The sequence below is a fragment of the Nelumbo lutea genome, chromosome 2 (assembly GCF_056320005.1).
Source record: "Nelumbo lutea isolate HS-2025 chromosome 2, American lotus-T2T, whole genome shotgun sequence".
NCBI lineage: Eukaryota > Viridiplantae > Streptophyta > Magnoliopsida > Proteales > Nelumbonaceae > Nelumbo > Nelumbo lutea.
Genome location: NC_142685.1, coordinates 41543303 through 41668341, shown reverse-complemented (window position 1 = coordinate 41668341; position 125039 = coordinate 41543303). Strand labels below are relative to the sequence as shown.

Here is a 125039-nt window from a genome sequence, read left to right as displayed (position 1 = left end):
GAAGGAACAATGAGGGAGAAAATCAAAATAGGTAGCTTTTCTTAGTCAAGGAGAAGACCTTTTTTTAACTATAGATTAGGAGATTTTTACAATTCTAGCTTTTTCTTCGTGTATGTAATGGATGTAATATATACTTAAGGCTGCATTCAAAACGAGCTCTAATTGAATAGTTCAGGCTCAAATTCAATTGGGCTCAGTTCGAGTTTGATTCTAATCAAGCTCAAATCGAGTTCAATCCTTGTTGTAAGCTTGATTAATTATTAAAGTTTGAGCTCGACTAATAAAAAGCTTGGCTTGAAAGATTGCGAGCTTGGCTCAATTAGCATGTACATACATATACACACACATACATACATACATATTGTTAGTGTCAAGTATGTAGGGGTATTTCTGTCTTTATGCTTATACTGAGGTTGTTGATGTGTAAGATTATGTTAGAATTATTGTTCCTCACTTAAGTAGGGGCACATGTGTCTTTTCCACTATGTTAGTAATATAAAACACATCTAGCCGAATGGAAGAGGTAATCTTTCTTTCATTTGAACCAGAACTTTCTCTCCCTTTCTTCTCTTCTTTTCTCCTTTATCTCTCTCTCTCTCTCCCTTTCTTTCTTCTTTTTTCTCCTTTCTTCTTGACTGTTATCAGCCTAACAGGACTCAAGGGCAGGCCAAATCATAATATGGTATCAAAGCTAGGTTGAGCAAATCGGATTTGCCCATAATTTTGTGTTCTGCGCACCCAGTCTAGGGTTTTCTCGTGGGTTCTTCACCATCAATTGTAGATAAGGGAAAGGGCTGAAAAGGAGTGGTCGTCCTCTTCCCTTGGAGGTTTCTATACCTCCAGGTTGTGCTATTCATGGTTGGTTACTGTGGTTTCTAAGAAGCCCTCCCCTAGTCAATTAAGAGAAGAGGGCTGATTTGTGTGGTGTAGTGGGCGTCTTGTGTGGTCTGATTTTTGGGTGATTAGGTAAGAGATTTCTATGCAATATTTTTTGTTGTGAATCAAATGATAAATATGTTTTAGATCGTACGGTGGGATTTCAAACTTTAGTGTGCTAGGGTTTATGATATTTTCAGTGTGATTCGAAGGGGGATTGGTCCTCATACAGGGTGGTGAGATTTCAAGTAGTCGTGGGGTAGGGTTTGTGGTGTAAAGAGTGCAATCTTCAACAATAACATGTGCTAAAACCAGTGTGATTAGTGTGTGGTGTGGTATAGTGTGCAGTGTGTTGAATTCAACAATGGGAGACAGCAGTGATAGCAAGTCTAATGTGATGGTCCCTACTGACTACTTGAATGTTCAAATGACCTCCATTAAACTGAATGGAGAAAATTATGTACATTGGGTTAAATCTGTAGAAGTTTTTCTTAAGGCAAAGAAGAAGGTGAAAAACATAAGAGAAAAAAAAAACCTTCCACTGATTCTCATGAGTATGATGATTGGGAAAAGAGGATGCACAAATTATCACATGGTTATAGAACAGTATGGAACCCAAGATTAGTGTAAACTTTATGTTTCTTAACACTGCCAAAGATGTGTGGGACAATGCTAAGAAGTTGTATTCGGATCAAGACAATACAACCAGAGTATATCAGTTGCACCAGGAATGCTTTAATTTGCAATAGGGTAATCAGAGTCTTGAGGAGTACTATGCTAATATGAGAAACATTCGTAATGAGTTGAATGCTTATCACCCCCTCACTTCTAATGTCAAAATTCAGCAATAGCAGAGAGAACAACTTGATGTGACTCAATTTTTTGTGGGGCTAAAATTTGAGTATGAACTAGTGCGGGTTCAAATACTAAGAGGGTCAACTCTCATTTCCTTAGAAGAGGTGTTTGCTCGACATAGGAGGATTTCCATTGAATCTACCAAGAACTCTAATGTTTCCGATAAATCAACCTTTATAGTATTGATGGTCATGGTGTTAGAGGTAGAGCTCAGGGAGCTCAGTTTAGCTGTAGTGGACTAGTATATGGTTGGAGTGGTGGTGGTGGACCTACATATAACTGTGGTGGTGGTCGTACTAGAGGTAGAAATTCAGGGGGAGCCCATGACAGATGACGTATTTTGGGTTCGAGGAGGTGTACTCACTTTGGTATGGATGGACATATCATTAATTATTGCTATGACTTACATGGTCCACCCTCAACTTGGACCAATCATGCCATGACTAGTGACAACAGCTTCAAACAGGAGAGTCGTCCAACTGATCAAATGCTTCCTACATCCACAGATGTTCCCGGGAAGGAGATGATGAGTGTTCCCTGTGATGAGTATGAGAGGTTTGTCCAGGCCGCATCTCAACAGAACACGGCCACTCTCGCACACTTGGGTATGGCTTGTCTAGCATCCACACTCAATCCCTGGATTATTGACTCTAGAGCCTCCGATCACATAACTGGAACTCCAAGTGTGTTTTCTTCCCTTTCTCATTGCTCAACATCACAATCTGTTACCCTTGCTATTGACTCGAAATCGTCCATTTGTGGTGTTGTCAATGTTAACATGACCCCCTTACCTTTATCCTCAATTTTGTATGTCCCTAAATTTTCATTTAACCTTATGTCAGTTAGTAAGTTGACCAATTCACTTAATTGCTCTATTACTTTTTATCCTTCTTCATGTGTTTTTTAGGGTCTTAATATAGGGATAAAGATTGGTAGAGGGCATGAAGCTGGTGGATTGCATTATCTTGACGGTGGTGGAAAAACATCAACAACTCTCCAATCATCTCTCTCTCCTCTCTAGTGGCACTGTTGATTTGGTCATCATTAACTGAAAGTTTTGAAGTCTTTGGTTTATTTGTTGAGTCATCTTTCTATTTTGGATTGTGAGTCGTGTCAGTTGGGAAAACATCACCATGTTCCCTTTATTCCTAAGGTTGATAACCGTATGTTGAGTCATTTTTATTTGGTTCATTCAGATGTTTGGGATCCTTATAAAGTGATGTCATACAATGGATATGAATATTTTGTCATTTTTATTGATGATTATTCAATGATGACGTGACTCTATTTAACGAAAGAAATGAGTGAATTGTTTACCATTTTCCAAAAATTTTGTGCTGAGATTCGCAACCAATTTGGTATTCACATTAAAATTTTTTGTTCCAATAATGGCCGTGAATATTTCTCTTCATCATTTCAATAATACTTAGACCAACATGGCATTATACATTAGACTTCATGTACCTACACCCCACAACAAAATGGGGTGGCTGAGAGGAAGAACCATAATTTTTTGGAAACAACTTGATATCTCATGCATCACATGAATGTTCCTAAACCCTTTTGGAGTGATGTGGTGCTTACTTCTTGCTTATTGATTAATCGGATGCCCACATCTATCATTGATGGTCATTCTCCATTCACTACTTTGTTTCCTATCTTGTCTTTGTTTCCTCTTTCTCCTCGGGTTTTTGGGTGTGTCTGCTTCGTCCATAATCCAGGCCCCTTGAGGGACAAGTTAAATGCACGATCCATTAATCTTCCTTGGCTATTCCTGGACTCAGAAAGGGCATAAGTGTTATCATCTTAGCTCTCGATGTTCCTTTGTGTGTGCTGATGTTACCTTCTTTGAGTCTACTATGTTTTTCTTGGGGTCCGGTGATGTTTTTTCATCATCATCACCTCCTCCTCTTCCTCTTCCAGTTGCGGATTCTGTTCCTCTTGTTCCAACTGTGACCAAGTCCTTGCCTCCGGTGCCACCACTTGTTGAGCGACCATCTATCCGTCAAGTGTACACACATTGCCCACATGTACCAACTCCTTCTCCAGCTCCATCAACGTCGACAGATTCAACAATTGTCCCCACACCAGCCCCACCCCCAATATCTGATCTTGATCTTCCCATTGCCTCACATAAAGGTAAACGCACTTGTACCCTTCATCATATTTTTAATTATGTTTTTTTCACTCACCTTTCTGCTTCCCATCGCCAGTTTATCTCCTTGTTATCTTCTGTTGTTGTCCCTAATGATGCATATGAGGCCCTTGCCTCTCCAGAATGGTGTCGTGCAATGGAAGAACTCTCGGCTCTAACTCATAATCATACTTGGACCTCATCACTCTTCCTCCTGGTAAGTAGGTTGTCGGTTGTAAGTGGGTTTATACTGTTAAGTACTTACCTGATGGTAGTGTAGAACGGCTGAAAGCTAGACTAGTTGCAATAGGGTACTCCCAAACCTTTGGTATTGACTACACAAAGGCCTTCTCTCTGATTGCTAAGATTGGTTCATTTTGTGTTGTGATCTCTCTTGCTGCTATGTATGATTGGCCCCTCTATCAACTTGATATCAAGAATGTTTTCTTGCATGGTGATTTGCTCGATGAGGTCTATATGGAGCAACCACCTGGGTTTGTTGCTCAAGGGGAGGATGGTGAGGTATGTAGACTAAACAAGGCCATTTATGGGCTTAAACAGTCTGATCGAACATGGTTTGGTAGGTTCAGTGAGGTGGTAAAGAAGTTTGGTGTGAAATAGTGCCAAGTTAACCATTCAGTCTTCAGTCATGACTCTCAGGTAAGAAATATCGTATGTATATAGATGATATTGTTATTACCGGGAATGATAAAATGGGCATTGATAGGCTGAAGACTTTTCTGCAAAAACATTTTTAGACAAAGGACCTTGGTAAATTGAAATATTTATTGCGGATAGAAGTAGCAAGGTCTAAGCATGGTATTAACTTGTGTAAGAGGAAATATGTTCTTGATTTGATGGAAGAAACAAGTTTGTTAGGTGCTAAACCAACTGAAACACATATGGAAACAAACACTAAGTTGAGTAGTGATATGGGTGAAGTGTTTGAAGACCCTAGCAGATATTGACGACTTGTAGGTAAACTGAACTACCTAACCATTATTCGGCCAAACATTTCATTTGCGGTTAGTGTGGTAAGTCAGTTCATGCAAAAACCTCTAGTTCCACATTGGGATGCAGTTATAAGAATTGTGAGGTATTTAAAGGGGTCTCCTTGTCGTGGTTTGATATACAAAAGTGGTGGAAAACATGAAATAGAAGGATATACTGATGCTGATTGGGTCGGTTCTATGTTTGATAAGAGATCTACCACAGGCTATTACACTTTTTTTTTTGGTAATCTAGTGACATGGAAAAGTAAGAATCAAACAATTGTGGCGAGAAGCAGTGTAGAGGTAGAATATAGAGCTATGACACAAACTACTTGTGAATTAGTGTGGCTAAGGAACCTTCTACAGGAGATGTGATACACTGTTAACACTCCAATGAAGATCTACTGTGACAATTAGGCTGCAATTCATATTTCTTCTAATCCGGTGTTTCATGAGAGGACCAAGCACATGGAGGTTGACTGTCACTTTGTGAGAAAGAATGTGCTGGGTGGAGTAATAGACACTACATATGTTAACACAGGGAAACAGTGGGCAGACTTATTTACTAGAGGGTTGGGTCGGGGGAGAGTGGACTACATATGAAACAAGCTGGGATTATACAATATATATTCACCAGCTTGAGGGGGAGTGTTACTGTCGAGTATGTAGGAGTATTTCTGTCTTTATGCTTATGTTGAGGTTGTTGATGTGTAAGATTATGTTAAAACTAGTGTCCCTTACTTAAGTAGGGACACATGTGTCTTTTCCACTATGTTAGTAATATAAAACACATATGGCTGAATGGGAGAGGTAATATTTCTCTCCCTTTCTTCTCTTCTTTTCTCCTTTCTCTATCTCCCTTTCTTTCTTCTTTCTTGTCCTTTATTCTTTATCAGTCTAACAGGAATCAAGGGCAAGCTGAATCATAATACATACATACACTGTAGAAGAAATGAGAGCCACTCTTAAGGCTCATAAATCAATTGGGTTGTTGGAAGAAAGCAAGATAATAGTGGAATGTGATCACAAGATTGCAATAAAAGCTCTCAGCATATTTATAATAATTAAGAAATAAACCAAGTAGCAGACTGGTTGGCAAATGACACAACAGAGAGTTTTAAGCCATGCCTTTAGATGACTAGGAGTTTAATTATGCGGGTGTTTGGCAATTGGAATTGTAGTGTTTCATTTCACAATTATTTCGTATAGATGAAAGTTGGTTGGGCAAAGTGATTTGGCTTATTATTATAATATACTTATAATGACAACCACATGACATCTTAAAAAGGAAGTCATTTTTTTTTTCAATGTGCCACATCACATTTGTGATTCAAGATTACCAAGGCAATTCAAGAAACATCAATTTAATGATTCAAGAAATGCTGCTTTCTTAAATCCTGGAGTTGATCATTGTAACAATGTTTTTTTCTGTGTGTGTTTTTTTTTTTTATAAAAGAGTTGCCAAATGCGATTTTCTTATCGATTCATGCCACATCAGCTATAATGGAATTTTTTGGTGCCAAATGCCTATTATATTATAGCAGCGGGCACTCTAGGGTGTTCTTTTTCACAATTGGTGTAATTTCTCTCTTGTAAAAAAATGTAAGTTGCATATTAATACCTTGTACATTGGTACCTGAATTTTAAAATGTGCCAATCTAGTATTTGAACTTCCAAAACCTCTCAGTTTAGTCCAAAATTGTTAACGGTTGTTAAGTGGCATGTGAAATGATGCAAATACTGTTGGGTGTCATCTAATTTTCTTTATCAACCATCCAAATGCCCAAACTTGGTGGTATCGACCAATTTGTTCAGCTCAGCTTTAACTATCTTTTGATTATTGAGGAACAAGATGATGAGCAATATATTATTTCAAAGGGTAATTTTTTAAATGGCACATATCATGACATCATACAATTAACTAACGAACTATGAAATTTTTGTGAGTTTAACCCCACCCCCCCTTCCCCCCAAATAAAACGTTGATACCCTACCGGGCCTACTGTACAAGGTCAGCCCGGTTCATCCATCCGGCTTTGCATGTGTGTCAAGCTTGTTTTTAGTAGAGGCGTCTCCTCTATGTTTTATTTTTAATGTCCGGCCACTATAAACTATCGCTGCCTCGCTGGTATTTGCTTCCCCTATCCTCCCTCCCCCCATGGCGTCTCAAATCCTCAGACGCGTTCTACGTAGCCGTTCAGTTGAACAGATTTCAACTGCGTTGATCGAAAGCCCTAATTCCATTGGGTTTATCTCGTCTCCTGTTCGGACTATTTCAACCTCCGCTTCATCCACTCAGCCGATCCGAGCGACTCTGTTTCCTGGCGACGGTATCGGGCCTGAAATTGCCGATTCCGTAAAGCAGGTTGGTTCCCCTCGGCGCCTCCACTGGTCTTTTTGTTAATTTTCCCGCCTTTTGTTCTGACTTGCATCTGTTCATTTTGATTCTTCATAATTCTATCATTCTATACTTGCATCCTATTTGTGTCCGGTTGTGTTTAAGTTTTACAAAATTCAGCCATATCCTATCATGAATGCTATTTGCTTATTTACTACGATCATAATCAGGTGTTATTTCTTCGATTTCACCGTGTTCTTAAAACAGTTATTGTGTTCAACTGTTATCGGTAGTCGGGACACAGAAAAGTTGATTATTCATGATACTGGCGATAGGTTTAGGGTATTGATCTGGAAAAATCCAATAGGATTAAAGTTATAGGTCTAAAGGCATCTGATTCATTAAGACTTGAGAACAATTCATTGATGGAGCATCATTTATATGGTCAAACGCGTTAAGTAGGCCCCATGAAGTTACAGAATTTCTGATAGTGGTAAAAAGGGTTTCACGATGGCCTGGGACTAAATTGGTAGGTAAGTTGTTGCCAGGGCCATGACGATGGGCAAGGAGCTGCACTTCTAGATCCACTAGAAATTGACTGTGGTTGTATCACTTCTGCACCACAGCTTGCATGTACTTCTTATTGATGGTTATCAACAAATAAGTAACAACACTCTTAGTTTGCATTCCTGAAATAAATCATTTATTGAAGCACTTGCGTATTTTTATCAGTGATTACAGCTAATAGCTATATTGATGAATCTCTGGTCCTCAAGTTGAGCCTTGCAACATTTTATGAATCTTAGGTTGAACTGCATTGCTCCAGTAATAATTAAGAATTTTATGCAAACGATGAAAAAATTAGATTTCTATGCAGATGCTCGAGTTGATCAAGTTTGAAGATCTGAAATTCACCTTAATGTACGGATGAGATCTACTTTTTGTTGAATCAACTTTAGATATCTCTTCTTCAAGTATATATTGATCAGGCTTATCCACTAGTCAGAATGCTTTCCTGAAAGAGGACAAAGACTATTTAAGAACTTGCATGCAGCTTAGTAGCACAAACAGAATGACCTTGGTGGAAATAAAAATCCAAACAGCTTATAGTCCATATATCCCCAGGTTCTCAAACCCTATCAGACACGTAGAATCTAACCTAGAGTCCACCCTTTTATGTTCAGACATGTTTGAATATGGTCCATCTACTGGTTCATCCAAAATGAATCCACTGACAACCTCGTGGGTTCTTTTGAATTGCTTGACTTTAAATAAAACCAATCTCATATTGATTGCTCTCCTCTTAGATGCTTATGGTTTAAGATTCAATCTGATTGAGTGAATGCAGGTATTCAATGCAGCTGAAGTGCCTATAGAATGGGAAGAACACTTTGTGGGGGACAAAGTGGACCCCAGAACAGAGAGTTTTCTGACATGGGAGAGTCTGGAATCAGTTCGTAAAAATAGAGTTGGACTGAAAGGGCCAATGGCTACACCAATTGGGAAAGGACACAGGTCTTTGAACCTTACTCTAAGGAAAGAACTTGGTCTTTATGCCAATGTCAGACCTTGCTACAGTCTCCCTGGCTATAGAACTCGATATGATGATGTCAATCTTGTCACAATTCGGGAAAATACTGAAGGAGAATATAGTGGCCTGGAGCATCAAGTAAGTATATATCAGTTTGTTCCCTTTTTATATTCCTTTTTTGTTTCTAAATTGATTCCATGAACTTTAACTAAGCAATATGAATTTTTCTATGGTGATAGGTGGTAAGGGGTGTAGTTGAGAGTCTCAAGATCATTACCCGCCAAGCAAGTCTGCGGGTGGCTGAATATGCTTTTCACTATGCCAAGACGCATGGAAGACAGAAGGTGTCTGCTATACACAAAGCAAACATCATGAGGAAGACTGATGGTCTTTTTCTCAAGGTCTATTGATTCTCAATCTCAAAATTCAAATCATGAACCTTTCCTATTTGTTTTATTTCCTTTGTACTTATGTATTTGGTCATTCTTTATTTCCAGTGTTGCCGTGAGGTTGCAGAAAAGTACCCTGAGATAACCTACGAGGAGGTCATCATAGACAATTGTTGTATGATGGTATTGCCTGCACTTTGCTAATGCCACATATTTTACATGTATTGGGGGTCAGGCATGTTATATGTGTGGTATGGAGCCATATGCTGCACTACAGGCCATGCATTTGTCCCAATTTAGCACATATGAATTACACTAATGCTATCATATAATTCATATGACGAAATCAATGGTTTGCTTTCACGATATCATTATTCATTTATTAAGAAATCAATGGTTTGCTTTATTACTGTTGCTACTTATGTTGTGGCTCACTTCTTAACAGCTTGTTAAAAATCCGACACTCTTTGATGTACTAGTGATGCCTAATCTCTATGGAGATATCATCAGTGACCTCTGTGCTGGTTTGATTGGGGGGTTGGGTTTGACTCCAAGGTATCAATCTTTCCTCAATTATTTCTACAGGATGTATAATTCCACATAACTTCTCATCCACCACACCTTGTACAGCTGTAATATTGGTGAAGGGGGCATTGCTCTGGCAGAGGCTGTGCATGGTTCAGCACCTGATATAGCTGGGAAGGTCAGCCATGAACTCTCTCTCTCTCTCTCTCTCTCTCGCTCGCTCTCTTATATTGATACTTTCATAATTCATACATACACATTATATCTATAAATATATGATTCTCCATTAGATATATAGTTGCACAGAATTAGACACATTTGCATGGCTTCATATTGCGTGGTGCTGTGGGTCATACTTCTTGACTTGCTTATTTCTCAACTATGCCATGGGAAGGGCTCACTTCTACATACTAAATATCTCTCTTATTCAAGACTCAAACCATAAGGACTCAAAATGATCCTTGGTCAAGTTTAGCGATTTAGGAGAGTAAGGATATTTTGGATCTCTCTCTCTCTCTCTCTCTCTCTCTACACACACACACACACACACAAACACAAACACAAACACATAGATGGGCAAAGAAAACATGAACAGGCTGTGAGTTTATTAGAAAATAGTATGGCGGAGAAACTAAACATAGGCTGATTGGATAAGCTTCAACCTGGAAAGGCTTGCTATGCATCTAAAATAAGCTCTTCTTTAGGGACATTTTTTTAAATTAGAGAAGATTGGAAGTTTAGATTGTTATTATCACTTAGGCAAAGCTCCTATACAAGGAGACAGCTTTGTGGACCTGTTTTAGGCTTTTAGGACTTAGAAATAGCAATTACTAATGTTATGATGTAGGCTGCACAAGAAATAAATAAACTGGGGTTACCATTAGGAGACAATCCCAGGGAGGGAAGCTTTTGGAATCCCGTGGTGGAAAGGTGTGCTAAGAAACTGGTGGCCTGGAAAAGAAATTATGTGACCTTGTGGGGTCGAATTACTTTAATTCAATCCACCTTAGCGAATCTCCCAATTTACTTCCTTTCCGTATTTAGGATGCTGCAAAGGGAGGTGATAAAAGTAAAGAAACTAATGAGGGACTTTTTGTGGGAGCCTGGAGAGGGAAGGAAGGATCATTTGGTAAGATGGGAATTAGTATGCAAGAAAAAGGAGCAAGGGGGTTTGGAATTGGGTAACCAAGGGAAGAAAAACTCAGCCCTTTTGGGTAAATGGCTTCAGAGGAGGAAAGACTTTGGCACAAAGTTGTAGAGAATATTCATGGAGCAAAAAGCAATGGTTGGGATGCTGGAAATTTTCGGAAGGCTACATTAAACTCCCCTTGGAGGGCAATCTATGGCGTTCTTCCACAATTTTTAAACTTAATCAGGTTTGATGTATGCACTGGGGATAGGGTTCTCTTTTGGGAGGACTTATGGATTGGAAATTCAACCCTCAAGGACCTTTCTTTGCCTTTGTATTCCCTCTCACTTTAAAAACGAACCAGTTCAAAGATTTGTCTCATTCTCTTTGTTATCTGGCTTCAGTTGGAATTTGGGTTTCAGGAGAGATTTAAGAGATTCTAAGCTTGACCAGACAACACAGTTACTTCGCTTGCTTGATCCTATCTGTCTGGACCCTTCTAAATCGGGTGCTCGTATTTGGTCCCCTTATCCTTCGGGCACATTCTCTTGCGCCTCCTTTTTCTCTTCCTTATGCTCTGTCCTTAGCTCCAGCCTTTCCCTTGTAAAGAGGTATGGTCTAAACCTGTTCCCCCTAAAGTGGGAGCCCCTTGTTGGGAGGCCTCACTTGAAAAACAAAACACCTTGGACAACCTACAAAGAAGAAGACCTTGTCTCAGTATTTCTCCCAATTGGTGTGTCCTCTGCAAAGCAAGTGGAGAAAGTTGTTATCATTTACTAATATCCTGTCCCTTTGTTGTAGGTCTCAGGGAAAAGCTTTTTAGTCTCTTTGGATGCAAGTGGACAATGCCAACGTAGGTTAGCAATCTATTTGAGCCTACAACCTTCAAGTGGCCTAAGAAAAGAGGTAGGGTCTTGTGGAGGTGTGCTAGATGCACTGGTTTGGACTGTTTGGGAAGAAAGAAATGCTAGGATCTTTGATGAGAAGGAGAGGAACGGGATCATTGTATGGGATTGCTTAATTTATAGAGCAATTTATTGGGTAAAGACCTTGGAACTATTTTCTCCATTCTCCTTTGGTGATTTATGGAGAAATTGGGAGGTGGTTGCCAAAAGTTCTAGTACGAGACCTAAACCGTCAGCAGAATGGAAACCTCCTCAAGAGGGTGTCATTAAGCTCAACTTTGACGGCAGCAGTTTAGGCAATCCGGGCCCTTCTGGTGTTGGGGGAGTGTTTAGAAATAAAGAGGGGCTAATTATTGCTTTATATTCTGGCCCTATAGGAGTAGGGGACTCGGTCAATGCAGAAATTCAAGCAGTGTTACAAGGAGCTGAATTTGCCAAGGAACTGAATTGTGAACAGTTGTTAATTGAAGGTAATTCCAAGTTGGCGATCCAGTGGTTAAAAGAACCAGAAAAGCAGCCTGGTCCTATAAAGGGACTTTACGAAGATTCAAATGGCTAACTACAAACATGTCAGTCCAATTCCAATGGGAAAGAAGATCAGCAAATGGGTTAGCAGATTCACTAGCTAAAGAAGGGATGCATAGGAATCAGATGTTTTGGGCTAAACTATAATTTTTTGCTTTAATCTGAGGCTGAATCTCGTGCCTCAACTTGGGAACTTTCTCTGTGTATCTTTTATGCTCTTAATCTATTAATAAATTCACTCATTATTCATCAAAAAAAAAAAAAAAAAAGAAAGAAATAAACATATTCAAAAAACAAGAAGGCTTCATTTGAATCCTTGAGTACTATGTTTCTTCCCAACGTGAGTCCTTGGTTTTGGTTATAGAAGAGTTCTCAGGAGTATGAAAAATGATCTCAGAAGATAGTTACCTAGAGATTCTTTAGTCTTCCTTCCCAAGGTGGTTCTCCCAAGTCCCAATAGGACTTCTCCCCTTGCAATCAGTGGGAAGGTCAAATTTGACTTGATGGTACTATCAAAAAATTACAATTTGATGGTAACTCTCTTAGGAACCTCAAGACATCTGGAATAGGAGAGCTGTTCCTCAAGGGGAATAATAATGTGTTTTGGCCCAATGGGAGACATGGATTGAAACAATGGCTCCGTTAGGTAAGAGTGCAAATACAAGGTTACAAGGTTTTGCATTGTACATATTTGTATTTGCACTCTTCTCAAGCTGAGCCAAAGGATTGACTTGCTTTCTTATGTTAAGGCAACCTATATTTCCAAGCAGCAGATTTGCATGTCCTTAGCCATTGAAGGTAACCAGGCAAATGCAACAAGGTGGAGCCAAAGTGCTGAGAGGGGCCCTTGAAGACTGGTCACTTTCTCAATAAAATTTGAATGATTCCAGGGCACCTATTCTGTTTCAGATCCCAAGAGTTTGAATTGTGGCTGAGGGTTTAACTAGATTGGGAATGACCTTCTTATATGGTGAGATACTTACCTAGTTTTTTTTTTTTTTTTTTTTTTTTTTAATGCAGAGGCTTTGTACTATTTCCTATATTTTTGGAAACACTTTCTTTTTCAGTAGTTAATAAAATAATTTTCTTTTTAGTAGGTAACAAAAAAACTATATGTGGCTAGAGATGGGTTAGCGTCAGGGCTGTCCGGACGTCATTTTGTTTAGAAAAGGTTTAGGGATGACAATTAGGGCAAATGGTGGGTGCAGGGTTTGGATGAAATTTCAACAAATTACAAGTCTCAAATCTCAATGAATTGCGTTAAATTTTGACATCCTCCCAAGTATTTGGGCTAGCACATGTTCAGCTTTTTTTTTTTTTTTTTTGAGAAATGGTGAATATTATTAAAACAAAGAAAGATAAGGTTACTGAGGGAGAGATTTCCTCAGCAGCCAAATACAGAAAAGCCAGCAGGCTACAGATTACAACGCAAAATCCTCATCCCATAAGATAGGTTTCCAATGATCAACAAAGTGCTTAAAGTGGAAACTCCTGAAAAGATTGTTACCATTTCACCAAAGTTTTTCCGACAGCTGCACACACTTTCTCAGGGGGACCAGCCTTGTCTTCAAATGAGTGGTTATTCCACTCCCCATAGGCACCAACAAACCACCAAAGGTGAGGCCAATGTTTTAAAACGCGGAGGCATGAAGCGAGGCATTCCACTACCTAGAGGCGTGAGGCGTAGTTCAGAACGCAAGAGGCGTAAACCTCTCGAACACAAGGAGGCATAAGAGGAGGGGGGCTTAGGAGGAGGATGAAGAGGAAGGGGGGATCTCATTTTTTCTTTATTTTTAATAAAAATCTTTTATATCAAGAAGAATAAAGATGCATAACATTAGTTGAAGGGGGGGGATGAGGAGGAAGGAGGAGGGAGAAGGGGATGAAGGATCTCATTTTTCTTTATTTTGAATAAAATATTTTATATTAAGAAGAATAAAGATGCATATCACTAGGAAAAGGGGAGGGGGGTGGGTGAAGCCCCCTAGCCAAAGGTGTTCGAGGGCTTAGTCCCCAACCCACTTTCTTTCCCCTTATCTTTTATTTCCTTCCTTTTCCTTTTCTTTTCTTTCCCTTTCTTACCTTTCCTTTTTTTCTTTTTTCTTTGTTTTTTCTATCTTTTTACATAGGGTGTGCAAGAGGCACATGAGGTGTACGCCTCTAGCACGCCTCATGAAAAAATCATATGAGGCGTATGTCTCAGAGGTGTCAACGTCTTTGGCATATGCCTCAGGGCATTTTGGGGGAGCTTCGCTTGGAGGCGCCCCTCCAGGCATACGCCTCCCATGCCTTTTAAAATATTGGATGAGACTTTCCATAGCACCTTACCCCTCTTATAGAAAGCCTGACCATGCCACTGAGCCAGAAGGGAGGCAGGTCCGGAGGGGTGATCCAGTCCATACCAAACAAATTTAAAACATGAACACAAGCCCTGTGAGAGTAGCTGCAGAGGAGGAGGAGATGATTGACAGTTTCCTCATCCTCACATAAGCAACATTAATTCACAAGGATCATACCCTTTTTCCTCAACACATCAATAGTGGGAATCTTACTCTTGATAGCTACGCAAACAAAGAAAACCTTCAAAGGAATGGCTGTCTTCCAAAACCAAATCTAAGGGGGGATAGGGTCATTAGTAGAAAGTAAGGACTTCAACATCAAATTCACTGTAAAAATACCAAAAACTTCTTTGATCCACCAGATTTTGTCCACACCTAGGGGTTGAAGTTGAACTTTGCCCAAAGCTTGCAACAAACCAACGAGGGACTCCACTTCCCAATCATTTGCTCTTCTTCTAAGTCTCGGCACCCAAATAGGCTAGTTGGAAGAAAAACCGAAAGTCACAGACTTGTGCCTCCTTGTTGAAAGCCAAAGCCATAGTTGTCAAGGCGACAAAGCGCCCTTGGAGGCTCGCCTCGCCTAGTTGCCAAGTAGTTTTATGCACTATGTTATAAAATACTTTTATTTTTTTTAATATTTTGACATTATAATTATAAAATAGGCATTATTAAACTAGAATACTCATTTTATGTGTTTATGTAATAATTTCTTTTTATTATTTTCTTATTTGTTAGGGTTTAATCAACACAAACATTGCTAACTGCTGTATTGAACCCATGGTTCAAAGTATCAATACACATCAGTACTTATAACGATACTCTCCCTATTTTTTTTTTATTTCTTTGGTTTTCAATTTCATTTATTTATATATATATATATATATATATATATATATTATTTTAAAAAATGGGTTCCCGAAAACAAGTGTAAACATGTGTATTGGGGCGCCAAAGATACAATACAATACAATACAATACACCCGATACGGGGCATATTGTATCAAAGTTTTGATCCTTGATTGAATCCTCAAAGATTTCGGAACCTGAACCAATAATCAAGGGAAGAACTTAAAATTTTTGTCTAATCAACACATTTTCTTTTTACAGATCTTCTTCCACCTTTTCTTTTCTTCTTTTCCTATAACAAAAGTAGAGTCCCTATATTATTTTTTTGAATTTTCTTTCCTTTGTTCCTTTTCTTCTCATAAAATGTTGATTTTCTAAACTTAAAACATGAAATTTATACTTCTCTTGTGAAAATTATGGATAATTATTAAGGTAAGATGGTTATGGAACCTAGGGAACTAGCCTAGGATATATGGTTTTACTTAAAAAAAATCCATCGCCTAGGCGACAAGGCGCCCCCTGTTGCCTAGCCTAGCCTTAGCGCCTTAAAAACTATGGCCAAAGCAAAGAATGATGGAAAGCCCACACTGAGAGAATCTTACCATCGTTATTTGTTCTTACCTTGTGTGCAGTTCACAAAACTCAGGACTATTATTTAAGAGTGTTTACATCTTGCAGAAATAACTACATATAAAATAACCATTTAACTATGGCCAAAGCAAAGAATGATGGAAAGCCCACACTGAGAGAATCTTACCATCGTTATTTGTTCTTACCTTGTGTGCAGTTCACAAAACTCAAGACTATTATTTAAGAGTGTTTACATCCTATCTGTTAATAGTTTCAGTATTTGAAATGTATATAGTTAAATGGTTATTTTATATGTAGTTATTTCTGCATGCTTCCTGCACTTCTGTTTGCTGTCATCTATTCGTACTTATCGTACAACCCATTAACTTACCTTGAAATGCATGTTTACATTGAATGCCTTAATTGGCCCATCATGTCTGTGCATGCCGACTCCACATGCATTAAGAAATGCTTTATAATAGATGAACCTGTGCAATGAGTGAACGTGCTTTATTAAGTAGGAATACACAGTTTTCTGGTTAGAAATATATTCTAAACCTGCATTGCAATTATTTCAGAACCTTGCAAACCCGACGGCTCTTCTGTTGAGTTCCGTGGCAATGCTACGCCATTTGGAACTGCATGACAAAGCAGATCAAATCCATGACGCCATCCTCAAAACCATAGCTGATGGGAAATATCGAACAGTCGACCTTGGAGGCACTTCATCGACAACAGATTTTACCAAGGCGGTTTGCAATAATCTTTGATGTCTTTAATTTCAACTGAGGTGGTGCCGACTAAATTGTACATCAATGCAGAATAAGCGTGACCATAACTGCTCAAGTACTTTGACCATTTGCCTTTCTACTCTTCATTGATCTTATATAAGCTGGAAGCCTGGAATTGAACCCATGACTCCATTGGTTGGTCCAGAATGAATTCAATTATTGAACTACAGACTAGACCCCATCACTGCCATTTTATTCTATTTGTTTGGTTCTACCGACGTGGTTAGAAAGCTTTGAGATGTTTGCTTTGGCTTAATTCCTTCTTTTTTTGGCGCCAAATTCCTTTGTCCATATATGCTTTTGTGGAATATCTGTAGGGATATCTTCTCTGAGCTCAAATAACTCAATCTATAAACAGGATGGAATGTTTCCACTTGGCTTGTTTGCCTTCACCCAGAATAAAATTGGTACTTGTAGTAATAGTAGTTCTTTCCCTAACCGTAAGTATGAAGCGCATCATGATTTCGTGGTGGAAAGGAGAAGCATTGGAGAGGGAAAAAATGCGAAAAAGATCATAAACATATTTTGGTTCCAGGAGGAAAAAATCCATTAAAATATCTGTAATACTATTTTTCATCTGAATTTTGGATCGAAAAGCATGTGTGGATTTATTTAAATATATCAGATATCGTCATGCAGATTATATTTTGTTAAAGATAAAGGCTTTACACAGGTTTTTCAGACTGAAATGTTTCAACAATTATTTCTGCCACTTCAACAATTATAAGAAAAAAAAAGTAATCTCTACTCAGCATGCAAGTCCGCCATTATGCTACTGCTGCTTAACTTGTTTTTTTGGGGTAATGAGGAATGACGGAAGGAAACAAAGCCTAGGCAGTAAGGTGAACCGCCTGACCCCTCGAGTCCATCACGCAAAAGCGTGTTCAACCAATCAGCTTCAGGTCTCTATTCTATACTTGAGTCGTGATTGTGTGATTGCTAAGTGTTACTGGTATGCAAGACCTTACATGTACAAGTATAAAACAAGTTGGTATAGACCCGTATTCTTACTCCAAGTACGTGGAAAAACTTTGGCTGTTGGCGGCCAACAGCCTATGCTGTTGAGACTTGAGAGCTTCTTTGGGAATTCCAGGTTAAATTAGTAATTGCCCTTTATTTTATTTTGAGAAAAAAAGGCATGGGCATGAATAAGTGAACGTGCCCAGCCTAAAAGTCCTCTCAACAGTATAGGTTGTTGGCCGCCAACAGCCAAAGTCAGAGGCTTAGGAATCTTATTACTGTGAAGAACATGGATCTACAATTAAAATAAATAAAAAACAGATTATGTTAAAATATTTGAAGTTTAACATAAAGTATTCCATTCCATCAATAATTGAGCATTTTCTATAACCATGATAGATCCATTGCCCCTGATCTCAGACTTGGTCAACTGCAATTTGCTCAGGTAATACAGATGGGGCTGAATGCCATAGTTCTATTCTATCACGTTTCATGTCCAATATGATTGACCTATAGAGGGTTCACATTTAGTATTTAACCCACTCCAGGTCAACAGCGATATTTTAATTACCATCTTTGGTAATCAAACCGACTTACTATTCTTTACCCAAAAAATGGCATTATTATTTGGAAACCTAGTCTTAAAGTAATCTAATTACTAAAAAATAACTCTTCACAAAGGATTTGACATTTTTATGTGGTATTTTTTTTTCCTTTTATTTTATTTGTATCAAGGCTAGGGTATTCTTCTGGACTTGTATACACCACCAAGCCTAATAAATAAAATAGTCCCCCACCCGAAATAAATAATAAAAATAAAAAAAGAAAGCGACAAATATGTAACTAAACTCCAAAAGAATGTAATCCTTTATTAGGTGCGTGTTGTACCTGTACTATGCCATAGATTCAATGAACTGTAGTTACACCATGGATTGGTAATGACAACTCTAAGAAAACTCCAAGGATGAATGTGAGAAAGCTCCACAGTAATCTGTAGATGCTGATTTTTCAAGCACTGTCAAATTGGCACCTGTCCAATGAGGAAACCTGATCCTTTGAACCATCATGTCACTGGACATAAAGCATATAGTACAATTGCAGGCTATGTAGTCCCGTGCTGCAGAGCTATTCTCCCGAGCTAATTACTAGGTCTAGAATGGAATAAGGATCATGAGCAATGCAGGGAATGCTTCCACCAGAGGAAAGGGATCAACCATCCAAGCTTTCGAATTACTTCATTCTTCTTGACAGTGAACCATTGAAGCTTCCAAGCTATCCTGTTTAATTGGGATGTCTGAAAGAATCTGATGAAAAGAACCACTAACAGAATAAAACAAGTGACAATTGTGAGGAAAGAATTTCTTAACAAGGGACGAGATGTTTGTGATCCAAGCTCCTTATGTTATGCCTAATGGTTTAAAGTGCATTGATGACAACAGAAGTATTCTAGACTAACCTGCCAGAATAAATGAATCTTCCATTCTTCATCCCATTCCCACTGATTGCGTCTGTGGCTTTTCCAAGAGAGAGAGAGAGAGAGAGAGAGAGAGAGAGAGAGAGAGCGAGAGAGAGAGAGAGTTGCAATGATGTGAAGAAAAAGGTGGGTTCTCAACCATAAAAAAGGGAAAAATGCCTTTATTCCATAATAAGCCTTCCTTGACAACATGTACATCCAAAGCTTTTAAATTAAAGAGGATCAATAACTTACAGATTATGACATCAGAAATTAAGAAGCTCATATTAATTCTTGCAGGGAAAGATGAACATGAACAAATTCACTGACCATGAAAACAACTTTTGGGATAACCAAGTCCATCTAATAGCCCTGTTATGGAAGGAACCATTGGCAGTCTTTTATGTCAGTAAAGTCATCAGTCAATATTTGGCAAAGGTATTTTCCAATAATTCCATGAATTGAAATCTTCCTGCAAATATTTGAATATCTTGGACATCACGATCAGAATATTAATTAAATAAATTAATTATAAGCAGTAAAACTATAAGCTGATTGATTGTTCTCCTACTTCATGAAATAAGATATTACCTGCTCAACCAACGAAGTGGGTGGGAACATGTCATTGACCAACGTGTGTAATGAGGTGTAAGACTTCACGTCAATGCAGTGATTAATGGCCACTTCACCCTGCCATTTTCTAGAAACTTTAGTTGGAAAATGTTCCCTATCACACACACACACACACACACACACACACACACACACACACATATATATATATATATATATATAAAAGAGGAAAGAAAAGATAATGGACCTTAGGGTTAATGATAAATATTTTCCCTTTTGGGATCCCAATCTTCCTATAACTTAGTTCATCGGTATCTCTATTGCCAAAGCCCGCATAGAATGGATTGTAATCAGCTGGAAAGAGGGCTCTTATGTCCTGTCAAAAGAAAAAAGAGACTTGAAACTGTAGAAGAAAAGGTCAAAATAATTCTTTTTTTGCCAACCAAACTTGGAGAGGCGGGGGGGGGGGGGGGGGGGGGAGGGTGAATTGGATATTCAATCTGAGGTAAAAAATGTCCTGCTCAGCTCAATCAACCAGTAAGACAACAAGATTAATTTTATTCCATCTATAGACAAGTTTGTTGACCAGTTACGATAATTACCTCTAAACATGCAATCTTGAACTCATGAGGTGCTCTTCTTATCACTGTCATCAATAAGAAAAAGTAAATGCCAAATACAGAAGCAAATTAAACTGGTATAGAAATACATACAGCCGCACCAAAGGCACAAATTAATAGCTTCATCTGGAGGTAGGGATAGATTCCATTTAAATCTGATATCAGTTAAAGTCACTGAAACTGATGCTTTGGGATATGGCCCTTCTCAGATGAAGCATTAGTTTCAGATTCATTTCATCAAGTTTCTGAACATGATATAGTGTAACCTGTATATTCAACACACACTGTTCATTGGTTAAAGTAAAAATAAAGACATTTGCAATTTCACCACAAGAAAACCAAACTTAGAAGCGGTGAAAAAAGAAGGCAATGCTTGAAGTAGTATGCTTTATATCTATGTCATAATCTTTTTTCATAATTTAGAATTATTATGAATAGATAAGAAGATATCATCATCAAAACCCCAAATGAAGGGGCTAGACCAAAAGAGGTGGTGGATCTCAAAGAGGGCCAAAAAATACCAGGAAAAAAAAAGCACCCAGGGAGAACATAGCCCCCAAATAGGCCTCACTCTCAACCCTACTTTTGGCCATAAGGGTCCTCCAAAGAAATAAACAATCTTGGATGCCATCAGAATGAAAATGTTCATTCTGGAGGGCAAGGATCTAATTCACATTTTTTCTTTTCCCTCTCTTTAGAGCAGTTTCTCAAGATGCATGGAACAATTGTAATCAAAATATCTTTCACCAAGCAGGCTTAGTTACTTCAGCAACCTACAGGATCCTGTGTTCATATTCAATGTTCAATCAATCAGATTTGACCAATTTCATTGCCATATCATGTTTCTCAGGAGACATTAAAAATATAACCATAAAAAACTTCATGTGTTTATCCCCTAACTGGTGTGTACTTTACAGGGCTAGTGGTGAGGATTGCTCCCATCTACTTGTATCTTGTTCCTTTTCTAGAGCTATTTGGAGTTGGATTTTTTCTTTGTTTGGGTGTATGTGGAATCTGTCCACAGACTTAAGCCAACTGTTCGATCCTTCCTTTTTTGTGTGGCCTACAAAAAAAGGAAAAATGATGTGAAGATGTATTAAAGCAGCCGCATTGTGGACAATTTGGGAAGAAAGGAATGCAAGGATATTCAAGGAAAAAGAAAGAAGCATTCAGGCTGTTGAGGATTGTATCTTGACTAGGGCCATCCACTGGTTGAGAACTTTGGACTTCTTTCATACCTTTTCCTTTGATGATATTTGGAGAAACTGGATAGCGGTGGCTAACAGCCATACAAGGACAGACAGGGAATCTGTAGTGTGGACCCCTCCACCTGAAGAATGGGTAAAGCTGAACTTTGATGGCAGCAGCCAAGGAAATCCAGGCCCATCGGGGATAGGAGGGGTGCTGAGAGACACGGAGAGCAACATATTAGCCTTGTTTTCAGGCCCCGTGGGAATAGGAGACTCTAATAGAGCTGAGATTTTAGCGGCGGTACAAGATTTTCAGATTGCAGAACAATTAGGAGTTCAGCACTTGGTAGTTGGAGACTCTGAAATTTTTGTGGGATGGTTGACAGACCCAGCTTCAGCCATGTGGCGACACAGAGATTTATCAAGGAAAATCAACTGGCTTACAAGAAATATGACTGTTAACTCTCTTTGGGTGGGAAGATCAGCAAACACCTTAGCGGATGGGTTAGCTAAGCAGGGGGCTACAAGGGAGTAGTTATTTTGGGCTGCTTTGTAATTTTATTTATGGTTAGTTCTGTTTTATTTTAATGTAATACTTTTCTGAAGAGATAACAGCTCGTGCCTCTTCAGTGTTTCCTGTACTGTTTTTTTTTTTTTTTCCTTTGTGAATTAATAAATTTTCTTCATTCATATAAAAAAAAGTGTGTATTGCTAGGTTGGACACTAACCAAATGGAGTCCAACTTAAATCACAAAGAACAAATTATTCTCTTGGTCACTACACCTCACCTTCTCGATACAATGAAGGAAATAATCCATCAGGTGAAATGACAACAGGCCCATTTGGTAAAGCTTTTCCATCCTGGCAGCATGAAACACGTAATCAAATTGCAGAAGAAATAAATGCTACAACAGTTTAAGTACAATATGGGCCATTTCTTGGTTTAATGGTAAAATCTTGGACTGATAAGAAGCATGAGAACCCGGGTTTAAGTCTGAGAACAGCCACTTTGTGCATAAAAATTTCGAAGGTTGGGTCCCTATCCAATCCATATCTCCCAAGACCCTAGATAGCCAGGACCAACCATTGGGTAATGACCTTTTAACACTTTAACTATAGTATTCCTCCTTGTGTGTCTAGCAAGCTAGGATTTAACAAAAAAAAAAGGGTAAGGAAGCATGCAAACAGAGCATGGATACATTACTCAATGGGCTGGTAGACAGAGGACTCCATCCCTCATAAATAACAAATCCCAGCATCTGCCGCACAACAGTTTAAGTAGAATAGGGGCCATTTCTTGGTTTAATGGTAAAATCTCGGACTGATAAGCCTGAGAACCCAGGTTGAAGTCTGAGAACAGCCACTTTGTGCATAAAAATTTCAAAGGTTGGGTCATTATAGCCAGGGTATTCAGATTGCCAGGAGGGGGACGGGAAGAGTTTGATGACTACAAATAACCTCCAAGAACAAAAATGGAAATCATAAAAATACAAGTCAGGGCACCATATTACCTGTTTCAGATTGAGGAGAAAACTTCTAGTTAGATAGGCCTGAACAATTGCACGTGCACTAAGAAACAGTAACTGATAACCATTTTCCTGCACTTGAACACAGTCCAGAATCAGTCCCAATCTCAGACTGCAAAAGGTGCACAATGTACGAAAAGAAAATTAGCAAGAACATGGCATACAAGTTCACTTCTCATTATCCATACTGCCGCATGAAAAGAGCTCAAACTTAGAAGCAGCATAGTACTAATGCATTTATTCAGAGATAGAGATTCCCTTAAAATACAAGGAACTAGTAACCCCAAAGGAAGCATCTGTGGATGATAATGGAAGTGAGCTCCTCGTTGTTTCTAGATCTGTTGTTAAATACACAGTTGTTTCTCTCTTCCCAGATACTCCAAAGAGTAGCATGAGCAACAGATTGCCACAATGTCTTCCCTTTTTTACTGAAGCCCCTTCCTATCCATTGCCTTAAGAAGTCTGCCACATGTTCTGGGAAAACCCGACTATAATCAAATAAGGTGAAGAAGAAGTTCCAAAGTTTCCTGGTTTCCTCAGTGAAGTAGGATATGGTTGGCTGAATCCCCAGCTTTTGAACAGGAGCAACAGACATGTGGAGAGAAATAAGATCTTCCAAGGTCCTTTTTCTGAAGGAGGTCGTAAGTATTGATTCTCTTCAAGGTGCCTTTTTTTGATAAGTTTATCTCAAGCTGGCTTTCCCCCCACACACAAAAAATCTGGAAGGGATATGGGAATACCAAACTCTCTTGAAGGGGAATTGATCAGGTGTATGCTCTTCGGCAATTAAAGCCTTGAAGCAAGACTTGGTTGAGAACTTACCTGTCGGGTGAAGGGTCCAGACTCAAAGGTCAGAGGTGTTAGGGGAGAGGTAGACCTCTCTAAGGGTGTGCAGAAAACTAGTAACTTCACTAAGTTCTATGCCCCTTGCAGAAAACTGTGCAGAAAACATGGGAGATGTGAACATCTTGGTTTTGAGTAAGGCTGAAGAGATGAGGGAAGGAATCGGCCACAGTAGAGTTACCCCACCATAAGCCTGTCCAGAACTTAATCCTGTAGAGAAGATGGGCCGAATGGCCCATAGGCTGTTTATTCTTTCTTGCTATTTATGTTTTTCTGTAATGGGCCGTATTCTGGGCCCATCCTGTCTATATTAAGTTCTTTGTAATTTCTTGCCCAACTAAGGGCCTCCTTGTAATTATTCAAATCTATCTTAATAAAATAGTGTTAGGGTGCTGAGAGAGAGTAGGTTCGAAACTCTCATTCTCAAACCCTCATTGCCGAACTCTCAAGCTCTCCTCTCTTTAGTTTTCTTCATGGTATCAGAGCAGGACTGAACTTCAATATTCTAGGGCTGGAAGCTTAGGCTCGTGTTGCCTGATTCTTGGAGGTCATTGGAAGTGCCCAAGACTAGAATCTCTTGGAGAAGTGGTTCGTTGACCAGGAAGAATCAGAGAAAAAAAGGAAGGGGAACAGCTCGGTTCTGGTTTGAAGCTCGAAACTGTAAGTTGTGCTCAGATTTCTGGGTTATTTTCTTATGTGTTTGGACTGTTGAAGTGTCCGAAAATTTCTGGTTGTTCTGTACTACCTTCGGCTGCCATTGAATCTGGTTTAACCCAGAAATTTCTAGGCTGTTTTCACTCCTTCTTGGACTGTCAAAACTGCCGAAACATCCTTGTAACAAGGCTGTAGATTGTTACTTATATTTGGCTGTTTTTGGGGGGCTGTACGAACTATTCTTGAGGCCTTTTTTCTTTTTTGACAGTGGGGTTGTCTCTATTGCCCACACTGTGTTTGTAAAAAGGCCTTTTCAGCAATACCAATTGGTATTTACTCTTCTTGGCTATTTCTTTGGTGGTTACCTTGAAGTCCAGATTTGAAAAGGTACTTCGGCTGAGTGCACAGTGCCTAGAAGTTTCTGATTACTTCTTGAAGGCTGAACTCAGTGTATTGCCTTCTTGTGGTCGGCTGAACTCAGTTCTTGCTCGTCCTCATTCAGTATACTTGTAGAAGTCATCTGAAATCATATTTGAAGTGGTTACATGATGTACTCCTCAGAGTTTGAAAACAAAAGTGGTGCCGAATATGGACTGGTTCAGGGGACTCCAAGTGATTCCTTATTGACTATGACTACAGTCAAACTAGATGGAACTAATTATCTGGCATGGTCACAATCAGTAAAGATCTATGTATGTAGTAGAGGAAAGTGGGGGTTCATTTCCGGGAGTAAGAAGGCTCCCCCAGAAGATCATCCATCCTACGAGAAGTGGATGCAAGAAAATTACACTGTCATTGGGTGGCTTGTGAACTCAATGCAACCACAAATTAGCCAACACTACCTATGGATGAATTCAACAGAGGAAATTTGGGACAGTGTTGCAGAAACCTATTCCCAAAAACTCAATGTGGCCCAAGCATATAAATTGAGAAGTGATGTAAAGAATTTAAGGCAAGGGGAGAAGCCTCTAGCTGTGTATTTCTCAACCTTGAAGTCTCTATGGCAAGAGATTGACCTAATAAAAGTTGTAACTTGGGACACCACCAATGATGCAGAGACCTACAGAAAATTGGTTGAAAGGAACAGGGTTTTTAAGTTCTTAACTGGACTAAACCCAGAATATGATATCACAAAACAAAATATTCTTTCCAAGGAGCGTGTCTCATTGTCACAAGCTTATGCATTGGTGAGTAGTGAAGAAAGCAGAAGGGCTGTCCAGGTTCAAGGGGCTGATATTAGTGATCACTTTGCCAATATGGGGGTTAAACCTAAAGGGAATGCTGGAACTTCTGGTGGCACAGGAAAGAAAGAAGTTATATGTGAGTACTGAAAGAAACCGAAACACACCAAAGACAAGTGTTGGAAACTACATCCTAATCTTGTTCCCATTCGGTTTCAGAAAAAACATGATAGTAAAAGATCAGGAAGTGCAAATGTAGTTGCCGGGCCAAATAGTGAAGAGATGCCTGCTTCTGCACAGTTGGCAACCATGAGAGCAAAATATGAAAAGTTTGGGAAGATGATCAGTCAGCTGGGTGTGTGACTTCTCCTTCCAACCCTTCAGGAAATTCTGCTTCTGCTGCATTTTCTCATTCAGGTATAAGGGCTTCTGCCAATCATGCTACCATTTCAGGTAATCTCAAGATCCCTTTGATTATTGCCTCAGGTGCTTCTGACCATATGACCAATCTTTCTACCTTGTTTGTTTCATATGACTTGCTTCCTGGACGTGATAAAATCACTTTAGTTGATGGTTCACTTGCCCCTATATCTGGTAAGGGAACCATCAAGGCTACGGATTCCTTGCTCCTACCTTCTGCCCTTCATGTACCTAAACTAAATACAAATTTGTTGTTTGTAAGTAGTTTAACCAAGTCACTAAACTGTTGTGTAACATTTTTTCCTTCCTACTGTGTTTTTCAGGATCTTGAGTCTCAGAAGGTGATTGGGAGTGGCCATGAGGCGAACGGAATATACCTGCTTGATACTCCGGGACAATGCACTGATCATCTTGGGAATGCTGCTCTCGGATCTGTTTCTTCAGAGTCTGTTAGTCGGATTATGTTGTGTCATCGTCATTTTGGTCATCTGTCTTTTTCTGCCTTGAGTCATCTATTCCCTGAACTGTTTAAGGGAATTAGTTTGTCCAGTCTTCATTGTGAGTTTTGTGAATTGTCAAAGCATTGTAGAAACAATTATCCTTTGAGCAATAAAAGATATTTTCCTTTTAATATTGTGCACTCTGATGTGTGGGGACCTTACCACTTACCCTCCATGGGTGGCTACAAATATTTTATCCTTTTTATTGATGACTTTTCTCGGTTCACTTGGATATTCCTGATGAAATCCCGTGATGAAGTTCCAAGACTTGTAAGACAATTCCATGAATTTGTTCTAACCCAATTTGATACCAGGATTAAAATCTTCAGATCTGACAATGCAAAAGAATACTTTGAGAAGAACCTATCCTGCTATCTCTCTAACATGGGGGTTATTCATCAAAGCTCATGTGCTAGGACCCCAGAACACCAGAACAGAATGGGGTTGCTGAGAGGAAAAGTAGGCATATTGTTGAAATTGCAAGAAGTATCTTATTTGCCTCACATGTTCCTACAAGGTTTTGGGGTGATGTTGTTCTTACTGCTACCTACCTTATAAACCGTATGCCATCCAGGGTTTTGGGGTTTAAGTCTCCTTTCAATCTCCTTCATCCGGACAATGACCTTTTTCCTGTTCCTATTCGTGTCTTTGGCTGCACCTGTTATGTACATGTTCCAAGTGTCCAAAGGCATAAATTTGAATCCAAAGCTCAAATGTGTATCTTCCTTGGTTATTCCCCCACACAGAAGGGTTATTGTTGTTTTGATCCAAAGACTGGCACTCGGTATGTCTAAATGGATGTCACCTTTGATGAGTTTTCCCCCTTTTATGGTTCCTCTTCAGAAGGACATTGTCCACAGGGGGAGGATTTGTCACAAGTGTTTGCTCTTCCTCTTCCTGTCCCTGTTGAGTCTCTTGATGTGTCTACTTCTCCTTCAAATGTATCAAGGGTGGATCAGTCATTCCATTCTCCCTGTCCCAGTGTTCTTCCCTCTTTACCTTCTCGTCCTATCCTCAATCCCAAGGTGTATCAAAGGCAAAGATAAAAAAATGTGCAGGTTGCTTCTCCTACAATACATGAGCCTCATACACTTCCAGTCACAAAAGAGACATGTACTGTTTTAGCACCTTTGGAGTCATCCTTCCCTAACCTTGATATTCCCATTGCTGTTAGGAAAGGAAAATGGAAGTGCACTGCACACTGCATTTCCAAGCACCTTTTTACAGCTTGCTTTCACCTTCATACTTTGCCTCTCTCTCTTCTGTTGCTTCTAACCCTATTCCCAAGTCTGTGTCAGAAGCTCTTAAGATTCCAGAATGGAGGGATGCTATAAGATCTGAAATCGATGCCCTACACAAGAATGACACATGGGAAGTGGTGGATTTGCCTGAAGGGAAGGATTCAGTCGGTTGCAAGTGGGTCTTTACTATCAAATACCGAGCTAATGGCACCATTGAAAGGTACAAGGCCAGGCTGGTTGCAAAAGGCTATACACAGACATATGGGATTGATTATTTGGAGACCTTTGCACCTGTTGCCAAGATGACATCTGTGAGGGTTCTTCTATCTTTAGTTGCTCACTTTGACTGGCCCCTTTATCAATTGGACGTGAAGAATGCATTTCTGAATGGTGAATTACATGAGGAGGTTTATATGTCTCTTCCTCTAGGGATGTATGGAACTGATATGAAAGGGAAGGTATGCAGGCTGAAGAAATCTCTTTATGGACTAAAACAGTCCCCTAGAGCATGGTTTGAGAGATTTAGAACAACACTTGTTAACTTTGGCTATGTGCAGACACAGTCCGATCATACTCTTTTTGTGAAGAGGAGTGGACCTCTAGCAGTATACCTCATTGTGTATGTAGATGATATTGTAGTGACTGGTAATGATGTTTCAGGAATTCATGATCTAAAATCTTTTCTCCATACAGAGTTTGAGATTAAAGATTTAGGGGAATTGAGATACTTTCTTGGCATAGAAGTGGCTCGATCCAAGGATGGGATTCTTATCTCCCAAAGGAAATATGTTCTTGACTTGCTCTTTGAAACTGAAAAGATGAGTGCTAGACCGGTTGCTACTCCTATTGATACGAGTCATAAACTCTCAGCCTCAGAATGGACATTGTTAGAAGACAAAGGAATCTTTCAGAGACTTCTTGGGAAACTTTTGTACCTATGCATGACTCGGTAAGATATTGCATATGCAGTCAGTTGCATTAGCCAATTCATGCATGCTCCCCGAGACACTCATATGGCAGTAGCAGAGAGAATCCTATGTTATTTGAAGGGCTCCGCAGGAAAGGGTATTCTGTTTGCCAAGCATGGTCATATGAAACTTGAAGCCTACACCGATGCTGACTGGGCCGGAAACATTGATGATAGAAGATCTACTTCTGGGTATTGCAGCTTGGTGGCTGATAATGTTGTTTCTTGGAGAAGCAAGAAACAATCGGTTGTTGATCGGTCTTTTGTTGAAGCAGAATACAGGGCCATGGCACATGGAGTTTCTAAATTATTATGGCTAAAATCATTGATGGAAGAACTTGGGGTTGAATATGACAAGCCAATGATGTTGTACTGTGATAATCAGGCTGCCATCAACATTGCTCACAATCCAATGCAACATGATAGAACCAAGCATATTGAAGTTGATCGACACTTCATTAGGGAAAGGGTCTCTTCAGATGAAGTGTGTCCTCCTTTCATCACATCTAAAGGACAGTTGGCGGATTTTCTCACCAAAGGCATTCCCAAGGCAAAACTTCAGCATGATACCAGCAAGCTTGGCATGATTGACGTCTATGCTCAGCTTGAGGGGGAGTGTAGAGAAGATGGGCCGAATGGCCCATAGGCTGTTTATTCTTTCTTGTTATTTATGTTTTTCTGTAATGGGCCTTATTCTAGGCCCATCCTATCTATATTAAGTTCTCTGTAATTTCTTGCCCAACTAAGGGCCTCCTTGTAATTATTCAAATGTATCTTAATAAAATAGTGTTAGGGTGCTGAGAGAGAGTAGGTTCGAAACCCTCATTGCCGAACTCTCAAGCTTTCCTCTCTTTAGCTTTCTTCAAATCCTATCCCCATTACCCACTTTATATCTAATGAAAGAGATGAAACAATTGTAGGTTGAGATTATACCTTTCCAAGGGTTGGTGTCTTTAACCCGGTTCAACTGAATACTGCTATCCCAATTGTTGGGTGTTGGCATGCTTCCCTTACTTGCTAGTGATGATAGCAATACAAAGAGCATGTAGTTCCCGAGGGAATCTCCAAAGCCATTTACTAAGAAGAGCTATATTTCTTTCTTTCAGGTGACCTACTCCCTAGAGGTGTAAATCGGGTCGTGTTGGGCCGGCATGGCACAACCCGCATGCGGCCCATGCAAAGAGTTGGTCGTGCCATGTCAACCCACAAGCCAAGTCGGGTCGTGCTTCCCTCCCCTGGGATATTTTGGGGGTTCAGCCCAGCACGGCCCACGGCTTGAGCTCGCGTGGGCCCGTGCCGTGCCACCGGCCAAGCCATGTTTTTTACAAATTTTGAAAAAATAATGAAAATTTTAACATAAATTAAAATATATATACAAAAAATTAAAAAAGATCTTAAAATTTTATTTTATATGAATTTTGATGTATACAATTGTTTATATATGCAATAATAAAATGAAATATATAATAAAATTATATATATATTAATATCTTATATAATTACTATATGTAATATAATATATAGAAATATGCTGAATTCAAAAATATGAATAGAAAAGGTAATTCCTTTGAGAGAAGGAGAAGAAGAGATCTTGAAAAGAAAAGAGAGCAATAATCTGGCCACCCCCTTCACTTATTATTTATACTAAAAATATAAGAGCAGTACAAAGACAACTATGCCCTCATAGGGTGGTATAACATAAAACAGCATATAAGACTCGAAAACATTATAAAATTTGGACTCACATAATTATTGTGGTCCCCACCTCCTATCTAACAACTAACATAAAGCATCTACTCATAAAACAACACAAAACTGATTAATCTTCAATACCCCCCCTCAAGTTGGGAGTAAATGTCACATATTCCCAACTTGTGTAGATCATGTTCAAGCTTGTTCTTTGCTTCTAGCTTCAAATTTTTATGATTTGAGAAAAGAATGTCTCCGCCAGGGTGCTTTTTTATATAAGCAAGTATTCTCTCAATAGCTTCCCAGTGTTGAACCCGAGGTGCATGCATGTATTGACTCACAAAACTAACATAGGAAATATCTAGTCGTGTCTTACACAAATATGGCAGTTGGCCCACCATTCTTTGATACCTCCCCACATCTTTTACCAGCTCACCATTCGTAACATTAATTCTATGATTTGGATCAATAGGAATGTCTGTTGGTTTGGTCGCAGCTTTCCAGTCTCCCACAATAGGTCAAGTACATACTTTCTCTGAGAGATGAAGATCCCATGCTTGGATTTTGCAACTTCAATCCCCAGGAAGTATTTGAGCTCACCAAGATCTTTGATCTCAAATTCTTGCTGCAATGATTTTTTGAGATCATCAATCTCCTCCAAATGATTTCCTGTAACCACTATATTATCCACATATACAATCAAAATTGACACTAGAGCATCTCTCCTCTTTACAAAGAGGGTGTGATCAAACTGGGTTTGGGTGTATCCAAAACGGATAAGTGCCCCTCTGAACCAGTCAAACCAAACCCTAGGTGACTATTCCAGGCTATACAATGATTTTCCGAGTTTGCACACCTTTCCTTTAACAACATTTCATAAAAACCTGTTGGAATGCCCATATATACCTCCTCCTGTAAATCACCATTGAGGAAAGCATTTTTAACATCAATCTAAAACAAGGGCCATGAATAGGTGGCTGCTGGAGATAAAAGAATACGAACGGAACTCATCTTAGCTACCGGTGCAATGGTTTCCAGATAATCAACAACATAGATCTGAGTATACCCTTTTGCTACTAACCTTGCCTTGTACCTCTCTATCTTGCCATCGGCCCTATACTTTATAGTGAATATCCATCTACATCTGACTGTCTCCTTATCTGGAGGGAGATCAACTATTTCCCAAGTTTGGTTTTTAACCAAGGCTTCCATCTCTTCTTGCATGGCTGTTTTCCACTCAGGTTTGGAGAGAGCCTCAGTAACATTCCTGGGTATAGACATGAAATCCAGGGAAGAAAGGAAAGCTCGGTAGGAGAGTGGTAAGGCACTGTAGGAAAGATGGTGTGAAATGCAATGGGTTGTACACTTTCTCTCCCCTTTGTGAAGTGCAATGGGAAGATCAAGGTCAGTGGGATCAGTTGCAACAATGGTGTTAAATACAGGAACATTATCACTAGAAAACATAATAGGCTCAGGCTCAAGGGGAATACCTGGAACTATATCTATTGATCTAGAGCTTCAGAATGACTGATAGAGAGTGGTATGGGTTAAGGATGTGTGGAGTCAACCATCGTTTGTCGGCACTGATATTTCTATGAGGCTGCCTGTAGTGGCTCAAACAATGAAACTGATGGAGGCACAAAAGAAACAGGAAGAAGAACAGATTGTAAGTTCTCCTCCCCAAAACCCTCCCCTTGAGGAGAACCACTCAAGAAGAAGGTGGATCCAAAAAATGTAACATCCATAATGACAAATCTGCTCCTCAACACAGGGTCATAATAGCAATACCCCTTTTGGTTTTGAGCATACCCAAGGAAAACACATTTCTTGGCCTTAAGATCCAATTTCTTGCGATGAGGGCCAAGAATGTGAACAAAGGAATCACAACTAAAAACCCTCAGAGGTATGTGAAATATCTCTCCATCTGGAAAAAGAAAGCTAAACCTTAAACCCCAAAGTCTGTGAAGGAACACGGTTAATCAAATGCGTGGCTATAAGAACAGTATCTCCCCAGAAATGCACAGGAACTCAAGTACACACCATAAGACTTCTGGCCACCTCTACAATGTGTTTGTTTTTCCTCTTAACTACTCCATTCTGTTGCGGTGTATATGTACAATTACTCTGATGAATTATACCATGCTCCAAGAAATATGTGATCAGGTCCTTCTCAAAATACTCTCTGGCATTATCTAATCTAAAGGCCTTAGTTCTCACTCCAAATTGCGTGAGAACCATCTGGTGGAATTGTTGTACCAAGTTAGGAACCTCATCTTGTGATCTCATTAAATATATCCAAGAGTACCGTGTATAATCATCCACAAACAAGAGAAAATAATGGTATCCTCCCATAGAAGGAATATGATATGCCCCCTATACATCAACGTGAACAATATTAAAAGTAAAAGTATTTCTTTTATTACTTGGTTTAAAAGAATGTCTACAATGCTTTCCTAACTGACAACTCTCACACTCCAAGGTAGATAACTGAACAGACTCAAATAACTTTGGGAAAATAAATTTCAATGAACTAAAAGAAAGATGTCCCAAGCGATTGTGCCAAAGCATAATTTAACTCACTGATTCTGACCAACTACTACTGCTACTGCTAACATGATGGCTCTGATGTCTCAGAATCTCATCCAGAAGGTAGACCCCATTCACCTCACGATCACTCCCAATCATCTTCTTTGACTCCAGATCTTGCAAAACACATTACTAAGAAGAAATGTCACTAAACAATTCAATTTTTTTGTCAAAGAACTAACAAAAAGTAGATTGGTATGAAGTCTAGGAACATGTAAGACAGAAGATAAAATAATATCATTGGTCACTCTAACTGTTCCCTTCCCAACAATGGGAATATGTGAACCATCTGTTGTAGAGACTCAGTCTCTACCAGAGCACAATTGATAGGAACTGAAAAGGGTAGGGACATTAGTCATGTGCTCAGATGCACCTAAGTCTATAATCCAGGGAGGTCCCTCCTTACCTGAAGTGGATGCGAGATTTGCAGTTGCATATGAACTACCTGAATGTGCAAAAGAAGTGGTGTAGTTAGCTCCTGCACTCTGCTATCCATCTGAAAGGCAAGAGCTAATTGTATCTTTCTTACTCATAAGCTATCCAAACCTCTCCAATTCTGTTCTCATTGCTGCTACTGCAATGGATTCCCAATCAGTTTGGGAAAGATGGGCCGAAGAGTCTCCTGTAGTGGCCATATTTACATTTCCCTTCTTGTTCCTTATCCGGGCAGGCATAAGATTTGGATGAAGCTTCCAACAAGTATCCCTGGTATGCTTAGGCCTCTTACAATAATCACACACCAAGTCCTTCTTATCTTCCCTTCTAATCTTACTACTCTCCCTGTCTCCATTCGGCTTAGGTTTGGTTGTATTAACCATAGCTGATTGGACAATCCTAGACTGTCTCAGCATGACATTTCTCTTGCTCTCCTCTCCAGAAACAAAGGCATAAGCTTGAGAGACTGTCACACTCTCCCTAGAAAGAATATGTTGCCTAGCAATGTCAAATTCAGGGTTCAGCCCTGCCAAGAACTCAAAAACCCTATTTTTCTCTATCAGTTTTTGATAGGTTGTTGCATCATTTACACTTTCCCATACCATAGTTTCTAAGTGATCTATTTCCTGCCAAAGGGTTTTTAGCATGGAGAAATACACGACAAAGGGTTATTCTCCCTGTTTTATACTTATCATTTGATTCCTTAACTGATAGGCTCTGGCTATATTTTGTTTCTGAGATTAGGTTTCAGTCACTCTATCCCAAATTTCCTTAGCAATATTAGCCCATAGGAATTTTTTTCCAATATGAGGTAACACAGAATTACACAGCCAGGATATTACCATGTAATTCTCCTACACCCATCAGGAAGAATCTGTATCAGGTTTCTTCTCCTCCCTAGTGATGTATCCTAATTTTCCACCGGCACCAATAGCCACCTTGGCTGATTGTGCCCACTCTAAATAACTTGTAGCATCAAGTTTTACTATAGTAATGATTCCAGACCCAAAAACATCACTACTACCTTCAAAAGCAATTCAATATCACACACAAAAACCAACCCTTTTGGAAGAGGAAAACCCTATCTGGAGAGAAATCTCTCTCCTCCCCATGCCTCCCAATAGAAGAGAAGATTGAATCGATCACTCCAAGAGGCTCAGAAAATTCCAGAAACTTAACCGCCCTCTTCAGAATAACAAAAGAAAACTAACAATACCTAGGTGCCCAAGATCAGATAAAAGACAAAGAGTCCAATTTTTCTAGGACTCTTCCCCGTACTCCCGTTCTTCCTGATTTTGATGTCGAACAATAGATCACCTTCCTAATGACTAGATCCCACCAAAAAATCCAAGAACCGGACAATCTATAGAAGATCGATCAGCCATTTGTTACTTCATGTAGTCGGCCGATCTAGGGCTGCATGAGAATGCTTCAAGAACCCTAACCTGGCTCTAATACCAAGTAGAAATCTGCTGAATTCAAAAATATGAACAAAAAAAATAGTTTCTTGAAGAGAGAAGAAGAAGAGAAGAAGAGATCTTGAAAAGAAAAGAGAGCAATAATCTGGCCGCCCCTTTCACTTATTATTTATACTAAAAATATAAGAGAAGTACAAAGACAACTATGCCCTTATAGGACAGCATAACAAAAAACAGCAAATATAAGACTCAAAAACATAATAAAATTTGGATTCACATAACTATTGTGGTCCCTACCTCCCATCTAATAGCTAACATAAAACATCCACTCATAAAACAACACAAAACTGATTAATCTTCAACAAATATATACATATTATATATTATATATAAAATATATATAAATAGGGCAAATTTCTTAAACTACCCCTACTGTTTAGATAATTGACAAACTCTACCCTTACTGCTCATATATTGTCTTAAAGTACCCCTACTATTCCTAACAATTGTCATCATCATTAAATGCTAACAGAAAAAATGAAATATCATATTTGCCCTTTATTTTGGTTCAAATTTTTCAAAAAAAAAAAAGCCTAAAGCCAAATCATTGTATGAGTTGTCGTTGGCCGGACAAAACGGCCACCGATACCGTCAAACATGGTGTCGAACCCGATGGACCTGCACTGCATGGTGAACACTAATGTGGCCGGCTAGGAAATGCTTCCATTCCCCTGTAACCTGTTCTCCGATACTTGACCGTAGATTGTTTTCGGATCCACTGTATCTGATAAGGAATTGAAAAATTGAGAAAAAAAGGATTTAATTGCTGCTCAAGTTGTCGAGCAAGCCAAGCTGAGGCTCTGAAGGACGACCACGACGCTTTCACTGTTGTCACCGGTAGCCGTTGAAGCTTGAAGAATCTTAGACGCATTTTCCTCAGTCGCATCAAACCCCAATCTCTCAATCAACCTCTCTCCTACTACCCACTTCAGTTTCTTGTACCCAAACCTCTCAATCAACCACCCATCCTGACGCCAAGTCTTTGATTTCTTTGTTTTTGATGAAGTAGCGCCTTCCACAACAATGGCTGGTGGGTTGGAAGGATAACCCCCCCTCTCTCTCTCTCCTTCTTTCTTTCACTTCCCCCTATTTCATCACCGCCTTAAACTTAGCAATAGCTCCTTCTCCCCATTTTGTTTTTTTTCTTCTTCCTCTCCCTCTCTTTCCCTCGACCCAGGATAAGGTTGGGTTGTAATGTCGGAATTTGGTTGACAAACTCTAATGTGAAGCACACTCTGAGAAGTTCCAATGGTGTTCTAGTACTATTGCACGTCTAGGGGTAGGGGATCTGGCAGGAGTTGCAACTCAAGCTGGGTTTCCATGATTGACACCAGCTCTATCATTAGATCTCTGATCTACGGGTCCATGGTTGACGACAACGATGTTGAGGGCACGACACAAGGGAAATCATTGGGTGAAATTTAACCATTTTGGTTGGGAACTCAGTAGTTGCAGATCCAAATTTGCAGATTGAAGAGAGAGAGATGATCGAAGATGGGAGGAGATGGACACAACACGACGATCCCGTCCTTGTCAGCGGCCCTTCGATGACTTCCTCTCATCTTCTCTCAGATGATGGTAGAACCACGTCTGAGGACATGGTGGAGATGGATACAACACGACAAAAGTGAAAGGGATTGTGTGGTCGTGCGATGATCATGCAATTGTGCAATGACCGCGTCTAAGGACATGGCGGCCCTCTGGTGACTTTCCCGTCTTCTCTCAATCATTACAGTAGATCGTGCAATGACCAAGAACTTGGGGCTGAACTCGACCTAGATTAATGGATTGTGAGGAAGACTAGCATTCACTCCCAAACAAGTTCATGGAAGTAGCTCTTGACCCACTGAGCCTTGACTGCACCCGAGGACTGTACAAGAGAACAATTAATCAGGTCTCAACGTTGGCGACATTCCTAGTCGTCACAATCTCTCACCTCACCGTTGAATGGATCAATAAGCCACTTCGTTCGGACGAAAACCACCATTTGTCTCCCCAAATTGAAGATATTGAGAAGAGCAGCTCTGCAAGTTTAGACAGCAGGCACCGACACCCCCATGTTTCAGATGATAAACACGAGCGTCGGGGTGAAGAGAAGGGTATTACTATCATTTTTCAAATATATAACAGTCACATAGTGTGGCATGTGAGCAAATTATGACAGATTGTGACAAAACCCTCACAGTAGTGGGGTAATTAGTCAATTGTCAAAAAACAGTAAGGGTACTTTTAAGACAATATATGAACAATAAGGGACTAAGGGTAGAGTTTTTCCATTAGCTAAACAATAGGCGTAGAACGGCCCGCTCGGTCGTATGGGCCATGCTGGCATGTGTGCCATGTGTGAAAATTTGAGAGAAAAAATGAATTGATTGTATTGTCTTGGAAGGAGCATATACACAACTTTATATAGAATTACAGAGCTAATTTACAGGGTGATAAAATAGGAAACTAACTTTTCCAAAAAATCTAATTTCTATATCAGTGGGATTTTTCAAATAATATCCCATGATTCTAGGAAATTAAGTTTCCTAAACTGATGGACCTAAAATTATGGACAATCAATCAGAGAGTCAATCTTCTACTTTCCAACACTCCCCCTCAAGCTGGTGAATATGCATCTTTCATTCCTAGCTTGGAGATAAGTCCTTGGAATGCCACACTGCAAAGCCCTTTTGTCAACACATCTGCCAGTTGACCATTCGTTGAGACGTATGGAGTGCAAATTAATCTGCTATCCAGCTTTTCCTTTATGAAATGCCTATCTATCTCAATGTGCTTTGTCCTGTCATGTTGGACGGGATTGTGAGCAATGTTAATAAGCTGACTTGTTGTCACAGAATAATCTCATTGGACCTTCCCATCTGATCTTTAGGTCTTCCAAAATTATCTTGAGCCATAGTAATTCACATACTCCCTAAGCCATTGCCCTGAATTCTGCCTCCGCACTTGATCTAGCTACCACACTCTGTTTCTTACTACAGGCGGTCTATAAAAGAACTTGCCCTAGGCAATTGCTTGATCAAGTGCGGTCTGCACCGCTTGATCTACCTGAATTAACCCTAGAGGCATTGCCCTGAATCCTATAGACCGCCTGTAGTATCCGATGGCAAGCATAACTTTAGTAAATCTTCCAAACCGCGCCCTAGGCAATTGCTTGAGACCATATAGTGCTTTCTTCAACCTGCAAACTTTATTTCCTTTTAGATTTCCTTTGAAGCCCGGAGGAATATCCATGTATATCTCCTCCTTTAAATTACCGTGAAGAAAAGCATTCTTTACATCAAATTGCTCCAAGTACCAGTCGAAGTTAGCTGCTAGTGACAACAAAATTCTTACCGTATTCATCTTAGCCACTGGAGCGAATGTCTCCTGATAGTCAACACCATAGGTTTGTGTATATCCTTTTGCCACGAGTCTTGCCTTGTATCTTTCTAGAGAGCCGTCTGACTTGTACTTTACTGTGAAAACCCACTTGCAACCCACAAGTTTCTTTCCTGGTGGTAGGTCAACAATTTCCCATGTTTGATTCTTATCTAGAGCCTGCATCTCTTCTCTCATAGCATCTTTCCATTTCTCATCAGATAAAGTATTAGGAATATGAATGGTGTTTAGACTAACTAGGAAACTCCTATGTGATGGTGAGAATTTTTTAAAGGACACAAAATTTGCTAAGGGATATAAGGGATGTTTAGTGCATTCTCTTGTGCCTTTCCTAAGGGCAATAGGAAGATCTTGGTCAGATGCTAATTCAGAAGAAATTTCTGGAACTGTATTTACCTCATTCTCAGGATTAGGAGTTGAATCTTGAACCTGCACAAGATTAGGATCCTTGTTTCTTCTTCTTGAATATACATGCAATCTCATAGAGTTACAAAGTTCATCATTCTCTGTCATGGGTCTGGTATGAATGGGTGAAGAAGTTGGTTTGGTTTGAGGTGGTTCGATAGGTGCAGATACGGATAGAATTGGTATAGATGCTGAGTTTGGGTGTTGAGAAATTGTAGGTAGACCAAGCGGGAACAAATCTTTGTCCTTATTCAATGAATGACAAGGACTCCCCCTGAAGATAAGGTTGGGTGAAATATGGTGTTTTTTCTTCAAAAGTAACATCAATAGAGACAAAGAATTTTTTAGTAGGTGGGTGGTAACACTTATAACCCTTTTGGGTGGACGAATAACCCACAAAAATACACTTGACGACTCTTGGATCTAACTTCCCTCTATTATGGGTATGAACATGGACAAAAGCAGTGCATCCAAAGATTCTTGGGGTGAGATTATTTGTTGTACGTAGATCGAGATAAAATTGAGAAAGTGTTTCCATTGGTGTTTTAAATCCCAACACCCTCAAAGGTAATCGATTTATAATGTATGCGGCTGTAAGCACAACTTCCCCCCAATAGGTTTTTGGAACATGCTGGTGGAAAAGTAAGGCTCGGGTTGCAGCTAGTAGATGATCATTCTTCCTTTCTACTACTCCGTTTTGTTGTGGAGTATTAATGCACGAGGATTCATGGATAATCCCTTCTTTTTGAAAATATGGGGATAAAGTTTGGTTGAAATAATCATGTGCATTATCCGATCTAAATCTTTTGATTTTGACCCCAAACTGATTTTGGATCATGTTATGGAAATTTGGGAGTACACTACTTACATCTGATTTAGATTTAAGAAGAAAGATCCAAGAGACCCTAGTGCAATCATCAATAAAAGAGACGAACCATCGTGAGCCATACACATTTGGAACTGTGGAGGGTCCCCATATATCACTATGGATAAAAAAGAATGGGACTGAACTTCTCTTGTTACTGATTAGAAAGGGCACACGCTTGTGTTTTGCAAATTCACACACATCACAATGAAAATATTCAACACTCAATCCTTTAAACAATGAGGGAAACATAGTTTTCAGAATTCCAAAAGGCCAAATGGTGTCTTTGTTGGATGATGAAAAGAATGACAGAGATAACTTATCCTGGACAATATTTGATTCGCATGATTCTTCAAGATAGTAGAGTCCATTCTTTTCCTTAGCAAGTCCAATCCTCTTCCCCGAATCCTGGTCCTGAAATATACAGTAAGAAGGATAGAAAAGCACCTTATAGTTCATGTCATGGGTGAGTTTTTGGATGGATATCAGGTTAGTGGACAATTTTGGAACATGAAGGACACTTTTTAGTGTAAGTGATGGATTAGTCTGGATATCCCCAAGGCCAGCTACGGTAGTAAGGGAACCGCCTGCAATGGCTATTTTTCGATTGCTTGGGCAGGGGGTATAAGTGCTAAAATGTAGTGACGAGTGAGTCATGTGATCTGTGGCTCCTAAGTCAATAACCCATAAATCCCTAATAGGTTCATCTGAGACATTTAGTCCGTGAGGAATAGAAAACTTACCTGAGATTGCAAGAGAGCCTATACCACTAGGTTTCTCCAACGATCCCAGAAGCCCCCTTAACTTTTCGATCTCCTCCTTATTGAACTCAGTCTTGTCTAGAGGATTTTCTTGGCTCGGTTGATTTGTGGTGAAGTTAGCTTGACTTCGACTCTTCTGTTGTCCTCCTCGGTAGCCCCATTCCCTATTCGATGGTTTACCATTCAGCTTCCAACACTTCTCTTTGGTGTGCCTTGGTTTCTTGCAATAGGTACACCAAAGAGACTCCTTGTTGTCCCGTGCAGAGGACAAATCTGTCTTCATTCCTTCCAGTATTTTCGGTTGTTCCATCCTTGTAGTCATGGCTGAACCTTCTAGTACTTGGGGTTCAAGCATAACCCCCCTACGGCTTTCTTCAGCATGAATCAGAGAAATAGTCTCATTTAGAGATGGTACCTCTTCTTTGTCGAGAATCTGGACCCTAACTTGATCAAATTCTGTGTTGAGTCCTGCAAGAAAGTCATAAACGCGATCTTTTTTGATAAAACTCTTTAGGATTGCTGCATCCGCTGCACATTTAGTCTCAATGCACCGATAATGATCGAGTTCTTGCCACAGGTTCTGCAGTAAATTTGCATACTCGGTAACTTTCTTGTTGCCTTGTTTAGTTGCTCCAGTCTTGACTTTGATTTCGTACACTTGTGCTGCATCACGTGCTTTTGAATATGTTTGTCGGACGGCATCCCAGATCTCTTTAGCCGTGGATAAAAACATACACTTGTCGCTGATTTCAGGGTTCATTGAATTCCATAACCATGACATGATCATGGAGTCAGCTTCGTCCCATGCATCAAATCTTGGATCTCCTTCCTTCGGTCCCGTCCCTAAGAGATGGCTAAGCTTTCCTTTTCCCTTTAAATATGTTCGAACAAACTGAGACCACTTCAAATAATTTTTCTCGTTCAACCTATATGCTGCCTGAATGTTTTGCAGGTCGCCAGATGCTTGATGTGAGGAAACTTCTTCCAATTGTGCAGTGGTATTTGATATAGTGGCTTCTGACATATTGGGCGGGCTTCAGGAAAGAGAGAAAAACAGACAATGAAGGTCTGAAAAACTTAGTAAGGGTTGGCGATGAAGGCCTAAAGAATCTTTCAGCTAATGTAAAAAAAAGGTAACTGTAATGCTCCACCAAACTGAAGAGTGGATCGAAACCACTCAAAATCAAAACTGATCCAAACCAAACCAAAGGGATTCAGTAAATCTGCTCTGGGCAACACCAGATCTAAGATTTCAAACTAATCTGATGCCTCTACAAAGAGATCCAAGAAAAAAGGATGAATCCGATGGCACAACAGTCCAGAAGAAGCAAAAATGTAGAGTTCAGATCTGTAGCCGATCTCGAAGAAGAATCAAGGACACTCAAGAACCTCCCAAATACTGTTAGAGAGTTCTTGAACTAGCAACAGAGATGACCAAAGAGATACTATGTGTGGATTAAGTCGTGACTAGCTCTGATACCATGTGAAAATTTGAGAGAAAAAATGAATTGATTGTATTGTCTTGGAAGGAGCATATACATAACTTTGTATAGAATTACAGAGCTAATTTACAGGGTGATAAAATAGGAAACTAACTTTTCCAAAAATCTAATTTCTATATCAGTGGGATTCTCCAATTAATATCCCATGATTCTAGGAAATTATGTTTCCTAAAATTATGGAGAATCAATCAGAGAGTCAATCTTCTACTTTCCAACACCACGGGCAGCACGGCCCGCTCAATCGTGTCGTGCAGTGCCGACCCATGGGCATGAAATCCCAGGCCCGGCATGGCCCATATGATCGTGCCGTGCTTGGCACGGCCCGCAATCCATCATGTCGCCCGATTTACACCTCTACTACTCACAAGCCGCCACCCTCTTTAGACTTGCAAACTTGAGACCAACTCACAAGGTGATCCCTTTTCCCCACCTCCATCCCTAAGAATGTTTTTCTGAAGTTTTTCCAACTGGATAGAGATTTTGATAGGCATGCAAAAAGTATTAAGGTAATATATCTCCCCCCTTTGGAAAAGTAGTTCCTTAATTCCTTTTCCACGTGGCTAGTTTCTTCTCACATTTTTTCCAACACTGGATCTCAAAAACTTTGACTCTTTGGATTCCCTCCAAGGGGCATCCCTAGGTAAAAGATGGGGAGATTCTCCACTTTGCACCCCAAAATCACCGTAAAACTGTTCAGAGAGTGATTATTTGCTAAGTTCAGACCTACTATTCTGCTCTTAGAAAAATTAACTCGAAGTCCAGAGACCCCTTAAAAACAATTGATAACCCTTTTCACATATGAAATGTTGTTGTCCTCATTAGCCTCTAAAAAAAAACAATGTCATCAGCAAATTGAAGGTGCAAGATCGGAAAAGCTTCCCTACCAACTTTGAAGCCTCTCACCAAATCTAAGGAGCTAGCCTTCTTCACAAGTTGACTAAAAATTTCCGCCACAAGAGTAAAAAGAAAAGGGGATAGGGGGCACCCTTGCCTTAGCCCCCTGCTATCGTTCAAGTAACCTTTTGGCTGCCCGTTAATCAGAACTGAAAACCACATAGAGCTTATACACCCCTCAATCCACTAAATCCATTTTCTACCAAATCCCATTAGCCTCATAATCTCCAAGAGACACTCAAATCAACTTTATCATAAGCTTCTTCCAAATCAAGCTTGGCAATCACTTCCAGTTTGCCATTCAGTTTCCTCTCTTCTACACACTCATTTTCTATTAGGAGGTTGTCAACAATTTACTGCCCTTTGACAAAAGCAAATCGATTTGGGGAGATGATCTCACCTAAGACCTTCTTCAATCTCCCAGCCAAAACCTTCGCTATTATTTTATGCACACTCTCAATCAAGCTAATAGATCTGAAGTCTTTCACCTCTAGAGTTCCCTCTTTCTTGGGAATCAGAAAGATGAAATTAGAAATATATTCCCTTGTTTACAATGATTGAATGGTAAAAATCCTTGAAAACCTCCAAAAGTTCTGAATTGATGATACCAAGGAGATCTCATATACTTGCTAGTGATGACGATTTACTCAAATGTAGTGACTAATCCACCAATGCAGATACTTGTATCAATGTTTTAAAACACGGAGGCATTCCACTACCTAGAGGTGTGAGGCGTAGTTCAAAATGCAAGAGGCGTAAGCCTCCTTAAGAGGAGGAGGATGAAGAGGAAGGGGGATCTCATTTTTTCTTTATCTTTAATAAAAATCATTTATATTAAGAAGAATAAAGATGCATAACATTAGTTGAAAGGGGGGGGTCTTGATGAAGCGGAGAGGGTGGGGGGTCTGGGGGGCGAAGCCCCCCAGCTAAAGGGGCAGGGGGCAAACCACTTTCTTTCCCCTTATCTTTTCTTCCCTTCCCTTTCCTTTCCTTTCCTTTTCTCTTTCTTTTTCTTTCCCTTCCCTTTCTTTTCCTTTCCTTTCCTTTTTTTCTTTTTTTCTATCTTTTTATATAAGATGTGCATGAGACGCATGAGGCATACGCCTCTAGCACACCTCATGAAAAAAGTGCATGAGGCGTAGGGCTCAGAGTCAGAGGTGTCAGTGCCTCTAGCATACGCCTCGGGACGTTTTGGGAATGCCTCGCCTAGAGGCATGCGTACACCTCCCACGCCTTTTAAAGCACTAACTTGTATTGCTGTCCAACACCCGCAACCCCAAAAACAAATAAATAAATAAAATAAATCGAAGTGAAGAACCAAATCAGACCATATAAGAACCATGAAACTTCAGTATATGAGATCTCCTTGGTAGTGTCCGATGAATGTAAGTTAAAACTTCCAAGGTTGTGATGGGGATTCCAAACCACCACTTTCAAGATTCATAAGAGAGGCTCTAGCTCCGGTCAATGATAACTATTTACTAAGTTACATCTTGTGGATTTTCTTTAATGTTCTGATAGCAAGAGAACTTTTACTGTTTTCTATCTATTCTTTGTGGGATTCAGCAGACTTTCTTCTTTATTTTCTTGATTGTTGAGTTCGTGTCCCAGGTTTAGTTTGGTCATTTTTATTGTCTAGGGTAAGCCAATACACGCATGCCCCACGGGTTCAGCACTGGGAGGCTATTGACAGGATACTTGACTATCTGAAGGGACACCTAGGTAGAGGGCCAGAGGCATATTGTTTGCTAACCATGGACATTTGAAGTTAGAAGCTTACAAAGATGTTGATTGGGCAAAGTGCCTAGATGACAGGAGATCTACATCAGGAGTTTGCACCCTTATTAGAGGTCATCTGGTTTCATGGAAGAGTAAGAAACAATCAGTTGTAGCAAGGTCAAGTGCAAAAGCTAAATACAGAGCTATGGCACATGGTGTTTCAAAACTTCTTTGGGTCTGGTCAATGTTAGGAGAGATTGGAATAGAGGCAAAAGAACCTATGGTGCTATACTATGACAATCAAGCAGCAATTAACATTGCATGTAACCCAGTTCAGCATGATAGGACGAAGCATATTGAAGTGGATAGATGTTTTATGAGGGAAAGGATGACACCCGGAGAAGTGTGCCTACCATATGTTGCATTTGACTTACAACTAGTTGATGTTCTCACAAAAGGTGTTGCAAGGAACAAGCTTGAACATGATCTACACATGTTGGGAATGCGTGACATCTATTCCCAACTTGAGGGGGTGTGTTGAGATTGGGCTAACCTGATAACACTTTTTGTATTTGTTCATAATGTTTAGTTAGAGTTATTGAGCCCAAGGCCCATTAGTTCATGTTTTGTTAAGAGTGCTTTTATGTTCTTTTCGTAGTAGTCGACTTACTAAGGGTATACTTGTCATTGTATTAAGATTTTTTATGAATATATAAGATAATGAAGGGGGCAGCCAGATCTGATTTTGGCTGTTTCCCATTCTTTTCTATTTCTCTCTTCTTTTCTTCTCTGTAAAATCTTCTTTCTTCTTACTTTTCTATCATAGGTTTCAGATCAGATTGGAGTTTTGCAGTTTCTACTCTTCTCACCCCCTTAACTCTGATAATCATGTCCTTTGATAATCATTTAAATCGCTTGAATTCATTCCCCAAGTGCCATGTCACCCCCTCCCCCTTCTTCAACCATTTCACAACAGTTCTTGAGTCACCCTCAATGATTAGTCTATCAATGCCCAACTCTTTTGCCTTTTCGACCCCATATATTGCAGCTAATGGTTCTACTCTTGCCAAATCGCCTTGTTCAGCAGGTCCGGAGTATAAGGCTATGATTAGTCTATCAATGAAACCCCTATGCTTAAGGGGCTCGGATTGCCCAGACAACTCCCATCAAAATTCAATTTCTTCCAGCCACATAATGGGGGTGACCACTTCTCAACAGGTTTCTGTCTTCTAGATGATGAGGCAGCAATAGTAGCACAGGCTCTAAAGAAGTCTTCAACCTTAAAGTATGAAAAAAGTTTCAAACTTTTTGCCCATTGTGCCACTCTTAAGGTTATGATTTCTATCAAGGCTTCTTTGCCCCTTTCTCTTTCTTCAAAGATTCCTAAATTTCTTTCCTCACAAACTGTCCATAGTACCACTTCTCTCATACATCTCCCCAAGATCCTGCCCCTCCTTTTAGTTCAGCAAAAAACAGAGGGCTGAACAATCCTTCCAAGCTGCCAGGAGAACACTATCGACATCCAAAAAGGGAAGAAAACCAATTCCAAATAAAGCTAACAAGGAGGAAATAGATTAGGAGATGAAAGGCAATCTCACCACTTAACTTACACAGAATGCATCAGTTGGAGGACAAACACCAAGTTGGTCTTTTCTTTGAAGCAAGTCAAAGGTATCAATACATCCATGAAATACTTCCCAACAGAAAGCGCTGATTTTTGGGGGAATGGAACAGAACCAAACTTCATTTACTGGGAAAGGAGAGGAAGAGGTGACTACAAAAGAATTAAAGAAAGATTTACAGGAGAACAAACTATCAGGATTAAGGGCCCAAACCCTAGAATCCGAACCTTCTTCTCCCAAATATATTGAGTTCAGCAAGCTTAGCAGCTTCGACACACTAGGAATTTCAGCTTCTCTAAGGTTCCTGTTCAAGCCAATGTTCCTATTCAACCCAAAAGGATGAGGTTGTTGGGCCAAGAAGTCAGATATAGGTCTAGCCTTAAAACTAGAAAGATCAAGAAGTTGGTGTTTTTCCCAATGATTTATCTCCTAACCGTGGTAAACTTGATCCCAAAGCTATTATTTGTGTCTTTCTTTGGTTATCCCCTTTCTCAGAAGGGCTATCAATGTTTTAATCCAATATCCAAGAAATACTTCATCTCTATGGATGTGTCTTTCTTTGAGAATGAGCCCTTCTTTCCTATTTCTCCTCAGGGGGAGAGTAAGGTTGAGGAGAAACAGGTTCTTTTACCTCCTCTTCCTAATCCTCCTCCATTCCGTGTCTTTCTTAGACAATGTTATAGAAGCCAAGGCCAATAGAGTTCAAAGGTCATGGAGCAACCAAAAGCTATGCAACCAACGCCATCAGATTCTCAAGGGGTGGATCTGCCCCACCTAGGTACTATTATCCCTATTGATATCCCTAAACCTATTGACATTGACACTTCTTCCTATAATATGGACCTTCCTATTGCAAAGAGGAAGGGTGTCAGATCATGTACCACACACAATCCTATGGCCCACTTCCTGTCATATGAACCTCACCCTCATTTTTTTATGAGTAACATCTCACCTCATTTCATGCTTCCCTTTCAGCCATTAACAATTTTCTTCTCCTAAAGAGTGTTGTAGAGGCTTTATCAGTTCCTGAATGGAAAGATTCAATGAAAGAAGAGATCAATGCCTTCCATAAAAATGGTATGTGAGAGTTAATGGATCTTCCTTAAGGAAAGGAACCCGTGGGGTATAAATAGGTGTTCTCCATGAAGCATAAGGTAGATGGAACAAAAAAAGATATAATGCCCATCTGGTTGCAAAAGGGTTCGCAAAGGTGTATGGAGTGGACTATGCAAAGACTTTTTCCTTAGTGGCAAAGATGAATTCTATTAGGGTTCTCCTCTCTTTGGTAGCGAAAGTGAATTAGGAACTCAACCAATTAGACATCAAGAATGCATTCTTGAATGGTGATTTGGATGAGGTGTACATGATCCAACCTCCTAGCTTTTGTGTTAAGGGCAGTGAACAAAAAGTATGCAGATTGAAGAAGTCTTTGTATGGCCTAAAAATAGTCACCAAGGACTTGGTTTAGCATATTCCATTTGGCTATGCAACAGATGGGATTCAAACAATGCTAAACAGACTACACACTCTTTGTGAAGGAGTAAGGAAAACAGCTATCTTGATAGTCTATGTAGATGGCATAGTTATCACTAGTGATTAGGTATCAGAGATATAGAAGTTGAAAGAGTTCTTGGCTGCACAGTTTGAAGTGAAGGATATGGGTCCCTTACTTTACTTCCTTAGGATTGAAGTTGCTTGTTGAATGGGCCGGTTTGTTTTGTTGAGTGGCCCGGTTTGTCTTTAGTTTGTTTTTATTTAATTAGGAAGTTGTTGGGCCTTCGGCCCATTAGTTTTTTATTTGTTAAAGTTGTGACTATTCAGTTTTAGTATCCGCCCTACTGAGGGCATCCTTGTAATATCTCATCTTTAAGTTAAATATAAATATAATGAGGGGCTGGCGGCTAGGGTTAACTTTTCTCATAACTCTAGTTTACCTCCTACTCTTTTCTTCTTCTCCTTCCTTCTCTACTGCTGAAATCTTCACCTTCCCCCTCTTTCTCTCACAAGAAGCTTGACTGAATCAGCAAATAGTGATTTCTACTTTGCTCACTCTCAATAGTGTATCTTCATCTCCCAAAGCATACCCTAGATCTCCTGAAGGATACAGGAAAGTTGGGGAAAAAGCCAACAAACACTCCTATGGATATAAACCATAAGCTGGGAGATTGCTAGGACGAGCCTATAAAAGATGTAAAACAATACCAAAGACTTGTTGGAAGACTTTAGTACTTATCTAAGACTCAGCCCAACATTGCTTATGCTATGGACGTCCTCAATCAGTTCATGCACACACCCAAGGCAGCTCACTTAGAGGCAGCAAAGATGGATGTTAGATATCTAAAGAAGTTCCCTAGGACGGGTCTCCTCTTTAAGAGGCATGGGCATATGAAAGTTGAAGTTTATATTGATATTGATTGGGTCAGTTTAGTGGATGACAGAAAATCCAACAAAGGCTATTGTACTTTTGTGGCAGGAAATCTTGTTACTTGTAGAAGTAAGAAGCAAAGTGTTGGTGGTCAGGTCTAGTGCAGAGATAGAGTATAGAGCCATGTCCTATGGAATTGTAAAGCTTCTATGGATTAAGAACCTACTGGGTGAACCAGGGCTTACAATTGATGATCCTATGTCACTCCATCGTAACGATAAATCCGCCATAAATATAGAAGCTAACCCTATCATTCATGATAAAACAAAGCACATTGAGGTGGATAAACATTTTATTAGGGAGAAATTAGAGAAGGGATAAGTGTGCACTCCTTATGTCAGCTCTAAAGAGCAACTTGCAAATATTCTCACGAAAGGTCTTCATTACTTGTGGCATAATGAACTTTGTGACAAGTTGGGGATGATTGATATTTATGCTCCAACTTGAGGGGGGAGGGATGTAATTTTCAGTTATGTGCCACAAGGGCACTTCCATCATTTTTTATTATTTTTGTTGCTGTACTTGGCACCACTGCCTATTCTTTTTGTTTTCTCATTATTTTCTCTTCTTCCTCTCTTTTCTATTCTTTGTATCTCACAGAAAGTCTACATTTAAAAGGAATGTCCAAATTGATCACCCCATTGACCCTAGTAACCCTAAACATATCACTACACTCACAATCCTAAACACTAGAAACAATCAACTTATTTTTTAAGTTTTTCCTCAAAATCCACATCAGCCTTTTACTCTATTACCACCAAATGCTCATAGAATTGTGAGACCACCATACCCCACATCAGGATTTGGGTTTTTATAAAAAAAACAGAACAAATTGTGAGATAAAAACTCATTAAATTTGTAAACTGATACTGATCATGGACCTTCAAAGATTAGAGACCTACACCAAACATACCTTAATGGCAGAGAAAAGTCGAGCTACCCCTGACTGTGTCCAATCTTTACCCACTAAAGGCATGAACTGGCCTAGGACATCTGATCTGAAAAACATGCATTGAAGTAAACAATTTAACTTCTATCTATATTAGAAAAGGAAGGACTCTCAAATTGTAAAATGTTTCAGCAATAGTTTATTCCCACAAAAAGAATATTACTATTTGCCAAAAATACCAATGTTTTTTTCAGTATTAAAGAAGATAATAGATTAGTAACAGGATTCTTAATGATGACTCTTGAGGAGTCCTTTACAGTTCCAGTAATCTGTAGCATTTCTAACTACAATGAGAACTTGGGTACTAAATAATCACCAGAGGATGATTAGCCATGAGCATTATTCTTAAAATGTATACAAGTACATCCGTCCCAACCAACACCTATGTACTTTCACATATAAATATGGCTACAGTTACAGAAACTAGGAGAAAACTAGCATTCAAAATGTTTCTTGTTCAACTCATAGATATGGAAAACTAAGAAAAACTTAAGACATTAAATGATGTACAAATCACAATCAATATACGCTACGATGAATGACAACTAAAACCCATGCCATTTGTTCAGGGAATGGCAATGCTTTCAGGAATCCTATTTGCACAAAATTGTGGAAGCACTTCAAAGTTCAAACATGCATCAAATGTGTCCTAAGAATGCTCAAGTTCCCATACCATACCAGTGACACATCACATACCTCACCTCAAATGTATCCTAACAAAGCTCAAAGCCCCCAGAATATCTGGAAGTTAGGGGTGCAAGTTGGGTACCAGATTTAAAGAATTTACATAGCAATGGGCCTAGGCCCTTAGGCCAGGCCCATTCAAATTTTATAATATCCTCAATCTGAGCCCAGCCAAGTTGCACACCTACTGGAAATACAAAACCACATTCTAAGATTGTATGTGGTTTGAGTCGTTTGACCATAATGCGTGATATGAGCATCACATTATTACATGAACACCAAGTGACAATAGAGATCTTAAAATTTGAAATTTGACATAAGTGTAGGATTTCCCGATGTGGAGAAGCTACAAAGGCCAAGTATCTTCAACTCTTTTATATGCTGATGTTATATACCAATTAGAAAACCTGAGACTGATGTATCAGGAATGGAAGATTTGCATGCTGCTCTAATTAGAGTTTGAACTACATTGTGGACGTTATAAGCTTTTAACTTAAGGCTGATAGACAAAAATGGAGAACAAAAGGTTATTGCAGAAAATAATTAAGATAATTGCTGCATACAATTTCAAATTCTGAGTTAACTTCAAAAGTGCTCAAATAAAAGCAAAAAAATAGATGTGGTTAAAGAAGGAACATCAGAAAAAACAAGCATGGGCTTCAAGTCTATCAAACTCAATAGTAATCTATTAGATTCTCTATTGCCACAAAAAACCAGTGCTTCCAACCTGTCGTTGACCCGACCAGTTGAACCATTCAAACCATCACCCAGCCATGGTTCTAAGTCCGGTTCTACTATAACCCAGGAATTGGTCAAAACCATTGACCTGGTCAAAAAACGTCCAACCCGGGGCAGTTGGACTATTGACCCATTTGACTTGGTGACCAGGTCACAGCCTCATGGGTTGCACGCCCTGATGTCCAATTGGGGTTTTTTTTTTTTTGGCTAACTTTTTGAGATCTATGTGTCCCAAGGTGTTGTATGTGCCTTGCCCCACTATTTTGGCCTCAAATTGCAAAGTTTAGATTTTTTTACGAATAAAAACTGAATAAAAATATATAAATTAAATATAAAATATTCATATGTTACACGTAGACTATAATTATACATTATTTATTGATAAAATATGTGTTTATACCTACACAATGAACGCTACCAGTACTATGTAGAGTCCAAGAGAGAGAATTATAACATAAGTTGGTGACAATATTGTATACATGTGAAGTAACAATGTTATTGTCCGTCTAACTTACATGATCGCCACTTTGAGCTAGCTTAATATTCATTTCAAACATGAAGTTAAATATTAGTCTTTTGTTTTGTGTAATAGATTATCTGGTTAAATATCAGTCTTTTGTCCGCCTAACTTACATAGATTATCTGGTTGATCTGTTTTGTGTAATAGATTATCATGAAGCTCTAAATCTTAAGGTTTATGGGGCAACTTTAGAATGTATTCTTTTTCTATAACCTTAGTTTCTTAGCTTTGTTTAATGATTTGGAACAAGATAATAATTTAAAAAAAAAAGGTGTGCCTATGCTTTTTTGTCATTCATAAAATATCATACCATATTTTGCATATTTTACAATATTTCCACCATGCCTATAATTTTTATAATATTTCCATACGATATTTCCGACATGTTTTGTATATTTGGATGACCAATATTTCCACCGACATCAACATGTTAAACCTTACCTATGACCCAGAGGTAAAAATGGTTCAGCCTATAGGTCGATTTTTAAAATATTGCAAACAACACCCATAAGCCTAATCTGGGAAATCTGGGTTATGGATAACATAGAGTATAAATACTTCTAAAATACTCTTGATCTGTAGAGCTACTACAAACTGGTTTTTTATTATATTAACAAAATCAGTCAAATATCAAGAAAGAGATGCATGCCTCATGTTTTGGTAATATTAGTTTTGTCATCCATCAAAACACGCCAAAGATATAGTCCTGCTCTTAGATGTCTTATATACCTGTTAAATTTTCAATAAATTACATCATCAACAAAAATGCATAGATATAGATGTGAGTGTCTGTTACAAATAACTCACATTTACTCTATTGTGAAATGTTAGTTTGGAATATTTTTCATTTAGCCATGAATCCGTACATCTAAAGTCCAAATCCATAAGTTAACTAGGTTCCTTCAACTGATGTGTTAATTTCATTGGCATCATTGTAGGGTGTTAAGACCTGTAAAAACAGCACTGTCTTCAAGCAGAAACATGTATCAGCACCTCAAAGCCTATAAAGACTTACTTGGTAATGGTCCCATCAACATCAGAAATAACTATTCGTGCGTTCCACTTCCACAGATAAATATGTGCATCAACCTATGGATGAAGTTAAAGAGTTAACAGATACCAAGCATAGTATATACCAACCCAAATAATTCATCATATTCAAATTACAAGAACCACGAAGTAGAGGTGAATGTAAGACCTGCTGGATGCCTAGAACCCTGGTACAGAAACTGAAGGTTACCACATTTTGACCTTCTTTCAGATTCAAAGAGGCAATCTGTTCAGTAGTAGGAACATTTGTCCTTAGTAGCTGCTTGTGAGGAGAATCGCTGCCACCACTGAATGTTTGACTAGGTTGTGCATGTGGGTTTCGCAACCCTGACTCTGAATCAACAAATACTTCCTCATTTGATGAGCTACTGCTAGCATGCTGAAGAGTTTTAACCCTTCTAAATGGAATTGGCCAGAGCCTCCACCTACGGCCAGAAGGGGAAGATGTTGTTTCAGGCGTCTCTTCTTTGGGTTTTGGTGTTTCCTGATCCACAGGAATTGTATCTTTGGGCTCAACCGGTAAATCTAAACCAAATGCAGCCATTCCAACAATCAGAGGAGCAGCTTTATCCCAAAGCAAATACTTCTGTTTAAATTTGATGACTAGGTTTTCATTCTTAATGATTGATGCTGAAGAAGATTTGAACTCCTCCTCAGATATGCAATGTGCATCAAAAGCTTCACCAGCAGGACCCAACCCCATACCAGCATGGAGTAAGTTACCACAAAGTGAAATCTCAAATCCTGCAAGCAATAAGCATGGATGAAACAGCATAAATATTGTGTCAGATTCAAGCGACAAAAGAGAAGTCTACCGATGTAGTGAAAAGTCATTTTTGGAGATCCTTACCCATGCCTGAGCCAGACCTTATCTGTACACCAGGTTCAGAGCTGTGTGTCTCTTTCTGAGGTTCTGCTACCTCGCTTTTACTGCATACTTCTCCACATTCAGGTCTTCCTGGACCACTTTGTATATTTTGAGCTTCTGCTGCCAAACCAAGTTGTTCATCCTTCCATCCTGGATTCTTATTTAAAGAATGGACAGACATGCCACCTGAATTCTCAATTTCCATGGAGTTGTCCTTGAAGTTCTTGATCTCAATGCTTAAATCATGAGAATTAATGTTGCAATGAGAATCTGAGCTAGGTGAAAGGAACTCAGCACCATTCTCAACTTTAAGATCACCTGTGCCTTCACTCAGCCCTTCTGCAGGTAGACTAAAAGGAGAATTCTCTTCTGAATCTTCACAGCCCTTCCTTCTCATCAATTTCATGCCTATAGAACCAGCATCCCATGAATCTGCATCTTCAATGTGTAAGGTTAATTCTGAAAGCTCCAAGCAACTCCCAAAAATCTCTCTATTGATCCCACCAACTTCATCTCCTTCCACATTTTCAGTGTGGCAAGTCTCTTGAGTTCTGTTAACATATTCACCAGAAACTTCAAAAACTTCATTTAAATGCCCATGACCACTACTATTATCATAGACAGGGGGAAAGCCTGATGATGCAGTGATAGGTTCAGATGCATCTGTATCACTTAAATAGTCAGCAGCCCATGCATTTTCACTGGTACCAATTTCCTCATTATCACCATTAAACTCTGATCCTTCCCCTGGACCAAGATGAAATTGAGGTGTACTCAATTGCACATCATCTGTGGCCTCTTCCGATGAGAAAGGTGCTGTCAGTACATGACCATCAACACTAACCAAGACCACTTCTGAATCAGAACCCTGAGATTCCACTACATCTTCCACGTGATCTAAGCTCTCATAGTGGTAACCTCTGTACCCTGATGATCCCACAGAACCCTCTCCAGGCAATCGCTGGTCTTGGGGTTCACAAGGCTGCTTCTCATCATCAGCTTCACCATTCTCAATTTGATTGATACTTAATGAAACAGATTCAACAGAAAATTGGACTTCCTCAGCATTGGATACAGTGCTCTTATTTCGAAAAATACAAAGATTGATTTTGTTATCATCACTCACACTGCCACTGTCATTATTGTTGTTGTTGTTGTTATTGCTATTATTGCCATCATCTGGTGCAATTTCAGAAGCATCAGAATCCTTAAGAACCCCATCTATATTGCTATCTTTACCAGACACTACCTCTCTTATGAAATAAGCTTCACCTGAGTTGTCAAGGAACATATGGAAATCAGCCTCAACACCATTTACAGAGATGCGAACAACTTTCTCAGCACCTTTGAGGACACCCTGGAATTTGCCAAATCGTACATACCAGGGCGTGCTGCGATAGGTCCCATCCTGCTGCTCGACGACGATAACATCAACAGCACCACCGAAAGGATGGAATGGGGTAGCAACAGAGTAAACACCCTGTGATATGAGGCTCCCGACCTTACCGACCACATTCATCTTTCTCCGACTAACTACCAACCAAGAAAATAACTTGGGAACATATAATTATGAAAGCGTAAAAAAGAATCCATGAATCTTAATCTTTCGTGTAAAAGCAGGCAAGTCCAGAAAATTAACATTAATTAATTCCAGTCCTTGCAGGATGGTTAAATCCAAATACAAAAATTACGTATAGAGATTAACAGCGATAATTTGCGATTCAGAAAGGAACACTGATAAGTAAAAACCCTACATCATCGAGAACAAATTTATAGGAATTATAGAAAAGCGGAATCTAAAGTAAAACAATAAAGAACTGCAGAAAGGATGGAGATTAACATGGAGAAGCGAGCGGATTGAACTTATTGGAGATAAAAATAAAAATAAAAAAAAAGAAGAGAAAAAGAAACAAAGAGACGAAATTCGGTTTCGAACGAACCCTACAAGATGACACGCTAAATCACTAACCTGACAACTGAAGACTGGGACGACTTTCGCTTTCTCTTCTTTTATTTGTTCTTTTATCTATATCTGGCACTACTCAATTCTCAGTCGTCAACAATGGGGGAATTTTTAGAGTTCAGAGCTGCATTGGATGATGATCAGAGTCAAAACAGCTGATGAAGGAGCTATAAATAGGTAAGCATGAAGCGAATATATTGAATGCCCCTGGTGTTTCAACATTATTACTGAAATACCTTTTTAAACTGGAATTTTTTGTGGAGAAAGTTGTTTGATCCATTGCTGGTTAATGAAACCACTTCTTTTGACAAATGATAATCTATGAAGAGCAAAGAAGAGTAAAGAAGTCTGACAGTTGAAACAGGAGCAGAGAAGTCGTTTAGACGTTTATCAGATTTGTATAGGTATAACCCGCCAATAAGGGAGTGTTTGGTAAAGTAGTGTTACATTGCTGTTGCATTTTTTTTTTTTTTTTGGTAGAAAAGAAGAATCATTTAAAGCCATAAACACAGGAAAAACAGACTTCTAACTAGCAAAGCAAAAACAAAGAAAATAAACTACAAGCTACAGACTTCTAACTAGACCAAAAAAACTATAATAAGCAAGAGTGTTGCCATCTTATATACAAATGTCGCTTCAACTAGAAAAATGTATATTTTGTATTGTTCAACTTAAAATGTTTATAAAACATTTCAAAAAAACAAGATTTTTTTTCATAAGTTTGTATACTGATCAACCCAAAAGTCAAGGGGTAAAGAACCACTACAGCACTACTGTAACAAACACCTCCTAGGTAATTAAGTTATTTTTCCTCAAAACATTGATCCTTTTTATAAGTTATTATTACTGCATTATGTTTTTTTATGATTTAAACCATATAGAGATCGGAGGAATGAATAGAAAATTATTCTCTATTAAAGTGAACCATAAAAAACCTGCAGATGCTAATGCATCTCTCCTAAATCGGATTTTTGGAGATCTAGGGATTTAAGGCTTATTTCGTTTTGACCATGAATATGGGTAAGGAGACAGACTTTAGGCTCATCAGAAAATTAATTTTAATGAATTTTGTAATTTTAAGAATCACTTCTAAATTTGGATTTATGAAAATAGTTGGAATTTATAATTTTTTCAAGCTCAAAATTTATTCTGAGAAGGGTATAAATTACAGATAGCCATTATATTCCATAACTTTTGACTTTGACTTGTGAAAAGGAGTTGACAATGAAAGTAAAATTACTAAGGTGGTGTCGGGTAGTGTTGTGAATCCACAAATAGTGGGTTTCAAAACACACCACACCACTTTAATGCATTCTCATATGGTGTCGTGTGGTTTAAAACCTGTTGAATATACGACACCCCAATATATCGGTACACCATTATCTCATGGTCACAATCACACCATAGGCCCCTCTCCCTATAGTACTTTGTATGCATATTAATTCATACACCATTTTTTAATTACTTGTCTTATATGTAATTAATGATATTCATCTTCTCATTACAATTATTATTATCTGGTATTAAAAGTATAAATTTTACTTTTCTATTAGCGGGGACCCATGCGATGCATTAGAAAATATGAAAAGACTTAATAATTTTATTTACTATTAATTAATATTAAATTAATAATTAAAATTTATTGTCAATTAACTAAAAGTATTTAAAGTATCTTTTTTAACAAATTTAGTTTTATTAATAATTTATAGTAATTTTAATAATTGTTATTATTTTTAAATAAAATTTTGATTAACTTTAAATAAATAAAAATAATTACAAAAGTTAACATTTTTATTAATTTCACTAATAAATAACAATTATATAGGAATGACAATTGGGGTGGGTTTAGGGCAGGGCACCCCATCCCTGTCCCTGCCCCATAGTCTAGACACTCTACCCCATCCCCACCCCGTCCCCTATGTTAGGCGGGTTCAAGGCAAGGCAACAATACCTCAGTGTTAGGCGAGTTCAAGGGCAAGGCACCCCACTCCTCATTAAGGATGGAGAATCCTCAAATTTCTCTGCCATGTCCCCAATATTGGGCAGGTTCAAGTAGAGGATAAAATAAGGTCGTGCTGGGTTGAGCCTTGGGCTAGGTCAGGCCTCGAAACGAGCTAAGCTGTGAGAGGTCCATTTAAAAAACATTGAAAAAATGTTTAAATTTTTATTTCATATTATTTTTTATGTATACAATTGTTTATATATACAGTTAGACTTATTCATGGGCCAGGTAGCCTAACAGCTCAGCCCAACCCATTATTTTTCAAGCTTGGACAAAATTCTAGGCTCATGGGCTCGAGCTCGGGCTTTCTCAAATAAGCCTAGCCCGATACTATTATATATATAAAAATGTACTTATGTTATATATAATAAAATATATATAAATATATGCTTCTTAAATTATTAATAAATATCAATTTACTATTAGGAAATATAAATTAATTTATTAAATTATTATAATATTAGTTTATAGAAGTATACTGAAAATAAGACATTTTGTGTACAAATCAGCCTTCGGGCTCGAGCTCAAGCTTTGGGCTTTATATAAGGGCTGGGCTCGAGCTCAAGATCTAGGTCCGACGGTCGGGCCAGGATCAGGCTCGAGCATGCACATTTTCTGATGATAAAGAGGCTCGTGTTAATTATAAAACTATGATTTTTTACAACTTAAATGTTTTATTTAATTCTACTTTAGTATAGAAAAATAAATACCAATTATCTGTCTCTCTCTCTCTCTCTCTCTATATATATATATATATAAATTGTTATTTAAATATTATATAACAATATTTACCATATATGCATTTAACTTCAAAGTTGAGCTTATTAGGGGTTGTTTTGCTTGGGCCCTATCTGCTAAAGCCATCATTGGACTCCAAAAGTTTGATATCCAATTAGACTTCGGATCTGATTATCCCTGATAATGTGTGGGCATGGTGCATATCTCAACTAAATTTAACTCAAAAGAAAATAGTTGCTTAAGCCTGCAAATTTAAAGATCTAATCGGGTTAGGTTAAGTTATAAATGACTGGTTACTTTTTATTATTAATTATTAAAATATTGTAATTATTAAATTAATGTATTTATTTAAAATACAGTAACTTCTAAAAATTATTATTTTTTTCATAAATATTGCTAGTTTCTTGGCTAAAACTAATTAAGTGTGATTTTTCGGTAATTAAATGTAATTTTCTACTATTTATAGCTTAAATAATAAATATTGTTAATTACGGTTTAAAAATAATTATTGATAATTATACTTCTATTAATAATTAAAATACATAATTTTTCATTATTATTTAGTATTTTTTCAATAAAATACAATTAATTTAATTTTTAGTATTTTAATTAAGCTTTAGGTTTTTCAGAATTTTTGGATTTTTAATTAATTTTTGGTGTTTTTTCATTATTACTTAGTTTTTTTTTTTTTTTGCATATGAGTATTTTTCAATGATTTTCAGTATTTTCATCATTTATTTTTGTGTATTAGTCACTACAAAATTAATTTGCAATTGCTTTCAATAAAAAATAAATTAAATAACTAAATAAATACCATAGTTAATAAAAATGTAGCTATTTTTCAATAACATATGGCTTGGGTATTTTTAATAAAATTTTGTGTTTTTTAATAATAAAATACTATTAATTGTACTTTTATTTTCTGTAAATACCCTTATTAATATAAAATATTGTTAATTTTCAATATTTTTAATTATTTTTAGTACTTTAAATATTTTTAGGTTTTTCAGATTTATTCAGATTTTTAATTAATTGTTGGTATTTAGAACTATCAATTAATATTTTTTATTAGCATTTATTAAGGTCTCAACTCATAAGTTATCTAATAATATTATTAAAACTATCAATTATTATTTTTATATTTAAATTTATTTTTATTAACATTTTTTAAGTTGGATTTTTAAGTGGATTATTTTTTTCATAAATATTGCTAGTTTCTTGGCTAAAACTAATTAAGTGTGATTTTTCGGTAATTAAATGTAATTTTCTACTATTTATAGCTTAAATAATAAATATTGTTAATTACGGTTTAAAAATAATTATTGATAATTATACTTCTATTAATAATTAAAATACATTATTTTTCATTATTATTCAGTATTCTTTCAATAAAATACAATTAATTTAATTTTTAGTATTTTAATTAAGCTTTAGGTTTTTCAGAATTTTTGGATTTTTAATTAATTTTTGGTGTTTTTTCATTATTACTTAGTTTTTTTTTTTTGCATATGAGTATTTTTCAATGATTTTCAGTATTTTCATCATTTATTTTTGTGTATTAGTCACTACAAAATTAATTTGCAATTGCTTTCAATAAAAAATAAATTAAATAACTAAATAAATACCATAGTTAATAAAAATGTAGCTATTTTTCAATAACATATGGCTTGGGTATTTTTAATAAAATTTTGTGTTTTTTAATAATAAAATACTATTAGTTGTACTTTTATTTTCTGTAAATACCCTTATTAATATAAAATATTGTTAATTTTCAATATTTTTAATTATTTTTAGTACTTTAATTATTTTTAGGTTTTTCAGATTTATTCAGATTTTTAATTAATTGTTGGTATTTAGAACTATCAATTAATATTTTTTATTAGCATTTATTAAGGTCTCAACTCATAAGTTATCTAATAATATTATTAAAACTATCAATTATTATTTTTATATTTAAATTTATTTTTATTAACATTTTTTAAGTTGGATTTTTAAGTGGAATTAAGATTCATTTTTAATATTTACAAACTTTTGTTAATGTTTATTTTTAGTGGAACTTTAGTGGATTTTTAAATTAATAATTTGTTTGATTGTTTAGCCTGAACCTATATATATTATTTGATTTATATCATGGTTTCAAAACCAGATCGGATCGGAAAAACCAGGAATCGGTCAGGTGACGGGTTCCGTTTCACCCTATAACTATTATTTTTCCAAAAAACCATTGATTGAGTCAGCAAATGGCTGACCCGAACGGTTAAACTGCTTGTACTGTCCAACAATTTTGGCCATTTTTATTCTTTTTAAAATTTTCTATCATAATGGGTCATCCATTTAGTTTGAATAGTCAGACAGTTCGACCCAAGAATCGGACCTCTAATCGGTTCATTGTCCGGTTCAATTTTAAAAACCTCGATTTATATTATAACTATTCTCTATCTCTCTCTCTCTTAAATGTAATAATAACATGCATTAAAATATGAGACATTTGAAAACCCAATGGTTTTTCTCTCTCTTAAATGTCCTTTTTAAATGTAACAGTAACATGCATTAAAATAAGAGGCTTTGTAAAACACAAAGGTATCTCTCTAATAGTGTTCAACTTTATGAATCTAATAAAGATAAACAATGATTACTGTTTTATATTTTTTAAACAAAATAAAATAAGAAAAAAATGGAGAAAATAGATAAATAGCTTATCTAAAATAAGAGACATGCTAACATGGACCATCCAATTTTAATATATATATATATATATATATATATATATATATATATATATATATGTTTTTGCTAATTTTAGTAATTCTAAATTATTTTTTTATTAATTGCTTATTATGAACATTAGTTCTCTTATATGTGTGTTTTATATTTTTATATTACTTTTAATTTTGTAGTCATTATTAATTTTTTGAATTCATCAATTAATTTTTTATTAATCTGTATTAGCTGTGATTAAATTAATCACATGTTAAATTAATTTGTATTTTACTTAAAAAACAAAAGAAAAAAATTATTACTCTTGATCGACGTTGTAGATTACCACACATTGTGTATTCAAGATACATAGAATCAAAACGTAGGGTGTGGCTTGAACCACACCACACCCTACAAAACACCTATATGGGTGTGGTGTGGTTCAGGCTACTTATTTTTGTCCACAATGTAGAAAACTATTCTATTGTGGCATAGTGTGTAGTGTAGTTGAGAATACACCACCCAATTTCCCATCCACACTACATAATACCTCATGAATTTCCCATTTGAGATTCTATAGGCTTACCGCAACAAAAAATGAAATGACGAAAACAACGATTCTAAAAACATCATTCTCAATGTATTGATGAACCGATCATTCTCAAAACATTATGAAATGAACTGTGTTGAATTAAAAGTTGAGAGAAACATGCAATATTTAGGATTGTTGGAAGACCAAAGTGGCATTCTACAATATGAATTGTTTTATTGTTGTTTGTTCCGAAAACAAATCAAAACCATTTTGTTTGAAAACAAATTATTTCTTAAAACAAAAACACAAGAAACATGTTCTTGGTTGTGTACGTGTTTTTTGTTTTCAAAGCTGAATCCAAAAACATGTTTTCATTTTATTATTCAATTTTATGTTCCATAAATCATATAATTTCTAGACTAGAAATTTTATTTTTTGTTTTAAAAACCAATATTTTGTTGGTTCTAAAAACATGCATGATTTTTTGAAACAAAACCATGCAATTTATCTTTTTATTCCCTTTGAAAACAAAAAACAGAGTTCAAGACATGTTTCTGTGGCTAATGTGGCGATTCCAAAAACAAATGAAAACAACAGCATTCATGTTGTAGATTGCCCACAAAGTCTTGGGATCTAGAAGTTAAAAGGGAAAGGAAGTTGGGGGGAGGGGGTAGTATCACTGCCCCGAGTATAAGGGTGAATATTTGTAATTTACCCTTCTAAGAATTGATTATTTAAAGCTGTAAAGAAAGTATTTTTTTTTCAATAAAAAATCAATTTGGCTCAAAACTCAATATTCAAATAATAATGATTCTTTGGATCATATTTTTAACCAAGGACAATTCCTTATTTAGAAAAGCTTAATAAGTGATTTTATCAGCAATTTGCACTCATTGAATGACAAAATAATATGAAAATTGGAAATATGCTCTTTCAAAAGGAAAAAATATGTTTGCTTATAAAGATTTTCCTTAAGTTATTCATGTAATTCATGAGGCACCAATCTATGGTGCATGTACATTTTTTAGTGAGACTTGCAAGGTGCGAAGTGCTTAGTTGATAAGGTCTGGTCTTTTGTTGGTTGTAGTGGAGAGTTAAAATTGAATCCTTCATACACCAGAGTCTAGACCACCTGCATGCCAACAAAATACATTCCATAATGGATCCTGGTCTCATAGTGAGATATCTCACGCGGTTTTTAGATCGAGTTGGTAGGGGGTGGGGGGTTTAGAAAGTTGGCAGGAGATCCTAACTCCTTACATCAGATTGGGGGATTTATGAGATTGGGGAATGAGCTACCCCTCCCCCGCTTACATCCTAACTCCTTACTATTCAAGTATATAGTTGCTGGGTTACATCACCGATGGCCCCTTAGTTGAGATGGCCACCTGGCATCTCTTCAAAAGAAAACGCGCAAAATCAATCTATGTACTATCTGATATGTTTTGTGGGCCTAACATGCACCGTGATTTGTCCCCATAACCCTCCTCAAGTTTTCTTTATAACCAGCCAAGAATTTATCAATTGAGCCACTATGGATTGGTAAAACAAAATATTTGTTATTGGTCACGTTTAGACATATTTGCAATGCAAATTAGGTTAACAATAAAATCATGGGTAATTATACTATGGTAAATTGACGGAAAAAGGTATGAATAGTCTGATCAATAGAATTTTAGAAGATTAGTATGCGTTTTCTTAATGGGTTATTCAATGGGAATTGGGATCTGCTCTCAAGTCTCAACAAAACCTGTCTCAGCATGCTTTTTATAGGATTTGTATTCGTAGATAGATTATGCGTGTGTTTGGAATCATGGAAGTTTATTGAATAAGGATTGTTACATAGGTGTAAATTTAACAATTTTCCCATTATGTGAATCTGTATGTTTAAGGATTTGTAAAAGTAGATTTTGATTTATATGAACTATATCATTGGGAGAAGCTTCATTTTAGCGCTTTCCTTAATGAATAGACATTTATTCATTATTTTGTTGATGCGGAGCCTATGTGTCAATAAACAAGTTTATCATTGTTTTTTCTTGATTTTCTAAACAAATAAAATACAAAATGTTTAGTTAATAAACGTCCAAATACATACTAGGTTGAAGCATGTTGAAACAGTTTTTATGGGGAGGAGATCCTAACTCCATTTCACCATAAGACTGAGACCCACCATGTCTTCATCTGAAAATGTGTAGAAGATATAAATCAAGCTGAACGTATTGAAAGCATTTATTTGTTTGGAGGGGATTTAGTCTCATACAATAGAGAATGTGATTCGGCTTCGGTCAGTGCAAGCCCTTGCTCACACCATTTGAATAGCCTCTTACAATCTAGCATTGGGAACGTTTTCCCATAAAATAAAATACAAAGCTGAAAGAGTATTCAAACAGGAGTTGCACTGATGGAAAAGCCAATTCAGAGGAAATTCATCCCCCATACATCAAAATCTGATCCCCACACCTGGAGGTGTTCTCCATGCCAACCCCACAATACATTCCTATGAATTACAAGAATCCAGATCTGCTTTTCACATCGACCTCCATCCACACATATGGAATATCTTGCATACTTCTATGTTATTATTTATAAGAGAGTTTCTAATACATGGTGGAACGTGGATATGAGGTCGGTGTGAGAAGTGTTAAAAAAGATGATCAGATTTTGATCCTCACAATACAGCCTTTCAGTTTACACCACTGTTTTCAAAATCAATCGGACCGGATGGTTGGAGCAGAAAAATGGGAATGACCAGTTCCGTTTTCCTCCAAAATTGTTTTTTCAGTAAACCGCTGAACCGTTCAAATGATTTTGACCATTTTTCAAATTTTTAATTTTTTAATTTTTTGCTAGAACGGGCTGGCCATTCTGTTCGAACCGGTAATCAAACCCCTGACCGGCTCGATCACCGGTTCGTTTTTAAAAACCATGGTTTGCACCATCCTAATCTCCTAACATACAAGGACTAAATTATTCCTGACACGGTGTGAGTATAGTTATATGAGTACCAAATCCGAACTCAGCGAATGGGTGTCAACCAGCTTGTTCACGATACCAGCAAGTAGCAACTAGCAAGGGTTGGATCAAATCCCGTTTTCTTCCGTTGACCCCGAATACCCGAATGTGCTACAAACAAAAATATGTAATATGGATTACAACCCCATTGAAACCGTAAACTATTATCAAATGACGTGTTTAATTCTGATTGAATTTGATATCAATCGATGTGTTTAAGTGTGACTGAATTTTTTTATCAACTGGCGCGTGTTTATAGCAAATTCGTAGGGGTGGCTGGGACAGGCCCCGTTTATCAATTTTCAAAATAAAAAGAAAAGGCCTCCACCCTGCACCATAAGCAAAAGCCGACCCGAATAAATATCTGATGAGTCCGAATCTCCTAGCCCAAAAAAAATTATATACACTCATTTACAGCCGCACGGTAGGAACATCTCTTATACATTAAATGAGGAGATGTTCTACGTGCGGCTGTGGCGGGATGTAGCCAGCGTTCAGTGGTCAGCAGATTAGATCCGCGCTCATCTGACCCAACCAAAATTAGTCATACCAAACGCGTCCAAATATGGGGCGGGTTAATCGGTAACCCGCCCCATTGACATCCCTGCAAGAAAAAGATGTGTTGCTTCGGTAAACAGTAAACAATACGTGAACCTTCCGTTTGTTCACTCCGCTGCCGTGTCACCCTTCCTTCTCGTTGGCGCAGCAAGCCAGCAACGAAGGAAACTGCACACTGCAACCGGCACCACCGCCATTGCCAGCACCGTCACCAGACCCGGTGCCACGGGATCGGCACTAACACGGGGTGGTAGGAAATTGAGGACTCAAACTCTGTCTATCCTTCTGCAACTTTAGCATCATGGGAAGAAATATTCTCCCAGTCCTCTTCATTGCGTTCCTATCTCTCCTTCCTTTCTCCTCTGCAGAGATAACAAACTTACAGATCTACGCGGACTCACGCTCCATGATCCTCTTCGAGAAATTCGGCTTCACCCACACCGGTCACGTTATCGTGGAGGTCAACGATGTATCCTACACCTCTTCTCTGTCCCAACCCGACCCCTCTCGGTTCGGCTTCTTCCTCCTCTCGGAGGAGGCCCTCATTCAGGTCCTCATAGAAGCCGAGCAGAACCCTAATTTTTGCGTCCTTGACAGCCACTACATTATCTCCCTCTTCACATTCAAAGCCCAGCGCACCTCCTTCAACAATTCGTACAACATCACCGACCCCAATGAATACAGTCTCTTCTTCGCTAACTGCGCACCACAGAGTCAGGTCACCATGACAGTTCGTACTGAGATCTACAACCTTGACAACGGCGTCAAAGACTATCTCCCCGCTGGCCAGACCCAGCTCCCCATGCTCTATTTCTTCTTCTTCCTGTCCTACTTAGCCTTCTTAGTGTTTTGGATTTACATTTGCTACACGAACAAGCTCTCAGTCCACCGGATCCATCTCTTGATGGCCGCCTTGCTCCTTATTAAGGCCTTGAATTTGATCTGCGCCGCTGTGGATAAGCACTATGTCAAGATCAGTGGTACCCCCCACGGTTGGGATGTTCTGTTCTATTTGTTCCAGTTTCTCAGGGTTGTGTTGCTTTTCACTGTCATCATCTTGATTGGTACGGGGTGGTCATTCTTGAAGCCGTTCTTACAAGAAAGGGAGAAGAAGGTTTTGATGATTGTGATCCCACTTCAGGTTCTTGCAAATTTGGCTTCTGTTGTGATTGGGGAGACGGGTCCGTTCATTAAGGATTGGGTAACTTGGAATCAGGTGTTCTTGTTGGTTGATATCATCTGTTGTTGCGCCATTATCTTCCCAATTGTGTGGTCGATCAGGTCATTGAGGGAGACATCCAAGACTGATGGCAAGGCTGCAAGGAATTTGGCCAAATTGACTCTTTTCCGGAAATTTTATGCCCTTGTAATTGGATACTTGTATTTTACGAGAATTGTGGTGTTTGCTCTCAGAACGATATCTGCTTACAAGTATCAGTGGGTGAGTAATGCGGCTGAAGAGACTGCAAGCCTTGTTTTTTATTTGGTAATGTTTTATATGTTTCGACCGGTTGAGAGAAATGAGTACTTTGTTCTCGATGAGGAGGAAGAAGAGGTCGCACAGGCAGCTCTTATGGACCAAGAATTTGAGCTTTGAACAAGGTTTTGGAGACGAATTCATTTATCCGCCTTTTGCCTTTTACTCTGACTGTAACATTTTGAGAATTGGTTGCATATTTGTGGGCGGATTTGTTGGTGTAGTGTGCCACTGCCCCAATCCCATTTACGTCTCCTTTTCCTGTAATAAGTACAATACCATTTCAAGTTTTGTGTCCTGGATTGTGGCTATAGGAATTTCGGATATGTCATATGTCATTGTACAATTCTCTCTCCTCCTGAAATACAAAGTAAGTCTCGCATTTCACTTTTGCTTAGATTCTCATTTTCCAAACATCTGGGTTGTGTTCTGATTGAAGAACTATTGTCTCTAATACCATGGTTCAGGTTTTCCATTGCTTCCAATGGGGTATCAGCTGATCTCTTGTTAACATATAATCATAACCATATATGATAAAGTGAAATAAAGTTTCAAAGGGGTTTTCTTTGGAAATATCACTAGGACTATAACATTGTTTATTTTTTGTTTCAGTTTTTCTGTCCTTCCCTTCAGCTTTTAGAAATATTTGTCAACTTTTGTGCAGTAACTGATTTCTAGTGATTTACTGAGACCATTTTGGAATTCTTTTACTTGTTCATTGCATGTAATATTAAGATGCAGGAGCTGAAGAGTCAAAATTGGAATTTTATGATATTTTATGTATTTTTGAACAATAGGGGTATTTTTGTCATTTTGAAATTTATGTGGGGTCCAATGATAGGGTTTAACTTGTCTAGTTATATTTTGCTTTTGTTTAAAATTTCAGAATCATTGCACAAGTAGGATTAGAGTTATTGAGTCTTCTTTGAATTGAAATAGGATATGACAGCTTAGTTTGAGTCCTATTAGGATTATCACAGTTTGACTCCTAGGGTTATTATGAGTTTAGAGTCTATAAATATGTATGGGCGTTTTACACAAAGGCAATGAATTATATTGAGTTTTCTTCAGCTTATGCTAGCTATGGTGAGTGATCCCCATGCTCTAGAGTGATTCTAGGTACCCTTTATTCCAGGTATTTTCTCTCTTATTCTCTCTATATTTTCTCTCTTATTCCTTCAAGAAACCATTACAGCCATCAAAGGCCATAAAATTCTGATCCAAGAAGACCATTCACATTCTCTAAGGACTAGAACTGAGCTGGTCCTACATCATATTATGTGGATTATATTTAAAAAAGGGCAGCCCAGTGCATGAGGCTCCCGCCAAGGCGGGGTCTGGGGAGGGATAGATGTATGCAGCCTTACCCTTGCACATACAGAGAGGTTGTTTCCAAGATTTGAAAATATCCTGATTATGGTGATGAATTCTTCTGAAAGGTTAAATGAAACTATACTGTTCAAATAAGAAAGTTTGCGTCTATGACACATGGAATTTTATTAGTGCAAGTTTTAAGCAGTTTAATACATACTATTATGTGTGGATCTTAGAATCGAATTATAGTTTTTATAGGAGAGGTTAGGTGTATTTAGGCACTTGATCTTGGTAATTCAATTATGACCATTTCAGTAGAGTTAGGAACTCCTATAGGAATTTCTGTACCAATGGTAAAATTGTTCTTTTTCTGTATATATTGTCTAACATGGTTAATTAATTATTTACTGGCACAAATCACATACAGTGTAGACCTAGGTGATGCTGCAAAGGAATGATTTGGTTGATTTTATTCATGTGCTTGGTATTAAATTTTCTTTAGAAGCATTTCTGGAAATATCATCAATTAATGAAGGTTTGGTTGATTTTTTTTCATATAATCGATCAGTAAGGTTCTTGATCTACATGGTGCTTGTTCTTATCATGGTTTGAATTTTCTTTCTTTTTTTTGGGGTGGGAGTTGGCTAGGTGTTATTTGGAAGAAAGAAACTGGCAGATTTCATTTATTTATTTTTATTTTCATTTTTTTTGGAACTAACCTTGCCAAGTATGTCATTATAGATAAAGTTCTACTTCTATAGCAGCTATTTCTTTCTTTTGTTTGTTCATCTTTGTTTTCATGCTTTTTCCTGCCCTTTGCTTCTAGATCCAGAGATTAAAGAGGTTTTTTTGCCTTTATTTTGTTTTAGTACTGGAGGGATTCTATATCCATACGTAGGTTATACCCCTTTTCTTCTTTAATAATACAATGCTATATATAAGGTACAGAAGAAAGTCTATGCATGAGCAGGAGTAGGAGAAATTAATTTGTAGAGGATCTTACAGATAGTTCTTGAGTAATCCTTGTAAAAAACTTGTAACATGTTGGATCTAATATAGATTATGAAGTACTATTTCAAGTTTGACAATTTGTTATCTTCATTATAGAGTGAATCTTATATGTGGCATGGATATGATGCTTCTCTAAATGGACTTGACAAGCTTAAAAGGGAACATGGGTTGTAGTCTGTAGAATATGGGTCAGGTGTGAACAACAGCTTCAATTTGATCAGTCAATAAAAAGATGGCTGGATGGTAGATACATGACTTAAAGATGGCAATTGGAGCTATGTGTGATTAATTGTAGTTATACACTTGTAAATCAAAACTTTTAACCTGCAGTCGAGCAATTATTTTATGAGGGAACTGTTTGCTAATATTAAATCTCTATCAGGTCTGAAGACTCTGAACCCTGTAATAGGATGCAACTTGGGTAGGGTTGGGTTGGGAATTTGTTAACATTTCAATGGGCCTGAATCCTAACCCTGAGCCCTATGTAGTTGAGATTCTTCAAATCAGGCTACCTGACTCTGACTTGCAGCCCTATCTGCTAGTATTTATATCTGGGGAGGACATCCTGAACCAGAGAATCTATTGGAGCTTTTGAGGCTTTCCCTTCCTTACAGGGATAATGGTATGGAGTTTTATTATGTAGCAAAAAGGTGGTTTACACATGAGAGGATGTACAAAAGGCGTATAAGTCATAAATGGATAGCTTCCAACTCCTCCATTACAAAAAAGCAATCAAGCATAGGTCTGTCACTATACAAAAGAACCCTGTCAATCTTAGATTTAGCAAGATCATCAACCACACCACACCAAGTTCTCTGGAATCTACCAGATTTGCACTCTCTTTGGTTTGATTTCAGTATTGTGCCAGACAGCAGGGCCACTACCCAACATACCCTATCTGAAACATCTTCTGAAGACCTCATCTATAAACTAGGCTCATCCATGCTTGCCTGGCAAGAAGAGCCAGCCCCAAATGTAACGTGAGAAGCCTCATATTTCTGCTGGAGCCTCTAGGGCTTGCTTCTCATTCTGAATTTTTACCAGAGAATTTGCATGTATTGCTTTTGTATGCTGTTTTATATTGTTGATGCTGATATTTATGGATTATTCATGAGAAGGCTGTTATTTCAATGGGAATGTACGATTTTGCAGATAGAGAGTTTGTTTATTATCCACAATGATAAAAGTGGCATTAGACTACATTCACATAACTATTACAGTGGAATCTGGTTATGGGGTCATGCGAACTGATAACAAACACGGTGGAAGATGATATTCCACTTTTGTCATTTATATAGTTGGCAAGCCTCGCAAAATAAAAAAAGGTTAACTTGAGAAGCTCTATTAAGGCAAGAATCAGTAGAGATTACCTAGTAGGAAAGAAGAAGGGAGATAGAGCGTTAAGATCATCATTTATCACCTGCCATAACATGCAGTTTTTTGTTAGGAGATAGAACCATGGAATTTTTTAATGATACCTCATAATCAAGTCCTGTCAATATTGCTCCAGATTCCACAATAACTCTGAAGTTTTGCATGCCTGGGTGATGGTGAAAGCGTAGGTGACCCCTACTTGTGAAGGAAACTCTCTAGCTGGTTGTAGTGGAGACTTAGGAATTATAATATATTTCAACCTTCACTTGGGTTGGTGGAGGCTATGGGTATATGGGGGATACCTTTTGACAAAAACTGCTATGCAGAAAATCTATAAACTATATTTTGGGGTTACATTCTTCTATGTAGAGTAACAAGAATTGAATGCCCAGAGTTCCTTTCCTGGAAAAGCCTGAAAAATTCTGATCCCCCGTGTGCCTCTTAGGGGACTTTCTGTCAAATATAAATGGTGGTGCTTCTGCTTCAAGTATAAATCTCTCTCTCTCTCTATATATATATATATGAAATGCCTGCTTTCTCCGTTCAGAAAACGGAATCTACTCGTGCGAGTAGATTTCGCCTCTCACGTGCAGATGTTTTGGTTCACGTGTAAACAAATCTGTTTGTTCGACCAAGGGTTTGGTTCACGAGCATACAGACCTTCGATTCAGGAGAGCTTCGAGGGAAGAAGAGGAGAACGACAAGCGTCGAGGAAGAAATCCAACGGCGAGCTTTGAGGAAGAAATTGAGGAAGAAATCCGATCCGGCGACCTCGGATGGTTCTGTTTCAGCTGTTCCTCCCGTAGAAAACCCTACTGCTCTTTGATTTGCTGTTACTGCAACCCCTGTAAGGTTTCTAAGAAATCCGATCCGGCGACCTCGGATGGCTCTGTTTCAGCTGTTCCTCCCGTAGAAAACCCTACTGCTCTTTGATTCGCTGTTACTGCAACCCCTGTAAGGTTTCTGGAGACGGATCCGTTCCCTTCCAAGGTATGTGGTTTTAACTTTTTCTTTCATTGCATTCGTTTTGATTTTTCCTCGTTCTTCAAAATCTAGGGTTTTTCAACCTCAGTGTTCTATTGTATTTGTTCTCATTGTTTTCTCTTTCCCGGTTCTCGTTGTAAACCCTACTTTCCGTACTTTTTATTTTGCTTTTTGTCTTTGTTTCACTTCCTTTAATTGGTTGTTCTTTATTTTTGTTCGTATTTTTTTCCTACTATAAATATGTTTATCTTAGCCTAATCAAATGCATGTTCTGTTGTATTTGTTCTCATTGTTTTCTCTTTCCTGGTTCTCATTGTAACTAATTTTCTCATCTTCTGTTCTCAGAAACCCTACTTTCCGTACCTTTAATTTTGGGTTTTGTCTTCGTTTCACTCCTTTAATCGGTTGTTCTGTATTTTTGTTCGTATTTTTTGCCTACTATAAATATATTTATCCTAGCCTAATCAAATGCATTGGTAAAACACACGACACTTATTCTCTTAGTGGTAATTGTGATGATTTTTGAGCCCAAAGGGGTAATTCCTCAACCTGGTTTTACCATTATGCTTATCGAGCCTAGGTTTTCTTCATTGTTATTTTTGAATCAGAGAGACGTATTATCCAGAAGCTATATGTTAATCCATTGCTTGTTGCTTCTAATAAGTTTGGCTTTTATTGGTTGCAGGGACCGGTGCTACAGATTTACAATATATTTTACAAGCATGTCTTTGGAGTTGACGTCTTCCAAAAGACCATCGGATTGCAACCCTTTGGAGCCTAACGGAAAGGGTCTTCAACTGCAGCACCAATTACTGAAAATACCCCCTGGTACTACTGTTTTTCATGTGCTATGTCCTGCTTCCAAGACTGCTGGTGTGATCGGCAAAGGTGGTACCGTCGTATCACAAATACGCCAGGAAACTGGAGCAAAGGTTAGAACTGAGGAAATTGTTCCTGGGTGTGATGAAAGAGTAATTGTTATTTCAGAACCTGATAAAGAAGCAGAAGCTGGTAATGAGCAGAGCAAAGTAGATGGTGGTGAAGAGAAACAATGAGGCTGACGAGAGTGATGATACAAAGGAACAAGATGATAACAATGAAGATAAAGAATCTGCTCCAGGGGAAGACTTACAATCTGATAAAAACAAATTCTGCTATGATAAAGGCCCTCTTTCTCGTTTCTAAAAGAATGTTTGAAGGAGAACCTGGGACTGATGGAGGTGATGAGGAAAGTAAGAAGTCTTTGTCAGTTGTTGTGAGGTTACTTGTGCTCTCTAGCCAAGTTGGGTGTCTACTGGGAAAAGGTGGAAGTGTCGTCAAGCAAATGTCAGCAGAAAGTGGGGCGCAGATCCAGATTCTTCCTAGAGACAAGTTTCCTTCATGTGCAACCCCCCCTTTGATGAATTTGTCCAGGTAACAGGCAACTCATTTAGTTATATCTGTCTTTATCTTCTTTCTTTTGCTCTTTGGTTTTGTAGAATGATACTGGTATCACAGGTTTTATCTTTGCCCATATAATCACAATTGTAAGAACATAAACTGTTTTTATTTTTTATTTTTTTTGGTGCTAATATGGGGAGGGTTATACAGTGTCATGTCTTGTCCTTTTTGTGGTTTAAGGGTTCTGTGATGAACAAGCTCTTGAGTTAAGGATTCACCTTTATCCTATTTACTACAGCATATGTTGTTCCTATACCTTTGAAATTTGTGGCATTCATGTATTTTTCAATTCTTCTCCTACCTTTTCAATTGAGGATTATATGGAGAAGCAGATATTGCTTTTGCTTGTATATATATTAAAGTGAAAGGGGTGCTCTCCCCTATTGTTATTTAGAATCTTACTGTTCAACACTGTAGTTGAACAGCTCTCCATCTCTGACAAACGTCTATCTCTTTCTTTTCACTATTTCTCTCTTTTGTCTCAAGCAGCTTGTACGTGTACCCATTGCATGACACATGTATCGAGATTTTTCTTTCTTTCCATCCCCTCTTTAGATTAATGTCTTTCCCCCTGTTTTTCTCTCTCCCTCCATATCTTCATCACCCCCTCAGAGTGGTAGATAAGACCTCCCCTCTTCCCCCTGTTTTTCTAGAGACTGAGATTGAGATAGAACGTAGGACGACTGACAATATGCGTTATAAGCTGCCTCTCTCATGAAGATGTATCACTCATGCAGGAACACTGGCATCGCCTCTCTGCAGGTGTAGAATGTCGTCGACATGGCGAAGGTGAAGAATCCCAGTCGCTCTCGGATGCCCTTGGGAGGGTTGTCTACATGCCAGAATATGGTAGCCAAGATGATACCAGTTTCCAAAACTGCTCCTTAACGGACCCCAACCATTTCATTTGATATCTGATTTGGGGGATTCCATTTCATTGCTTAGATATTTGAGATTGTGAACCTTGCAGATGAGCTTCTCCCCCCATTGCCTCAAGGAACCATTCCCCTCCCAACCAGCTCTAATTATCTAGTGAAAGGCTCTGCTGGAAAGAAATCTCCTGCCAGTAATTCTGGGAAGCAAGAAGATGCAAATGGAACTGTCAATGAGGTTTCAATCCGTGAGAGGTTATTGCATGATCAACCTGAGCTCCTGCAGCAATTTGGAATGGATCTTCATCCTGTTCTGATACAGGTTAGTTGCTCCAAGAGTTTTATTTTATGCTAAGAGGCTTTGACCTGTCGTTCAATTAAATGGATAATAGAGTTCATACTTTTTCTTATTTTACTCACCTTTTGCTGAGCAGATCTATGAATCTAGTGTGAATGGTCCAGTCCGCCACAAATGTTTGTCGGTTATTAGAAAATTGATTCAGTCTTTACTAAGTGTAACAAACATATCAAGGTACTTGCATTATTTTACTCTTTCTTGAATTGATTTATGCTTTGTGCAAATATTATTCAGTGTGTAATTTTTTTGTCATGCATATTTAAGAAGTTTATTTTTTGGTTATCTATTGTTTGATCTCCCAGTTTCTTAGCTGGTGTTTTAGCATGGAAAGATCCACAAGTATTGATTCCTGCACTTTAGATAGCAGAGATTCTTATGGAAAAGCTTCCTGAAACATTTTCCAAGATGTTTGTGAGAGAGGGGGTGGTTCATGCTGTAGATACACTTATATCAACTGGTTCTTTAAATACAGCTACTGTCCAATCATCTTCTGTTGAAAAAGATAATGATTATGTACCTGGAACCTCATCACATTCCAGGCGCTATGGGTGATGCAGTGGTTGTTCAAATGCAGATGTAAATCCCTTGGAAGAATCAAAAAGTGTTACACCTGGCAGTGTTGGTTCACCGCCAGCATCAGTAGAAATCCCAACTGTTAATTCTAGTCTTCATGCAAAAGCTTTTAAAGATAAATATTTTTTGGCAGATAGCAAGGCAGCTGAAGTCGGTGTAACTGATGACCTTCTATGCTTGAAAAACCTATGTTCGAAGTTGAATGCTTGTGTTGATGATCAAAAGACTAAATCAAAGGGTAAATCAAAGGCTTCTGCCCTTGCCTAGCTGACCTTTTAGCTAATACAGAGGAACACTTGATTGGAGTGATATCTTAGATGCTAGCAGAACTGAGTAAAGGAGATGGTGTTTCCACATTTGAGTTCATTGGTAGTGGAGTTGTTGCAGCTTTGCTGCACTACTTTTCCTGTGGAACCTTTTCCAAGGAGAGAATATCAGAAGCTAATCTGCCTAGGTTTTGACAACAAGCACTTAAAAGATTCAAGTCTTTTATTTCTGTTTCTCTTCCTGATGGTATTAATGAAGGGAATGAAGCTCCTATGACTGTCTTGGTTCAGAAGCTTCAGAATTCCCTGTCTTCTTTGGAGCATTTTCCAGTTGTACTGAGTCATTCCTCTAGGTCATCCAGTGGAAGTGCACATCTGTCATCAGGGCTGAGTGCATTGGCTCAGCCATTCTAGCTACGTCTTTGTAGAGCTCAAGGAGACAAATCTCTTCGTGATTATTTGTCAAACATTGTGTTCATTGATTACCCTTGCAAGTTTAGCTGCTGTAGAAGAATTTCCTTGGCATCTTCAGGAAATTCTGACCCTGGTACAACACTTGCAGGAGCTTGTGCTTCATCACTATCTACATCTACACCTTCTTCCACTCATCGCCATTCCACCAGATCCAGATCATTGGTGACTACTGGAGGTGCATCTAGGAAGGACCAGGCTCAAGATAGTAATACAAGCTCTTCAAAAGGAAAGGGCAAGGCTGTTCTAAAATCTGCTCCAGATGAGACAAGAGGACCTCAAACAAGAAATGCTGCATGCAGAAGAGCAGCTTCAGACAAAGATGCCCAAATGAAACCTGCCCATGAGGACTCTAGGTCTGAGGTATGACCATAGTAACTCAAATATCCAGATAATCGTTAAGTATTCTGGGTGTCGTACTTTTACTTGATGTTTTGTTTCCCATAACTGTAATATCCACATCATTGTAATTGTAAGTTCTATGTGCCACTAGCCTCTGGCGCATGCACACATATACATATGCAGGACGGAATGTACTGTGGCTATCTTGACTCTTGATTGTGTGCTAAAACCATGTTTAGCTCCTTTTTTTATTCTCCTTGTATATTTCATACAATTATTCAAATGTAGTAGTATCTTGTGCCGACAAAAAAAGGTTTGCTTATTGCTCAGTTATCGGAAAAATGCCTGGTTTTAGCTGAGCTGATGAATCTTGATAATGCTGTGCGTTATGTGGCTGTACACATTTGCTGAACTTGTCTGTAGAATTGTAGCTAGCTAACATGATAATAGCTTGGTTTGGATTTTTCACATCTTCTTGAGGAAAAAATTTCCACTTTTATTCCTTCTCAAATTTTAGCAAATTTGGTAACATGTAAATCACCAAAATATGAAGTTATTAATATGGGAGAAAAGTTATACCAGTCATTTTTATGAGTTTGTGTACCACATGAGAATTGATTATTGATTGCATATTCTGGGCATTATGGAAACATCTGCTATATTATGCACTCATTATGCGTAAAGTTCTTAAGAGACTTCAATTGCCTTGCTTTACTGTTATCAATGCTCTGAACAAATGTTGCTGGATCCTTGCAGTAGCATATTGAGAGTTGTTTTCTTTACTTGACATGGCTGAAATCAACGTAGTAAAAATGAACTATAATAGGATGCACCATAGGCGAAGCTGAGGTGACTGATTTCCAGTTGAACATGTTTGGTTGTTGTGTGGGTTAATGCATGACTGGGATGTTGGTTGGTGTAGTAATACTCATCTGGTTGCACAACTGAACTGAAAGACGCCATCGTTGCCAGCATTTCAAGAGGAAAGCTGGTTTCCTACGGTGCTCCCTCCGCCAACAGGATCCCATGCCCACCTCGCTCTGGGAGGTCACTACACTCATAACTGCTAGAAGGCTAGAGGCCCTGTCCATCCACACACCAGAGGGTGATCTTGCTGGTAATAGCTTTTTAACCATTTCGGTTTCCACGATCCTCATGTCACCTTCCATCATCTGGGTTTGTTTTCTTTTACCTACGATTTTATTTAGTTTTAGCTGCTGAATAATTTAGGGCTTGGTCCAGTTCCTAAACATTGAATAAAATAACAGCGATGGAGAGAGAGAGAGAGAGAGAGAGAGAGAGAGAGAGAATTCGAATAGCTCACCTCAAGGGGAAGGCATTAACATGTTTATGTAAAGAATAAGATCTTTTTTTTTTTTAAGAAGCATATTAACCTTTCTTTAAATTCATATGGGCAGTGCTTTATTACACCATTTCCAAATGTATAATTAATTTCTTTCAAAAACATATTACTGTGATCAACAATTGATTTCTCGCTATTTCTGTGACAAGTACTCTTATATCAAAACACCTCTTGTGTTGTTTATAAATTGTCAGAACACCCCTTACTATTGTGAGAGTTAACTACTATAAGGAGTATTTATCATGGTGAGGAGTATAAAAATTTCACTTTAAGAACTTTTTTTCTTACACCCACCCCGCTAGTGGTGTATTAACCTGAAACACCGAAGCTATTTTTGGTTTGATTGAAAATAAGAGAGACAAAATGTTAAGGGAAATTTTTCAAGACTTTATTTATTTGCAGTGCAATTTTATTTGTATTGGTGCAGGAGTATGGTAGTGCAAATATATTGAATGCAAATTTCTGGTTTATTTTTGTCTAAGGCATTACTTTGTTTTGTCTGTTTGTGGTGCAGACGTAGACTTGAAACAGAGTAAAACCTAGAAGTATATGAGTCAAATTTGCGTTCTTTTTTATTCAAACCCTATGCATTTGTGCTAGTGCAAGTGAAATTGCATTGCAAACAAAGCATAAGGAATTTTACAACGTCTGTTAAAGAATTTTCCCTCCATTTTCTCATATTTCCTATTGGATTATGATGCTGGAAAGACGTTATACTGGAAAAACTTATAACCAATCAAATCATAGATTTTTCCCAAATCAAAAACAATTTTTTTTCAACCAAATACCCATTGATACTTTGTACTAAAAAATGCAATTCCAGAGTTTTTTCTTTTTTCTTTTATTTTTCAATTAGATATATTCACAAATAGATATGTTAGGTAGGTCAGAACTGATGCCTTTTTTTTGGGGGGGTTTCTAGCTGATAAGGGCAACTTTTTGCCTTGAATATCAGTAAAATATAATATTTTTATAAAATAATTAAAATAGGAAAGGGCAGTGACATTATTCCTCGTCTTCCTCCTTTGCCTTTCTATTAATGCGAATACATTGGATTCGAAGAGGTGAGGCTTGGAGGAAGACGAGGGTGGATAAGAGAAGGAAGAGGAAGACGAGGGTTTTGCGCACATACATGGGCGGATAAGAGAAGGAAGAGGAATGAAAGGAACAATGGATTTTCCCATGTCAGTGGACATTGTTCCTCTTCCTTCTCTTATCTGCCCATGTCAGTGTGCAAAACGGAGAACGCCTTATCCACCCATGTTAGTGCGCAAAATGGAGGAATACGAGGAGCAACGCATCCATGTCAGTGTGCAAAACAGAGGAAGACGTGGAACAATGCACCCATGTCAATGTCCATTGTTCCTCGTCTTATCCGCCCATGTTAGTGCGCAAAACCCTCATCATCCTCTTCCTTTTCTTATCCGCCCTTGTCTTCCTCCAAGCCTCGCCTTCGTCTTCAAATCCAATGTATCAGTATGAATACAAAGGCAGAGGAGGAAGATGAGGAACAATGTCATTGCCCTTTCTTGATAAAATATTATTTTCTAAAAAAGCTATTCTATTTTGGTTATTGTATAAAATATTATTTTTTATTGATATTCAGGGCAAGAAGTTGCCTTTTCTACTAAAAACTTTATTTTTTGAAAAATGACACGACAAATATGTTTTTTGAAGAAACGCCCATTGCTTGGTTGGTGTTTTCCTGAAAACCGTTTTCTTAGACCATTTCCTTTTTGATGTTTTCTTGTTTTATACTGTTGCTAGCAATAGTACGCTGAATGATGGTTTTCAAAACCGGACCGACCCGGACGGTCGGACCAGAAAAACCGGTAACTGGTTATGTCCACAGGTCCGGTTATACTAAAAACCGGAAATCTCTAAAAAACGTTGAAAAAGTTAGAAAACTGCTGATCTGGGCGGTCGAACTGCTAAACCGTTCGACTCAGGCAGCGGTTCGCGGGTTCTCTTTTTTATTTTTACTGTTTTAAATAAAATACAAAAACAAAAAATAAAATTACTTTAATATCCCCATCCCAAATCGATTAAATAAAATAAAAAAACTGCTGAACCGGTTATAACCCCATTTTCGTTCTTACCTCCTCTCATCCCTCACACCCAACCGACCACTTGCAGCGGCCAGCACCTCTGACGCTCGACAACGACACACACCGACTACCACGATTAATGGCGATCGGCGATGGCGACTTTGCAGCGGCAGCCAGTGTTTTTTGCAATTTATAGCACTTCCAGGCTTTGCGGTAGGCGAGTTTGCAGCGACGGCCATCCCTCACACCCAACCGACCACTTGTGGCGGTCAGCACCTCCGGCGTTCGACGGCAACACACACCAACTGACCGTGATTAACGGCGACGGCGAGTTTGCAGCGGCAGCCATCATTTTTTGCAATTTGTAGCACTTCCGGGCTTTGTGGCAGGCGAGTTTGCAGCGGCGGCTGATTTGCAGCAACGGGCAGTTCTAAAGATTTGGAGATTGATTGTGAGTGTTTTTGACACCTAGGAGCAGTTCTAAAGAAATTCTCAGAAATTGAAGAAAAAACAAAGTTTTGAACTTTTTGCTTGGTTGAAGCTTAGGGAGCAGCATTTGGCATGGTGCTTAGGTACAAATTAATGTAATTTTTTTGATCAATTAGGTAAAATTAATATATATTGAAGTCTTTTACAGATCAATCTTGCACTACAAGAAAATCGGCCAAAGGCGGCGGTCACCGCCGCTAGAGTGACATATGAGGAGCACCTACATTGATTTTAGAAGCTAAGGCAGCGGTCCATAAGTATATGTCTGGCAGATTTTACAGGAGACCAAATTTAAACGGTCTAATAGACTGTATGGGAAAAATGCGCGCGAGAGCCAAAAATCTTCATTCTCCGTTCAACAAGACAAAGGTTCTTTGCAAAGAGAACCTTGAAGAGAAATTTTGAAGAAGACCACACACTCTTTCTTCACAAGCAAGAAAAATAGGAGAGGAGAATCATTGTTCATAGAAAAGTTGGACAAGAAATCTAGGGTTACAAGTGTTCGTTGAGAAAGGGACAGCTACTTTGTGCGGCTGAAGGGAAAATTTCTGGGCGATATCCAAAACGTGAACCTTGTTCGTTTGAGCAGAGAAGGTAACGTTCTTCTTCTTCTTCTTCTTCTTCTTCTTCACTTATGCATTGATTGATTTGTGTTTTATCCTATTTTAGGGCATTCCAAAGCTCTATCCAAATATGTTGTGACTTCATATCTAAAATTAGCTTTGGAGCGCCATGTTATGTTTGGAATCACTGTGATTGTATTCTATATTACATTGTTAGTTTAATTGTTATCTATCCTGCATTTAATTAATTAATTAATTTATTTTTCATTTGCTTCTGGATGCTTTAGCATGAATAAGACCTCTCCGTCAACTTATCTCTCTAAGAAAGGACACAGTAGATCAGTTTCAAGAAGCAGGAATAGCACCACTGGGAGGGCATCAGCATCTTAGGACTCTACTGAGTCAGCTGCTCTGATTGTGCCTCTTCAGTTGGAGTCACCTGTTGGGTAGTTCCTGGCTCAGATTCTAAGAAGCCACCCTCATCTGGTGCCTGCTGCTGTGGACCAACAGCTCGAACAACTTCAGACTGCTCGCGATGCTGAGAAACAAAAGGAGTCTGCTTCTTCAGGGACCGACCTTGTCTTGTACAGGGTAATGCTTAGTAGAAAATTTTATAGACCGATTAAGAACAACTTGTGTAGGCTTCAAGTGAGAAACTAATTGACTTTTTAATATTTTATTAGGAGAATAGCTAGGGTTAAGGCCAATGAGAGGAGAAAAACTCTAGAAGAGATTTTATATGCATTAATAATTCAGAAATTTATGGATGCAAATGTTTCTTTGATACCTAGAATACTGTTGTCTGATCCTTCTGGCCGAGTAGACACATGGCCAGATCAGGAGAAGAAGCTTGAGCAGCTCCACTCCCCAGAAGCCTATGAGATGATCTAGAATCATCTGGCTCTTATATTGGGGAACAGAGTAGCAGATTCTAGTACCATTGCACAGATGAGCAAGCTCAGGGTTGGACAGGTCTATGCTGTATCGGTGATTTATGGATATTTCCTCAAGTGGGTTGACCAAAGGTTCCAGCTTGAGAAGACAATGAAGATTCTTTCATATGCATTAGATGAGGAGAGTGACACTGGTATGCAAAAGATGCTCAGAGCAACAAAACAATAGTACAGAATATACAGGTCAGGCCTTCTTTCCTTTTGGTTGTATTAACTTCTGTTGTGTCATTAAGAAGAAAAACCGATAGAATTATTCTTTTCTACATAAGTAGATGTACTACCTCTTACTGTCAATTTTAAGCTATTGGGGCATCAATTTTCTATAATAAATTGATCAAGGAACACCAGGAATTTTTATCTTCTTAATGGTTCCAATAACTGTTTTGTGTGGTCTACTGATATATATGAACTTAAGCATGATAAATCATTACTCCTTTTGTCCTTATTCTGAATTATGGGAAGTCTATGAAGCATAATAAAAGAATATTTTATTGTTCCTCCAAATAGGGTCTTGAGCTGTAAGGCCCAATCTTGGAGGAGTGTAATAGTGCAGCATAGACAACAGGATTTCCAAGATATTTCTCACTTTCTTTAGTTTGGCTGGTACTTGCTCATTGTGCAAGCAAAGGCTTTTCTGCAAAAGGCCCAGGCATCATGTGAAAAGAAGCTTGTACTTTCTCATTTCCGAATTTATTAAATATTAAAGCTTTTCTCCAACCGAGGATATAGTGAGACATTACCTAATCCTTCCTTTCATCTTTTACATCTTATTCGTTTCTTTCTTCCATTTCTGTCAAAACGCCCATTAAAGATTTTTATATCATTGTCTAAGTGCGCATAATTTCCAGTTTTTTCTTATTAGAGTTTAGTTTATTTAAGTTGGTAATGGGAAGGTATTCTTATACAAGTTCATTTTGTAACTTGATATTTACAATTCTATTTGGAAGATTACAATGCTGTTATTGTATTTGAATACCTACCACACCAGTAAAATATTGGCCTTATGCTAGTTTTTATCATATTAACTGAGAAAAACTATATAAGTATGGTCCTCGGTACAATGGTATTTTATACAAAAAACACCTTTAAGGACTCCCATGAATTTACATTCAAGAAAGTGGACGAGAGGTCATCAGGACTGAAACATGTAAGAGTAGATACCTGTGCTCTTAACATGCCAACTGCCAAATTGATAACCACCTCCTCCAGAGTTGATTTCTGCTAAAAAATTTTACTATTCCTTTTCACTGGAGATGACAGCAATAAGTTTTTTTTTTCCTTTTCACTGCTTCCTTTGTTGTGAATCTTTGGAAAAAAATGAAGAAATCACGATTATGCTAAGAACATCTCCAGTGCCATGTTTTATTTTATGCCTTTTTTTTTTTTTTTCTCTATTCTGAATCATTTGCCTTGCGTCTGTTCATGGAACCCTCTTTTGCTATTAAACCTTATTGCTGCCATCCTATTTATCCAGAAATTATGAGACTTTAAATGAAGAATTGCAAAATTTTCAAGAAATCCATCTCTTATGATGGTTATCATATAACTAGGTCGATTGAGACTAGTTATAAATGGAATTTCATCCAAGACCAACTTATCAATCAGCGGAAGGCTTCATACAGATAATGGCTACTAAAAAATGAAATGGTTATTGAATGGTTCTATTCTCATACCAGATCTGAAAGTTAATTAGTCTTAATGTGATCCACCCATGTCAGTAAAGACTATGAATCTAGCTAGTACTAAATTCAGTCTCCCCTCAAATGTTGATGTTTTGTTACCAAAGTGTAGTTTAACCATATAGAAAAGATATGAATTTTTGAATCTGAAGTATGAATTTTTGTGATGTCTATTTGACATGCGTTTATTAACATGTAATTGTACACCGATTTCAGACAATACTTATCCACCTCAGCCCGAAAGTGTTGATCCTCTCTTAATTCAGCTCCCATTGCTATTGCGTATTTTAGCTTCATTTCTTTTACTCTTAACTCTTTGCAGGACTTTCACTCAAGTCTCAGGAACTAACAGCTATATCTTTAGCTGCTAGACTATACTGCAGTTTTGTCATGGAGTATGATATAAACAGAATCCTTGATTCAGCTACACTTGGGACAACCCTGTGGGTTATTTATATGATTCGTTTTAAACTAAAATCTAATTACATGGAGGAAAAAGATATTTTGCCATATATTATGTGGTGAGTTTTCTTCATTGGGTTCCACATTCTGTTTTCATGAAATTGAACCTTGAGATGGTAATGTATCCACGAGCTGGTTTGTTAGTCTTAGAGATATACCTTGTAAGGATGAACAGAAGTACTTTACTTGTTTGCTTGGACCTGCAGTAGCTATGCTGTTGGCTTTGTAGGTTGTACATGCTACTGGTTATCTTTTTGTAGTAATTCTTGATTTTTGTTGGTCTCTCCTCTTAGTCATATTGGAGGCTTAACCTGCAAAATAATCCTAATCAGTACTTAGGATTGAGGGTTATATGCATGTATGAGTATATTGACTTGAAGAAACCTGAGACATCAATGTATCTGCTCTTTATTTAGTATTAGTTTTATGCACAAGTGCTTGCTTATGCTAAAATAACTCAGCTGGTGGCACATGGTTGTGCCATCTATGGACATATATAATTTGATACACACTGACATAAAAAAACCTGAAATATCAACCTGCCCATAAGTTAACTTTATTTATAATGGATGTGAAATTTTTGTTACTGCAGCTATGCCACAATATGAAAAGATGTACTTCTAATAATTTAATATTCATGAAATTTCTGTAACTGGTACATAATAATAGTTGATAACAAGATGGGTGTATATAACATATAGGGTATATATCTTCTACCTGGGTCATTTAGTAAATAGAAAATTACTTAAAATCTTCCATTTTGCAATACTGGTCTCTTCTGCGTTCCTCTCCTTGCCCTCTTTTCAAGAGGCAACCTTGAGCTTACCACATGGCTAGAATAATTTCTTTTGGGGCCTTTTTCAAATTAAAGTGGAAAAATTTCATATGATTTGTGTAACTTGGGGAAATTTTCAATACAAGGAGGGTTATAAGGTTGATGTCGATTGGGTTGGTTAGAATGCAATTGACCTAGAGGGTCCATTACCCAATGAATGGTTTAAATTGGCCATAGGATTCTTCCATGTGACAGAAATGGGTGAGAATTTCTCCACTTGCCTGATATGGACCTTTCTTCATACACTCATAGTTGTGGATATGCAAATATTTGAAATGTGATTAACCAAGTTTTGCCTAAACATATTGGTTGACTTGGCCAAATTTTAGAAAAAGATGGAATATATCTGTTGTTATTGTGTTCAGCCATTTTTATTAGGGATGCTGGCACTTGTGAGGAAAAATGGTTGAGTCTTCAAAACACAAAATAATAGAATTCAATTGTATAAGCATTACTTCTGTAATAAATACATCTCATCACCATCATTGTTGTTGTTTTGATCTTAATGTTGTTTTTAGGGATTTATTGTTTCTCATTATTAACATTTTTTTTCCAACGTGGATGTAGGTGATACCTTGTGCTCTATTAGATCTACTTGTTCATCCATCAACAACACCATCTTTTTAACAGGATTGCTTGGGCCTTTTGTGTATATATGGAAGTTGTTTCAGTATTACCACAGCTGCGTGTCATGCAGAACGCGAAGGTAACCTAACCCAGCATCGCTAACCCACAAACGCGTGTTCACGAACACGCACGGGACGATACTGTTAAGGCTGCGGCAACGCATGTAGTGCTCAACACAGCAAGTGCGACCGCGCATGCTGCCGAGGGCACCCAACACAACACACATCGCTTGCGATCAAGGGGCACTCAACAGATGTTGCGCTGCAACGCGTGCATCGTCGCACTCCCAGATCTCTTCTAGTGCACGTCCTTGTGCAGAAGCATGGACTATCAAGTAAAACCTTGCACATTGTGATGCACGTCATTGCGCTACCATGTCGCGCTCGGTAAGCATCAATGTGCCTTCATGTCGCCTCTAGTGCATGCAACTGCACTGCCCGTGCGTCATGGGTGACGGGGAGGAAGCCCCATGACTGCCAATGCTCGCCCAATGGCGCCCCCAAGGAGGAACCCCCCAAGAGTCGCCACCCCCCCTCAAAGAGTACATTAAGCTTTTGGGGCTCTGCCAGCAAGAAACATCACTTCTCTGGAAAATCATACTGGGGTTGTCTCGAGATGTACGGCTTAGATTGGTCTTAAACTTGACAAGTGACATTAGTTAGGATTGAAAAATGATGAAAATAATTATAATAAAATTGTGGAGAGAAATATTAATTTTATTATCTTTTAATTAGTAAAAATTGTCAAAATTTTGGAAAGATTTGATAAAATGATTTTGGAGGGTGGGGGTTGCTTTTTCACACCTGCAAAAAATTTTGTGCACCAAAATAAGCTGGTTTCATGCCGAAAAGTATTGATAGAAAAGGTTTTTCACTGATATTTAATTGATAGAAATTACAAAAATTACAAAAAAAAGGAAATTTTATTTTGTGGAAATGGGATTGCATGGAATCAAAAGGGAACACTCCCACACTAATTTTATGAAAAGGTGAGCTGGTTTCATGCAAGAAAGGTGCACAAAGACGAGTTTGGGACCGTCAATCAAAGCGGTGACATGGGGGTGTGTATGGGTGATATGTTGAAAGAGCAACAATGGTCACAAGTGCATTGTGTGTATGCACATCCCTTGCACCACGACACACCACATGAGGCACCAATTGCAATGTGGGTGTGTGCACCCACATAGTGCAAAATGATGCAGCATGGGGCGTTGTGTGTAGTGTCAGCACATCCACCACGATGCACACCCACTTGCGCCCTGTGTTAATAGGGGTGCCTGTAAACTACACACCATGCAAAGGTGGAAGGTGGAACTGGTGCACCTAACGCAAGTGGTTGTGTTACAGTCCTACACCACTGACGGTGCACAAAGACGAGTTTGGGACCGTCAATCAAAGCAGTGGCATGGGGGTGTGTATGGGTGATATGTTGAAAGAGCAACAATGGTCACAAGTGCATTGTGTGTGTGCACATCCCTTGCACCACGACACACCACATGAGGCACCAATTGCAATGTGGGTGTGCGCACCCACATAGTGCAAAATGATGCAGCATGGGGCGTTGTGTGTAGTGTCAGCACATCCACCACGATGTACACCCACTTGCGTCCTGTGTTAATAGGCGTGCCTGTAAATTACACACCATGCAAAGGTGGAAGGTGGAATTGGTGCACCTAACGCAAGTGGTTGTGTTATAGCCCTACACCACACACGGTGGGTGTAGTAGGGCTGTAAACTACTACACGGTGTGTTAGAGCCATGTCACTACAATAGTAGAAAGCACTGCACGTGTAGTGTTAACACGTTATGAGAACACCACGGTAGTTTAGTGTTTTCTAATATTGGTCACCGCACGTGGATGCACTAGGCAGAAACCACTTGCACCATGACACACCACGGTAGTTTAGTGTTTTCTAATATTGGTCACCACACGTGGAGGCACCACATTAACCACTTGCATCATGACACACCACGATAGTTTATTGTTTTCCAATATTGGTCACCGCACGTGGAGGCACCACATTAACCACTTGCACCATGATACACTACGGGGGCACCACAACACATCCACACGTGGTAGTTCACGCATGCACACGCATGCCCGCCAGCGCACGCCCACGCACGCACGTGCTCGCCCGCACACGCCCACCAGCGCACTCTACACGCCCGCGCACAGCCGCCGCGAACCTCTATGGGGATATGGTGGGTGTGGAGACATGGGATAATGGAAGGTTGTTCTGATGAGTTAGAGTTCCCCAAGGGTGTTATGTTGAAAATGAGGGGAGGTAAGGTTGTTCGGATGAGTTAGATTTTCACACCAACTCGCACCATGGCAGCCTTGTGCAGTCGACCGAGTGGGAGGGTAGCGTCGATAACCTCTATGGGGATATGGTGGGTGTGGAGCCATGGGATATGGTGGGTGTGGAGCCATGAGGGCAGAAAGATAAATCATTGATTTCTTAAGTTGGATGAATTATTATTTTTCTTCATACTTAAGTCTGAAACCTGATGTTGCTTTGACTCTGCAGATTGTTGAACCATTCACAACTCATTATGTATTTGCATTGGGAATTGCAAGGTTCTTGAGCTGCATTCATTGGGTCCTCCATGTAAGATAACGCAAGAAAGATATCAGACGTTTCTCTTGGGTGCTGAAAGGTCTAATGGTCCAATAAAATTTGATTATTTTCATTGTTTCTTTCTTTCTTTTTGTTTGAAGTGTCTCCTCAATCAGAAATATTCTCTCGAGTTTACAATCTTAATCATCCAATTCAGAGAGCAGATTAGCTGAAACTTGATATATGTTTTGGGATATGGGACCAATCATAATGCTCCACCCCAGCCAAAGTTCAGGGCCATGTGCACTTTGGGCTGTGGGACCAATCATAATGACTAAAAATTTTACATTCCTAGGGAGGGTGCACTATTGTAAACAAGACCAAACCAAAAGAGAAAATAACTAAGGATTACTACCCAATCTTGGTCCCAACTATCCAGAGTCTTGGGAGGGGGTGGCATTTTTTACACAAATGGCCATTCCCAGATCAATCCTTAATGAATATCATATTGTTACATTTGTACCTATGCTAGATTCCTAGATGATCCACATATGTAATAGGCTTTTTCAGATTTAGCACAACTCCTGGTAGAGGGTCTGCATTTCCACTGGATCCAACCTTTTCTGCGGAAGCTAAATCAACATAAAGAATATTTGTATTGGCGGGAAACTCTTCCTGCAGATTTAACACAATGTCAATAAACACAATTGACATTGCAGTAATCTTTTAAAGTAGGCAAGAAAACATTTCCTTTAAAAATGATAAAACTGAGATATGTACTACATACTGTCTTTTTATGGATGCTTATAAAAAATCAACTATTTTTTATGGATAACTGATGATTCTTTTTTAAAAGTTCCAGCACCCTAATGCTAGTTTACCCTATTTACAGAAGTGCCCAGCGCCCCTTCATAACTTTACATAACTGTACAGTAGAATTGGGCCCAAAACAGTTGATCCCTAGTTGCTTCTTGCATTGATAGTGAATCTACCAAGCAATTTGCTGATCTAGTTTAGTTACTCAATGGTAGGAAGCCTCCAACTTCTCTGTCAGAAATTTTGTTTGCCTCATTGTGTGCCTGTCTTGCCATGGACCTTGACTGTTAGATCTAATCCGCCCAGTACTAACATTGAATCCCCTTGCACAATTATATTTCAGATGCCTAGATTTCTTCCAACTCTTGATCCTTGCAAAACAGCTAGTAATTCTTCATTCAAGGAGTCACAAATATCAATTGCCCCAGAAAATTTTGCAAAAATATTTCACCTTGCATCCCTATATGCTTCTCTTATGCCTGATGGTTCACAGTTTCCAATTCTTGCACCCATCGCAAGCATAAGCTGGCTTCTTGTCGGTGGCTTCCAATGCTTTTGAGCTCTAGGTTGTATTTCTATAAGCATCTCGTTCGTTCTTGATTTTCTTTTAAAATCCTATCATTTCTTTCCCCCATAAATCTCATAAAATAGCTATCTTAGTAGATCTCCATAATGCCTTTACTCTCCTATCATTTCTTTCACGTAAGTTTATGTTATCAATTGTTTTATTTCTGGAAATAAACCATGTTAGCATTATGTACTACTGTATGTCTTTAATTATTTTATATAAACAAATATTCTGAGTTTTCAGTGCAACAGTTTCATATAGTTCCTTTGTTTATTTATTGAAGTTATGTAGATCTGATGCAATCTATTGGACATTTTGGTTCAGGTTATAATGTATGCAGTGCTGTATTTAAAGCTGAGCAGAGCTTGGATGTCTGTTGGAGTCAATCAGGAGAATAAAGCACAAAGATTATTAGATATCTTAAAATATGATAGAAGTGGAAAGAAAGGAGGATGTGTTATATTATTTGACAAATTGATTTTTTTTGAAGTCCTTGTATTTTTTATGTCAATAGGTTATTGTATTTGAATAATTCTTTTGAAAATAATAATAATAATTAGTTTTTTAATTTAATACATTAATTTTGTTTCAAATTACATTTTTATTTAAGTTATTTTTAATTATCATGAGATTTTCACTAAGCAGGTATTAAAGTGGTGAATTAGTAAAAGTTCTAGTGCAAAAAAAAAAAAAGTCAGAATAAATTTGATATAAAATTATAAAATAACACCTGTCGGTGGTCATCTAACCGCTGGTCTTGATAAGAGCCGACGGTCATATGAAATCTAACCTGGCGGTTTGAACCGCTATCTAAGGATGGTGGGGATGTTTGAAAATAGCTAAGGTGGCAGGCGGTGGTCTTGTAGGACCTAAGCCGGCAGTCAAAACCGTCGCCTTATTAAGGCTAATCCAGCGGCTCCAATAGACCGCGGCTTTAGAGCAACTTGAATCGCCTTCGCCCAGTCATTGGAGGGGGTGGTGATGTTAACCTGAGCCGGCGGTCCTGACCTAAGGCGGCAGCTTTTTAGGGGGGTGAATGCAGATCGCCGGCTTAGTGACCGCTTTTTTCTTGTGTTGTTGGTTGCATAGCAATCTAACATTCTAGAGTGAATGCTCCTATTTCTCCCCTTTTATTTTGGTGCCAGGGGAATCTATCCCTATGAATCTTGATTTTAGGTCAAGGATTTTTGCATTTTAGGATTTAACATTCTAGAGTTTTTTTTCCTGTATTTTTTGTATTTTTTGATTTTTTTTGTATTTTTTAGAATTTTCTGTATTTTATTTTTATATTTTCTATGTATTTTGTATTGTATTATTTTTTTATTTAGATAGTTTTATTTTCTGTATATTTTCTGTTTTTATTTAATTTTATGCTATTTTTTATTATTTTTAATTTATTTATGATGTCACAGGTCGAACCATTCGACCCGAACAGTTGAACTGCTCAACCGGAAACTGATCCCCTAACCGGTTCTGTTTCAGGTTCGTTTTTAAAAACCATGTGCTGAATCGTTGATGTAGCATTGAAAAATGACTAAAAAATGGCATTAGAGAAATGCCACCAGTTCCAAACACTACCAAGGTTCAGTTTGGAAGGAGTACAAATACATACAAAATAATACAAAATACTTAAACCCAAAGAACCCAAGGTTTAAAGTATCCATATTTTCAATTCAGCAAAAAACAGGTACAAGATTTGTTCAATGGATGATAATTTACCATAAGAGATGCATATCTGTTATCTATCATCTATTGAAGTTAAATATAGTTGAAATCAACCAAATCTTGATACTTGGGTGGGTTTACAAACCAATACGAAACTTTGACGTTTGAACATTGCTTAAACTTATTAAAGGTTGTCATGGCAGTTAACATTTTGATGACTGAAAACTGATCATACATAACATGATGCATCACGATGACAGTACCAATGAGATCCGATCTGCTCCTCACACCAATCTCAAAGTGTATCTCAGGCATGCATTGAGAATATCTCCTGTATATGATATTATCATTAATGGGAAGATGTTTCTATTGCATGACTGTGATGCACTCTAAGGATAATGTGAGACACGCTCTGTGAGCAGATCCTGGGTATCAATTAGTAATTTGGCACTTAGGATTTTCTACCCACAGATTCTTCCCACATCTCTACTAATAGGATACAACAAGTGTGTTCAAAGCTCGTGGATGACATCATCCACGCATAATGTCCTACAATACATCCCAGCCATGTATTGAAGACATCTCCCGATGATGACATCATCATTCAGGATATTATCATCAGGAGATATGTCCCCAATACACGGTAAAGATGTACTGTCGGACGTTGTGGGGGGCTGATTTGAACTGGATGCTTGGGGGTAGGTGATCCAAGCTCGTGGTATTGATGTTTTGACTTTTAGTGTTTTGGATTGGAATCTCGCTTCATCTTGAAACACAAACACATCGGTCATACTCCAGTCCTGTACTCCTGTTTAGTGGGGATCGATTTTGTGTTGTTGCATTCACAATAAGATTTAAGGCTACGTTGATGCCACTTTAGCCAAGTCTTTGAGATTTTGCCCCATCCCCATGGAGCAGGAAACTTCAATCAGATGTTTCATCAAATGGCTCTGCTTGGATTTCTATGGTCAACATTTTATGGAAGTTTCAGCTCAAAGTAGCCTCCAACCAAAAAGATTTTCTACCGTTCAACTCAAAACACCTACATGATGCTGTAGCGGCAATTATCAAAGTTGTTAATGGAAAGGAAACAAACATTCAAACAATAAATAACAAAGTATTGAAGAGTAAGGGCAACTTATTTTCAAAGTATGTAACTGTAATAATATAATTGCAACTTACTTTCAGAGTTGAGGGGGCGATGACATCATAGGATTAGCTGAACACAATAACTGTTGTTCATACACTGTGGAACCAAACTAATAATAACGCTGCACTAGTAATAAAATATAGAGAGTCCATAACCATTCAACCTCTGACTGTGGGTCTCACTTACTCACTTAAGTTGTGTTTGGTTAGAAGGAAAAAGTAAGAAAATCTTTATAAATCTTGTATAAGTTTATTTGTGTTTCTCTTCCTTTTCTTACCTTTTCCTTTAAACCAAATATAACCTTAATGTATTTTATGGCTGGCGTGAGGAAGATCACATTGGCTTCCAATTGCTCCACATCTACACCTTAGCGACTAAGTGTGCATTGGAAATATTTTTTGTATTTATTATAGGGAGATGTTTCCAATACATGGCTGATAAGTGCTGTGGGTCATCAATTTGATCTCAAAATGATGTGTTAATGTGACTCTGGATCTCTTACCCATGACAACTTTGCCCACACCTACCCACAAAACACTACCCCCATGCATTGGCAACATCTCCTCATGCATAACACCATGTAAGGGCGTGAGATATTTTCCATATGTGGTTGCGATCTCATGTGGGTAGATGTGGGTAGAGTTGTCATGGGTAGGAGATCTGGATTCTGTTAATGCATTACCATTCATTCCATAGCGGGCTGTACAATCAAAGCATTCAGTTAATACCAATTAGGAGTCTAAATCTTCTCCTTACAGAGCTCTCTTCACACTGACCTCACAGCATGTTCCAGCGTATATCTGGAACATTTCCGGTACATGTAGCAGATCCCAAGGCCCGTATGGTTCGCAGGAATAGGGGTCCAGAATCGGAATTCTGATTCCAACTATTTGGTTGGGTAGAATCAGAATCCCATTCCCATTCTGTTGGTATGACTATTCTTTGCCCCTTCTTTAGAAATGAAATCTCATTCCTATTTATTCAAATTCTCATTCCCATTCCTGTCTCAACCAAACAATCTATAGGAATAGACGTTTTAATTCCCAACGAAAAGCAAACGAAACTTAATTCGCCAATTAGATGGGCATTAGCTCATTCATCCACCACGTTTACCTCCCATTTATTGAGTTAGGTCGCAGTCTCACAGATGACTTACCGATCTTGCACGTGGAAGACCTCTCACCACTATGTCTCTACCTACCTATTTCGTTGTTGTGTTTGACTTTGCCATTCTATCACGGCCGAATTACAAAATTACCATCCCGACTGTAGTTTATACCACAGTAGTTGGTTAATTAACAAAATTACAAAATTTCCTGAACGGAGGTCCGGCCTGTATCTAAATGATTTGTATCTGTACCATTTATAAAAATAGGGATACGGGCAATGTTTCGTCAAAAAGTCTGTTTTTTCACTTTTCATTTTTATCCTTTATCATGTTTTTTGTTTTAAAGTTTGATTTTCACTTTCTATTTTTACTCTTTATTAGATTTTTCTTTTTATTTTTTATTTTTTATTTATATTTAATTAACAGTTAACATTTGTAATTAGATAATTTTTATATATCATTTATAAAAATGAGAATGGAGGCAATGTTTTGTCAAAAAGCCTAACTTCCACTTTCATTTTTATCTTTTATCATATATATTTTTTATTTTAAAGCTTGATTTTCGCTTTCCATTTTTACCCTTTGTTATGTTTTTTATTTTTTAAATTTTATTTAATTAATGGTTAACACTTGTAATCGGATAAAACTAATAAAATAATAATAACTGTTGTGGAACCTACTGCTTGCCTAATCCAATCTTCTCTCGATGAACCTCTTCATTGATTAGAGCCAAAGCATGTCAAGTATCAGATGGTTTGCCCAAACCACGGATTTGAATTGAAGGGAGGAATGAATTTTTTCAACCTTTCCCTTTTCATCATGGAACAATCATTTAGATGATTAAATGACAAATTTTTTATTGGTTTTCTCACTGTTTTTTTTTTTTCAATTGTCTCTATTAACGTAATAAGTTGTATTGGATAAGGAAATTCTCTTAGGTTCATTATATTGATTCGTTTAGGGTGTTTTTTTCTCGATGATCATCGGGCTAGTCCGGTAATCTGACACCCTACCAACATAATACCGTAGGGGTTGTACTTGGTAGGGCAATAGGGGTTCGGAATGCATTTTGTTGGCAGGAGATCTAGACTCTTCTATATAAATTGGATGGATGTTTGATTCAAATTTGAATATAAATGAATCGAGATCATCCTATATCCCGATGCTAGCCATTAGATATGCAAATAATGGCCCCACCATTGATAAGCAAAACCACAGGAGGCAAAAGGCCAAATGTCATCATTCACACATGAATTAAAGGCAAATTCTAAAATCCCAATTCTCTCATTTAAACCCCTCTTTGCATAGTGTATATCTTATCCATTTTCCCTACTTTACAGTAGGAAGGAGGAAGCAAAAATGGCGTCACTCTTATCCTATGCACCTTTTCTCCTCAAAATGAAGAAAACAATATAAACTACAAAAAAAAAAAGAAATACACAAAAAAATTATAAAAAATATAGAAAATCATAAAAATTTCTATACCATACTAAAAAATGAGAATGTTGCAATTGGTTTGGTCAAAGCACCCTAATTTTACTTTTTAACTTTACCCTCAACTTTCTATTTTTTCTCATTGTATATATGTCATTGCAAAATCATTATGAAAAAAACACATAAAATGAAGAAAATAATATAAATTACAAAAACAAAGAAATAGAGAGAAAATTTACAAAAAAAAAATATAGAAAATCATAAAAATTGAAGAAAAAACATAAATTACAAAATGATTAAGTTAGTGTGGTTAAAAGACCGTGATTTTTCATACTAATTCTACCAACATAGTTACTAACTTAGTTTTTTACTTCTTTGATTCTTTCTAGTTATTTATCTATTCTTTCTAGTTTTCTCTTTAGGTTTGGCATTAATGGCAAGCATTGCAAGGCAAGGGATCCCTAGTCCCTACACCTTTACTCCTTTAGAAATATTAGCTTCTTTCATTTTTTGGAAATACTTAAAGAACGGATCCCTACTCTTTAAGGACCTTTACACCAAATAGGCAATGACAAATAAGTGTCATTTCTTTCCAAGATTATAAGTCTTCTTCCAATTTCCAAATTTCATTCTTCTTTCTCTTTGGATATTCTTTTCTTGGTTCGCCTCGCTATTCCCTAAGGCTCATAACTGCAGTTATAACCTTTACAACAAATAGGCAATGCCAACTGTTCTGCTATTTTCAATGAGCAGCTGCAAGATTTTCAATTTTATGAGTGTTAAAGCTTGGGGTTGGTTGAAATCGACCATGTCGGTTTTGCTTAGTATAGGGTCAGTTTCAGTTTCATCTTTAGGTAATTTGACCAGGTCGGGTCGGTTGGAAAAACACCAATAAACCGACCCAACCCGACTCGTGAACAGCCCTAGTTGGCAAAAAAAAAATTGTATTTTCTAAAAAGAAGTTGGGTAGGTGAGGTACTTAGGTTTGTTTTGAGCTTTAACCCAACCCACCTGACCCATCAATCCACTAATGACCCATTTTGGGTTCAACCCAAACCTACCATAACCCAACCCAACCTGCCCAACCCATTAAATTTTTACATAATACATAAATTCTAGAAAAATATAACTATAAAAAATACATAATATATAAATAAAGATATAAAATGTATAAAATAACATAGATTAAAGAAAAATAAAAAATACAAAATAATTATAAAAAATGCGAAAAACAAAGAAATATGCAAAAAAAATTACAAAAAATGATGAAAAATAACAAAAAACGAAGAAAACCATAAATTATGGAAAAATGAAAATATAGAAATTTCATTCCATGGGCCCTGGACATGTTTGTCAGTTAGGTCCAGGTCTTATAAGGGTGTTTGGCCACTAAGAGTCTACGATGATTACAACTGTATTTCTATATAATGTGGTTGAATGTAATTTTATCATTTACTTGGTGCATTAATGTTTCAATCTGATGCATTTGCATTCAACATTATATGCATATTATAAAATTTAGATCTTGGCATTTTTGTGAAGATAGTCTTTTTTATGTTTGATATAATTATCTTAGGACTTGAACAGTATGTGAAATTTTATTATGATTGAGATATAAAAGTATAGTCATACATCACCATCAATATCAAATACCCAGTGCATTGCATGGGCCATTCCACTAATATAACTATAAGATACTTTTTTGTTTTTTCTTTTAGGCTGTGTTTGGTTTGAAGGAAAAAAGTAGGGAAAAGAAAGGAAATGTAGGTAAATCTTTACAAACCTTGTATAGGTTTTCCTATTTGGATTTTTATATTGGATAATAGGATTCGATCAGATTTGGATCACCTCCCATCCAATCCGATATATATTATATATTTATAAATATAAATATATATAATACATATATATATATATATACTATTTATTTTTTATAAAAGCATATATATATCCGATATATATTATATATTTATAAATATAAATATATATAATACATATATATATACTATTTATTTTTTTATAAAAACATATATATATATATATATATATATATATATGAAAATAATTAAAAAATATTTGTATTTTAGTTTTTACTTTATTTAAGTTGGTATATTTTATTTTTCTTTTAATAATTTATTAATTTATAAAAAGCAAGTCAGATTGGATCCGTTTCGAAGATCGGGCTTTGAGAACACTTAAAAGAAGTACTTATTTAAACAAGTACTTCTTTTAAGACATGGGATCACACATTAAATGGTTTTTAAGTACTTATGGGTGTTTGGTAAAAAAGAGGGTAAGAAGTACTTATTATTAAAAAAATTACTTAAAAAAGTGACATGGATGTGGCTTTTTTTTAGCACTTTTTGAAGAAGTACTTCTTCATTCGAATGGGACAAACCTGTCCCTTTTTTTTCTTTAATGACAAAACTACCCCTCTCGAGTTTATCATCTTCTTCTTCCATTCGAAACCCTACAACAATAGGCAGCGGCGACATTTGGTTACAGGTCCACCGGTGACGTTCTATGGTGAGCAAAAGCTAACTGACGGAGTTGGGTGTATAATACAACCGTTCTTGCAGGTCCAACAACATTCTCAGTATAATACAACCATTCTTGCCACTTTTTTCCGGCGGAATTGGGTGTATAATACAACCGACGGAGATATGACAACACCCAACACCGTTCTCAGTATAGGAATAAAAAAGCAGTGGAGGTTCTTACAATACATGTAAAATGGCTGTAGGAAACAAACTCCCAAATATGTGCTTAGACGTACTCCCAAAAAATGGTGGAGATTCTCAGATTCAGATATCTGGGAATCAAACTCCCAAACGGCTGTAGGAATCCAATGCCCCAAAACAAACTCCCAAATCAACGCCCATCAATCCTGATGTGTACTTGCTCATCGGACCAGTGATTCCTTCCTATATACGTACTTAGGTTTAGATCTCTGACTGCAATAAATAAAATAAAGCAGACAGAAATTTCTGAAATGAAAACAGAAGATGGTCATTTTAATAAATATCGAACGATTATCAGTAAAATAAACTAATATAAGCAATAATTCTGATCAAGAGAAAAGGAGATGAAAGGAAAAAAATGATTTTTATCTGTGAAATGGATTGATTAAGTACTGGCTGGAGTCAAACTCCAAATGTAAGAAAAAGGGAATTCGAATGTTCAAGGAGGATGGAATGGTGGAAGGTGGAGATCGGAATGAGTTTACTGCCACCTGGTTATGTGTCGTGAGGAAGATGATGAACAATAGATTTTTGGGAGTTTTGGAAAAGAAAAGGAAGAAGAAATATGAAATGAAAAGGGCTAAAACTATCATTTATATAAATATAAGCACTTATTGAAAAAATAGCTTACCGTTAAAATAAGTAATTCTAAACAAATACAGGGCGATGGGATTCAAATTCAAATCGTGTCGGATTGGATTCGAATTTACGATCCAGTCAATTTACATCCCTTGTAAATAATGGCAGTATGGTAATTATAGCGAAATGCAGGTTCTATTTTCATTCGCAGTCAGCGCCCGTTTTCTTTTCTCTTCTTGCACCAATTCCTTCCATCCATATATAAAGTCGAGATTGCATCAGTAGTTGATTCCGGCCGAGAGTGAAGTATCGTCCTCCGGTGGGAGCTGTTCCTTCCATCCATATATAAAGTCGAGATTGTATCAGTAGTTCATTCCGGCCGAGAGTGAAATATCGTCCTCCGGTGGGAGCTGTGACTTAGAGAGAGAGAGAGATGGCTCCAGCTCCATTTGTCTCAGGGTTGCAGGTCGAAAGCTTCAGTTTCCCTCCAACCCTAAAGCCACCCGGTTCAACCAAGACCCTATTCCTCGGTGGTGCAGGTATTTTAACTTTGTTTCTTTTCTAATAAGCTGTGATATACATTTTATACTTCCAAGGCTACTTGTTCGTTCTTTCCTTCTGTCAATGCGCAGGAACAGAGGACTCCTCTCTGTTTTCCGGCATGGCAACAACCGCAGCAGACTTCGTTGTTTTTTTAATTAATAAAAATGATTTTATTTCTGGGGGCAGGTGCGAGGGGTTTAGAGATACAAGGGCAGTTCATCAAGTTTACGGCCATCGGAATCTACCTGGAAGACATAGCTATTCCGTCTCTCGCCGTTAAGTGGAAGGGCAAGACTGCCTCGGAATTGACAGACTCTATTGACTTCTTCAGGGATGTTGTCTCCGGTAAATAAACCAAGTGCTTTTTCTGTTTGCCTATTTGTGGGGAGTTTTTCTTTACTCCTTGATCGATCGAGAAATCGGATTTACACCCCACAGAGCGGAGTTAGGATCTTCCCATCAGTGATAAAATCAAATCGCTGTAAATTTAGTGTGAGGCGCGCTCTCTCAGCCTGAGGGGGAAATCCGAAATCGAAAGGAGTTCGGATCGCCTGCTAACAAAACACGTTCTAATCCCTCTTCCAACTTGATCATGCACCGCACATCTCATACATGGCGGGCTCAAATCTTATGGTGAGATGTACGGTGTGAGATCATATTGGTATCCAAATATCATCATTAAGCTAACGTGACATCAGGAATGACGTGGGTCAATTATATTTAGTTTTAATAACCTTACGTCTTGCCAGGTGGCCAGTTATATTTTCCTAGCCACACCTACCTACATAATATCGCAGCCACATACATGGGAATATCTCGTCCTCTTAACATATTATTATTCACTCCGGAGATGTTTTCAGACTATGTTTGGAAGCCTTGAGTAGTATTTGATTGAATGGAATGTAAATGAAAATTGACATAAAACTTTATTCTGATTTAGATTTATTCACGTTTGAATAGAGTGGAATTTTATATCGGAATTGATATAAACCCTAATCAAACGTAAAGGTTTTTTGTCATCACATTTTACAAAGTATAATGGTCACTTTTTCACTTTTTTATGATTCATCAGTGTATTTTTACACGATTCCAAACGCAGCGTAAAATTTGAAAATAGTGTTTTGTGGGTAGGCGTTTTTTATGGGACCCCTAAAATTATTGTGGGTAGGAGATCCGGAATATTTCCAAGCCATTGAAAGATAAAAGACTATTTATGTTGACTTTTTATCTGCTCTGCTCGCACAGCTGTGTATTACGGTGCTACGTTAATACGATATTATTCACTCGTTATTGGTTAATTGTTATATAACCCGTTTTATATAACCGTACGAGTAGCAGATCACTGTTTGCAAGTTGAAGGTGCTATCCGACTCGGTGCCTCGGTTGGAATTCGGTAAGGTTTTAGACCAGGATCGAAACCTGCAAGCCCTAACTCAATCTGTTAAATTTCAACCCTATCATAATCCAACCCAATTTTTGAATCGGCCTAGTTGATAAATTTTTATCGGTTTGTAGAGTTGAAATAGAGGAATCCAGCACAGTTCAAATTCAAGGTGGTGGTGTAGTAAAGGTGGGGGTTTGAAAATAAAAATTTCTGAGGGGGATTAGACCATAAATTTCCTAAGTTTTTTTTTTTTATTACATAAATTTTAGTATTATTATGCTTAAAATAACATTGCTATCATGTTTTAGAAAAATTCTGCCTTCAAACGTATAATTTTTAACATACAATATATACACACATAGATTATGTGATACATACACAATACAAAGTACTTGCAGCAACAAATAATACATAAATACATACATATATAATTTTGTGGACACAGTTGCATATGCATAACATAAATATATGCAAGAGTACATGCATATAAATACATGTTTATATAATATTTATATGTATAAATATGAAGTTAAGTCGGGTTCAAGTTGGGTCAGGTTGGTCAAAGCCTCAACCCTAACCTTAATATGAACTTCAACCCACCCCAACAAAAAAGAAAACCCAATTAAATCCAACTTTTTGGGGTTGGTTTGGGCTAGCTTGGCACTTGCAAATGTGCATACAGTACCTACGCTAATTAATAATTATCTAAAATAATTAACTAGTTGAATTCAAATCTTGCTTGATTTGATTTGAATTCACTCTACTTACTCCCCTAATTAAACTTTTGCCAAAGTTTTAATCATAAATGTTGATGTGAATAGAAGTATAGGACAATATGATGAAATAGGATTCTTGTAGCCAAGTTGGGACAAGACTTAGATAATGATGATGATGAATTGTTATGTGAGAAGTTTGCTAAATTCTTTGTCATTTCACGTACAACCCCATCAATAGGGGTGGCAACGAGTCGAGCTTTTCATGAGGTGCTTGAGCTTGGCTCGTAAAAAGCTTAGCTCGGCTAGGTTTCGAGCCCAATTCACTAGCTCGATTATGAAATAAGCCAAACTTGAGCCTAATAGAGCTCGGCTCGTGAGGCTCGCGATTCAGTTTGAATATATATATATATATATATATATATATATATATATATATATATATATATAAAATAAAAATATTATACTTATTAATTTTTTAAATATCAAATAATTTTTTTTTATATATAATTTTTTATTTTTGTAAAACATTTTTTCTCAAAATCAAGTTCGAACTTATGAATTTTTTACTCGAGTCGAACTCGATCAAGGTTCTGGCTCGAACCAAGCTCGAGTTCGAGCATTGTAGAACAATCTCGAGCCGAGCCGAAACTCGTACTATTCGACTCGGCTCGGCTCAAATCCACCCCTGCCCATCAACAACATCCATGCAGCTTCCAACATGATCTATAGCTATAAATTTCAAACATATCTCATATGAGATTGAATTTGCTTCTCACAAGTGTGCCTCACACCGAGCTCACAGCACATTTCAGTCATGCATTTAAAACATCTCCATAATTATAAATTTTTATTCATGGGAGATGTTACCAATGTACTGATAAAATGTGCTGTGAGGTGCGCACTGTTAAGAACATATCTGAATTTGTCTCATATATGCTCTAAGCATTTTTATGACCGGTATGTCGCATATTATCATTAGTTCCACAACCCGACACAGCGTTAAAATTAAGATCTGATTTTACTTTTAAATATACAATTCTTTCTTACCAAGTTTCAGCTCATTCTCATAATCATATGGCTTTATTGATAGCGAATCCAGTTCGCCCATGACAGTCCAAACCCACTAAATTTCCTTATGGAGAAAGGTCGGAACTAGGGGTGGTCATGGGACAGGCCAGGCGTTACACCAATGGTAAGGTTGTAGTTGGGCCCGGCCCAATTTCTTGGCTTGAAACATAAGCCTGAGCTATATATGAGCTTGTGATTTTAGTATAAAATACTACATATGCACAATATTTTATATTATATAAGATTATTAAATGCATACAAAATTTATTTTATACATTTATATGGTATAAAATATATATTGTAAGTGACAGATTATGGAATTTATATATATAATACACAAATTAACATAAATAATATATACAAATTATATGAAATAATATATAATAATTAAATTTATGCAGATAAAACCAACTTTAGATCGGGCTTAAAAATATCTAAGCCCAAACCTGAAATTTCCGGGCTGAAAATGATCACTCCTAGTCGGAACTTGGGTGATCCGTGACTAATAAGTATCCAGGGAATTTTCCATGATCGTGCAAGGCTTCACTTTGCATGTGGTATCCAGTAATCCAGGGCATTTTCAAATCACCCATTTAAAGGGATCGAATTTTGTCAGAAGATGAATATTTTAGACAGATGTGTAAAACGAATGAAGGTCGTAGAGTAGACTTACTTTAATTATGGTTGAGATTTGAGAAAGTTGTTTCATTAATTAATTGTTGAAAAATACGGTGGGGTTGTAGGTCCCTTTGAGAAATTCATACGGGTGACGATGATAAAGCCATTGACGGGTCATCAGTACTCCGAGAAGGTGACTGAGAATTGCGTAGCATATTGGAAATCTGTGGGAATGTACACTGACGCAGAGTCCAATGCAGTGGAGAAGTTCATCGAGGTCTTCAAAGACGAAACCTTTCCACCTGGAGCTTCCATTCTATTCACACAATCACCCTTCGGAAGCTTGACGGTCAGTATCATCTTGTTTCTGGCTTCATCAACTTTTTCTTTTTAGACCTACTTAGTGCTGATATCGTTTCTTCATTTTTTTTTCTCTCTTCTTATCCTGAAGATCGGTTTCTCCAAAGATGAGTCCATACCTGAAGAAGGGAATGCAGTAATAGAGAACAAACCGTTGTCCGAAGCAGTGTTGGAATCGATCATTGGCAAACATGGTGTTTCACCTGAGGCGAAGCAGAGTTTGGCTGAGCGGGTTTCAGATTTATTGAAGGATGTGGGCGCTGAGAAGGTCGATGGGGACACAAACCTGGTGAATAAATTCATCGTAGAGAAAGTTGAGGTAATGTGGAGTGGATAGAGTATAGAGAGCTTCCTTCTACTTTTTGTTAGTCTTTGATTACAGCATTGTGATTATTATTAGTACGAGAACCAAGTTGGTTCCTCAGAATTTTGTTGTTCTTTTTTCTTTTAAAGATTGTGAGAAGAAGTCATCAAGTAGGCCTATTATTTAAGTAGAAAACGGTATCTAATTTACAGGTTGAGAGCTTCAGCTTCCCTCCCTCCGTGAAACCACCTGGTTCAACCAAGACCCTATTCCTCGGTGGTGCAGGTGCTTTTCACTTCTAGGAACCTCCAATTTATTCCATCTATTGATATTTTGGTAATATATTATTTCTTATATGCCATCTGGTTTTGCTTGTTTTTATTTAATTTGAATTGTCTGGCTCAGGTTCGAGGGGTTTGGAAATACAGGGTCAGTTCATCAAGTTCACGGCCATTGGGGTGTACTTGGAAGACAGCACTGTTCCATCACTGGCTGTTAAGTGGAAGGGAAAGACTGCTGATGAATTGACGGATTCTGTTGAATTCTTCAGGGACATAATTACAGGTAAGTTGTAACTTCATTAAATCCTTTCTGGAACTAACTAGTAGCTACTATCCATTTGTAAAAGGTTTTGTGGATAATCTTGATTGTCATTAAAATGTTGGGTGGCATGTGGAGGACCTGAACCAAAGTAGGCTGAAATCAAGATAGGCTAGTATCATAGTAACCATAAGATTTGTAATGCGTTCCCTCTGAACTGCCGTTTGTCTAGCGTATAGAGGATCAGGACCAACCAATAAATGGTTTTCATCAATTAACTCGTCTGTATAAAAAAGTTAAAAAAAAAAAAAACAGCACAAAAAGATAATACTTGACCATCAAACTTTTTAATTGCTTTTGATTTTCAATAGAATGTTCTGCACCTTTATATAAAGTTTTGTTTTTGAAATGTAAAGTATGTATAATTAAGATCACTTACATGAACTTTTTCACCTATGACCTTGTATTTTAAGCTAAACCGAACCTAACATGGCGAAACACGAACAACCTAACCAAACCCAACTCAACCTATTTTATGCTTGGAACCTTGAATGAAAATGAGCACCTCAGGTTGGGTCAGCTTGGGCCTGATGTCTGGTTGGTTGAGTTTGTTATGACCGCTATACATAAGCTTAGGTTTGGGCTCCATTTTGCTCTAAACCTGATCATATCTGCTCTATACACCTCTGATGGAGATCTTGTGCATCTATGGATGCAAAAACTTGTCAAATGTCAATTGATATTTGCCTTCTTCATTGGCATTTTGGAAGTACACTCATGGTGGTACTTTGCCTAATCTTAATCTAAAAGTGGGGTGGGGTGGGGTGGGGGGAAGGATCTAAAACTATGAATAGAAATGCTAGCTGTGCAATTTTTCTTTTTTGATATCCATCTGTAGGCTACGAAATTGTGATAAGGACCTTAATTTGGATGATCATATGATGTAATGATCGAGGCTAGAATGTTGCATAGTCTTTGTTTATAGTAATTATAGGATATTGTTAAAGTTTTGGATTGGACTTTGTCTGGAATAATTCTGAACCCAAGGTTTAAGTCATTTCCCTCTGAATTGAGAATATGCAATTCTGCACTGGCATTGAATCAGTAATGGCAGTAATAATATTTTTATTAGTAGCTTGTAGATAGAACCAAGCTTTATATAATTTAACGATCAACTTGCAGTTAATATTTAATATCAATGGGTTGTAGGTCCCTTTGAGAAATTCATACAGGTAACGATGATCAAGCCACTGACGGGTCAACAATACTCCGAGAAGGTGACTGAGAATTGCGTGGCATATTGGAAATCTGTGGGAATTTACACAGAATCAGAGGCCAAGGCAGTGGAGAAGTTCATTGAGGTCTTTGAGGATGAAACCTTTCCTCCTGGTGCTTCCATCCTATTCACGCAAACACCCCATGGATCCTTGACGGTTAGTTAAACTTAATCCTCCACGGTCTCCCTCTTTATAGGGTCTTCTTATATCTGTCTTAGTTTACACTTCATTTTCTGTATTTTATTGGTCCTGATTTTGTTTATTTGTTTGTTGCTTCTTATTATCCCAAAGATTGGATTTTCCAAAGATGGGTCCATACCTGAAGTAGGGAATGCGGTGATAGAGAATAGACCACTTTCCGAAGCAGTGTTAGAGTCTATCATTGGCAAACATGGTGTCTCTCCTGAGGCCAAGCGGAATTTGGCTGAGCGGGTATCTAAATTATTGGAGAAATTTTGATGCAGAGGAACTTGAGCTAAAATGGAATAGACAAATGCAGAGAGAGAGAGAGAACTATGATTGTATGCCAATAATTTCTTATTTAAAACTAAAATAACCCGGTTTGGTTGTCAGGTGGGAGGCCAACTATGTGGCTCATGCAATTACTGTCAAGAATGTCAAGTATCACTATATTGTGTGGTTTTCACTGGATCTGGATTGAGCTCTTTCTCCAGGGGTGCAATTCGGATTGGCCCGAGTCCAAGGTTTAAAGTATCGGTACATCCCAATATCCTTGAAGGGGTGTATCGGTATTATACCTTGCGTATCCTTTTTTTTTTTTTTCAAAAATAAGTTAGGGGGTAGGCATTAGGCCTGCCCACCCCCCTAATGCCTTACCCACCCCCTAAAATGAGTCAAAACCCAAAGGTCATATTATTTGGCATATAGGTGATCTACCGATACAACATGTAGGCCAATACGTTGCAAAATTTTAAATCCTACCCGAGTCTTGAGTGAGCATCTTACACTGCTTCAGACTTGGGCCTTCAGATAGGGTCCATTCAAAATGACAAAGGCCCATCCCTAACCCACTCAAATTGCAGCCCTAAGTGTGACTGTCATGCTTTGTTCCCACCTCAATGAGTTTTATCTTGCTGGACTTCTTTGTATAAAGAATTCGACTATGATGCCAAAAAAAAACATGATACTGAAAAAACTTAATTAATCAGTTGGATTTAAATTAAAATTTACGAGGATTATGATTGGTATCATATCTTTCCGGTATCGTGGATTTTCTATATCACTTATTATCCAATACACCAAGAACAAAAAAAAAAAAAAAATCACAGTAGGCTCAAATTTAGGTCCTGTTTGGGGAAAAGGATCAAAAGTTCCATCGGGTGCTTGGAAGTTGGAACGCACTATTTAATGGATCCGACCGTGGGAAAACTGGACTTACAAATGGGCAAAGAACTAAAATGCGGTTGGGAAAGATAGGATCAATTCAGATTGACAAAAGCCCATCCCAAACCCATTCAAATTGCACCCCTAAGTGTGACTGTCATGAACTAAAATGCGATTGGGAAGATGTCGATGACCCAGTAGGTGAGATGGGAGACCGGATCTGCTCCTCATACAAGGGCCTCACAAGTCACACTGATTTCACAGGTACATCCCACCATGCATTGGAACATGGAGATGTTCCCAATGCATGGTGAGATGTGCATATGAGGAGCAGATCCCAATTCGTGAGATGGTCATTCCACATCACTCCCAATGTGGGGGGACGGGATCAAATGCATGTGGCAACAGTAGGTGAGATGTGCATACGAGGAGCAGATCCCAATTATGTATGTTCTTGCTACTTTTGTTGCTACTTCAATGCAAGCTACCTTGAACATGTTGGTTATTGTGATATTATTAATCTTATGTAGTGAGAAATGTTAACCCAGTTTCTTATGTCCATTTGGTTCAATATGAATGTAAATAGGGGGTGGTCCAATCACGGTCAATATGGTTTAAACCAACCTGGTCTACTTTTTAAGATATTAGATGTTCATCCATTCCTAGCCAATAAAGAAATACATCGAAAAATACAATGTTCATCAATATATACAATAAGAATGCTCATAAATGGGACAATAACAAAAACTTAATTGTGAGCCACTGAATCAACAATGAGATATAAAACTGTAGAAAGAGCCCTCACACAATAATTACTTTACATCAGATCATAACCTTGGTGTACCCTTAAATCCAAGTGAAGTTGGAAAATCTTCATTTTGGATGCTGAATTCTTGGCTTTATTGAACAATAGGACTAACGCCATTGTTCTGTTTTGGCAATGAACCTGAAAATCCAAGGGTCAAATAATATCTAAGTTGCAAGAATAAGTGCTTAGAATAGATAACTCAATAGTACTAGGCTAACACTTTATTTATCCAATTGTCCTTGTGGCCCTCCAGCAGAACTAGGCCACCCAGTCAACTTAAGGAAATCATTTATACCAAAAGGAGAACTTTTACTGGAGTTAACATCATTCAACACCCCCATTGAACTTAAATTACTCCCTGCTTGGAATTGGCTTTCTGATTGTAGAGAGACTGGGCCCTAGCCCATTGCTATCTTATTAATTAGTTTTTTCTTGTTATTTGTTTTTAATGGGGCTTCAATTCTTTTTATGTTTTTCAAGTATGCTGGTGGACGCCCACTTAAGGGTAGACTTGTAATTTATGTAATCTTAGTAAGATTAATAAAATATTAGATAGGAGAAAGAGGAGATGATCGAACTCCTTCTTATCCATTATTCTTTTTCTTATTGTCTTCTTTTTATTCTTTTTCTCTTCCTCTTCTACTATAATCTGAAATATTTTTACAATTTTTTAGATAATCGGCCTCTAGCAACAGGATAAGAATTTCCTAACATAGAAACGATATGCAGTAATGCTGAATACAATATGGTTGTACAACCCTACCATCCCATCCTCTCCCCCTTAAACTCCTAGAGGGCCTCTTCTCTGGCTTGGTCAAAAGGCAAAAAGACCTTAGAAAAGCTGTTCTCTTCTTCCTTCTTGCCTCTACCTCTTATCACTCCTGGTTCCTTCTACCCAGATCTCTCCCCACTGCTGCCCTCACTACATACCTCCACATTCCCATCAACTGCATCCCCTTTGACCAACTATCCTCCTCTCTCATTTTCTTCAAAGCAGCCTCATCACATGGGTTTACATGCATACAATCTATGAAATAGAATCCTTAGCAAGAGAGATGAACGTTGCTTTTAGATGTTTGAGGAGAATAACAGATGGAATGGTAGACACATTGGCTAAACAAGGGACTACAAGACAACAATTTTTTTGGGCAAAAAATCTAAAGTCTTTCCTAGTGGAGAATTTTCCACCTTGATGTAATTCCTTCAATTCGAAGTTTAATAAAATTTATCCTTACTGATAAAAATAAATAAATAAATAAATAAATCCTCATCATACTCTTTGCAACTTAGAAAAACCAACCTAAATCCCTTGGTAACTTGAGCCTCACAGGCCACCTCTTGGCTCAAAAGAAAGATTTTACTTAGGCTATGGGCCTCATCCAAAAACAAATTAGATTCCCTAACCTCCCCTTCAAAGCTATTAGGGCAATCCACTGAATCTATCTCGTCTTCTGGTTCTTCCACTAACAAAGGACATGCCCTTTATGACTGATAGGGAGGTGGGACTAGAATGACCCATCCCACTCTGTAGAGTAGCCATCCACCTTTGCCATGTTTGTCTGATAATCTGTTCGCCCCTATTTTCTGCTTGCTTTTTATTTCACTTATCTCTTTCCCTAACAAAATCTTTTTCTCCATGTTGTTAAAACAATATATTCCACTTTCTTTAAGAAAAACATAAAGTGCAACAAACAAATGATCTAATAACCAAGACAAGAAAAAAATGAAAGTGTTATTCTAGCATGAGGCAATAGGATATAAGCTAAAACTATCTGAACTTGTGGATTCCTAGAAATGCTAAATAAGCAGGAAAATGAAGCTCAATATGGATGAAATAAAATATTAGCATCAAGTCTAATTAAATTTTAGGGAAATTTATGGTTTTCCCCACCGCATAAATTTTGTTGGATTTTCGGTTTTATTTACCAAAACCCCACCTATGGTACAATGCCCCCTCCTGTATTTTGATAGATTCTCCCACCTGTCAATGTTCCCAACTGTACAAACCAATAAAAATTCATGATATGTGGGGGAATCAATAAAAACTCCTAAATTTTATAATTTTACAAGTAATGGTAACAAATCAATTCCAATCTTGCTTAGGTTTACACCAATGTTTTAAAAGGCATAGGGAAATGTATGTATGGAGGCGCACCACCAAGCAAGGCACCCCCAAAACGCCCTAAGATGCATGCGGGAGGTGTTGATGCCTCTAAGGTATGCATCAAAAAAGGAAAGGAAAGGGATGGGAAAGGAAATGAGGTTTGGGCCAGGGTGACTTGTCTTCAATTCAATAGGATCCCCCCTTTCAGCTAGTGTTATGCATCTTTATTCTTCTTAATACAAAACATCTTTCATAAAAAGAAAATTGAAGAAAACAAAAGATGAGATCCTCTTGAGGAGGCATAAAGCCTCCACATAAGGATGCATAGCTCCTTATGAGACTGCCACATTTTATATACATATTTACCAGTCTATTACTCACCAAGATGTTCTTATCCATCAAACTTCTGACCACATTACCATGAATCTCCCTTCCAAGACCTAGCATTGCTAAATCTGCACAAACTGATAAATGTTGGCAATTGTGATTGAATTTGGCATGACACCAAAATGCAGCATTGACGAAAGAGTTCCAGGGACTCATCTCGCCACCCCTGGGAAGATAAACCATCAATGAGTGTACTCCAACTTATCAAATTGGGTCTGGGCAGTTGGTTGTCCTCTGTGTTCTCCAAGTATGAGAAAAGCTCCAATGCCTTGTCACAAAAGCTAGTTTCTACATAAGAGGATATCATTGCATTCCGACTCACTAAGCTCTTCACTTTGATTTCAGAGAATATTTTCTTAGTATCCTCAATATCTCCATGTTTCCCATACATGGATATAAGCGAGTTTTGCACAAATGCATAGTCTTGGAATCGACTCATAATAACATAACAATGGATCTCCTTACCCTTGTCCAATGAATATGAATTTGCACAAACGGATAAAACCAAAGCCACTGCTTCAATAGTAGAACCATTGCTTCTCATTCTCATACTGTCAAATAACCTCATAAGACCCAAGGATATGATGGTCGGCCACCTCTTCAGCATGCCTGGATATGATGGCCGGCCGCCTCCTTAACCGGCAAACATTGTCATCCAAAAATGATAAAAGTCCAGATTCCAGATATCATAGATCACCACTTACATGATTAATTAGGACAAAAGGAAGATTCAAGCAATCTTTGATTCTCCTACATCGGATTACATACTTACCTTGATCTTCCCAGAATGGGTGTGCCAGATAAGCTGATTTGGATGGCTGATCCAAGAGGTAATTTTTCAGTCAAATCAGCCTACCAAACACCCTACAAGCTGCTAGCAGGTCCTAACAGTGAGAATATGAATTCTGTTTCATCTGTGCAATAGGGGAAGAAAACTTGGGTCTTATGTACTCCCCCAAAAATAAAGAACTTCATATGGAAGTGCTGTCACAATAGTGTGTAGCAGTTAAAACCGAGCTGGTAGCCTATGTACATTATGTGAAAGAGCCCTTGAAAGTATAATTCCTGCCCTAGCCTTTTTGATTGTGATTATGCTCTAGCTGCTTGGTTTGGGTGTAGTATTAGCCTTTTCTACTTGGAACCAAACAAGTTCTCTTCATTTGCAGATTGGTGGAAGTGGTGGATGAACCAAGCAGTGAATCCTAACCACAAAGGTGTTACCAAAGATGATTTCATTATTGAATTTTCTGCTATAATATTGTGGTCCATTGGGAAATCCCAAAATGAATGTTGATGAAGGAAGTGAGGGCAGTTTCATTTCAAGAATCAATAGGATGTTCCCCCCCCCCCCCATTAGTGGGGCTGGGCCAAGAGTAGTCAACAAATCAATTCCTGCGGATGCCATTTTTGTCAACACAAATGGAAGCTTTTCTCATGCAACCTCGAGTGGGTTTGGTTTTTTGATTAGGAACAGATCTAGTTCATTTTGTTTTGTCCAAGTGTGGAGCTTGTAAAGTTCAGTCAGCAGAGTTTGCTGAGAATTTTTCCATCCTTGAATGCTGCCTTAATTAGTGCAAAAGACCTGGGTTTGAAGAATCTTTTAATATTTTGTGACTCCCTCGTCTCAGTTGTTAAAAATCTGTGTAGTCAGGGCTTCAATTGCTCTCCTGATGTCTGGCCATTGCTTCGTGATATCTATAGCTAAGCTCCAGAGTGGCTCCACTTCTTTTCAGTTTATGAGGTGTGAGCTCAATGTCTCTGCTCATTTGCTAGCTTCAAAAGTTAAGGCAGGTGTTGCTGGTTGGTGGTTAGGCCCGCCACTCTGGCTGTTTTCCTCCTTGGATGGTGGTGTCCGGGCGGGCTTTTGCGTGGTTTCTAGTTTCGTTTTGGTTTAGTTTTTAATTTCTCTGTTGTTTCTGTTTTTTTCTGTGTTTTTTTTCCTATCAGAAAAAAAGTGAAATGGTGTTAGAGAGTTATCCCTTTACGCTTGTTAAAAATATTAAAACATCCCAACACCTTTTCAAAAAGACATCAAAGATCAGTCATCCCTGTACATCTTCATCAAAAATAAATCCTGCTAACCACGCACATGTCATTCTATATTAATATATATAGAATGAATGGTTTTGATTTAGAGCTAGCGATAGGGTGTTCTTCCAAATGAATGGTTTTGATCATCTATATTAATATATATATATATATATATATATATATATATATATATATATATATATATTAAAATTGGTCTGTCCATGTCACTATACTTCTCTCAGCTTCAAACCCCCCATTCCTTAATTTTCTGTTTTTTTTGAATTTTTTATTTTTTTAATTCTACATAATTACCCATTAAATCAATAAGGAAATCACATATGCTTAACTATTTCTAACAACCATAAAGAAAGAGGTATTTGCTTTTCTAATATTTAGCTAAGTGGCATCACTTTCCCCCACTTCCTCCTAAATTGTCTCTAATTCCTATTTATCTCATAAATTATCTATAACTCCTATTTATCTCTTAATATTTCTCTTATTTATCTTTGTAAACTATCCCTAATTCCTATTTATCCTCTCTCCCACTTTTTATCTATATATATTTAAAGAAAGTTTCAATTAAAAAAATGTCAGAACTATTTAAATGTTATAACAAAATTATATACTAAATTTAAAATATTTATTCAAAATACAAAAAAATTAATAGATTTAATAATATTCATATTATTAATAATTCATTATTTTTAAAAATTTCATCAAGAAATTATGTAGTAACAATGTAAATAATAATTTTATAAATTATTCAATTTAAATGTTATTCAAATAATAAAAATTTAACATTAAAAAATAACATTATTTCAATATTTCAATAACTAAAAATCTTAAATAAAAACATTAAAAATAGCTAAATAATATAAAAAATATTTAATATTATGTAATAACATTAAAATAAATAAAATTCAAATAATGAAAAATTTTAAATATTTTACATAATATTTAAATATTTAACATGACAAAATTTTAAATAGTTAAAATAAAGAAATTATGTAATAAATTTAAAAAAAATCTTAAAAGTAGAAAAATAACTAGAATAGAATTCATAATATTCATATTAATAATAATTTAATATTTTACAAAATTAATAACGAATTATGTAATAATAGTACAATTATAATTTTATGGATTATTAAATTCAATAAATAATTATTATTTTAAGAATTTAAATAACAATATCATTTCAATAACTAAACAATATTGTAAATAACTAATTATTTTCAGTAATTACTTATTGTTTTTTATAAATATGCTTTCAATAATTGTTTATAAATATGTTTTATTTTGTTATTTAATAGAAAATTATCAATAATTATTAGAGATTAAACAACTATTATTTAACTTTTGAAATTTAATTTATCATATTTATTGTATTTTTTTTATAAATTTATTATTATTATTATTTATAATTTATAGATTAATACTTATTAGGGATTAAACTATTATTTGAGATTAAACGTACTATTTCTTGACTAATTTAGTATATTTTTAGTACTTATTATATTTTTATAATTATTGTATTTTTATTATATATCTATTATATTTTATTATAAACTTATTTTCAATGATTGTGTACGTTTGCTATAAATTTTCAATAATTATTGGAGATTAAACTATTATTATTTATTAGAGATTATACTATAAATTTAATTGAAATTAAGAGTGTCTAATGATTGGTTCAGTTCAGTTGTAGGTTATTTTGCCAAACAAATCGATCTGGTCAAGTCCGTAGTTTGTCACTCAAAACCGATTGACCATTAGTGAAAACCCACCAACTCAATTTGTATCGATTTGGCTCTATTTTTTGTTTAGTTTGTTTGTTCAAAAGATTTAAACTTAAAAATTAACTTTAAATTTCATAAATTACAATGATATTATTAAAAAATAAATTACAAAAATTAAATCTATGAAATAAAATATTTTAGACTAAGAAATATGAGAAATTTTCTACTTTCCCTTATTAAATTTTAAATTTAAAATATAAAATATTAATATATATTATTAAACTAAAGCCAATTTGAAATACTAGAAAACTGACAAACTCGGGTTGAGTTTGATCGGATTGTTTATTAAAAAGTTAAAATATAAAACAACTATATACTCTTTTGTATTTCTATTGTTTAACTTTCACTTTGTTAAGCCCAAGGATCGCACGGTCCCCGTCACCATGCCTCTCTCCTTGCTCCATTATCACCACCCTTCATTCTCTTTGACTTTCTCTCCTCTCCCCTTCCCACCACTCCCATTAAGCCATGTCACCCAACTATCTAAAAGTATTTCTATAATCTCTCTCCCAGGGTATCTCATTTAAAGTTTTAAACCAATAGGAAAGTATCATATTGCCCCACTCCCTAATCAATTCTTAAAATGCATCCCCCAATCTATATCCACTCTCCCTCATTTAAAATACTCATATTAATTAATAAATAGTTAAATACGATTAATATTTAATCCCGCCCATATTCAATGAGTATTAAATAGTGTTATGACTAAAAGTTAATAAATACGGTTAGTAAATTACCAAAAATTAAATATTCTTATTGGTACAATTAATAAATTACCAAAAATTAATACATATTGTTATTAATTAACTCATTAACAACATCATATAGAAATTGAAAACTCTAACTAATTTCTATAAAATTGAAAATTATATTTAACAATTATAAAAAATATAAAATTTTAGTTATTGTTATTATTATAATTAATAACCAAATACAAATGGGGGAACAAGATGTTATAATGTTAGAAAATGAAATTATTAATTAATTTATATTGAAAAATAAAAGATAAATTAGTGTAATTTTGTTAGTATACTACCAAATAAAAATATATATTTAATAAAAATTTTAAAAAATTAAATAAATCCCCATAGTTACACAAATGTAATAAATTTTTCAAAAATTTTCATAAAACTGCATTTCCGTAAAATAACATTTTTGAATTTACAAGATATAAAGTATTTGAAAGTTTATTTAAAATGCATTAAATGATTATTGAAAATTATTAGAATATTTTGGATTAGGAAAATTTATTACATTTGATAGATTTTGGAAAACCATTGAAAAATTATGTAATTTTCACTGTAAATTATTGAAAATTATTAAAGATAAATGACTATGGGAAATGGAAAGCTATAAATTGAATAAATAATTTAGTTAAATTAGTATAATATTGGAAAAAAGGAAATTAGTGGTTAGTTTATATTAGAAATTATAGGATAAATTAGTATAATTTTGTAAGTAAACCATTTAAAATGAAAATAAATTATTTAATAAAAATTTAAATAAATTTGAATAAATTTTCAAAATTACACAAGTACAATAAATTTTCCAAAATTTTCATAAAATTACATTTTTGAATATTAAAAACAATTTAATGTACTTTTAGAAATTTACCATGTGGTTGATACTCAATATATCCTTTTGATCATTTCTATCATCAAATTGAATATTGGGTTGACAGGGACACTGTTTTCAAAACTAGATCAAAACAGATGGTTAGACCGGAAAAATTGGGAACCGGATTCCGTTTCATCTAAAAACTGCATTTTGTCCAAAAACTGTTTATTTGGTTAGCGAGCCGTTGACCTAGGTGGTCGAACCGTCAACCTGGACAACAGTTTTTGGCCTTTTTCTGTTTTTCTAATTGTAGGCGGGGGTTTGTTCAACCTGGGCCAAACGATTGAGCAGGATATGGAGAGCACTTCTCGTTTCTTTCTGCATCTGTTCCAACCTCCTGAATCGGTCTTCAAAGAGCTCCTCGAACCTATAGAATTTGTTTCCCAATATCTTGATATTGGCTTGGATGGGTGTTTCCATCTTAGGCTGATTTTCCACCTCGAGATTAGTGTTCTCTTGAGTGTTGGTCTGCTCTTCGGGGATGGTTGTGAGGTTGATCTTTCTCAAGGCCATTCTCCGTGATCAAAGGTTGAACCAGAGATTCTATTGTATGCGGGGTAAGGCTTTGTTGGGGAGCAATCTCTTTGAAAGACGGAGAAAGGTCCGGTGAGTAGGGAAAATTGGGGAGTCTCTAAGGATGCGGGAATAGCAGAGCCAAGGTGTACTCGGGGGTACTGGGGTGACAAGTGCTTAGGATCAAATGAATTCTAATACGAGGAGGATCTCTATTTATTGAGGAGATCCCGAGATCCTAAAAGGTAGGAGACGAGGATATTCGTTCCGTATCGGGAAAGGGGATACTTGATTCGTTTTCAATTATTGGGTGCACTACTAGGGTTTCACCACATGTTTCATGAAGATTCTCTCGAGGATCGACTTTCCTTTTCCCCAAGATCCTTCATTGCTCATGTGTGCTACTTCCTTTTGTGCACTTTGTTTAACTGACGTGGCCTTTGATGATGTCACCACTTGGCGGGCGACGTCACGTTAACTCTACGTGGCATCTTGTAGCATCTTTTGATGATATGGCTTCCATGTGGCTATGGTTCCATGTGTGCTTCGCCATGGGCTCGACCTAGGTTTCCATGAGTTTGGTTCGCAAGTAGGTTTATGTCGTTGGTTTATCGTAAACCTTGGTGGACGTGGGCTTATCAAGGTTTTTCTTGGTTTGGGTATCGAGTAGGCCTGGTGGGTCACGGGTTTATCACGATTTTCTACGATATATGTTGCGAGTTCATCGTAGGGTTGATGGTGTGTTGCGGGTTCATCACAGCATGGGATTTGATTGTGAGTCGTTTGTACGCAACTTTGTAGTGCTAATCTTGATGTTTGATGTTTTCTGAGGGTTTACTGAGCACTGTGTACCTACACTAATTTTTTAATTTTTTTGTTAGAGCGGGTCATATGTTCAGGTCGAACAGTCAAACCGTTCGACCCCAGAACAGTTCCCTATCTAGTCCAATTTTAAAAACCTTGGAGTGGAATGGGTGCCTTGCCTTGAGCTTGGCTTGGTGTGTGGCATGGCCTGGCCCAAGGCCCGACCCATGGACCAGCCCGACCAATGACACAGAATGAGCATGTACGGGCTCGGGCTGTGCCGAACCGAGCCCCCAAATTATCCTAGAGGAGGGAGGCATGGCCCGGGATGCCCAACCTAACCCAGGACGACCCTATTTACACCTCTACTTGAACCTGCCCAATACTGTGGATGTGGCAGAAAAATTTGAGGATTCTCCATCCTTGATGAGGAGTGGGGTGCCTTGCCCCTGAACTCACTTGACATTGAGTAGTGGTTACATTGCCTTGAACCCGTGTGGCACTAGGGATGGGGCGGGGATGGGGTAGAGTGTCTTGACTATGGGGCTAGGAAAGGGATGGGGTGCCTTGCCTTGAACTCACCCCGTTGTCATTTCTATATAGTTGTTAATTATTAGTGCAATTAATAAAAGCGTTATCTTTTATAATTATTTTTATTTATTTAATATTAATCAAAATTTTATTTGAAAATAATAAAAAGAATAAAAAATAATAAAATTAGTACAAAATATTAATAAAACTAAATTTATTGAAAAATATTTGTTCATATTTAATTAACAATAATTATTTTTTATAAATCAACATTAAATGAAAAATAAAATTATTAAATCTTTCAAATTTTACCGTGCATCACACGGGTCCCTGCTAGTAAAGGTATTATTCTTGATATTTCTCATATGTTATCCAAATTATGGACAAAATTATTCAAATAAAAAATGTTTTAGAATCATTATAAGATAGAAGAGAGATTTTAGTATTTATAAATGGTCCATTTGGTTTGCCGGATTAAGGGTCCAGAATTGGAATTGGAATTTGAATTGAATTGACCAATTCCAATTCTAGCTGTTTTATTGGGCGGAAATAATTTTCATTCATCGTGGAATGATATTCTCCCTATTTGAACGGATGACCATTATGTTTTACGACCTCCCCCATTAACAATAAGAATCTCATTTTCTAATCGGCCGAAAAAAGAAGTGTGGATTTAGTCTTCACATGACTGTGTTCACACCATTTACACAGCCTTTTACAGGCATGTATTGGGAATAATTCCATATTTATATGTTTTTTTATAGAAAGATATTCCCAATGCATGGCTGCAAGGGATTGTAAGAATGGTATGAACATGATCTTGTGAGGACCAAATCTAATTTCCCAAAATGCACACTTGACTTACCATTGGAAAAATAAGTATACGTTTGGCACTGCCCGTTCCATTTTTGCTGATGTGTCATATGTGCCACATTAGCAAATAAACAGAATCGGCAAGGGTATTTCTCAAAAAAAAAAAAAAAAAAATCTGTAACGATTACCATTGGAATTCGGAAAAGAGTGATTTTTTGCTGAAACGTCAAATTGATGTTTCTTTAATAACCTGAGTGATTCTAAATCGCCTAGTGACATAATATATTAAAATTTGAAAAAACTAACTACTTTTTGAGATGTTACACAATTATCATTATAAATATATTACAATATTAAGCTAAATTATTTTAAACATCCAATCTGTTTGCATTGTGTATTTTTCAAAAAAACAAGTGAATCACTTGTAAATCAGGGCCCACTGCTAAAACGAAACACTTGTAAAGCATCTAAATTGCTGTCACTCTTTTTTATGAAAACAAGAGGGATTACATCAATGTTTTTGAACTGTTGTTGACTCAGATGGTTGGACCATTTAGCCTGGAAACTGTCCAACCAACCGGTTCTGTTTCACCCCTAACCTGTTCTTGGGTTAAAAGCCATTGATTTTGTTAGAAAACTGCTGACCCTAGCGATCGAACCGTCAACTCGTTTGACCCGGACAGCAGTTCACAGTGTAAAGATGGGAGAGAAACACAGGAACTCAGATCTGAGCTTGTGTTTCGTGTCTGAGATCTGTGGAAGAAGAAGAAGAAGAGTAAGTGATACCCATCTCCTAGCTAGGTGGGTAAATAACTTTCCCACCTAAGGGAAAGTTGCCAACACTTGAATGGGAAATGGGTAAGTACATTTACCTAGGTAAATAAGTTATCAAAAAGCGAACGAGGCCTAAGGCTCAATTTGGAAAGAGTATAAATGCAAATTTGTAGATTGCAACACCTTATATTTTGCAATATTTTATATGCATTTGCACAGTACATATTTGTATTTGGATTCTTTCCTAACTGGGCCTAAAGATATATCTTATTAAACCTCTATTTTGACGTGTACAAAAATCTTCTTTTCACATTCATCCCTTTATTGATTTTTTTTTTTTTTGCACTATAAATTTGAAATCATTATTATGCCCTTGTTATGAATGTGCACAAAGAACACTATTATTGTCTCTCCGGATTGCTTGAGTATAAGAGTGTCAATATATTGGTTTTGGATTGGACCTCGTCCAAAACCAAAATCAATTTGAACAGATTGGAAAGACTAATAATGTATATTGAATTGGGCGAGTCCAGACTTATTGATTTAAAGTGTTTATTAGATTGGATTAAACCTGCTCCATCCATAATGAACCACGTTTAAGTTAGAACCAATATTTAGTCCATTTATAAAAGATAAGAATATTGGTATCAATGAACCAGGTTTAAGTTAGAACCAATCTAAATTAAAATAAATTTAAACAGATTGAACGGTCTAGATATTGAATTGGACCCATCCAAAATGGTCCAAAATATCAACCCTAACTTGGCCTATTCTTGGTTGGATAAAATGAGCAGTGAAATCCACTTAAATAAAATGAACCACCTTTTTTATTTTTGAAAGTATTTAATAAATCTTCATTCTAGTAAAATTTTTCATGTATACAAACAAAATTTAAAAACTTTAAAGCATTACATCATAATTTTCGGTCTTTGTTGAGGGAGGAAGAGTTGGTTGATAGTTGATAAACGTGCAATCTGTAGTGAACTTGGCCGTTGTTGGATCTCACACACCTAATCCATGGATGGAGTGCCATCAGCCCATCATCCCCTCCTTCCAGACATTCATTTGGGGGTGTTCGATACAGAAACTGCCACATCAACAAAAACAATACTTTTTACGTTTGGGAAAATCTATGATACGAAAAGAGTTTTACCCAATCAAAACCCACCCATGAATTTTGCTAAATAACACCTGATTCCCTATTAAATTTATGATTCCAATTGATTGGTCCGGTGTTTTTCAGATATCATATCTTTTCTATATTATAGTTGAATCCCACACATTTTTGCTGATGTGGCAATTATTTTTGTTTTCAAAAAAATAATAAAGCATATTGTTGAACAGCCCCTTGATGAGTCTTAATTAACTGAATTTGATGAGTGTGTTACTGCTTAACTAAGAACAACGTCTCATCTCAGCCATTAAGGCTGTGTTTGGTTGCTGTGCAACTTTATTTCCATTAGTACAAATACATAGGAATGCAAATGTAAAAAATGCAAATTTTTGTTTAAATTTATTTTAAACTTTACTTTGTTCTGCTTCATGCCTTAATTTACTTTATTTGTATTGTAATCAAACAAAATAAGCTAAAATTTGAAACAAAAATAGGTCAGAATTTACACTTAAATCATTTGTACTGTCATAGTTTTGCTTCAATGCAAATTTATTTGCATTGCAACCAAATAAAGCCTAAGTGTCTATACTAGGGGTGCAAATGGATTGGATCCAATCCACTCCGATTTGGTCAAATTTGGATCACCTATGTTCGGATCAGATTCAGATCACCCCTATTCGATCTGAGAAGATTTGATCTGATATATATTATATATTTATAAATATAAATATATTTTTATAAATTTGTTATATTATTTATTTTTAGTAAAAATATGTATATATATATATATGATGAAAATAATTAAAATATATTTGCCTTTTTTTTGTTTTTAATTTATTTTAATTAGTATATTTTATTTTTCTTTTAATAATTTATTAATTTTTGAAGAAAACAAGTCAGATCAGATCAGGTCCGACTTACCAATAAGATTTGAATTTAAATCGAGTCCTATCAAATGCAATCAGATCTGACATGATGAATATACCCTAATTTGAATCTGCCCGATCTGTTTGCATCTCTAGTCTATACCTCACAATCATTATCACCTCTCTCAATTGTGGGGGCATGCCTGAGCTGGGGCCAAAAACAGCCACTAACACAGTCATCAAGTGCAGTCTGGATTTGCTATTGACAAAGCGTTTCCCACACCAACTTTACACACACATTGCAGCCAGAATTGAAAACATCTTCTGTACTGGTTTCTTGTCATTCATGGGGAGTTGTTTTCAATACATGTGCTATGAAGTTGAATACATGAAGAGAGACGAAAAGAGAATAAGAGATAAAAGAGTGGCACTAGAAGTCGTTTGACAATAACTACGTATACGGTATGTGGGGTGGGGACAAATTGACACAAGGACTTAGGCAGGAATTGGAGATTGAAACTTCATAAAATCGATATTAATCTTGTTCGTTTCCTAACATGGCCTCCTCACTCAACGCCGCAAAATGAGATTTAACTTCAGTTAAGCCCTTCCCATTCACAAACAATGCCAATGATTGCGGGAGGATCTAGGAGAATTTAACCGTTTGATTGACAACAGTTGTATCAATATCATAAAGAAGAGTGGATCCATGTGATAAAGAAGAGTGGCAGTGATTTTTGAGGATGTTCTACCCCATCTTGCGTACGTAATCCAATGTTTTAGAAATTAACCCGGAAACGGAAGCGTTTTAGGTATTGGTTTCTGAGTCAGTGGTTTAATCGTCTGGGTTGAATGGTTTAGATGATTAGGGCAAATATTTTATATGAAAGGAGAATTAGAGTGGAGAATAGATGTCAGCTGAGAAAGAAAAAAAGAAAAAAAAGAAAAGAACAGAAATGAAAGGAAGGAGGGAAGAAGAAGGAAGAGGGGGAGGATGGTTCGATGTCACTGGCAACGATGATGGCGATGGTGATGGCAACAGTAGATCTGAGTTCTGAATTCAGATCCAAGATTCTCTGCAGTCTTCAACATCTTTTTCTTCTTCTGAGTAAGCAATACTTAGGAAAATAAACTTTCTCGAATCTCCACATAAATTTGAAAAAGAAAAAAACACTCCCTCATTTATTGATCAAGGTTTGAATATCCTTCCCTTCTCAAAATCCAAAAAATAAATAATAATAATAATAATAACACCTCCTTAAAGAAAATACATGAGATTGAGGTTTGAATAATATCCCATTTTAATTTGGTAGTCGCAAGTATGCAGAAAAATACTAATGTAGACTTTATTCCACAACAACGAATTGTAACCACACAACATGATTATAATCATATTGGCATGCATGCCACTTTATGGAGTCAAGTCCTGTTTGATGGCTTTCAATTCTCATAAAATGAGAGGGTGAGTTCTTCGACAATATGATTATAATCGATTTGTTTTTAAAAATAAAAATAACTGTCACGTCACATTAGTAAAATTATATTATTTTATATTTTAAAACAAAAACCGATCATGTTATCCAATACCTCTTAGTTTTCTTAGTTATTCTTAGTAGTCTAATATGAAATGAAGGAAAAGGGAATTCAACCTTTTTTGTTTCAAGAAATGCTATTATAATAAGTGGAAACAATTCTATATTTTCAATTTAAATAGTTCCACATATAAAAAAAAAAAAAGTTGGAGGCTTCATGATTACCCACCTATATTATTACTATAATTGTGTTTGGTACATATTGTTGATGTGTAAGAAGTATGATGAATGTTACGCCGAGCTAGGTGTTGCAATATTTAAGGGAAAAATGCTTTTCGTTGAAAACCTATTATCTAAGGAGGCGTTTGGCATTGCATAGCCGTGGCCCGTGATGTGTTGAACCTCAAAGAGTTGTTTTTGAGACAAAGTACAATGGGTAATATTTTATTTTGATTTTTAATGCATAGGCGCCATTACCCATTAAGCACCAAATATGACAAATAAAGCAAGAATGCCCTCAAATTCAAGAAACATATGCATTCTCTCACGCTCACGCTCCATGTAAATTGTGTTAATTTCGTTTCAAGTCGAGTTTTTTAAAATAAATATGTTTTTTTTTTGGTATCTTTAAGTTGCAAGTCATAACTTCATATACTTTGATTAGGACAACTAGCTTTTGAAATTCCGAAGCTGAGTTAGCTTAAATTAAACTACCAAATTAGCTTTATAAAATAGTTACTTTCTAGACTCAATTTGGTCTCTCCCGAGTTTTTCCCCAAATATAATTTCTAGCGTTTTCATGTGGGGCTCACCTTGCAAAGTTCAAGCCCTCCCAATCGAGTGAACTGTTGAACTGGGAATCAGTCATCTGACCGATTCCGACAACAGTTTTTGGTCATTTTTGTGTTTTTTATTTATTAATTTTTCTTTTTTTAGTTTTTGTTAGAACAGGCCATCCTTTTGGATCAGATGGATGGACTGTTTGACCTTAGTAAGATCGTTTATTTAATAAACATTTGTCGTGTGGTCCAACCATTGAAGGAAGTTTCATTTTAACATTCCCCCAACACCAATGTGTTTATTTACTGTTTGGCTTATGTGGTGCCTAATGATGCCTAACTATCAAACAACACTGATATAACATTTATCAACCACATTTTCCTAGTTTAGATGATAAAGCAATCACCAATGTTTTTCACATAAACAAGGACATACAGTACATCCCCTTAGGTGTTCACTCTTAAATCTTGATTATTTCCTTGCATAGTTCACTATACATGCCTTTGTTTTGTATTTCTTCTCATCCCCAAAAAATATAAATTTCCACTAAAGTTTCTTTTAATGGCTTCTCCCAAGCAATAAAAATACTAATAAAAAAAAAAAAGCAAAAAACAGCCCAAATCGCTTTAGCTCTCCCAAACAGGGCCCCTAAGCGTGCTAAGTATAACTAAGAACCTTGGCCCAGCCGCCCAGGCCAACTTAGCCCATGATCACACATTCACACTTGCCTTTTTACTAGGAGTGCAACTTGGGCAGGTTGGGCTGGGTTTATGGTTAACTCTGGCCTGACCCTAAGATTTGGGCTTAAGGCCTGAGTTTAGACTGAGAACAAGGTCAAGCCTGATTTTTCCAATCCAAACCCAACCGACACTGTAATTTAATGCACTCGGGTTGGGTTTGGGCCCGGGCCAGGTTCAGGTTGGTCAATAAATCTACTCTAAAATTATACATATATAAATATATTTATGCAAAAAAATATATATATATATATATATATATATATATATATATATATAAATATATATGCAACATTGTATGAATGTTGGGCTAAACTCAGACCAAACTCGAGCTAACTAAGAACTAGGCCCAAATCTGGCCTAAAAAAATAAAAGAGCCTGATTTCTTGATTTCCTGCCCAAATTGCACCCCATACTTTTACCATTCCTGATGACTTTGATACACGTATACAAGAATTCAGATCTGCTAGCGCTACTCACAGCGACCTCACATCATGTCCTGTCCGAGAACATTAATTATATTTATTATTAATGGAAGAAGTAGACAATACACCGGTGGGATATGGCTGTGAGGAGCGCTAGAGCAGATCCCAATTCCATTTAGAACGACGGTCAGAAGTTAGAACCATCACATTACGGCATTACTCGTGTTTGGCTGATCAAACTACTCAAAAAAAAGAAAAAGAAAAAAAAAATACGGCAACGGCTAAGAACATGTCAGTTGAAATAGATCTGCGCTTCACAAGGACGCCCACAATGTCCCACAGTACATCCTCGCCGTGTATTGGAACATCTCCCTGGAGATGTTCTAAATGCACGGGGGGATGTTCTTTTGGACGTCCCTTGTGGGGCGCAGATGTGAACTCCGTCTATGTAGAACCGTAGAAGAGTCGTAGAAGGATAAGGTGCTTACGGCGCACCTAGCCCATCATAGAAAATATTAGAAATGAAGCATCTCAAACCATTTTTTATTCAAATTTCAAAATATTAAACGAAGGCCGACGAGTATCGAGTAAGTTTCTTTTGGGGTGATGGAGCTATTGAAAAAGGATTAATCTTCCAGTTCCACGCCATGATTGCAGACTTTTTAGTACAAGTGTACATGAACGACTGCTCCACTCCTTTTTTTTTTTTTTAATATTTCATTTCTTTATTGTAATTTTCATTTACCTCCTGACTTCGTTAATTGCCTGTTTTCTCTCCATTGCAGAGAGCAGAGGTAGCTCTGATTCCCCTTGAATTCACAGTGAGAGGGAAGGTCAGTTCTTTAACTTATCTGGATTCTTCATTTCCCACTTCGTTGACTTTTTTTTTTTTTCATTTGTTTCATTTTATTTTACTCTTTTAGCCTCTGAATCTGTCCATTGACGCATATAAACTGTAAACAAGGTTGATAGCAGAAGTGTTGGTTTTTTTCTTATTTTTGTTGAAAAGCTAGATTAAACTCTTTAGAAGGAGGAACGGATTTGTTCTTCCGTTTGGGCCGGTGATGGAGATATCGTGTTTCTCTTTTTGGGAGCTCAGATGATTGTCGAGGTGCCATTTTCCTTCTCTTCTTTCTGTTATGTGTTTTGATTTCAGTTAGCTTTTGTGGTTTTGAAGTAGATTTCTTGTGTTGTAGTTCTTATGAACCCTAAGAATTTAGTTTTCGGCTGAAATCGAACGCTTTCTCCCGCTCTCTCGCCGCGATTGTTTTCATTTTCATGATGGGTATTGGAGAACTTAAATTGTTTATCTGGATTTCATCCGCATTGTCTTTGGCATGTATCTCCATCGGATTTACTCCCGTGGACAATTACCTTATAGACTGTGGTTCCCCAACCGATACGTCGATAGGGAATCGTGTCTTTGTTTCCGATAGCTCGAATTCCCAATTCCTTAAGACCTCGCAGAGCATTTTAGCCAACGCCACTGTCTCCTCCTCCATTGTTTCGCCTCTGTACCAGACGGCTCGAATACTCAACGGAGTTTCCTATTACAACTTTCCAATCCAAAGACATGGGAGGCATTGGATTCGGCTTTATTTCTACCCGTTTGTCTATAAAAGCTACGATATGCGCACGGCAAACTTCTCCGTCTCCACTCAAGGTTTCGTCCTCCTCAGCAATTTCCAGATAAAGAATGACTCTCTAATGAAGGAGTACTCTGTGAATATTACTTCAGACAGCCTCGCCCTCGCTTTCATTCCTTCCGACCATTCATTCGCCTTCCTAAATGCTTTAGAAGTTGTTTCAGTTCCTGACAATGTCATTGTAGATGATGCCAATCAAATTAATCCTTTGAAAAGTTATCAAGGTTTGCTAGTACAGGCTTTAGAGACTGTTTGGAGGATCAATATGGGTACACTGGCCGTTTCCGCTCTGAACGATACCCTTGGCCGAACATGGATAACGGATGAAGCCTTTCTACGAAACAAGAATCTGGCCACACCGATAGCAAAAATTGGGGCAGTCAAGTATTCGAATGACACAGTCACTCGGGATATTGCTCCTGATACTGTCTATGGCACTTGCAGACGGATGAATTCATCAAGTGATCCCAACAGCAATTTCAATGTAACATGGGAATTCAATGTCGATCCTGGTTTCGAATACCTCATTCGTC

The 125039-nt window shown here is 37.4% G+C and overlaps 6 protein-coding genes and 2 pseudogenes across 24 annotated transcripts in view; 6 read left to right on the top strand and 2 right to left on the bottom strand.

Annotated features, from left to right (window-relative positions):
• The first annotated feature begins 6772 nt into the window (after positions 1 to 6772).
• Positions 6773 to 16912, top strand: LOC148870112 (isocitrate dehydrogenase [NAD] catalytic subunit 5, mitochondrial-like). The gene is made up of 7 exons (XM_088972507.1): positions 6773 to 7222; positions 8544 to 8864; positions 8966 to 9127; positions 9224 to 9298; positions 9561 to 9670; positions 9746 to 9818; positions 16533 to 16912. The coding sequence occupies exons 1-7, from the start codon at positions 7016 to 7018 to the stop codon at positions 16722 to 16724; spliced, it is 1140 nt and encodes a 379-aa protein (XP_088828633.1). The 5' UTR covers positions 6773 to 7015; the 3' UTR covers positions 16725 to 16912.
• A 2408-nt stretch (positions 16913 to 19320) lies between these two features.
• Positions 19321 to 55785, bottom strand: LOC148870111 (phosphatidate phosphatase PAH1-like). 14 transcript variants are annotated; one of them, XR_016107834.1, is made up of 14 exons: positions 55647 to 55785; positions 55417 to 55534; positions 54830 to 54980; positions 53430 to 54719; positions 52728 to 53323; positions 52545 to 52618; positions 49552 to 49636; positions 23053 to 23139; positions 22330 to 22402; positions 20445 to 20617; positions 20334 to 20377; positions 19979 to 20107; positions 19750 to 19848; positions 19321 to 19630 (listed from the first exon to the last, which is right to left on the bottom strand). XR_016107834.1 is itself a non-coding variant. In XM_088972505.1 (14 exons), the coding sequence occupies exons 3-14, from the start codon at positions 54759 to 54761 to the stop codon at positions 19577 to 19579; spliced, it is 2379 nt and encodes a 792-aa protein (XP_088828631.1). In that variant the 5' UTR covers positions 54762 to 54980; positions 55417 to 55534; positions 55647 to 55785; the 3' UTR covers positions 19321 to 19576. The 14 variants fall into 14 exon arrangements, 8 of the variants coding, with proteins under 8 accessions (XP_088828631.1, XP_088828632.1, XP_088828626.1 ...); XM_088972505.1 differs by lacking the exon at positions 20445 to 20617 and having other exon boundaries at positions 53430 to 54472; positions 54574 to 54626; positions 54720 to 54980; XM_088972506.1 differs by lacking the exon at positions 20445 to 20617 and having other exon boundaries at positions 53430 to 54472; positions 54574 to 54719.
• Positions 55786 to 64994: 9209 nt separating this feature from the next.
• On the top strand, positions 64995 to 66826 carry LOC148870110 (protein CANDIDATE G PROTEIN-COUPLED RECEPTOR 7 pseudogene; annotated as a pseudogene). Its single transcript, XR_016107472.1, has one exon. The product of XR_016107472.1 is annotated as a protein CANDIDATE G PROTEIN-COUPLED RECEPTOR 7 pseudogene (transcript).
• A 3622-nt stretch (positions 66827 to 70448) lies between these two features.
• Positions 70449 to 76864, top strand: LOC148870109 (E3 ubiquitin-protein ligase UPL3-like). Of its 3 annotated transcripts, XR_016107474.1 has the most exons (7): positions 70777 to 71118; positions 71798 to 72525; positions 73290 to 73401; positions 73523 to 73746; positions 73859 to 73956; positions 75184 to 75455; positions 76357 to 76864. XR_016107474.1 is itself a non-coding variant. In XM_088971056.1 (6 exons), the coding sequence occupies exons 2-6, from the start codon at positions 72493 to 72495 to the stop codon at positions 74140 to 74142; spliced, it is 525 nt and encodes a 174-aa protein (XP_088827182.1). In that variant the 5' UTR covers positions 70449 to 71118; positions 71798 to 72492; the 3' UTR covers positions 74143 to 75814. The 3 variants fall into 3 exon arrangements, 2 of the variants coding, with proteins under 2 accessions (XP_088827182.1, XP_088827181.1); XM_088971056.1 differs by lacking the exon at positions 76357 to 76864 and having other exon boundaries at positions 70449 to 71118; positions 74085 to 75814; XM_088971055.1 differs by lacking the exon at positions 76357 to 76864 and having other exon boundaries at positions 75184 to 75814.
• Positions 76865 to 80246: 3382 nt separating this feature from the next.
• Positions 80247 to 88969, top strand: LOC148870108 (uncharacterized; annotated as a pseudogene). Its single transcript, XR_016107473.1, has 6 exons — positions 80247 to 80488; positions 80689 to 81033; positions 82852 to 83050; positions 84394 to 84532; positions 86981 to 87061; positions 88719 to 88969. The product of XR_016107473.1 is annotated as an uncharacterized LOC148870108 (transcript).
• An 8288-nt stretch (positions 88970 to 97257) lies between these two features.
• Positions 97258 to 104453, top strand: LOC148870107 (chalcone--flavanone isomerase 2-like). Its single transcript, XM_088967657.1, has 8 exons — positions 97258 to 97610; positions 97801 to 97959; positions 101526 to 101749; positions 101852 to 102079; positions 102277 to 102349; positions 102470 to 102628; positions 103814 to 104037; positions 104173 to 104453. The coding sequence occupies exons 1-8, from the start codon at positions 97505 to 97507 to the stop codon at positions 104338 to 104340; spliced, it is 1341 nt and encodes a 446-aa protein (XP_088823783.1). The 5' UTR covers positions 97258 to 97504; the 3' UTR covers positions 104341 to 104453.
• Positions 104454 to 108552: 4099 nt separating this feature from the next.
• LOC148870106 (putative pentatricopeptide repeat-containing protein At1g17630) lies at positions 108553 to 109131 on the bottom strand. Its single transcript, XM_088969952.1, has one exon. It carries the CDS (start codon positions 109129 to 109131, stop codon positions 108553 to 108555), a length of 579 nt encoding a protein of 192 aa, XP_088826078.1.
• Positions 109132 to 123398: 14267 nt separating this feature from the next.
• Positions 123399 to 125039, top strand: part of LOC148870105 (receptor-like protein kinase HERK 1) — a 3693-nt gene continuing 2052 nt past the window's right edge. The window contains exons 1-4 of one of the 2 annotated variants that reach the window (XM_088967220.1): positions 123399 to 123533; positions 123646 to 123693; positions 123874 to 123971; positions 124057 to 125039. The exon at positions 124057 to 125039 is cut by the window's right edge and continues 2052 nt beyond it. In XM_088967220.1, the coding sequence (XP_088823346.1) occupies positions 124139 to 125039 (901 nt within the window). In that variant the 5' untranslated portion in view covers positions 123399 to 123533; positions 123646 to 123693; positions 123874 to 123971; positions 124057 to 124138. Of the gene's footprint in view, positions 123534 to 123645; positions 123694 to 123869; positions 123972 to 124056 lie in introns of both variants that reach the window. The other variant, XM_088967221.1, reaches the window with a different exon arrangement.

Coding starts and splice junctions, on each gene's coding strand:
- LOC148870112 (XM_088972507.1), top strand. CDS start 7,016: ATGGCGTCTCAAATCCTCAGACGCGTTCTACGTAGCCGTTCAGTTGAA. Junction 9,299..9,560: donor TAGACAATTGTTGTATGATG/GTATTGCCTGCA, acceptor ACTTCTTAACAG/CTTGTTAAAAATCCGACACT. Junction 9,671..9,745: donor GGGTTGGGTTTGACTCCAAG/GTATCAATCTTT, acceptor CACCTTGTACAG/CTGTAATATTGGTGAAGGGG.
- LOC148870111 (XM_088972498.1), bottom strand. CDS start 54,966: ATGAATGTGGTCGGTAAGGTCGGGAGCCTCATATCACAGGGTGTTTAC. Junction 20,378..22,329: donor TCCTTCATTGTATCGAGAAG/GTGAGGTGTAGT, acceptor TATTGATGACAG/TGATAAGAAGAGCACCTCAT. Junction 19,849..19,978: donor TATTTATCATTAACCCTAAG/GTCCATTATCTT, acceptor AGAAAATGGCAG/GGTGAAGTGGCCATTAATCA.
- LOC148870109 (XM_088971055.1), top strand. CDS start 72,493: ATGTGCAACCCCCCCTTTGATGAATTTGTCCAG. Junction 73,747..73,858: donor TTCATCCTGTTCTGATACAG/GTTAGTTGCTCC, acceptor TTTGCTGAGCAG/ATCTATGAATCTAGTGTGAA. Junction 73,957..75,183: donor AGTGTAACAAACATATCAAG/GTACTTGCATTA, acceptor CAACACTTGCAG/GAGCTTGTGCTTCATCACTA.
- LOC148870107 (XM_088967657.1), top strand. CDS start 97,505: ATGGCTCCAGCTCCATTTGTCTCAGGGTTGCAGGTCGAAAGCTTCAGT. Junction 97,960..101,525: donor CTTCAGGGATGTTGTCTCCG/GTAAATAAACCA, acceptor GTGGGGTTGTAG/GTCCCTTTGAGAAATTCATA. Junction 102,629..103,813: donor CTTCAGGGACATAATTACAG/GTAAGTTGTAAC, acceptor AATGGGTTGTAG/GTCCCTTTGAGAAATTCATA.
- LOC148870106 (XM_088969952.1), bottom strand. CDS start 109,131: ATGCTGAAGAGGTGGCCGACCATCATATCCTTGGGTCTTATGAGGTTA.